The sequence below is a fragment of the Indicator indicator genome, chromosome 31 (assembly GCF_027791375.1).
Source record: "Indicator indicator isolate 239-I01 chromosome 31, UM_Iind_1.1, whole genome shotgun sequence".
Taxonomy (NCBI): domain Eukaryota; kingdom Metazoa; phylum Chordata; class Aves; order Piciformes; family Indicatoridae; genus Indicator; species Indicator indicator.
Window position 1 is genome coordinate 6,952,014 of NC_072040.1, and position 144,179 is coordinate 7,096,192.

Here is a 144,179-nt window from a genome sequence, read left to right on the forward strand (position 1 = left end):
CCCTTTAAAAAGAAGAAAAAAAAAAAAAAAAAAAAAAAGATTCTGTTCTACAGCACCAATCCTGCTAATAATTTCCAAATTAAATTTACATAACAATCTTTCTTTTCAGACTGCTGGCCCAACAAATCAAGCTGCAACACTTCTGGTTAAGCTTTGTTCTGTGAGAATCCTGGCACAGTAATTTAGCTGTCAGTTTTGAGGCTGTGGGAACATAATTAGGTTTATACAGATAAAGACCCATCCTCATGCCTCTGTGGGAAACTAGATGAAGGGAAGTGCTGGGTTGGCCCAAACTTGCCAGAATTCACCCCTGAAACTCCAGAGCAAGTTCTATACTCAGAGGTGAGACAATAAATATCATTACTGTGCAGAGAGTCTGTAGGGAAGGATCTGATCCAAGGGCTCTTGCTCTCTGAATTATCACACAAGTCAGTGTGAACCCTCACTCCAGAACTAGGCTGGCTCATGCTTTTTGGACAAGGCCACTAGCTTTGCTGTCTCATCTGTTAGGTGGCTGAACACATCAACATTATTCCCATCTTGGAAAAGGTTTCAGCTACCAGAGAGACCACCCCCATGGGTATTCATCACATTTTATTAAAGGGTTGACCAGATGCAGTCCTGCTCTCAACTTAAGAGAGCTATTAGGGTAAATTTCTGCCTGCTGTACCTCAGCTGTACCTAATGGCCCAGCCATGGCAGGAGTGAGCCTGCTGTGTCCTCCTGGCAGGGAAATCACCTGCCACTCAGCAGCATTAGCTGAGCAGATGAGATATATCACTCCCAGCAGCTCAACATGGAAAAGGAATAAAGAATTGCTTCCCAAGGAAAGCAGAAGCTGCCCACTCAATAGCTACCTAACCACTGATCTGGTTTTCATTCAGTGTCAGTCCTCTAGATCTGCTCCCTTTAGTTTAAGTGATGAATCCCCAACTAAACACATGACAATTGAATTTTTCTGCTTCCAGGCACTATCACCCTTGGTAACCCCAACATGCAGCCAACCCCGTTAATTTTTCTGTTGATTATCACTTTGCCAAACAAACAATCAATGCTAGAGCTGGGCAGACTTGGTATAATCTCTCTAAACCCAGTTTTTAATTGGCAAGCAGGTGCCTTTCTGCATCCATTTCTCACAACTGCGACCTCAGGAGGGTGTTCTGCCTTCCTCCTCCTTGCATTTGTACATGAACTCAATTAATCTGTGAGAGCTTGGATCCAAAATGTAGCAGAAAATATGCTTTTGGTGAAGTGTCCTCCAGTGAGTGTGTGACTCAGAGCCATTGATGAGAGGATTCCCTGGAAGCAGTGCTCCCTCCAGGACTAATTACCATCTGCAACAGCTCCAATATCAACCCTTCAGCTGAAACAAACAGGGCTTGAGCTCTTTGTTCTGCCTGGGACTTGTGAGGGGCACTGGGCAAAGGGGCTGAGGGTTGAGTTATAGGTAACAAATGTAAAGCCAGCTCAGTTATAGGTAACAAATGCAAAACCAGCTCTGGAGAGCACACAGTGTCATTCAAAAACACTGAAATACTACCTTGGTGCTTTGTAGAGAGGCAATGGGTGGCTTTTCAGAGCTGAGGTCTGCTGGGGGGTTCCTATGTTTAGATGCACATTCATAATACATATGGTGATAAAAGCTGTGCTTACAGAGCCTGCAAGCTCTTGTTTCTTCACGTGAAGGCAGATGTAAAAAGTGGGGAGACAAAAGTGGAGATCTTCAAGGCTTTCTAAGCACCTAATTCCTACTGAGAGAAGCAATGTTATGTGCATAGCACCACTGGAGATTTAAAGCTACTGTCAGTACACATCAAAACCCAACAAAGTTAAACAAATTTAAAAAAAGGAAGTGTAATTGGGCTGGGTAACAGCAAGGGGTGCAGAACAGGTAAGTCTGTGGGGCAGTGGGGTACAAATGTTTTCAGTAAAACCAGAAAAGAGTTTGGATGTCCTAAAGAAACCTGTTGACCTGAGCCAGAGATCCCACCCAGGAGAACATGCAGGTGGGGCCCCACAGCAGCTCTTGTGGGAAGTGGGACAGGAGGATGGAGAGAGAGATACTCACCAAGGGTGAGAGATGTGCTTCCCAGGCCAGGAGCAGCCCTGGATCCCTGAGGCAGTGCTGAACAGCTTTGGAGGAGGTTTCTGGCAAATCCTGCTTCACCCTGGCCTGCCAGCAACAATAACAAGGGCAAAGGTTTGTGCAGGTGAGAAGCAGCCTCCCCTGCTGTGACCATGACGAGGTGCAGGTGGTGGAGGAGCAGGGAAGCCTCCTGCCCAGAGGTCTGAGTGCAAAGACCAAAGGCTGAGAAAAGCAGGGATGCACCCCCACATCCCCAGACAGGAAACCACTTCCACCCATAGTTTTTAGACAGGAATGTACCAAAAATGCTGCGACTGAACCTAGCAGTAATAATAAACCCACTCAGAGCACACACCTGGAGGCTGCGCTGCTCTGGAGGAGCACTCAGGCTGCAGGCAGGGCTGGGCTGTAACAGAGGAGGAGAAACATTCACTGGGAGGCCTTCTCGGCTGACAATTAGCATAACGAGCAGCAGCCCTCACACATCTGCCATCTGGCCACTGCTGAGTGCTCTGGGAAAATGTAACTCGTGAAGAAATTAATTTGCTAGTGGGAAATTAAACAGCAAACCACACTGTGCAGCCTTGGGTACTGGGGGACAAAATGTGCTGTCACCTCCCTTTCCATTTCCTTCAAAGACATGGAAAAGCAACTATGCCTTCACATTGCCTTCTTGGTCTTACTATCTCCAAGCTGCATTAACCATCTTACCTCAAAAGTCAGCCTGATGTGGCTGCATGATCCCCCTGCTCCCCTAAGCCTTGTCCTGGCAGGTTCCTTCCCCAACCCAGCTTTTTCTGGAAAACTCCAGAAAACTTGTGGGCTCTCAGAAATGGTGGAAACACAGAATTGTTTGGGTTGGAAGACACCTTTAAGATCATTTAGTCCAACTGTCAACCCAACACCACCGTGCCCACCAAACCATGTCCTGAGAGTGCCACTTCTACATAGTTTTTGAACACCTCCAGGGATGGTGACTCCACCACCCTCCCACACACCCCAGCAGCCTTTTCCAATGCCTGAGCACTCTTTCAGTAAAGAAATTTTTCCTAATATCCAACCTAAACCACCCCTGGTACAACTTGAGACCATTTCCTCTTATCCTGTTGCTAATCACTTGGGAGAAGAGACCAACACCTACCTCTCTCCAGCCTCCTTTCAGTTTGTTGTAAAGAGCAAGCAGGTCTACCCTGAACCTCCTCTTCTCCAGACTAAACAATCCCAGTTCCCCCAGCTGCTCCTCCCAAGACTTGTTCTGCAGACCCTTGAAAGGGTCTGGGACCTGTTCATCACTGGCTCATATCCCTCTTGGAGGAATGGAAAGCTGGTGAGAGTCACAGCCTAATTGTGCTGCTCTGCCTTTTGCAGCCAGAGGCACATTGGTGCTGTGCTGGCAGTGTGGATAGCCATCCTAATCCCCAGACAATTTAACTGGTGGCAATCACTCAGAAGCAAGCAAGGGGGAATCCTTAATCTGGGGATTATCTGGGATATTAGACAGGATGATCCTAAGCATAGGAAATTCTTCAAGGCATTTTTGTTTCGTGTAACAATAGAGGAGATTTCTCTTCCCACCCCACTTAGTCTGTTTCTGTGATAGTTTCAGCTTTGTGTTTCTGCAGTGTTCTCTTGAAGGATTTCTCCCAGAACTAAGGGCTCCTTGCAAGGGGAATCCACAGCTGCTGAGCAGCAGGCCGCCCAAGCAAATTTTGGAAGTGCAGCCACAGATCTGTGTGCTGCTGAATGAAACTCCCAGGTGCTTTTAGAAAATTCCAGATGCTTTCAGTCACCTAGTTCAGCACTGATGCAGCCAAGGTGCCAACTTGCCAGATCTAAAGAGTACTTTACTCATTTCATTTAAATTATGTTTATAATTTTATTATTTTTGTTATTTTTAATTTTAATATTTTTATCTCCTTTTGCAAATGGAACTAATTTCTTTCTTCCCATATAAGTCTGTTTTATTTGTGGGGAGCAGAAAGTAGCTAGGGTAACCAAGAGGTAAAGAGGAAAACAGCTTTTGCCTATAAATTAGTTTTCACTGTCTCTTTTGTTCCCCAAAGGCCCTGGGATGATTGTGGCTTAGGAAGGAATACATCAATTTGGGATTATGCATGGATAAAACAGAGTTATCCTCAGGAGCTGATGATATGTCATCATATATTACAATCCTGAGGATATGAATTTGGACTGGGACTGTGGAGGCAAAGTTCAGCAGATCTGGCAAATAATTTACAGTGTAAAATGATCTTCTTTATTGAAGAACATTACCATGCAGACAGGGGAATTAGGGCAAATAAACCCTGCTGATTTATAGGTTACCACAGCACTCAGTGTTGAAGGAGGAGAGAGCAGACAGGGCTTTATCTGCTTCCCAAGATACTGGGATATGTGGTGAGCAGACAGAGGATATTTTTGGTGTGCTGCTACTGCTGTCCTTCTACCAGACCCACCTCAGTGTAATTAATTCTCCAGTCTGAAACATCGTGTGCAGAGCTGAGCACATTTTGGCTGCACTGAGCTGCCAGGGACACGGTCTGTGCTGGCTGGCTGCAGGGCATTTGCTACCAAGGGCTGTCACCCTGGGTGAGCATCACACCCTCAACAACCTGCCCTGTGGAGGGCCACCAGCGCAGAAAACACAGCTGGGCACTGCCTGCTGACCATCTTTGGCATGCTTGGAGGTATCTGGGGGGTGGGGGTCAAGTGGATGGAGCTGCTCTCTTTTCGGTGGTGCACTGTAACAAGACAAGGAACAATGGATACAAACTTGAACACAGAAGGTTTCACCTCAACATGAGGAGAAACTTCTTTACAGTGAGGGTGACAGAGCCCTGGAACAGGCTGCCCAGGGGGGTTGTGGAGTCTCCTTCTCTGGAGACTTTCCAAACCCACCTGGATGCATTCCTGTGCAGACTACCCTCGGTGATCCTGCTCTGGCAGGGGGGTTGGACCTGATGACCTCTTGAGGTCCCTTTCAGTCCCTAACATTCTGTGATTCTGTGACACAAACTTGTTGCTTTAAGTAAGAGCTCCTGCTTTGCAACTCTGTGCTCTTTTAGGTTAGCAACCAGTTGTAATTGCCAGCACCTGACATGGAAAGACATTTTAGGAGTGCAGTGGGAAAAACAGACTTCATGTCCTTCTGCAATAAACGATGATGTGTTAACTGTGTATGGTAAAGCCATTAAAATGTTCCTCTTCCAAGGGTTTTCTTGTTCTAAGTATAGAGAGTAACACAGGGGGGTGAGAAAAATTATAGCACTGCAGATAGTTTAGGTTCCTGAGCACCTCATAGATCTGTACCAGGCACCTTGTCAGGTGTCTCTGCTTCAGGTGGTTTTCACTGCTGCTAAGTGGAAGGAGGGGGAGATGTTTTACAGACAGGGGAACTGCATTTTCAGACTGTGGAACTGCCAAAGATATAGAGCCTTCAGAAAGGAAGAAAGAAGCAGTTGCTTGAGCCCCTGAAAGGAGGTGCTGCTTGGTACCATGTTCAAAGTACTGGGGAAAATGGTGGGAGGAGTTCTCTTGCACAGAGATGGAGGAGACAGTGTGAGTGAAGCAGACTACTCACATGTCACAATCACTGTGCCACTAGGGCATGTTTTCCTGTCCTACTGGAAAAAGCTGCTGCTTGGGCTCCACGGAATCACAGAATCATAGAATCAGTCAGGGTTGGAAGGGACCTCAAGGATCATCCAGTTCCAACCACCCTGCCATGAGCAGGGACACCTCACACTACAGCAGGTTGCTCAGAGCCACATCCAGCCTGGCCTCAAAAGCCTCCAGGGATGAGGCTTCCACCACCTCCCTGGGCAACCTGTGCCAGTGTCTCACCACCCTCATGGTGAAAAACTTCTTCCTAACATCCAATCTGAATTTACTCATTTCTATTCTTTTTCCATTTCCTCTAGTCCTATTATTATCTGACACCCTAAAAAGTCCCTCCCCAGCTTTCTTGTAGGCCCCCTTAAGATACTGGAAAGACACAATAAGGTCTCCTCAGAGCCTTCTCTTCTCCAGACTGAATAGCCCCAACTCTCTCAACCTGTCCTCCTAGGAGAGGTGCTCCAGCTCTCTGATCAGGACCTCCAAGACCAAAAGAAGCCACAAACATGACGCTCCATCAATTACTTTTAAAAATCTTTTTAATGAAGAAATAATTCCATTCCAAAATATAGACACACAATTAAATAGTTTAATCACTTCAAAATATAACATGTCCCCAGTAGGTTCCAACACACACACACAAAACAATACTTAACAGCAATACAAAAACCCCATACAATAGCAGTTCTGTTACAATACCAATGGATATCGTGACATCTTCAGTGCCTCTGGATCTGTCTCAAGTGGTGTCAAGTACAGTAGTTTTAAAAATGCCTTACAGTTTAGTAGCCTCAAGATGTATCTCTTCATACTGTTTGTTTTTCTTTTTTTCTTTGTGTTTTGTTTTTGTTTGTTTGTTTGTGGTTTGGTTTTTTTTTTTTTTTTGGTTCAAAGGTAAAAATGCCCTTTTGGCTTCAGGACACAGTGGAGTGCTCGTTGTTCAAAGCTCCCTCTGCTGAATTGAACCAAGGTGGTTACAGCAACCTGAGGTTGCAATATTTACAAGGTCTATCTACAGTAATTGCCAAGAACCAATAAGGATGGGAGAAGATGACTGAAAGTAAAGGCAGACACACTTGTGGTGAATTATGATGCAACAATTTGGCTCATGCATATAAGAAAATACATATTATATCACAACAAAGGCCACACACCTTTTTATGCAGTTTAGTTTAACATTACTACTTACAGACAACCCATTCTCCACCTTCGCTTTGGACATTCAAGGACCTTATACACCTTCACATCCCTGTCTCCTGATTCCAAACCACTGGTTTCCCTCCAGTGACAGTAAAACCACCCAGAGTTTTGACTGCTGTGGTGGGCCATTGCTAGTTAAGAAAAGGCCCCATACCAGGCACCTTTTCAGTAACTCTATTTATTTTAATGACCTCAAACCACAACCAAAATAATATTCAACAAGCAGACAAAGACCAGCTGGGTGCAAATGCAGCCAGCTTAACAGTTGGAAAATGCTTAAAACAGATATTTGGAGAGCCAAGTAGGAAAGAGGTGCTTCATCTCATAGCTCCAGGGCATAAGGGACCCAGAGCTCTGCTGGGGATCACCTTGTTGACAGCCAGCCTGAGAGGAAGGTGCTTGATCTGTTGACTTTTTTCCTTACTCCTAATCTGGAAGCCCTTGCAATGGATTTACTCTGTTGCATCTATTTTAAGCAGAGCAATGATGAGAACGCAGACATTGAAGTGAGGGGAGAGATCTATTACTCTGGGTACAGTTAAACATGACATGGGTTGAATTAGTCAGCCATTGGATGTAGCTGTGTTCTAGCTTGTTTTATCTCTGTTCAGGAAATGCTTGCCTGGAATCCTGAGCTGACAGCAACATCTACAGCTTCAGCGGAGTAGCTTTAAATGTGGAGTGCTAGGCACTAGTGGAGGCTCACCCATTCCTGAGAGGAGGTTGGAGGAGGGGGCATCGGAGGATATGGTGCCTGCCTTGCCAGGACAGCACATACCCCAGGAGCAAAGACCAGTGATTGCACAAATGAAAAGCTTCCACGAGGATACCCAGATGCCTTAGTGTGCATTTGGATGTCTGAGAGCAAGCCAGATAAGCAAGGAGATGCGGACGAGAGATCTGCACACGCACTAATACAACATGAAAGTGAAAGATGGCAGCAGCTCTTTCATACAGATACTCATTCCCTAACACATAGTGCCCAGGGAAACAGCCACGAGCCTCAAGAGTGCATGCAAACAACCAGACTTACTGGGTCGAGCTACAGAGCAGTCTCAGGGACACACAGCAGCACACATCCACGTCACCATGCCAGCGAGGACAGACAAACCCTCTGACCCTGCTGCAGATGGGCATCTCACCACTTGCTGTAGGCAAACCTGTGCTGGTGGGGAATATCTGTATGAAATGCTACTGTTTGCAGGGCAGTCAGGCAGTGTCGCTTCAGGTCAGCCAGACACTGGAATCCACTAGGCTGTATCAGGGCAGTAGAACTCCCTCAGCACAGAGCTAACACACTGCACAGCTCAGGAGGGCTGTGTGTAACACTGCCCTGGGCTACTGCCTGGCTCCTGGTCCAGCTGCTCCTGGCCTAGCTCTCACTTCTCTCTGCACTGCTGTGCAGGTGTCATCCCTATTTCCAAGCACTATGCCCTGGGGAGGACATCACAGCCAGTTTGTGTCCCTACTCAGCACTACCTGCAGGGTTGTAGTCCCAGCAGAGTGAACACTCTCTAGCTAGCAGTCTCACTGCCTAACCCAAACCAGCCAGGTAAGTTCCCTTTCTCCTGAAATACCTTTATACTCCAAACAATACCAAGCTGGACAAAACTCCCCTTCTGTAACTGTGTGCCTGTCCTGTCGAAACATCCACCGCTTGTCTTGTGCTTCTCTCTCTGACAGCTACGTCTCCAATCCAGCTCCCAAAGAGTCTCACCACACATTTCCAAGAGTGCATGCAGAACATCTGGTGGCTGGCTAAGGCAATACACATTCGGAAATCAAAAGAGAACAGTTGCAAGCGCACTTTTAAGCCTGTACATTTAAAGCTGAAGGCCTCGAAATTAACATAATGGAGGAGGGGGAGAGGAGGAGGGGCAGAGAGAGAGATGGAAAGAGGCAGTTTGTTGAACACATGCTCACTAAAGCTAAAACATCAATGAAACAATACCATGGAGGATTATACATAACGTCAGTCAGTTCAGGGATCTTATGGCACCTGTGGTTTATAAACAGCTTTAGCAACGAGTATTTCAAAACATAGTTCACAGTTTTAAGAAGATCTGTGCTGATTTAAAAACTAGATTCTATATCATTTGAATGTCACCTTTTGTATATGATATCTATTTGGAAAAAAAATATTTACACTAACTTCTATGGCTGATTTGTTAAGATTATTTTGAAAGAAACATTCCTAAGTTACACATTAGCCCTAAATTAGAGAGTGTTGTTTTTTTTTTAATGGTTATTAATATTATTCATTATATTATTATTATTACTATTTTAGTACATTTTGTATAAGTCTTAATTTAAAGACTTGCAAACAAATTGCAAATATAGTCTGGTACTTTGTTTTGTGGGTTTTTTTGGGGGGGCTACTAGATATATACACTCAGGAGTATAACCATTCAGTGTTAAATGCATAATTTGTAGCTTTTTTTTTTTTTTTTTTTTACTTCTCCTGTGGGGGGGGGGAAAAAAAAAAGCAACCCAAAATGTACAGCGTGTAAGTAAACCAATCTACTAAAACCTCAAAGTATTCAGAAATCAAATGTCTACCTATAAACAGTATTGTCATTGTAAACTGAAGAGGTTCAATATCATGTGCAAAGGGTTTGTGTGAGTAATTAACACTGCCATCCCTCGTAACAGCAGCACCTACGTCAGTCTGTTTGCTTCGCCGGTAATGAGCCATGTTACAGAAGATGTAGCTAATGTAAGTCAGCTTGAAACAGAAGTCTTGTTGTCAAAAAACACACACCTACAAACTACAACTCTTAGAACAAAAAGTACTGTGCTACAGTCCTCAGAACTTAGTCATGGGATTATTTTTTTTGTTGTTTTTTTTGTGTGTCAAGAGACGCTGCACCTCTTGGTTCCACTCTTCGGTCAAGTCCGCAGCTGAGTTTCCTTCGTCGTCTGTGCGACTGCAGCTCTCCTCATCGTCAGTTCTCACGTAGCTCTCGTTGTCTGTCTGACTGCAGCTTGCCTGTTGAGGAATGGTGAAGGGAGGTTTTTAAAAGAGGGGCTGGTTTAAGATGCTGCACCCACACGGGCAGAGCAAGTAAAGCCTCTGCCTGCTGCTTTATTGAGAGGAAAAAAAAGAGGAGCTGACCAATTCCTGCAGGTATCCCCGAAAGAGCTAAAAACGTGAAAATACTACGTGGGGGAGCCACAGCACTGGGAGCTGCAAACAGAAACTCACAGGACACTGGGAACCCTTAGAGCACAGATGAGAAGACTCTGCTGTGGGACCCTGGGGTAACTGGCTCTGCACTAACAGATTTGCAGGAATTCCCAGTTTTCCTTCCCTTTTACCCTTCCATATTGTTCATTATCAGTAGCCAAGCTATGGATTATTCCCCTTGTGCACAGTCTCTTAGTTAAGAGTCACCATCAGGAGCTTCTCCTAAGGTGTAAGTCTCACCCTTCATTTACATACTCATAGAATCATAGAATTTTTAGGGTTGGAAGGGACCTCAAGTATCATCCAGTTCCAACCCCCCTGCCATGGGCAGGGACACCTCACACTACATCAGGTTGCTCAGAGCCACATCCAGCCTGGTCTTAAAAACCTCCAGGGATGAGGCTTCTACCACCTCCCTGGGCAACTCGTTCCAGTGTCTCACCACCCTCATGGTGGAAAAACTTCCTAAGATCCAATCTGAATCTACTCAGGTAGATTTTCCTGTCTAAAAAGAAATGCAGTTCCTCAAAAGGATGATTCTGCTGCTATAGCTTGTACATAGCCTCATCTGCTGGTGCCCCAACCTCTCCTTGGTGCATCTCCATATCCTGTCAGAGGTAAGGAGCTGACCTTGTTTCTCTTGAACTACCTCAGACAGAAAACCCAATTCACATTGTGTACCAGCTGCTAATAAGAGCATAAATGACCAAACCCTACTGACACCAATTCATGTCAGGTATAAAGCTGGTCTACAAGATGAGAGAAGAAATGTAAATTAATTCACCAAAAAGAAAAAAAAAAGAGTTACATTAAAGCCAATGAATGGAGAAAGGTCAGGTAGTTTAGCTTGCTGCTCCTCCTTCCTGACACCCTTTGATTGTATTAATTATTCACACTCAAATGCCTCCAATTCCTTAACACCTAAGCATCCCAAATGGTATGATGGTCTTAATTTGCCATCTCCTTGTGCCAGGCAGTTAAAAAAGACCTAGCATTAACATTTGGTGGATGAATGGAAGGGAAACCTGCACTGCAAGTCTAATGAGAGGTTCATAAAAAAAAAAAAATCTGAGGTACATTTTAAATGAGTTGTTTTTTAAACACCAGACACCCCATCTGTAATGCTTAAGTCTGCAAAGGGATTTGCAAATCTTAATAAAGGAACATTTTGCTCTTCACAATTCAGCCAAGAAATGCAAATGAAAGGCATGGAGGAGGTCAGTCCTCAGCTGCTCGAGACCCATTTTTATTGAATCCATTTCAGGGTTATATAAATAAAGGCACATCTCATATTTCTTGATGGTATCATTATAAAACCATGAGAGGGAAATTAGAATGGCTTGTGAAACACTGGATGGGTGAAGATGTCCTGAGAGTACTGCTAAGGATTTGGGTTTGCTTTGAATTTGCTGGATGAATTACTTTTCTTGGTGGAGTGCAGGAGGGTTAGTCTAAATTCTCTAAAAGCTTCTCTCTGTTCCACAGCCAGCACTGGGACAGGGATTTTCATACATGAACTAATGAGTACTAACGAGCCTCAGAGCTCTAAATTCACTGCAGCATCTCAAAAATGCCAGAATTAATTTCAAATTGAGACTCAAATGGTTTGTTATATAATGGTTTTGCAATAAAATGGTTTCTGGACCTTTTTTTTTTTGGTAACAATCCACAGGTTCTTTTCTGTTACTTATCAACAGTGATTTTCAAAACCCATCCCTATCACTTGGGTAATTTTAGAGTTAAATTCACAAAGCTAAAGCTCCTTCTTCCCAGTTAGCTTGGGTCACAGCTCCTTTACAGCTTTTTTACGCCTACATGCTAAGAAGAGGAGGATTTAAGGAGAAAAATAAAGAGGAGAACCAAAAAAAATAGGGAGTGAATGTAGCAGACATTTTGGAAAATGACTGTGCTGCCAGTCTGCTGTTATTTTCAAAAGGCATGGTCCATAAAATGCTGTTTTTCATGTGTTTGTTCAGAAAAGACCAAAAGGAGATGCTGGATCATTTGTTTGTGCTAGCAGAATATGATTTATGGATCTGAGCAGCTCATCTAGTGCCTGCACCCTGCCTCTTCACCACTGCATCACTGACATAGGAGGAAGAGGCTGAAGAACCTGGGTTAGCTGAGACTGAAGTAGAGGTGGCAAAGGAGGATCAGTCAACAGCCAAAATCTTCTTGGCAATGCTGAAGCAGCACACAAAAAGGACAAATCACATTTTGGGAGGTGCATGTTGGACCAAAAAAAAAAAAAAAAAAAAGAAAACCACCAGCCTTGAGGAGGGTGGCACTGCATTGGGGAGAGATGCCCAGAGAGGTGCTGAAATTTCCATCTGTGGAGGTTTTAGTGTCTTTGCTAGAGAAAGCCATGGCTGACATGGCCTTGTGTTGGAGCTAGACCTGCATTAAGTGTGGGACTGGACCAAATGACCTCCTGAGGGTCCAATCAACCAACACACCTACACCCCTGTGATTCCCTGAGCTTCTGGCATGAAGTCTGTGAGTGGAATGAAACACAGTGCATGAGCTTTAAATGCAGTCAGTCAGCTCTGACTAGCAGTCTTTGGGGCTCTATGGCCAATGAAAGGCCAGATCACAGCTGGGGAAGGTGACCTTAAGCAGTGGGCACAGCAAATCTGAAACCCATACATCCTTTAACTGTGGGCTAGTAACCTGACTTGGACCCTGGGCTACAGATCCTGTGTCCCATCCTTCCCAAACTGTAAATGGCCAGATCCACATTGCAAAGGGCTGGAAATGTCAGTGGCCAGTGAAAATGTTACCCAGTAAGACTTTTGTCTGGGAAAACCAGCAAGTTGAATAAATAATAATTCAACAATGCATTCATATCAAAATGTTGAAGGGATGTGGGGGTTCAGAGTTTGAAGATTTTCTACCTGGTTCAATACTCAGTCAATGGAAAACATCACCCTTGGCCACCCATGCCTTAAAAATTTCTTTTTGACAGGGTTTCAAAAGCTTCCAAAAGCATACAGGAGATGCATAGCTACACATAGCTGTACACACATTGTTCTTGCTGAAAGATTATTTTCCTTTTCATATGAATTGATCTATAACTGACAGCTGCAAGCAAATGGAAGGAGAAAAGTTATTTTCTTCTGGCTGTCAACATTTAGGAAACTCTACACTGTTCACGTTTTTAACAAGGCTACTGAGAATGATTGTAATCTGAGGGGCACTGTTCGGAGAATTTCTATGAGCTGTTATTTGATGTTTATAGTACTGTGGGTATTGCCTTTTATTTGCTTTTCACATCCATTTACTCTGCTTTAGTTGGCAGAGACACTGAGATGGATCCTTCAAAAATACCTAACAGCTTTCAACACTGAAGACTGGCAGCTGCTTTCACAAGGTCCACTCTTGAACATCCACATTCTACTGTGATCAGAAGTTACAAACTCCTGGAATCAGGGTCAGACTCTGCTATTGAAAATGCCACATGAATGAGGAGGTCTAGTGGCACATCAAATCTAGCAACATCAATTCCTGTTAAAGGTGGCACAGACTACTTCACTGCTTCTGCTTATCTGAACATGGCTCTGCGCCCAACTTGAAGTGTCTATTTGATAGCTGACCTTTGGTTGCCCTCAGCTCTGGCCTTGAGGAAGAGACTCAGTCTGCAGACCAGTCAGACCCTTGTTTTGATTTCTCCTCTCTTTCTGGCCCTGTTACCCCATGGCTCATTGTCACAGCAGGGGGGACAACATTGTCTCACTGCCATCTTCACAGCAGGGCACTGCAGCCTTCTAGAAAGTCACAAATGCAGAGCCTGCAGCTTCAGATGAGGCAAGAAGGCAATGTGTGGTCTGCTATTTCCTGGGCAAAAGTTCAGAACACCAGGCTGCTTCACAAAAATAGCACAACTGCTGAATTTGGCACTAAACTCAGTGATGCAACTGTGAGGTTGGCACGTGTAAGTAACATGACCTAAATATGGGCCAGGAGGAAATTTATCTTCTTGCCTTATCTTTGGATTGCCAGACTCTAGCCAGTAGCTGAGTACATTGCACTTTGGATTGGGGCATTTTAAACTTCCACAAGACTATGGTTAAGCAGCTGGTGGATTTCTTTCTTTAATGTTTTCCTAACTCATGTTTCACACACTATGGTAGATGTTCTGGTCTCATCAGAACTGATTTATTTCAGTTATCCTAGGAAGACTAAGGGATTGTAAGAAACTGAACTCAGGTCTCTTGAAATGTAATCTGATTCCTTATCTTCTGGTTAAGTTTTCTTTGTACTGGCTAATATATCTGTCATCATCCCCAGGGATGAAAAGCCCAGGGAAGGAGATAAAAAGGGTGGGGGTGGCTTAACAGGAGTCTGCAGGACTAGGAAAAACAAGAAATGATTTAGAGAGATTCCCAGGTATCCTAACACAGGTTAAAGGAAGCAAATAACATTGTCACAGATGCTCAGGCAACACAAGGTGCATTGCAACTGAAATGCCCATTATGAGGATCAATTCCAAACAGTCTTCTAAATTATAGTGATACTTACTTGAGAGGAGAGAGAAGGATATTGCACTCAACTTTGCAAACTGACCTGTAGGTAACAGGGGATAGAAAACAAGAAGATGACAAATTAAGCCAGTGAGCAGCCAGGCAGTGTATTATTCTGAAGGAAGCCATGCACAAGCCCAGAAATATACAGAGCTATTATGGACCCTGAAAATCAACTCAATGAAAAGTGTCTTACACAACACATCCAGCAACAGTCTGTAACAATAACACGATTGGCAGCAGGTGTGGGAGGATAAGCACTGTTAGCACTTGTGCACTAAATGTGTGCTTTCCTGGTACAGACACTGTTATTTACAACATGCATCCAAAAAAAGGAGAGAAAGAAGCCTCCTTTGAGGTTCCCTGTCCCAGATTTACTTGTGTATCTTGGGTTTTCTGCATGTACTTTAAACACTAACTTAGAGTTTAGCTTGAAAATCTTTCCTGGAGACAAGGTGACACGAAATAACAAGAGTGGGTTTTGACCAATCATCTTCCATGCTGTGTTTTTCTAAATGTGCTGCTTTCACAGGAAGTGAGACATTTAATAACATCAAAATGGTCACCACACTGGTACTGAGGTTACCATTCAGTAACCTTAGTAGGAGTTCCTCCTTGCAGATTTTTTTCAGCATACAAACGCATTATGACAGCTACTGCCAGCACCTTTCCTTTTTGGCTGTTCAGATGAATGCAGTGTACATGTGAAGAAAAACAGTGGAACAGCCTGCAATAAATTCCACTGGTTTGATGCAAAATGAGAATAGTTGACCTGGCCACTGTTCAATAGGACACCCTAAGCAGAAATTTCCCCATCTTCCTTTGTTTTTGCAAGTAGAAAGTAATGTCTTTCATTAGAGACTACCAAGTGCTGCAAGTAGGAAATGGAACAGAACAGCAAAACACCACAAGTTAGCTGCAAGGTGCAAAGAGCCAAAGCCAAGCACATGTCTCAGGATAACTACATGACACTATCCTTGACAGCTGGCACCATTGAGGTGCTCCTTCTTTATAACTGACAATTACTTTCCATTACATCATGGAGATACAGGGGCAGCTGGTGTCCTTCTCCCACCTGGTATGCCTCATCCTGCAGCTTCTGCTTCAGGTACTCCTCCATTTTCAGTTCATTCTCCAGCTGGCGGACGGAGTCGTTCTCGTAGTTTTCATCATCTGCTCTGACGTAGGGGTCTCCATCTTCTGTAACCCTGAAGACATTATTAATAAACAGCCTCCTGAGATGAATGACCTTCAGAGTCAATAAAGCTCTCCTCAAAAATTAGGAGACTGGAATACTTTCAGTCCAACCCCATTGGGTAGTTTTTCCCTGGCAGTGAAAAACACTTTTGCTGTTTCCCCTCTCCAGAGCTCTAGTGGATGGATGAAGCAGATCAAGGGGGATACTCTGCTGAAGGCTCTATGGAAGTTTTGGTTAATATTGAGTTCTCAATATTTTGATACAAAGAGGTTGACAGTAACTGGAAAGATGCCTGTTGTCTTTGATTCAGGCTCTAAAAAGAAATTGCTTTGTTGATCACTTCTGTGCTTCTCCCCAGTATCAAGTGATAGGACGAGAGGAAATGACCTCAAATTGTGCCAGGGGAGGTTTAGGTTGGATATTTAGGAAAAATGTCTTTCCTTGAAGAGTGGTCAGGTATTGGAAGAGGCTGCCCAGGGAGGTGGTGGAGTCACCATCCCTGGAGGTGCTAAAAAGTGCAAACATGGCACTTTGGGACGTGTTTTAGTGGGCATGGTGGTGTAAGGTTGACAGCTGGACCCAATCTTAGAGGTCTTTTCCAACCAAAACAATTCTAAGATTCTCTGGAAAAGCATTCTGTCTTTTTCATTTAAAAACTTATCTTTTTCCAGTGGGCTCCAACAGGCCCCTCAGCTTAGATAAGCAGGGAATAGGACTGCAGGACATATTAGGGAGCACAGCTGTCCCACAGCCTCCATGCTGCCCGAGTGTCCCAGGCTGGATGTGAGACTCCCTGAGGGCAGCCTAAGCTCTGGCCTTTATTGCTTACAGAGCTCACTACTATCTAACCATGAAGCTGTCAGCACTGGGATTTGGGAATTTGTTTGGTAACCACATAGCTGAGAGGGAGAGGAAAACACGACCTGCTGCAGGTTGCTTTCAGCTGAAGGAGGCAAAGGGAGCAGGTACCCACATGTCACTGCGGAGGGAGCCGGTGGCAGCCGCGCTGTGCAGGTACCCTGGCTTCCGGGCGTGGATCTGTGCCAGGAAAGCCTTCTCAGACGTGGGGGATGGAACCAGGTCATCAAAATGAGTCCTCCCAAACTCAGAATCCACATTGCTCTCTGTCTCGCTGCCCACTTCTGTGGAGCAGAAGGTGACACATGGTTCCATTTAACTTCCACAAGGGTAAGGATATTTGCCTGCTTCTCTAAGTGCGTCTCTGCCTTTCCAACTTGGAATGCCACCTCCCCACAGTCAGTAACAGTTTATTGCTTGGAGCACTGGAACAGGCTGCCCGGAGAGGTTGTGGAGCCTCCTTCTCTGGACACATTCAAAACCCACCTGGATGCATTCCTGTGTGGACTGCCCTGAGTGATCCTGCTTTGGCAGGGGGGTTGGACCTGATGATCTCTGGAAGTCCCTTCCAACCTCTAATGTACTGTGACACTGTATACCTGCAGAGCTAAGAGTTTTCTTCTTGTGGTGGGACAGAACAGTGAAGCTTTGGGAGGATATTTTGGTGAGAATACTACAGACTGCATTTTACAACAGTTCCTGTGTGTTCCACACTGAATGACATTTCTCAAGAGTGAATCTCCCTCTCCAAGTGGAATTGCAAACAAACTTTTCAGAGTTTTCACGGTACCCAGCTGCACCTCTGTCTCCAGGGCTTTCAGAACTGCTGTACTCCAGAAGCTGCTTTTTTGTTGGCTTCTATTTTCCTGCCTTTTTCCACATACACGTGAGATGTAGTGTGGTGACTATCCGTCCATGACTACCCACCCCATTAGCCTCACTCACCAGAATTTAGTTCCTTTACCAAAGAAGACATGGTGTTGGTGATTGAATCTGCTGCCACCAGCAAATCATTTCTTAAGTTTCTCCTTGCACCTGAAGCAAGAGACAGACAAAGCACAGTGTTACCATTCTTCACCAGGCATATGTTTTCCTGTTGAAAGCAGTTTTGACCCTGTTGAAAGCTGCCATTGTGATAATTCAGGGTATCAAAGTCCTTATGAGGGACACGTGCAGAAGAGTTCTCTGCAGAATGGCCTCATTTACTTATGGTGTATGCAGGAGCAGAAGCCTATCCTCATGCTTCATTTAACCACAATGCCAGATATGTGGAGATTATTCATTGCCATCAAGCCTGCATTTGTGTGGTGACACCAGCAGACCAGGCCTGGAAGATTAAATCCAGCATGGACTCATTTACAGTGTTTGTGGGGGAGGAGGAAGAAATGAAGTGTTTTCTCTAAATTCCCAGAGCTCTCTTTAATGACACCATTGTTGCCAGGTATTTGCCAGATAATTATGGCAAATGTTGAAGAAACACACTTGACCTCATCAAGACTGACATGGATTTTTCTTCTCTGCTCCCTCTCAGCCTCTCCTGTAGCTCAAGGACTTTCTTGTGTACTCCATAATTTACTGTCTCCCTCTTTTTTTTTTTTTTTTTTTAATAAAGGAAGCACTATTGCCTCTCTAAACAGCCCCAGGCAGCTTTCAAACTCTTTCTAATAATGGATCTAGAAGTGCTTCCCTGCTGAACCTGGCAATATTCCCTCAACCATCAATCATAAAAGATTCTTGTGAGCTGCATGAAATATTCCAACCCTAGGAGCAGGCTGTGGGTAGAGAGTGCTTAACTCCCCCAGATCCCAAACATAGCTCCTATTGCAGCTGAATAATCAATATATCCCACAGAACCTCTAATCTTCCAGATTGGATTATTCACAGGAATTGGCAAGATTTGACTGCTGCAGATTCTTTAAAACTGCCTGCATGAAAACCAATACATTTAAAAAACTTCCTCAACTACTAAAGAAGTTTTTTTTTTCTGCTTTTTTATTATATCCATTAGCAACTGGTTACTGAAATGAAAATTGAAGTAGTTAGTCTCTCTCTTTACACACACATACACACACACAAACACTCAGACAGCCACTCCCTCCTCCCCTCTAAAGTCTTCCCAATTTAATCTCTCTGAACTACTGCAAACACTATGCAAGAGAGAAAGGCAAAGGCTAGAGAAAGCTTTAATCATGGCCTGCCTGCATTATGTTATATGTGGGCAGGTCTCTGTTGGTGCAGCACAGAATGAAGCCATAAAACCTCAGCCCACCTGCCCCCTAAAGTCCTATGTCAAGATGTGACAGAACAGCCAGCTTGGAGTTCTTTGGGTCTGACCTTCCCATCTAGAGGACATGGCAAACACAAAGCTAGGTATTTATCAAATGCAGCAATCTGAAATGGGCTCACTTACCTTTTTACATTGCCCCTTTTTTTTTTTCTTCAACAGAAGACATTTTTATACTTAAAAAGCATTCGCCTGAGGCAGCCTTAGTATTATTTATAGATTATGCTATTGTGATCACTACATTATTTCTCTTATCTCTGAAGAAATCATCCAATAAGAGCATAGGGGTTGGTGGTTCATGTTTTTGCCTGTCTTGGTTTTTTTTTTCTTTTCTTTCACACCAGAAAGAAGAAAAATTTGCCTTGCATGTTTCTTTTCCCACAGAACATGAGATATCCTGTTATGCTGGGACTAAGAATCATGCCTGTGTTCAAGAGGTGAATTGACTGGCACTTTAGCAGAAAGTTCTTGATTGAATTTTAACTTCAACCTTGTCTTAAGATACAAACATAGACTCCATTCCCATGAAAATCAAGGGGAAGGTGCAGGAGAGTGCTGACCTGGCCTGCTGGAAGCAAACATGCTTCCACTGTAGCAGAGGAACTCCAGGGCACCACTTATATTTGATTTGTACCAGTGAAATAAGGGGAATAAAGAGTATTCAAATAAAAATTGCAATTATTAAATATTTTAGGAGAGCAAGATCAGAAAAAGAGGAAATATTTCTTTATTTAGATCATGTAGCCTGTTTCCTTTCTTTAGTATTCAAAATAGTAACCTTTGGCTTTAGAAATTCAAAACTGTTTACAATTTGTTGCTCCTTAATAAAAGAGTGGAAAGAGGCATGGTGCAGCCTACAGCAGTCTTCTGGAAGCACAAAGGAAGGATTCATCTAGGCTTCCAGACTTGATTCCTGTCTAGTCTAGTCTAGCTGAACCTTTCTCCAAAGCCCAAAGGAAAAGGACAAGGCACAACAATCACAAGCTGCATCATGAGATGTTCCATTCAGATATAAGGACACAAAAATTATGCAAAGGCCATGGAAAATGTGTGACAGAAATTATCCAGAACTCAATTGCTTAAGATCCTGAAGAGTCTGATCTCATTTTGCAGCCCTCTTTCTTGGAGCAGGAGAACATGGTGACTTAGAAAAACTGTTTCCATCTGAACTACTTCTATGATTGCCTCACCTGTTCCTAGCAAGGTCTCTATTTAAAACCAAGCACAATGACATAGCCTTGCTGAGGTCAATAACAATTCTTGTTCTGCTCAACAGAGCACTGATAACTGGTCTAAGTGCATCAAAATTCCCTCTTACCACTAAATGTGTCATTAATTGGCATCATTGTCTGGTTTCTGCTTACCTGCTTGCTTTGACAGCACAGTCTGATGAAGCTGATTTTCAATGGCAAAAGACAGCTGCTGCAGATTTTTGTTTGGCTTGCTTTCACTGCACGCAGCTCAATAGCTCAAGATCATTTAGTCGTCAGCCACAAGAAATAAAGATTCTTCAAGCAGTCTCTGAGTACCCCAGACAAGCTATTAATGAGACTTACTTTGTGCAAAGGCTTCCTGCACATCTCCTCCCACTCCGGTCAGAGAGTCCTGAGGTGCATGGGTTGGGGTGGAGCAGGCAGAGGCAGACCTGATGGGCATTGGAATCGGTCGACTGATCGTGTGGCTGGGTGAGGAACGTGGAGAGCCAGCCCCTTGGGTCTGCAAAACAATCACAGGGGGTTAGGCAGGTCTTTGGAAGAGCCCTTGCCTGCTGTGCTTGTCACCCATCCCTCAGCTGAAGGGCTCATGCTGTTTGTGATCAGTTGGGCTGTGTTCATTTCACTAAGAGAACTTTCCTGAGGTCAGTTGTTAGTGGCCAGCAATGCTTCCATGTAGGAAAACAGTTAAGTAGGAAAACATGAGTCAAGATCTGACTTCCTTTGAGCATGGGAAAATGTCAGGCAGCTAAATGACAAAAAATTCAGAGTTAATAACACCAAAGTACTCTGCCCTCCTGCCTCTCTCTCTCCCCCCCCAGTTCACATGGGTGCTTGATTAAACACAACCCACACAGGCTGGGAGAGGGGAAAGATGCTGGCACAGCTGTGGGCAGTCCCTTCCAGCAGAATCCTGCTGTGAGAGCAGACCCCAGCCCTGCCCTCCACCTCCCTGCAGGAGGAGTTCATGGTGCATGCACCCTCTCTGTCACAGAAAGTCTGAGACTTGCAATAAATAATCCAGCTCTCTGCTTTTTGTTCAGAGCTGGGGAACTATTTTAAGGCACTATTAAATCATGCACTATTAAACTGTTCGCTCTACAGGACACACTCAGGCACTCCCAAAACACTGTGGGGATAGGGCAATATAAATTCCTGCTAGGGGGTTCAGCTGCTGGAAGTGAAAATGTTTTAACACCAGTCATATAAAATGTCATGCTGTTAGCACCTCACAGTTAGTGTCACTTAGCTGAAATCCAAGTGGGCTTTACAAAAATAGTCATTTTTACAAACACAGCTGGGTGAGTGACACCAAGAGACACAGTGCCCTTTTCCCTCCACTGCTTCAAACTCCCTGGGAATGTGCATCCATGTAAGGAAAACAACTGCTGGAGCTCACACCGAGCTGCACATGGCTTTGGACCGAAGACCTGCGTTTGGTAGATGCCAAGGATGGAGGTGGTTTGAGTGCTGTTTAAGGGGAACTGCAACACATGCCCCTGGCTGGGCTTTCCCTCATCCTGGATTTATTTTGAGAATTCAGGTGGATTTCTTAACTCACCCCACAGCATTTATTTTGACTCCTGTAGTGGCTGCCACTGATATGGTTTGGCAAATATGTTCCAAAACAGACAACAGCAGTCCCACTGCAGGAGGAGTGCAACATTGCCCTTGAGGTTTTTATGAATTCCTGCCCTGGACTATAAATAATGTATCAGAATACTAAGCTATTTGTTCTTTTCTCCTATCTCTTCTTTCTAAGAGACATTATCACCAGAGAGACATCAAGGGCAAATTAGGTTTATGAGGAATAAGCACATTACTGATGGAAGAATGGAGGATTTAATACTTATAATCTCCTTAATGATTGGTTTTAGAACATTTAAATGATGGATGAAAGGGAAGTTGAATATATAAAGGCCAGATGCTCTCTTGTTCCTGGAACTGTCTGAAATCACTGCAGTGGAAATGCAGAGCTCTAGTCTTCCAGAGGTAAGGCACAGAGCAACCTGGAGATGCCTCAAGGTCCTTGAAGGCCACAATCCCTGCACATCCAGCAGGGGATCTGGGGTCTACAGTTAACTCCTCTCATGCCTGATGGGGAATGTTTCATCCTCTGTGAAACAAATTTGTGAAAGAATGTCTGCTTCCCATCCCCACCTTTCACTTGCCCTTTTTCCTCAGCTCCTCTTTGCCTTTTTCCTTGACTCTGGGGAACACCAACAACAGTGGGAACTTTGAGAGAAGATGAGGGAAAAATGTACCACATTTGCTTCCTCTAGTGAAGGCACATTTAAGGAATGAACTTCAAAACAGGCATTTTAGTCACTAAAAATGACAGATGCCTGCCAGTACTTTTGTGCTGGAATTTCCCCACATGAGAAATGTAAAAGCTGCTGCACACCAGTTGTTACCCTTGGTGTCTGCTTCGCAGCTATGACTGAGATCTTGTGTTTCTAATAAACACTGCTCTCTTATCTGCAGCTTTCAGTAGTGGAAAAAACTGGGAAGCACAGAGAGATGAAGCATTTGGAGTCTCTTGTCCAGTGAAATACTCCTCTCTTTTCATACTGTTTGGGCTGTACCAGACAGAACTGATGAATACTAAGTTGAAACACAAGGATACCAGGAAATGCCTGATTTCACTGAGATGAGCACTTCAAGTATACTTTACTCATTTAGACCCAGCCCAGCCCAAATTTGTGGCAATGGAATCCTATTAGGATTGTATTCCTGCTCAGTGGTTATCAGGAGAAATGTGGTTTCCACAGGCTAAAGCTAATGGCCTGAAACATGCTATGATAATCAGTAGTGACTTCTTGGTAACCTCAGCAGAGCACCAAATTGCTCCCAAATCTCAGCAGCCCCACCAGCTGAGGACTAAGGCATGCTGCAAGGGGAGCTGCCACACCCACCACAGATCTATAGAATCATAGAATTGTTAGGGTTGGAAGGGACCTCAAGGATCACCTAGTTCCAACCCCCTTGCCATGAGCAGGGACACCTCACACTAAGACCAGGCTTTTATGCTGTACCTGGTTGCAGCCATCAATGTTCTTGTGCCTTCTAGTAAAAAAAAAAATATCCACGTATTTTATTTAATTGCTCATCCCTCATCAACCTGCCACGGATGTTAAATTAATCCTTGCTAGGCAGGGAAGGATTCCCCACTCTCAAGTGTCTTGCTTAGGAGAAAATGCTGGCCACGAACACTGACTCTGCAGGAGCTTGAGCCCATTGCGCCCTCTGCCGGCACTCCCTGGGATGGCATGGGGAAAGCGCTGCCCACAGCCTCACCAAACGACAGGGATGGGGGGAAAAAAACACCACCTCGTTATCCTTTCTCAGGGAAAGGCAGCAGAGAAATAGAAAAGTCCGTAAGCATTAGATAAATGGCCAGGCTGCTCATTCCAGTTGAATTCCCCCAGAAATTAATTTAATCCTGTTTCTCTCAACTGATCATGAAATGGCATAGCGTGACGGGGATCGTTTAATGGAAATTGAGAGTAATTCCTTAGCATTATCACCTGGTATTCAGCAAGGCTATTGCTCTCAGAAAAAAAATAATTCATACCTTGTAACAGCTCGAAAATGTGCTTTCACTTATACTGTCCAGTGAACATTTTATATGATAGGGAAACTCCTGTCACATTGAAATCTTCTGCTTGGTGGCAAGTGACAGGACCAGAGGAAATGGTTACAAGCTGCACCAGGGGAGGTTCAGGCTGGATATTAGGAAATATTCCTTCACTGAAAGAGTTCTCAAACATTAGAATGTTCTTTCCAGGGCAGTGATGGAGTCACCATCCCTGGGGGTGTTCAAGAGGTGTGTGAACCTGGCACTCAGGGACATGGTTTAGTGTCGACCCTTCAGTGTTGGATCGAAGGATGGACTCAATGATCTTGAAGGTATCTTCCAACCAGATGTATTCTGTGATTCTCTATTCTGTGATTCTGTTTTGTGAATGGAAGATCTTTTAACAGTGCAGAATCAAAAAAAGACAGCCCTTACATGGAGCTGATGTTTGGTCAGTCTGGTATTTTTGTGTGCAGTAGACCAATGCTCTACAAAAATTAGCCGTGGTGTTAAGTTTTGTGAAGGTGAGCACCATCTACAAACTCTGCATGCTCTACATCAGATTTCTGACTGTATTTCTACTGATGAAAGAAAGAGGAAACCTGCTTTGTTAAAATGAAACATTTTTATCTGACTGCTGTCTGAAAAGTGCTTGCCTTTAGCCTAGTACCTTCCCAAGACCCATTTCAATACTAAAATCCCACAAACCAATTAAATCTTCTAAAATTTACCACCAGGGATACAAGTACCCCTGCCTTTTTTTGATCTAACTTGCTGAAGCTGCCCTGGTCTAGTTTGAACTCAGTTATGTTTTTCTGAGAGTTCCAAAATTCTCATTCCGTTTTCAAAATGCTATTTCTGTTCTTTAATTCATATTCTAGGCTGGTTTCACCACACTTGGGTGGTGGTTTCCCTATCTTATGTGTTCTTATTTAGAGGAGTGAAAAAGAGATCTAGAATCCTTCTAGCCATGACCCACTTTATGGAGGACTAAGATGTTTAATGGTGAAAATTACTACAAAATACTTGAAAACAATGTCTGAAAAAACTGCAAATTATTAATTTTGGTCAGAAGAACACACACACATTTCAAGCAAAGGAAGTAAAGTAAATCACAGGAACACAATCACATTTAGGAGTTAGTAAGGCCTCCATTAAGGAGGTAACTTGCTACCTGTTTCAATTCTTCTTCCTAAGGAGAAAGAGGATAAGCACATGAGATGAGCCAGGATGTGAGCGAAGAAGAGAGAAAAAAAGCCAAATTTGGAGTACAGTTGAGATAGCTGAAGGTATGTGGGCAGGTTAGAGTCCCACCTCTGCACACTTTGAAACACCAGGACAGTGCAAAGTGTGCAGCCAGCCACTATAATTTCCTACTCCAAATCCTCTTTGTCCATGTCTGACAGAACTAGCAAGTGAATGGGCAAAGTTAAGGAACCAGCAAAAGCAATCTGTACAGTCAGCTGGAGTAGGTAAAAGTGTGGGGGTTTTTTTGTATATTCTCCCGGAGAAAAATTCAAAAAACATCTGAAACTGGACCATGAAATATTTTATGTCTGGACACCGCTGAATGGCTGATCCACAAACAGCCTGAAATCCAGAGAGGTGGCCAAATCCTTCAATAAAAGAGCAAAACAGGACTGTATTGCCTTATGCTGCAGTACTATTTAAAGGATTGTATTAATTTCTCAGTAGTTCAGAGCCTGTCTCTGATGTTCCACTCAGCAGTGGCAATGGTGATGCAGTGCTGCTACAGGAACAACACCATCTGAAACCTCTGAACTGAAAGACCAAGGTAAAAAAGGGGAAGGGAAAGAAACAAAACCAAATTTTGTGGGTGGAGATAGTGAAGGAATTTTGTGGTCTTATCTCCTGCCCCTCCTCTCTTGCTTCAGTCTTAGTAGTAATCAGGTGGAGCTCCTTACCTTCAGCAGTTTCATGAGGCCTTCTAACTGAACCATAAGCTCCCTCCGGCTTTCCTGGAGAGCAGACATCCTCTGTTCCAGCTCATCCTTCCGCTGTCTGAGAAGCAAACAGATCTCATCAGCTTACCCCTCCCAGGTCAGCAGCTTTTAACTGCCCTGTTCCCCCCAGCCCAACTAGGAGTTGCATGCCTATAGACCACAGGAGAGCAAACACACTCCACGAGCTCTGCAGAGTGCTCAGACATCAGGCTGCAGGAAAGCTCAGGAGAATGTTCAGATGAGACTGAAGAGAGTGATGAGGAAAAAGACAGACACTGACACAGACCCTTCTGCAAGGAACAACTGAGCTTGATACAAATTTGTGTTATATTCCCTTGTGGGAATGCCTGACAGTTTTTGTCTTTGGATCTCTCTAGTCAATAACCTCAGTAGCTGTCAAGAGAAATTAAAGCCATGCCCTGGAGGACAGGAAATTACAGCAGGGGCACTGAACAGAGAGAGATACAAGAGAAGCTTAGAGAGTTCAGAAATTCAGCCAGAAGAACACAGCAATCTGCTTTTGTTTCCTTTTTTTTTCACCTGAAAGCAAGAGTCAGACTATCAGAGAATGGAGATAGAATTGCTGGAAAATAGCTCTTTGGACTTGCAGTTTGGTGCTGGTCCTTGTGACAGTGTGAACACTGAGCCACCCCAAGTGTGACAGCCAGTTTGTGCCCAGGTAAATGGGAACAGCTTTGATTCTCCACAGCTCCCCTGCATGGGATGGGGATTCAGCACTTACACATGCTCCATCACTAAATTGTGTGAGAGGTCCCCACAGAAGTACAAAATGAAATCATTGCCTCCTGGAAGCCATGAAATAATTAACATCACTATTGAAAAAGACACATATCTCAGGTGTATTTTACACACTGCTGTGTTGCAAATAACATAAACTATGTTGTGAGCCTCACACTACTTACAGAATGTGATCATTTAATCCAAAATGGAACAAGCACCAGAGCCAAGACTAAGCATTTGTCCTGTATTTAGGAAAATACAAACCCCTGATTTTGAGCCTTCTCTGTAAGTTGCTGATATAAGCAACACTGATTTCTTCTGGATTGCTCACATGTGCTATCTCTCACCTATATAATAGGATCATATAGTAACACTGACAAGTTGGATTTACTCTTCTGGAGGATTAATCTATTTTTTTGGTACCAATTGCCTGTGCTGGCTTTTCGTTTCCAGGCATGCAGTGGTTGGAAATGCTACAAACTGTCCATAGAAACTGCTAATAAAAATCAGATACTCTAGCCTTTCAATTCAAAGTGGCAGGTCCTAGCACAAACCTCTGCTGGGTTTTAGATTAATTCTAAGTTGAGTGCAACAACACAGAGACTGCTCCTCTGATTTTTCACTCCTGCTGTACTCCAGAGCAAGTTCCTGGAAGTAATGTGCTTTCCAACCTGTCTGCAAGGCAGCACTGGAAAGGTGAAGGAATGCTGTGCTTAGAACCTCATTTCAGTGAGTCTCCATCACTACAGCAGCTGGAACAAATACCCACAACATAATACACAGATTCCAGCATTTCTTAGTATTATATTACCCTACTGCCCTAATTGCTTCAAGCCCCCAAAATCTGTGGAGCTGTAAATCAGTGCTGCTGTTCTGAGTCCTGCTGCCTTACCCAGGATAGGAACAGCCTCCTGACATCTTAAGTGTCTAGGAATTTGAGGAGGTGTCGAGATTCCACCGTAAATCAAAAGCCAATCTTTTGCCTTTCAGATGGTGAGCATTTTAGAAGGCATGCAAAGCAGCAGAGACCCACAAATTAGAAGCTATTTCCTGACTCTGACACTGCATCTTCAATCAGAGAGGAAACCATAAGGGTGGAACTTGGCATCAGTGCGCTAGGGACATCCCATGTGAGGAAATTCAAAGCAGCATATTATGCTTTTAATATGTGTAACGAAATTGAAAAGAGGGGAAAAAATGAAGCAGTCAGTTTGCCAACACTGCAAATTCACCTGGTTATTTTACCTTTTTTTTGAAGGATGATGAATTTTGTCAACTACATAGAAACCTGCTTAAAACAGACTACAGGCTTGATACACAAGAGCTACATTATTGGGATATTTTATGCTGTGTACACATTTTCATCACAGTCAGTTCTTTATGTCTCAGAGAATGTCACTTGCCTGTAGGTATCTAGAAGTAATTACACACTAAAATCACTCACAGAAGTGAAGAAACCAATTTGGCTTTGATTGGATAGCAAAAGTCATTATTTGTAAACCAGAAAAGTAGTTTAGAGTGGAAAACCCGACAATAAAACTGTACAGGATTTGTAGAGCTAACGATTAGCACAATTTCTTACAGTAGTTTCCTTTGGTTATGAACCAGATTATTAAAATATTACCTGTGTGATAAATGTGTAAATGTTCTTTAGCCTTCTCAAGAGAGAACTGCTCAGTGGGGGGTGGGCTAAAATTTAATCTAGCACTGTGTCACTAGAAAGAAACTTTTTACACTCTGTTCTCTCTTCACATGAAGTGTTTTCAATAGCTTTTATAGAATTCTCTGTCTGGCTCTCACAACATGCACTTCAGAACTTGTAGGGAGCCTACAGATCTGTGTCAATGATGACTGCACTTCTTCAATGTGGTATGGCAGCCAGTAGCTCCATGTAGAGTATCCTAATTGATAACAGAGACACATCCATATCAGTCTTTTTAACTTGGTGGGATAAGTGGAGAAGTGATCCTCTAAAGCTTCAGCTGCTGCAGATGACATTACTCCTCACTTCCCACCTGACAAGGAGGATCATTCTGCAGCCTGGTTTTCACCATGAGGAGAAGACCTCTCCTTGGAGTGCAACACATGGGGGGAATGTCCAAAAATGAATGTCTAATTCTTGTCTGTATTTTCAAGCAGCTCTGTATTTACTTTAGCAGAAAGGAGAATACTTTGTAGAAGCATTTCTTTTGACAGAACAACATTTTTCCCCACACAATTAATGTCATTTGGACAGGGCTGTGGGGACCTATTCCAAATGACCTAAGGGCCTAACTCTGCAAACACTAGTGCATATGCTTAATTGAATGTAGATGAGTAATATGTGAGATTCCTCATGCATGCTGTTTAAAGCAGAAGCTTAATTACTTCTAGAACTACATTCTGCTCTGAAAATGGAGAAAAAAAACCCCAACACATTGTGTGATTTACTTTAAAAAGCCCCCCAAGTTGTAAGCCAGGCTTATAGAATCATAGAATCAGTCAGGGTTGGAAGGGACCACAAGGATCATCTGGTTCCAACCCCCGTGCCATGGGCAGGGACACCTTTACCTCTAGGACACCCTCATCTCTTGTTTCTTCTCATATTGAGAACATCTGGCTGGCTCCAGTCATGGTCAGAGGTTCTACTGCTGTGGTCTTACCTCAGGAGCCTGAGCTCTGCAAGGAGAGTGGGATTTTGTTGTGCCTTCTCTGGTGTGGGCTGAGATGCTTGCTCATGTTCAAGCCGCAGCCTCTGGATCTCCTGTAGGATTTCTCTTGAGGAGGAGAATAAGCAGAAGACGACCAGTCAGTAATTTTCCACACAACCAGCTCACTGGACATGCAAGAGGAGAAGTCTGATTGTATGCAGCTCTTTATCAATGTTGATAAGACTGTGCTCCAACCAACAAAAGAAGCCCTCAGCAATGGGAGGGGGCTCTGGATATTTGTAAAATAAACTCTTAGGATTTTACCACAGAGGAAAATATTTCTTCAAGACCCCACCCCCAAAACTGGAGTAGACAAGAGTTAGATCTGTGTTTAATTAAACTGCACCTAATTCTTCCCCATGAATGTTTCAAGCACCACATGAACTTGCCAAAAATTAAAATCACCTATTTCACCCTTCTTGGGTATCAGGAAAAAACCCTTAGCACTTAAAAATATACTATTAGTGTAAGCGGAGAAGTGAGAGCGATCAGCAAGTCATGCTGGAGCACTTTAATAGGACCTGTTAGGACTGGCTTGCCAGCCCTGGAGTGCTGTCAAAAGGCTAATACAAAGCTTTGCAGCAGAAGGTTGAAACCTTTGTGAGTTTTGTCTCTTCTTCCCAACGTGCTGGAGAGCAGACAGTCAGGAGGCAGCCTCGAACTATGAAAGACAAATCGAGACGGGAGCTGGTGGCTCATTACACAGTGACAGAAGGCAGTGCAGAGTTTGGAATGGGAAACCATCTGGTCTGGGCTGGCCTCTGTTTTACAGTCCAGCAGTAAAAATCACAGCTCTGCTGCCACACACTTCATGGCATCAGGCAGTCTGATACCCAGATCCTCTGCTGCTAACAAACGAGCATCACTCCTTTTCGGGGCTGGCTGGCCTGTTTCTCCTGGACACTGTCTCAGTCAGATCCATACCCAGTGTCTCATTTGATCAGCAGCCTGACTTGCTGCTAACCCTTCTGTAAACCTTTTCCAGGCAGACTGTGTTCTGGAGAGCTTTGATCATCTTTTTCACAAATAAAAGCAGGGGAGCATAACATTACCAGTGTGACTGATCCTTTTATCATTTCCTTCTATAGTGCTACAGAGGATCCAACTCAGTTAATCTGGTTTTGAAACAGGACAGGATTTTTTTTTTTAAACTGTTAACAAACAGCAGCTGCAAACAGTAAATATCAATGGTTAGATCACATCATTGAACAGTACACTCATTAAAACACAGGGTAGCCATGGATTTCAGAGCCTTTCTCATGTCCTGTGGGCCTTTTTCTGACCTGTGCTTTTTTCACAGGGGCAGGTGTGTGTGCATGTATAAGCACATTTCACAGAACTGGGTGGTGAAAGCTGTTAAGAACCAAACAGACACACAACAAAGGGCACAGAACCAAACCTGATGCTTTGGGGACGCTTACCGGTTTTTATTTTCCAGCTCTGCAATCAGCTGCCTTTGTTGTTTGTTTGCATCAATGGTGAAGGAGATATCTGATGCTCCTCTCTGCTGACCCTGCTGCTGCTGTAAAGAAAGGAGAAGGCTGCATTGAAGGAGGAATAGCCAGCATGCACCCAGGAGTTCAACACAGACCTGTTCTCTGAAATCTGCTCGCAGAAGATGCAGCACCAGGCTTGCCTACACTTAAAAAAGAGCATCCATGTTGCACTCGTACCAGTATGGCTCCATTGCTAGTAAAAGCAGGGTAAGTGCTAGAGTAAATAAGACTCAGTGTTTGCCATCCTGTCATTCACTGCTTCTTCAAGGAGCTTCCTCTGAACCAATCATAAAAGGCAATGGCACTGCTGCAGGCAGTTGCTGTAATATGGCTCTTAATTTTGACACCACGGACAAGAGGAAATCTCTGAAGCAAAACCCAGTGTCTCTCTCCAAAAGAGAAAGGGATGTGTGTCCAGAGCAGTGATGCTTCATTCTCTTGAAAGTACGTGAGCTGTACTCAGTTTTCAGTCTGGCTATGTGGCCCATTTGGCCAAGTTTTCCTGTACACTCCCATGACACTTCAGAACACTTCCTTCCCCAGTCCTGCAGACAGCACAGCCTTTTTACCCCAATAAAATGAAGCAGGAATGAATCTTTTTCTTACAAACTTAGGTAGAGCTCACTACAGCTTCATGGGACTGTGGTCTCTTTTTCATGTTCATCAGCAATAACCAAACACTGTTTTCCTTCATCACACTCCTGTGTCTATCACTGACAAGGCAGAGCAAGACACTCAAAGTTTCACAGCTTTCAGACACCTATTTATTTCTAACTCCAGCCTGAAAAAATCAGACACTAAAAACCCACTCTGCTGAGTTCCTGCTGTGGTCTGAGTGTTTCTCACCATAAAAGCCCTGTGAAGTGGAACTCTGCAGCTCAATTTTTTGTGATGCCAGGCATCTCCTCCTCCAGGAGATGGACACTCAAAAAGGATGCAGATACATCTCAGTGCTAACCTTTGGGAAAGGATAGTACCTTATGGCTGCAATGTTTAATGCTTTTTCTGCTCCAGGTACACTTTCCCATTAACACTCCAACTACAGAGAAGCAGAGCACTGAGGAGAAGAACTGACACATGCTGGTGGATGTCACAAAGTGATTCAAGGGGAACCAGGACCTCTATCCTGAATGCCCGCCCAGTGTTATTAATACAGCTCCTTCCCTGAAAGAGAACAACCATCAGTAAAGGTTTAAAGGTTTCCACTGTGCTCAGAAAGAGTTCCATGTACAAAACCCTTCTCTTTTCCTTCTGTATCTTCTGTTTAAAGAGCACAGATGGATGGCAACAAGAAATTCAGCATTTTCCTTCAAACCAGCTCTATTTAAAAGCTACTTAAATATTGTTTCCTAAGTTTTCCCCCATATCACAGACACACATTAGTTACAACTGATTTCTACCAGTTTCCACCCAAGACATCATTAATGGGAGATCTTGTTCCCAGAAGGAAGAACCATCACCTACAGGTTGCCTTCTATTTGAAACAGTGTCACACATCTGGGAAGGATTGATTTGGGCTGGGCTGGCAAAGCAGGAGCACCCCTCCCTTCCCCTGCAGCTGCAGGTAGTGTGAAATCTCCCATGACAGATGGCTGCACAGGGTGGCAGATCCATCCTTCATGCCTTCACCTGGGATGAACGTGGCTCAATGGACAGTTTTTCACATGGACAGTGGTGCCTGATTTCTCCCTTTTAATTGATCCTGCAGTGTAAATCTCAGTGTGAAAATGTGCTTTTGGGCACTCTGGACTGGCTGCTTTTTACTTAACCATCATTTATGGTTCCTTACTCTATCAAATGTGCTGAGATGGAAAAAAGTAACTAGACTGACCTTATTTGTGCCCTTTAAGATTTTATATTCTTCGATTAGGTTCCTGCGTTGTTCTCTCTTATTCCTGAATATAGTTAGTGAGGTTTTAGCCTGTCATCACCTTCTATCTTGGGATACATAGAGCAGAATAATCATTGCTCTGATTGAAATGAAAATGGGAGCCAGGGCTAATGCAGGGGGTCATTAAAGTCATCCTGCTAAGGATCATTCTTTAGAATCCTCAGCACTTAGGGCCCTAGTGGCCCTGATATTTGAACTAAACAGTAAAATGGATTCACCACCCCATTTCTCCACTGCAGTAAATCATTAACCTTTAACCAAAGCTAGTCCAGACAGCATTTTCTGGTCTTTCCTGAGTTCAAGATGCCAGGTCCCTTTTGCTGTAATTGTTTAAGCACCACTGCAGCAGCATATAGATGATATGCATTAGCATGTGGATTCTCGGGTTTAAATGGACTGTGTAAAAATGTTATTGCCAGAGCATAACAGCATCTGATGAAAAGCACAGGGGAAAAGAATCCATTAATCATTAAGACTGTCAGATGAAATTTCCCTGATCTTGCCAAGCCCCTGGAACACGACAGAAGGAAAGTACCTTCCTTTAATTAAAACACTTACTGATGAAGAAGTTTCTGCTGCCAGCCTTGCTGCGTACCTGGCGATCAGCTTATGTTCTTCATCCAGGCGGCTTGCGCTGTCGAGCACGCTGGCAGGGTTGGAGGGGAGGAGGGAGGACAAGTTAATACAAGGGCAAAAAGACACTGCTCTGTCACACTCTCCACTCACACACCCCCCAGTACAGAATCCTGAAGCAAAATGTCACCAAATTATCACCGGCAGATGTTAATTGAGCAGAGAAGTGGGAGAGTAACTTTCCTAGAAGGCTCCGCTCCAGGAGCCAGGCAGGACCTTCCCTTCGGGGCTAACAGCAGCAGTTTGCCACCTCTGGCCAAGGCCATGCCAGATGCAACTTGCAGATTACTCTCTCTGAAGAGGGGTGGGAAATGGTTAGCTCCACCAGTCAGCATTTGCTTTTACTTCTCAGCTTTGTCATATCACCTAGAAGACTGATTACTTTTTTGGACAGTGGGTTAGTGGGAACCTCAGTGTTTGCTGAGAAAAACTTTAGAAGATTTGTCAGATTTGCAACAGAAAACAATATTTAGGACAGTTTTGCAGGGCACTTACCCAGGCCTCATGGACTACAGTTTGGGGCCATTGATTAGGAATTTATAATCAGACTTTCTCTTTTTTTTTTTTTTTTGATATTTGGGAGTAAAATCTCAGAGAATCACATAATGGTGGTCAGCAAGTATAAGAACTAAACAGCAGATATGCTGAATTCCTTTAAAATATTTCATCTTATTACTTTTTTTCCCCTAAGGATACAAAAGGTAAATATTTCTCTCAGGTTAAATCCTTGCCAGCAGTTCTTATTTTAAATGGAGGCAATTATTTAGCCAGATGAGCAGGAAAGAAGTAACACAGTAATAACCTATTTACTATTTCTAAACATTTAGAAGTTTGCAGAGAACCATTAAAAATAATAAACAGCCAAAAAGTGAAATCTGAAGAGGGCTTAGTTGTCCCTGGATAATCCTAGGATTTAGAGTCCTACACTACATTAGGTTTGATATATACAAGAGAGAAAAAGTGAAGACCCTAAGAAGTGGTGAGAAGAATTTTGTGCTGTGTGGCCAGCCTGCAGACTATGCCAGGGAGAGGCAAGTCAAGTCTGAGAGGCAAGTCTGACCTCTTCTCTTACCCCTTGGCAACTGCCAGGTGTTTTGGCTGAAGGGAGACAGGCACACACCTCCCTGACCATGGGCTCTTCATGGCATGCAGCTGGTTGCTGATAAATGAGCTTCATGTTTCAGAATACTGCTCAAAAAAAGGCTTACTTCAGGCATGAGCATCTTATTCCTATTTTTGCCAGAAATGATATCCTGAAGCCTTCCAGATGAAAGCTGCACTTGTGCAAGATCTGCTTTCAAAGAACTGGCTTCTTTAAAAGGAAAAGGAAGTGTTTCTTCAAAGTTTCTCAGTGAGTTCACGTTCCCAGGTACCTCAGGGAACTATATTGTGCACCTTTTGTTTGGCTTGATTAAATCCACTGGGATTTAGAAGTTATGTTTGAAAGATGAGTAGCAGTTGATATTCATTGATTATTAAAGTGGGAGTCATGTGGACTTGCTCTGGCTTTCTGAGATAAGGGAAAAGAGACAAATATCATCTTATTCTCATTCTGACAATGACCTGTGAGACCACAAATATGAAGTTTAAAATGAAAGGAGTAAGTCTATGAAAAGTCAGACCCAGAGGGGTTCTGGGCAAGCTCAGCTTGTGCTGCTGACTGCACCATGAGACTTCTGCTGGGAGATGAACACTGATTTTTTTCATTTTGGTCATTGAATTTATTCTGTTACATATATAAATTAATTCCATACTTAGTCACACTCTTGTGGGTTAACTGATTGCCCTTCTGAAAAGATCCAAGCTAAAGGTATCTTTCTCCATCTGTACAGTTCTGCTTCTTACGTACTCATGCTTATTGTCCTGATATGTCACCCAGAGAAGGAAAGGGGCAAGCTACTCCCGCAGACACATACAGTTATGCAAAGCAGGGGTAATAAGGGTTCCTTTCATGACAGTACAGCTAACTTTTCATTTTTCCATAACGACTGAGACATCAGATCCTAACAGATGGCTGCAAACCCAGCAAGCATTCAGCGTCAGTTCTCCGTTTTACAGCAATGTGCAACCGTATTACCCATCCTGGAAAAAAGAAGAGATGCTGGTTCCACTTGTTGGCAAAACACAATCTGCAGCACAGTTCTGAGACTTGAGCTAAGCCCTGATGTGATGAGTTTACTGAGTGAACCAAGCCTTTGCAGCTTTATGATTCTTACTCATTCTTTAAGCTCTTTGATATGTAGCTGTGTAGGTGGATGTCATCAAATAGATGTAGCAGCACGTCAGATTCGGTCTGTGAATGCCCCAAAGCTTTGTAAATTACATTTCAATGCCTGGGATAAATTTGGTTGTGCAGTGCACCTGTTTTACATGATTGTTAAGCACGGAGGTATGCACAGCAGCAGACTTTGCCAAGACTTTTACAACACAAGAGTTCTGATTTGCCATAATTCACTTGTTTTACTTCAGCACCTTCATGGACAATGATACAGTGGAATACACACAAGCTTTCAAATATTATGACTGTGTGTGAGCAGAATTTGGGACCCTCCAGAGAATGATTGCAAGCATCCATGTAAAAATGTGAGTAATCACCTTAGAAGATGAGATAAAGTCTCAGTGAGGAATAATAGCAAATATATTCTATGGTCTCCACTCATTGAAGAGGTCAGAAATTACTTAATTCATCTTGTCCTGCAGTTTCCTATCCCAATCATTAAATAATTTTTAGTTTTCATTATTTAAAAGGTTAATTTTCAATATTTCTGGGCTCTGATGTGTTTCTTTTCCCAACTTTAGAATTTTGCATACAAATAGCCTGCTGCTGATCCTTCTTTTCCATAAAAGTTAGACTGCACTTTTAACACTGCTTCTCCATTAGTGACCATCCTGTTAAAGACTTTATAATTACTAGCAATAATTGGGCTGGCAGAATTATCATAATCCAGATGTGGAGTGAATATCCATCATCATCTGTACAATAAGACTTCTTTACTTGATCTGTGCAATATTCTATGCTCTAAGGGAGAACTAGGAAAAAAAAAAAAGATCCCAAAACTGCAGGCTAAGGATGAAAAATATGACAGTCTGTGAACCAAGGAGTGACACTGGAGGATCTTTGCTATTTCTCATGCTTCAGATGTGTCAAATCAGCTGTTCTACAGTAGTCACTTGCAATAGATAGTACGGCTGTCCCCTGATGGTCTTAAAATTACATCACCACTGGTTAGAAAAGGCTCAGAAATGTCAGTTTCTTGTGAAACCTTTGCAATAGATACCAGAGTGGTCTTCATGACGTGCTCTTACTTGGCAAAACTTCACTTCATAAATAATTTACTGTAGAAAGTATTGACAAATTAAAGGGTAGATTTCTAAGCTATAAGAAGTGTCCTAACAGCAACCCACCACATGTATTCTGACCATTGCTCATCTGTGACACTTCCAAAATTGTCCTAGTTTTAAGGCACTTTAAACTGATGTCTTCTGAGCCCTCTGCTATTGTTAATTTACTTTAGAATCACTAACATTTTGGCATCATAATGCTTGTAACTCTCAGGTGTGTGGCTATGATCATAAAAACTAACTCTGTTCAAGGGAGTCAAGTGTCTATGCATTTGCTCTGTTATCAGTGGGTCTCTGAATTGTTTGCCTCTTTCAAGGGAAGATGAGGCCAGCCCTCCCAGCTGGAGTTAGTTTTGTACACATTCCCTCAACAAACATTTTTTTATAATACCATAGAATAGCACAGTAGTAAGGAAATATGACTCACCACAGCACTACACAGTGTAACACCCAATAATGAAGCAAAAAACCAGCTTTCTGTGGAACAAAAATAGCCTCCTACTTGCATTATTATTTTATTTTCTTCTGCATCTCTAAGGAAAAAGATTGGAATATGTGGAATTAATATCCCAAACTAGGTAAAATCTCTAACTTGTATGGAAAAAACCTCAACTATCTACAGTTAAAATGTCTTTTTTAGAATCAGACACTAAAGATGACCTACATCAAACACCAAGTATTAGTTCTACATGCTAAAAGACACTTTATGATAAAACTAACTAGAACACTTGACTAAGGGATACTTTTGCTACCCGTACAGTTACTGTAAATGATCATTTAAGTCTTTCTCCTGTTTCTTAATTTGCCCTGGATTGTAAAAAAGCCTGAAGCAGCTTATTAGCCTGGGGAGGATGGAAGAGAAAACTTGTGCTAGTTGAGGTATCAAATAACTGCAGATGAAAATTAAAGATAAGCAGTGAAAATGAATTAAACTAATAAAAAACCCCAAGAAAATATAAATACAAACTACACTTGAAACAGAAGAAAGTCATACTAGGCTATGAAGATTTCTGTACCATCACTAGTTCCTGCAGTGAGCAGAGCTCAGTTATCCCAGGTCAGTCTGGAAGCCATTCTTCACTAAGCAACCATCACCAGCTCCTGCAGTGAGCAGAGCGCAGTTATCCCAGGTCAGTCTGGAAGCCATTCTTCACTAAGCAACCATCACCAGCTCCTGCAGTGAGCAGAGCTCAGTATCTCAGATCAGTCTGGAAGCCATTCCTCACTAAGCAACCACCCCCAAGCCCTGCAGTGAGCAGAGATCACTCTGGAGAGCCACTCTTCACTAAGAAACCATCCCCAAGCCCTGCAGTGAGCAGAGATTGGTCTGGAGAGCCACTCTTCACTAAGAACACATCCCCAAGCCCTGCAGTGAGCAGAGCTCAGTATCCCAGATCAGTCTGGAAGCCATTCCTCACTAAGCAACCATCCCCAAGCCCTGCAGTGGGCAGAGATCAGCCTGGAGAGCCACTCTTCACTAAGAAACCATCCCCAAGCCCTGCAGTGAGCAGAGATCAGCCTGGAGAGCCACTCTTCACTAAGAAACCATCCCCAAGCCCTGCAGTGAGCAGAGATTGGTCTGGAGAGCCACTCTTCACTAAGAAATCATCCCCAAGCCCTGCAGTGAGCAGAGCTCAGTATCTCAGATCGGTCTGGAAGCCATTCCTCACTAAGCAACCACCCCCAAGCCCTGCAGTGAGCAGAGATCAGCCTGGAGAGCCACTCTTTACTAAGAAACCATCCCCAAGCCCTGCAGTGAGCAGAGATTGGTCTGGAGAGCCACTCTTCACTAAGAAACCATCCCCAAGCCCTGCAGTGAGCAGAGATTGGTCTGGAGAGCCACTCTTCACTAAGAAACCATCCCCAAGCCCTGCAGTGAGCAGAGCTCAGTATCTCAGATTGGTCTGGAAGCCATTCCTCACTAAGCAACCACCCCCAAGCCCTGCAGTGAGCAGAGATCAGCCTGGATAGCCACTCTTTACTAAGCAACCACCCCCAAGCCCTGCAGTGAGCAGAGATCAGCCTGGAGAGCCACTCTTCACTAAGCAATCGTTTGCAATACCTTGCTACTCAACATCACTAGAAAGAGAAACAGTGGTTGCCAGGATCCACCAGCTTTGGGAGGACACACTCCACATGCCTTCCCTTTAGGTTAGTGCTCACAAAGAGCTGCTTCAGCTGGCAGCCAGCAGAGTGAGAGCACTTGGCCAGCATCCCGTGGCTGGGTTCCCCAGAGGTGCCAAAGCTGCACTAACCGTGCGGGGCTGCTCTGCAGCATGTTGACATACAACCCGATGAGAACATGTTCATCGGCCAGCCTGTCTGCAACATCGAGGCTGTACTGTAACCTGCAACAGGGTTGGGGCAGAGGGGCGTCCAGACAGACAGAGGGAAGTAAACAGAGAAAGCAGGAGCAAGTCAGATTGTGAAATGGGAACGTAGGAACCAATACTTCAGTGTTCTTAGAACAAAAACGACGAACCAAAACCAAGCACGGAGATGATTTGGTGAATATTGTAATGCATAGGTTAAGTAGTTAATGGCTTAGGATGGCAGGGTCCCACTCATTAGAGAGCCAGCCTCAGGAATCAGTGAGATGTCAGATTGGGCCAGGGACTGGAGCTGTACAGTAGGACTTATTTCAGAGGTTGGCACTACTTGCTTTGATACACCATGCACTGTGTGTATATATTAAATACACACATGTTACACACGTGATTAACACCCTGAGATCACAACCTGGATTTGCTTGGTAGTGCCTGATCAAGACCTCATGCATCCAGATAGACATAAATCTATTTAAACATGCTCCACTTAGTTTGCTGGGTTAATTGGTTATTACAGTTTTCTCAGGAAAGATGTTTATGGAATACATTAAAAATGAGAGGAACAGAGGAAAAAGTTTTGGTTTAGCTGTGTTAGTGCAAGCCAGGAACATACTCTCTCTTCAACTTACCCTTTGCCCTTCAAGAAAGCTGGAGCAGCCCTAGCCAGAAGTTTGCTCTGCTCTACTTCAGTATTCTTGGAAGGAGAGCTAGTTAATAAGACAGGAAAACTAAGGAGAGTGTAAACAGCCATGTCTGAAATTCATTACAGAACAGAGTTTGGGGAAACTCATTCAAGTGCCCTGGACTGAATAAAAGTAGCAATAGAAGCTTTGAAGAAGCTACAAGGAGTAGTACATAGTGTCTGACTTAACCTTTGAGAATCCCAGCTGATACATCCTCCTCTTAGAACAACAGCAAACTTCTGAAAATGCAATTACTGATTTTTAATTTTTTTAATCTAATAGTTTTCCCTAGTCCCTATTTCCTTTGTGTACTTCTGCATTACCTGGGACTATGTCAAAAGTCCTTCTAAGGTCAACCTGTTTCTTATCTGCTGCTTCTCTTTTACCCACTGGATCAATTATCCTGTCAATGAAATAAATTACTTTGGTTTGATGTAGTTTGTTCTTGACAAATCCATGCTGGTTATTGCTCATTGGTTTATTATCCTCCAGGTGCTTAGTAATTCTTTCGTAATTTCAGTATTTTTGGATACCAAGGTCAGGCTGTCTCTCATGTAATCCCTTCAATCTTTGTCCCTGTCTCTGCCTTCAATCTTCCTTCATTTGAAGGAGCTGATATTTGTCCTTATTCTTCCACCCCTTCCTACATCTGCCATACATTCACCAAAATACAGCTAATATTTCAGAGACTCTTTTGGCCACTGGGAGCTTCTCTGGATGGCCCTACCAATTGGAACAAAAATTTTAAAGATATATTCCCATTAAAACAGAACATTTTGTAAGATGTCAGTGAATGTTTCTCCATTCAAATTAAGAGACAATCCCTCCAACTCTGATCAGATGTCTACAGACACAGACCTAACATTACTAAAGTCTTTAGTGTCTGCCTGGCTACTAAAAAAATCAGACCTATGAATCTTTCCTTTAGCAGGTGGATTATTGCTGATGAAATAAAAGGAGGATTCTCATCCTGTTTTGAAAACAACATATGAAGGCAACATGTAGTTCAAGTCTACCACATGCTCAGAGAGAGAGAAAAAAAACATGGTCAACAGCAGCAACGAGTATCTTTTGCTCCTAAGTTAGATGTTGTCCAGAAATTTGGCCTAACCTCTTGATACATCCAGGTAGAATATCCAATTCTTTTTAGATTTTATGTGGAGTTCAAAAAAGGCACCAGCTACTTTGTCTCAACACTGAATAAGACTCAATTTCTCCTTGGCTATGGGCATTTGATATCACAGTGCATTCTTTCTATCTACAACTGAAGTGCCAAGTAATTTCAAGTTCAGCAGGATGTGCTGCATCACTCCATTTATTCTAGTCTATTACTCCTTTAGAAGAATTAAATGCATTAGTTGTGAGGGAGGGCTGAGAAAAATGCAAGGAAAACCATTTTGTTTCATCTTACCCCACCTTGGCCCTGTAATTCAATGGCTTAAGAAAGATTTTTATTAAGAAAAAGAAAGAGACTGTACCCATTACTATGTACTTCAAGGCAACACTAACAGACTGCAGCTGGGAAACAAAAGAATCCAAGGAAGAAAATATTAATTCAGGGTGTAAAGTTATTCCTCTTGACTAGACAGCATTTTCCATAATGCTCCATTTACCTGTTTTGACATAACATATCCAACTCACTGGGCTTACAAGGGCATTGCCTATTCTGCAGCAATTTTCCCTTGTTCTGCTGCCCACAAGGTCACAAAACCAAATGTGAGATTTAAACCTAAAGATTAGCTACAATAAAAACACTACAGGATTTGTGGTTAATCTGGAAGAAGATCACAGATCCTTTGTTTCTTCTTTTCCAACATAATTGCTTCAAAGTTGTTCTTGAGCTGTACAGAGCATATTGCTGATATCAACTTGCAGACTGTATACATTCAGAAGAAAGATGTCTGCAACCCCATGAAAGCTGCTATGGACATGGTGGAAAGCAAGCAGAGAAATGTTAAGGGATTTTGATTCTGAAGTGGCTTGAAGAAACTGAGAAGCATCTCAGGAGAAGCCTGAATCTGACCTCCTTTGGGCTTCAGAATAATTGTATATTCACCCAAGACTGGTGCTTCAGACTCAATTAATCTGCAAAGGGCATATAATGTTCAATCTCCTTTCAGATGTTCCCCACAATTTGTCACTGTATTTACATTTCATCCATGAATCCAGAAATGAAGGTGATACTGTGCTGAACTCAGGAGGCCATATCCATTTCCAGCAGCAGAATGACTCTGTGTGCTGAATTCAGCGTTTCCTGCTACGAGGAGCGACTGGTTGCCAACGGTAATGTTCTTCTGTGAGCCCAACTAGCTGAAATAAATACCATGGGAATGCCACAAATGACAGCCTGTGCCAATTCCCCCTTGCATAAACATTCTAATTACAGAAAAACTTTCTGTAAAGCTATCTGGAAACCTCTGGACTTGATTGCAATACAAATTAAAGTAACCATAAGTCATCTGCAGTGAAAACTCAGCCAGCAGAGCTTTTAGCATTGATTACATCCAGCTAGATTTTTACCCTGAGTTGGTACAATTTTTATTATAATATGAATCACAGAGCATTTAATATAAAATCAGCACAACTGCAAACAGAGCTGTCATACTCTCTTTCTCTGATGTATGAGAGGATGAGCTTCCACTAATGAGGCCTGATTTTCCCAGGGTAATAATAATAGTAAAACCTAAAAGAATGAATGAATGAAGGTACTGTTATTAGTCTAGTACAGATTGAAGAACTTGGCATTTAGCAGAAAAGTACCTTGGTCTCAGTACTTTCTTGCTGAATTATAGCTAATGCTCATGGATTAATCAAATATAAAAAAAAAAAAGTCATTACACTCCACAGTTAAAAAAGAAAAAAAAAAGAAATATAGGGAAACTCTTCTTATCCAACTGCATTTACACAGAATGGAAACAGGCTCTTCCTTTAGGTCACCAAGATGAGAGCGAGTGCTGGAAACAGGCTGCAGCAACCAGAGGCATCAGTGTAAATGCACTGCTCTCCACGTAAATGGGAAGTCTTCCCTAGCTTCAGCAGGATTTAGATTTGCCTTTTCTGTGGCTACTGCAAAGCAGAGCTAAGGGATCAGGGGGCAGGGAGCTGGCACCTGGCGCTAGCTGCCGAGCGGTGACCACCAGCAGTGAGAGCTGTGCAGAGGAGGCTGGCTGGGAGACATGGAGCTGCTTCCATCCAGGCTCTTTGTGAGCCTCTTTCGTTCCCCAGTCAAGAATGCACCAGGCAAGTACCACTCCAACGATGGAATCATAAAGGTTATTTTTCTGCTTTTCTAAACCAGCATTTCCAATTTCCTCCAGATACATTAATCCTAATCCTACGTGAAAGGGTAAAATGAAAGGTCTGTGCTGTGCATAAGCAAGGGAAGTTGGCAAAGCCCACAGCCAGCAGGAAATCTATTCAAAAGACTAATTAGAGCCACAGAAACCCTCTAGCCCAGCAGAGCCTTCCTTAAAGAGTATCTTTAGTAGTTTAGCAGAATGGCTAATGATCTAGGGCAGGAGCTACATGACTACAGCAATTAGTGGGTTAGTGCGCTCATACTGACCGTGAGTTGTTGTGAAGCTGATTTACATACAGCTTTATAAGAGAATGCTCATCAGCCACAGGACTGGCTGCACTTACACCCCCCAGCAACCTGAATGATTCAAACAATGAAACCTTGTTAATACCCCCAAAAATTATACCCAGAGAGCAGACTGGGCTCGTTACAATACAGGCAATTTGCAACCATGTAGAAAGGATACTGACTTGACAGTCTGGAGGATGCTTTTTCTTTCAAATAAAAGGATACAAACTAAATTTGCATGAGATTAAAAGAAAAACAATGAGAATAAGATGCCAAACATTTTAAATCCTGCTAGGTAAAGTTACAATTTTTTTTTTAAATACACAAGCAATTCAATGGCTTTACATACCTCTTAACTCTAAAAAAGCCAGAACTGGCTGTTGCATCATGGAAACTTTTTGCTGTGTAAGGACACCATACTTAGAAGGAAATCTGGGCACTTATGATGGGGAGTTTATGGTCTCCTGCATTCAGGAGATTCTCCATCAAGGAATTCTTCCTCTAGGAGAAAAGGAATTCTAATGGTTCAGGGACCATATACACTTAATACTGATAGCTTAAGGCAGTCAGCTGAATTACTAAGGATCACAAAAGTAAAATAATCAGTATTTTTTCCATATGTAAAGAAAAACAAATGGCACAGTAAATACTGCTGTGATTATTACTGCAGGTCTCTGGTCCAAATGGCAAAGCATACTTTTGCTGAATGAGCACAGGGACTTCTTGGGGATAAACAGAAGCTCGTAAAGATCATTGCTCAAAATTACCTGCCCTGGAGAAGCCACAAATAGGATATCCTGCCTTGCCCTGGCACATACAATTCCACACACTCCAACAACAGAAATGAATATTTGCAGTCTCACTATCTGTACAGGCAACAGATCTGTCTCGGGTGCTGCGCTGGGACTGGCTTTCAGAAAGCATCTCAGTCACACCCTGCTAAGGTAACACTGAGAGCTAACAGTTATAGCTCCTGGTAATAAAGTTCATCAATTAAAGGAATAGTGAAGCATCTTTACTCTGACACTGTAGTGTGGTACACTGGAGGTGTGGTTTTGGTGTTCAAAAATGTAGCCATGCATACTCGGAGGTTGTGTTTGGTTATTTGGGAACATGAAGTACTGACATGTACAGCAGGAACCAAGCAACAAAAGGCACCCAAGGAAGACATATCACTCATTTTCCCTAGTAGAGCAGGAAGTTACTTTTCTGCCAACTTCTCATCTATGTGCACTGGAAGGCTTACATAGATCAGGTGAAACAGCCAGCAAATGCTTCACACACATTTTGGAGGCACGACCTAAAATGCAGCCCCAGCTGCAAGCACTTTCTTCTGGGATTCATGTTTCTGACCACTCTTTTCTGGTTTGCTTGCTGAAGTTCACCGTGTGCCAACTCTTTCTCTTTTCTAGTCTTTAATGAAAATCTGAATGGTCTAACAGGAACAAGGATGGCTGGCGAGATCTGACAATTATGAATATAAATTTTTCTTGTTCATGTCATATCTTCAAGTAGGATGCAGGCACCCCAGTAGGCAATGGCATGTCTCAGTTTCTGTTCCCCCAGTGCTGATATAAACTGGCTTCTCACCAACAGCCCATCTTCAGCCCCTATGAGAGGGTGCCTAGGTTGTGTGTTAGCACATTGGGTGGGATGCTGTGGTTCAAGTGAGAGTCAGAGCTCTGTGCTCTGCTGTGAGGAGCTCAGGGTGCCCTGACCCCAGCTCTCCACCCAGATATCTCAGCATCAGTCCAAAACAACCAAGGCACTTCTCTGCTCATGACTGTTCATTTTCTTTTGAGTTTGCTCTTCTTCCACGGGGAACTGAAAATTGAAACCTCCACCACTCTCATATAATGGTTTAACATAAATTAAGACAAGAACTCACCTTCTGTTTGCAAAAGGGCTTCCTGAGGGAACAGAGTGGGAGAAGAGTGTGTCATTCATGCTGGTTACAGGTCGAGGGGGCCTAGAAGAAGGCAAAGTATCCAGCTGTATTAATTCTGCACAACCCAAAACTCAACAGCAACAGTATTTACAGACAATTCTGAGTGCTGCTTGTTAAAATAACATTGCTACCAACATCTTCTGCTTTAAATAGCAATAGCTCCAAATTAAAGATGCTGTGTTTTTAACTAGAAATTGATAAAAAGACACTATTACTGAGACCTGGAAAGAAAGAATGCTTTTGTGTGTGCTGAGGTGAGCTTTAAGCAATTTGCTTGCTTTTTTTCCCTGCCTTGGCAACACAACCACTGTGCCTTTTTTCCTCTCCAGAGCCTGCAGTCCACAGTGCAGTCACTGCTTTCAACCAGTTAGGCTGAGCACTGGTAGCAGCTTCCCTGTGGCACTATGGAGGTTTGCAGGGGGTAACTGCCAATAAATTCCACACCTCTTCATGAGGTTATTCCTGGGGCTAAGCTCCATACTGACATTCACATAGTGACCACAGTGTACTCATAGCCCTCAGTACCCCATAAAATACATGGAGTACACTACTGGTTTAACTGCAAAGCTTTTCAACTGGTATATCAAACCTCCAACTAAAAATTTAAAATAAGTGGCTAGTTTAAGAGGACCCATTAATAACAATGGTTTTATTACTACATTCTTTATTTCCTGTTCTTACTAAAATTGAAATGAAAAGGACTATTTCCTCCGATTTCTTTTATTGTCTACTCTTAAAAAATATTTTGTGCATGATTTTTTCCCCCCTGTATCCATTAAGGAGAAATTTCCCCTTCTTAATGGGCTTCTTATGCAACACTGGGCAAAAGATACATAGACACTCTGGAAAAAAAACTAAAAAAGCTGTTATTAAAACCACAGGGGTTTCAATTAGATATGAGCAGAACATGAAGATATATATAATTCAGACTTCAGCCTGCTTAAATTTCAAGTTGGTTAACATTTCCTTTAAGCTCTGTGAAAGATCTGATTTGCTTTCTGAATTCTGCAGATGTGCAAATCAAAACATAGTAGCCAAAAGAGTCACTCCAGGGCTCCAAGTGGGTAAGACAACAGGTCACCCAAGCCATTTGTAAGAAACAAGCAAAGCCAGTTCTGCACAGAAGTGAACCGTTGCTGCATGTTTTCTTTCTTTGTAACTGTTAGAAACAAGAATAAATGTGGTTCTTTGACAGGTCCAAATGGATTTCTTGTCACAACATCCCCACACCAATTTTACTCAGATCAAAACTGGGAATAGAAAGCTGGAGGGTTTGGCATGTTATTCATTCATATGAAAATACAGTTTCAGCCTAACCCTGCACCTGCAGACCCACATGAAAATCTCCAGTTTTGGCCAGCCATGAATCTGAGAAGCAGCACTTAAGGCCCTAAGCACTTACAGAGAAGTGTTTAATGTTACTCTTCATGAACTCCACCAGAGCTAGGAAGAGCTTGGATGAAGCCATGATCAGAGCCAATCCACTGGAAAGGTCATTGTGGTAGGAGTCTTGAAATACAGAGATCTGAATATGACCTTTGAAAGAATACTTAGAGACTAATTTTATTTAATGAATAAGCAACTGGTATTTTGTTGCCTGGGAACTGTAAACTGGTAGTTGATGTAGGTCAAATAGTTCACACCAACTGCATCACACAAACTATATGTACGGAGTACTGCAGCTGTGCTTTTCTCAATGCAATCACTGGCCAGTGATCACATTGAAAAACTAACTGGGCACAGCCTGGGGTTTCTGAAAGGTAAGTCTGGTCCTGGGCTGTGGAGTTCTAAACAGCAGAGGAGAAGGAAGGAGAGGCTGGTATTCAACACTGTCTCAGAGAAGGAGGCAGAACTTTCCCATGGCAAACACAGATTTCAGCAGATAACCACATACACACTTCAGGATTATGTTTTCTGTAAGCTTTCTCTCAAAATAGGGGTGGTAGAGAAAGTTTCTAACCCCCAGAAGAGCTCTTCCCTGCCATTGTCTCTGTATTCAAAGACAACTGTTTATTTGGCTCTGATAAAAAAGGATTGGCAATAATTAGATTATCACATTTTTTCTAAGCTTCTTCCTCCAGTAAGGGTACTAAAGAAGAAAAATACTCACCAAGTATCTCTTTTGCAGCCAAAATGAAATGGAAAAGAGATCATTAATTAAACTGTCAGTTTAATATATATGTGCTTTAAGTAGTGCATTGGACACACTCCATTCTTATGACCCTGATTCTGCAAAGAGCACAGAAGCCTCTACACATAAAAGGTCATCGATCCGTTTACATATGCAGAGTTACTCTTGTGTGCCAATGTCTGTGAACTCCAAGGCTTTGCTAAGGTTTTGTGATTAGCACTAATTTGTCACTTTTTTGTATGAATAAAATACATTAAACAAATCTGAGCTTTCCCAAGCCAAGTTTCTTAGAAAGGCTGATGCCCACTGCCACATTCCTCAGGTTCAGCTTGAACATCAAACATCCATACACAGTTGTGTGATGTGGCAAGGGAAGAAGAGCAGACTTGATGGAAAAGCAAAGGAAAACTCAGCTATGGACTATAAATGTACATCTCTCTGAGGTTATTTCTACACTTCTGGAAGTTGAGTGATTAAGCTTTCTGGTAAAAGGGAAATGATGATACTCAAACCAACTTTCCAGAACACCATTGCAGTATGCTGTGTAACAAATGCTTGTCGTGGCATAACACATCCACAGTAATAAACCCAATTAAATAAGAGGAATTTTCCAAAGCACTCCATGCTCTTCACACTGATATAAAAAATAATGCTCCCACAGGCTTAGATGGAAAAATGCATTTGAAAAGTAGCTCCATGATGCACTGGCCATGCCATGTGTCATCCCTGCACTCCAGCATCTCTTTTTTGTTGCCAGTCTTATGCATAGAAAGGGAAAAAGAGCCTTCCATTGGTGGGGGAAGTTGCTCCATTAGGTTAATGACACCTTGATAACCACCTCTCTAGATAAGCCTTAGATGTGTTGGTTCCATAATGGAAAATGTGTGGCACCAGCAAACCAAGAAAACTCATGCAGTCTTTCTGTCGGGTACCACTCAAAGCTGGAAGAATGATGGAAAGGGAAGGCTGTATAGCAATGCAGAGAGTACTTGTCCCCATTTAAGAGAGCAGCCAAGAAAAGGATACTGTTTTGTTGCCAAAATTCTTCTATTTCATGCACATATAAAACCCTTATTGTCTGGATTCCTGCCCAGAGCTGTTTCTTTCAACTTCCATTATATTTAAAAATAAAAGGCACATTGGTGAGAAGATATTCTCCACGAGGTACCATAGCACATCTCTCCCCTCAGCTAATTTATGTGAATTATGCAGTAGACCATGCTACCTCCACAACCTGCAGGTTTTTCACTCATGTATCATTATAGCCAAAATATATTTACAAGTTGTATCACCTTCAATCTATGAATAAAGAGGAATTCTATCATAAAACAAAATAGATGGTGGTTTGTTCTCACATCCAATCACTCCAAATTATGTCTGTATAGTTAGAAAGAAGGGAAGGTGTTAATTTCACAGTAAAGATTTTGAACAGATTCCACACAGTTATGCTACCTTCCCCTTGCCTTGCCTAAACACATTTAATCCATTCACAGCAGCCCAGTTTTCACTACCCATCATCTTCTGACATACCCTTAGGCCTTCAAGGGCCTCCAGGCAACAGGGAACAGAGGCTTCTCTTTCAGTTTGATCCTCTGTGTTTCCTTCCAGTTCTCTTAAGGATGGCCAAAATCTGCACTGTGAAATTGCCACGGCCTTGCCAGCAGAGCCAGGCTTTTATACCATGCACAGCAGAGGGGCAGCTCAGCAGATCCCTCTCCAGATGATTTCTTCCAAAGAACAATATCCTCCCATTGTCCTCCATAAAGGAGTGCAAGGATTTTAACTGACAGTTGAATGCAACAGGGATTTGGCACTAGGCATCTGCCAGAGGCACCTTGTGTCTGAAAAGCAGAGGACTGTTTTATGCCTTGAAAAAATTCTGCTATAACAACATGAGGAGGACCACCAGCATGATTTATCCTTCAAATGTCAGGTTGGTTAGGTGACCTCTCAGCTGCCACACATCCCACAGAGGCTGGTGTGCACTTGCCCTTAAGGATGCTGCATACAAACACTCAGTACTGACAAAAGTATGTGCCACAATCACAGACTGGAATAGTTCCAGCAACCAGTAACACAGATCTGCAGCAGGCAAATACAATCTTAATGGCTGCTGCCTGAAATCTTCCTTGGGAAGATGGTTAAAAAAGATATTTTCTTAAGAAATATGTCAGAAGAAGAGAAATAATTTTCACAAGTTAATTTCTTGTAACTTTCTTCCAATCAATGTCTTGGTTTTCCCCTCAATTCTATGGAAAAAGGTAACTTTTCTCTTAAACAACTCAGGAAGCAAAGGTAAAACAAACTGATAAATGAGAAAAGCTGAGCAATTGGCACTATGGATGGTGGGCATGCTTCAGAAAAAAAATCCAAAGTGATAATTTCCCCATTCTGCACAAGTACATTTTCTCTCTGCTTTGAGTTGCTTGAGTCCTGCACAAAAAAACCCAAACAAACCCAAACAGTGACAGAAACTACTTTATGAAAATGTAAAGAATAATAGACTCATATCACTCTTCAGGGCTGGGTGAAGCCACAGCTCCTCTAAAGTCAGCAAGAAGTCTGCCACTGGTTTCAAGAAAATTGGCCAGATTTCACTCTTCCCTGGTGCCTTGTGTCAAGACATAGCTGTGATACACTGATGTTGAGCCTCTAGGTGACAAAACTAATGTTCTCAGCAGGAATACATCCCAAAGTGCTGAAGCTCTCAGAAATTCCATGGCTATCTCTTGAGAAGAATGAGGACATACCAGCATTGTGTCCCAGTACTTGGTCACAGCCCACTAACTTTTCCAGTTGAAGTCTCACTAGGAGACTGTTTTTATACCAAATACCCTCACCAGCAAATTTGCACTTGTGATGCATTGAGCTTGACAGGCCACAGCTGCCTCCTGTTTTGTTCAGAGCTACAGCATCTACACTGGTGTAAGCAACTCCTAGAAGAAAGCTTACTTTCTCTACAGCACACAGATACTTACACAATATGAGCCAGGTTTAGAGGTTTTTCAGGCTGGTCAGGGAACATTGGGTGCAAAGGTTCACGGCTGGAAGCACAGCTTAAAGACTTGCTAAGTGCATTAGTTAGCTTCTTAGCAGGTGATTTCTGGGAGGAACAAGGAAGGTAGAGGTAATCTGGACAAGTAAGGTGCATACTCTTTCTGCTACAGGAAGCACAAAACAACAGCAAGCTCTACAGCTTACATACCACCTATGGACTCGTGTACCCCTTCGCCCCATCCCACCCTGAGAGTCTGACAAGGCAAAGACTGCTCAGTTTGGAAGAAAGATTACTCTTACCTTCAGAGGCCTTTACAGCAGACTGGGGGGGGGGTGTTTATCTATATGGACAGATGCAGCTGCCATGGCTTCTTTGCAGTGCTGCACTTGAGTAGTGTTGAACAGACAGCACAAAGTTAGTTTTGCCTCGACTGGAGCTGGCTTGTAGCTCATCATCTTGAGAGTGCAAGCAGAACAAACTCTGTATGTCTGTCCATATAGATACACTGCATGGGACAGTGGCTCCTTCCCAGTTGCAGGCCAGGCACAAGGCTGCTATGTTCTTCCTCCCTGCTAGCATTTCCCTCCTCAGCTCCAGCACCCAGTGCTGCTGTTACAAAGCTGCACTTCCACCTCCTGTGGCTGCTGCAGCCCCTGGGAATGGGAAATCTGCGACACGTGCAGGATGGGAATTGCCCTGTCATGGTGACAGCATGCCAAAAGAGGCTGATGCACTGTCACTGCCCCCAAAGCATGTGGAGGTCCTGTGCAAGAAGCATGATTTTCACCCTGAAATCTCATCAGTGACCCAAAACCCAATCAGTACTTTTTGCTTTCTGCCTTGTTTTTTATTGCAGCTGAGCACTTTTCTAAGGGTTTGGAGATCTAGTGTCTCTTTTAGATTGTGTCACAGGTTCTCAGGGAACCCAACCCACTTCAGCTTTTCTGCCAGTAAAACAGGGATAGGGATGCTTGCACTATCTCCTCCCTTCAAAAACCAGCTCCACATGCACAACTCAGCAGGAGTGGGATGGCATTTGTGCACACACACCCTGCATCAACTTATGACTGTAACCAAGAGCACAATTAAATCTCTCTGTTACAGAAACCCAACCTGAATATTTAAAGTTCAGGATTTTTCTCTTTCATTATTGCTGTGATTTCACTCTCAGTCGAGAGCAGTTGAGTTCTGCTGCACCCATGACCACCTCTAATCTGCATGCAGAGCTCAATGTGGATGCCTTATGGAGAACACTAACCAGAGGTTTGAACAAATGCTAACAAATGCTACAGGAAGGGAATTTCAAACTCAAAGCAAACCATTTTGTTTCTGACACGGCAACATTTGAAACCACTGGGCATGTAGCCATGTTTTTGTCTTCTGCTGAGTGGAAATCTTAAGTTTTCCAGTTACTTCCTACCTATAATTACAGCTTCCTGGCTGGAGCAAAAAATGGTTTTTAGAGCACAAGTTGCTGTTAGGAATGGAGTCAGAGCTAGGTAGTGGGCACTCTCCTATTCAGAGAATAAACTCCAGCTACTGGTGTCTGTGCAACAGTCAGCAATTAGGACCCACAAAACCAATTACAGATCCAGATCTGCTGGGATGCAGTGCTGTGACTGGCATACAGAGCAAACCTGGTCAGGTTTAACCCTTGCCTGCTCCATCAAGAGAAAACCAGACATTTCAAACGTGTTAAGCTTCAGAATGTTGTTTAAAAATACACCCAAAGTGCTGTGCAAATGTGGATTGTTGCTATTTTTCCTTTTTTTCTTTGGTAACAATAAGCATTTGTAATATTAGAGATTAGTTAGGATTTTTCCTCCTAGTCTCTGGATTTAAACCCCGAAGGATTGGGATGCTCCAAGACCAAGAGCTTCTGCTGGGGCTTTGCTCCAGCTTGTGCACAGCTTAGCCCTCAGGTGGAGGGCTAAGGCTGATGTAGCAACTTAGAAAAAGCTCTGAACCACTTTGTTTAACAACCAAAAGGCTGAAGTGTGCTCTTCTCTACAGTAAACACTGCTGTGGATCTAAGCCTGTGACCACATTCAAATCTACGCTGCCAGGACCATCCCAAATGCTACGCATATGCTGCAGCCACTCAACTGCAAACATTGATGAATGAGCATTAAGAATCCACCATTTCATTTACACAGAGCCAAACCAAGCAAGCCAGCGACGCTTTCACCTGTGGGGAGTCCCGTGGGACCAGGAGAAGCTGCCACGAGCCTGCTGCCAGCCCCTCCTGTACTGCCCTCCCCACAGCACGCACTGCCACAGGCACCCCAGATCCTCACCCAGAAAAGACCATTCCCACCTCTGCGCTCTCCTGATGGCTCCCAAGGCCAAAGCCTCCCTGATGGGGTCACCAATCCGAACCAGCAGCCCAGCTCCTGGCCTCCCTGCACCAGATGGGCTGCCTGCAGCCGTAGCTGGGGGCTTCTCTGCCGGCTGGAGGGCAAAGCCGTCTGCAGCGAGACGCAGCTCTCCCTTACCCATGACGTGTACTCTTTCATTTGGTGCTGGTTGCTGTGGGAACCGCTGGCATGGCCCCTCCAGAAGCAGTCCTGACAGAGCTGGTAATTGTGACACTGCTGGCAGCGGTAGCGAAAGCCCATCATGCTCTCACTGTGGCAGTAGGAACACTCCACGGGGTGGAAGACTGCACGGGAGAGACAAACACCAGGCCATAAACCAAAGCAAAAGTTTACAGACAGAGCCCTGCACCCAAGGGTGAATCCCTTCCTTGTTTCTAGAGATCTGCAGCTCTGGATGCTGCCTACAGCTCTGACTTGTGAAAACTCGAGAAGCCACCCAGCAACCACGGGCAAAGCTAGCTAGACTGGGCACCAAAACCTGCATCATTTCTGAGCTGCTGCCTGCATCTCTTGCTTGCAGCACTGAAAACCATGTCCAGAGTCTAACAAAATAGCTGGTAGAAGAAAGTCATACATGGGAAAACCCACTGCACTCTTCAGCTGTGTGACTGGGGGAAGATGAATGTTCTGCTGTGGTGAGGAGCTCAAGTGCTGTGCCTCACAGCTAAAGTCAAACTCAGCTGTCTGATTACTGGAAGCACTAAAGTGTACTTAGCCATCTCACTGTCCCTTAATGACTGCTGTCTCATCTGTACAACTGGAGTCATTTAGGTACCTATTTATGGAGTTGAACACTTAGCTTTGGATGCCCAGATTTGGAAAGCATTGAAGGAAGCCACTGAAGGGACTCATGTGGTCCTGTTCTCTCTTCCTCTCAGAAGCAGACAGTAATGAGGACACAAGTCACTGAGTACACCAAGGCACCAATTATGACATTTTGAAGCCCCTTCCTGGCCACAGTGCTATTTCTGTTCCTCTTTCCCCACTACACCATGTACCCAATTTACCCAGGCACCTTCTGCTTTTCAGCTGTAAGGTTCAGTCTGGGAGGATTTGGATCAGTTTGAGTGTGTTAGGGCTTTAAATCCTTGCCAGAATTTCACAGCAGGAGGGGTTAGTGCTCTAGGTTGGGAAACAGTGCAAAGTTGGTGAGGGACAGGGATGGGTGATAAGAGACTTAGGAAGGTGGGGTAGAGAGGTGGCTCTCCAGCCAAGAGGGACTTGGGGCAAATCACCTTCCCAACCGTGGTGCCCTTCAGTGGGGGAGCTGTGCCCCTGCACTTTTAATGTGGCAGCAGCTTCTACAGGAACATTAAATGGGGGGTAGACTGGAAGACTGTCTGTGAGTCTGTGAACTTTCCCCCAGGTGCTGAAGAAGCTGGAAGGCTGAGGAAGATGTTGCTGTCCAGGGACATGCAACATGCACTGTGCAAATGAGTTATCTTCGTGGTTTCTTCCTGTATTAAAATCTGGGATCTACTCATTTTGGGGAAAGACAACCCTTGAGGAGAAAGAGGCAGCTCAGTTAAATCCTCATCTTCCACACAAGCAAAGGATAAGGATGAATGTGGAACTTGCTTCTCAGAATAGATTATCTGGCAGTGTAGGCTTAGGAGGAGATCCTTCCTAAGGACCTTTTGGCTGGTATTTTGCACTGCACTGGACATCTTCTGCCAAGAATATTGCATGAACGGAAACTGCCCAAGCTGTTCCTTCTCTGCTGCCATATGTCAGAGCTAATAAATTTGTGGCCTTGGTAGTTTACCAAATGTAAGTGTGTGAATGGATTGAGTCCTATTAGCTCTTTGCTTATCTAGAACACATGAGGAGAAGACATGATCAGGATAACTTCCTGAGCATAGCAAAAAATTCAGCAACGTTTCCTGCTGAAGGACCAAGAGGATTCTTTATTTCGCCAGGTACTGTAAAAATAGCACATGGAGTCAATGAACCCAGTACAGTAGCTCCTACAAAACCATCAACAGAGTGAGAAAATCATCACACAAAAGTTTACTCTGGTAAGTGGGTTTTGGCAGCAGCTCTTACTTACCATTTTCAACATTTGCCAGTCGATGCAGTAGTGGTAACCACACTAGACACTGGGGCGGGGGGTCAGACATGAGAGTATCCAAGAAAGTGTTTAATGTGACTTTTTTCTGCTCAAACAAGCAAACAAACAAGCACAAAGAATCAGTAATTAGACAGATCAGAATGGTTTTATCTTGTCCTTACAGAAATACTTGGCAACAAGCTTCAGACACTGTTTGCCTGTAGCCTTGCTTTACTAAAATTTAGAACATGTCACATAAGCAAAGCTTCTCTGGGCTATTCCCAGTCATTACAAATCACACTACTGATGACTAGCAGTCCTTTCACAAGGCTGGGTTGGAGATACCTAGCTCCCATTCACTTTAAAACTCTCATTCCCTGAAGATGCTTGGTGAATAAGGTTGGCATTCAACTCTTCATGTTGTCACGTGTTTTAAGTAGCCCCTAATGAGTACAATTATGTAGGGTAGCACTATGGATTGCCAGTTGTCACGTGAAAAGTCACTGCAGAGAATGACTGGTGGTACTCCAACAGAGAAAATAAAGCAAAATAATGCCAAGGGAATATAATTTCAAAACAGACATAGGATAAGGACAGACCACGAGAGGCAAATGTCTGTTTAGTGATGGCAACTAGTTTTAGGTGAGATGTTGTGTCTGCATACACTCAAGGACTGCAACTGTTCTAACTCTCCATTCCTGTAAGTATCTAAAGATCCATGCCCCTTCATCCTTCAAAGAGATTTAAACTCTAAGATACCCCTGTTGGTTTAAAAAACATAATCTAGGGCCTTAAGTTTCTTAGGTGTCTGGAAAAAGTCATGACAACTTGTAATTATTTTTCAGACCAAGAGGTGATATTTCAGCCTGAGATCTCTCCACCAAAAATACCTGCTCTTCCCTAGGTAGTGTGCTAGCTACATAGTGTGTAGTGAAGTGCACAGCTACTGGGTGGTCAAGGACAGAGAGTCCACAAGAAATCAGCAATGGAGCCTTGCTTTGAAATAAAGATGCAAAAATATTAAACCCTGTAGAGAACACATGCGGAGATAATTTACAGACATAGCTGTTTAAGTAGCATCTCCATATCCAAAGGGACAGCTCCATTTTCATATCTGATTGCTTAAGCTACTGCTTTAACTTGCTAAAGAACTGTGGTTACCCCATGAGGAAGCAAACCAGCAGCTATGCAGTGACTTGTATCATCCTCATGTGCTGTAAAAGCTTTTAAGAGCTGAGATTTCCAGATGGAGTGTGTGTCTGTGCTGCATTTATAAACAATTGCCACCAGATGTAAAGAAAATCATTATTTCTCTGATACACTGAAGACATCTCACTCTGTAACAGGCTCAGGGCTGAAATATTGCAAGATATTGAGAAATACATAAAGATATTTGTCCCTAGAGAAGAGAAAATATTTCAAGCTAGTTGTGAAAATGGTCTTGATTCTTCGATGAACAGAAATAGCCTGAATGTGAGCTCTAAATCATAGAATGGCTTAGGTTGGGAGGGACCTCAGAGATCATCTACTCTCACTGAAATACTTTCCCCACAATACCTGCAGTATCAAAGTCCAATCAAACAGCTACCACCTGCTTGTATGAATGACCTTCCCATCCAGTGAGAGTGGATAACCCAAAGAGGCATCCTAAGCATCATCTCACAGAAAGGGATCTTTCTTTTGGAGATCTGGGGAAGACGTTTGGCATGGCTTCACTGGCCAATGCTGCCAGCCAGTGCCTGTCCTGTCTGCAGCACAACTGAGAGAAGGAGGAGAACAGGCAGAGTGAAGTCTGGGTGAAGAAGGGTCCTCCAAAGCCCCACACCGCAGAGCTGAGTAGCCTTAAGTCTTCCCTCTGCTCTCGAAGGCAGGTAGGTTGGCAGCAAATACACAACCAGCAATAAAGGGGTGTAAATAGATGGTCTGAACCAGCAGTAGATGGGGAGACAAAAACAGCTCTTCCAAATAAAGAAACCTTGCTTCACTGACAGCTTTATGGCCTAACTCTTCTGGTCCTCACTGATTCTATGGATTAGAGAGAGCAGAGTACCTTAAGAGGACACCAGCAGAACAATTCCCATACATTTTGAAAGGCTTATTTTCCTCCTGCAGTTTTTTTTCAGCTGCCAGGAAAGTTGAAACTGAAAGCTGCTTTTCTAAATATATGCTACATGCAGATGGAGTCTAGGTTTGTGGAATAACACTTAGCCAAGTGCTAAGAAAATGAAGTTAGTGTCTATCTTTTTAGTTTGGGATTTTAAAAAAGAAGGGAAATAAAAAGTGTCCTTTATAATAATAACAACACTTTTTAATACAAATACAGCAGAGCAGCACTTTAATCCTACCTATGGGGGAAAGTGGTGGTGATAAAATTCCTCTTTGAGCCACATATTTGTATTCTGAAACATTAAGTCACTTGCTTTGGCATATCTCTTCCATGAATTTGCTGATGAGGAAACATTGTTTCTATTCCTAATAGCCATTCAATCTAGCAGTGGTTCACAGAAGCAGAAAAATACGTGGTGTAATCAAGTAAACCAGTGCAATGGGTAGTAATAAAACATTGCTGCAACAGGAATAATCCTTTCAGATGCAAACTGAAATGGATTTGACACTGTGAGCAGAAGACCATTCCCAGAATATTTTCATTCCCCTGAAACTGAGGAATCTATGTACCAGGGGGCTGAAAGTCTCCTGGTAAGCAAAAGTGATCCATCCTGAGAACAGGGAGAGTGCCAAACTTATCCCAAGGTATCATACTTTGCTAACACTTAACATGGAAGAATGAAAGGATGCCCTGCAGTGTGACTAAGACTGTAAATGTCATTTATCATAGTGTCACAGGGAGGTGTTGCATTGAGTCTTATTTCAAAACTCTGGTTCATCCCTACTGAGGGTGTAATGAGAATTAACATAAAGTGAAGTCAAATACTAGACCAGATCTACAAGGGTACTTGGCTGCCTGCTTTGTAAATCTGCTGTGTACCTACATCAGACAGAGACAGAACTCTTGTTCACTTGAAGTAGAGCTTTGTGAACTAAGCCATCTAATGCCTGTTTGGAGACTTTGTTTGTTATGATATCTATCTGGTCCACTCATTTGTATGCAGTGTCAGTGACAGTGCCATTTCTGATGGCTGCTTAGATGGAAAATGGAGCCTGAATGGTATTTTTTGGAGAAAAGAAATTGCTGGGTTTTCATCTTAATAACAGCATGACCAGCATGCAAAGCTTGAGTGCCCTGCTGCCATGCAAGAGCACTTTCTTATTATTTTAACACCAAACTCCCCAAAGTCACTTGGCTATGTAAATTCTTCATCATTAGATGAAGTGCTGCCTTAAGTCTCCCTCTGTGAAACCAGACTGGCTTCACGTATGCAAACACTACCATTTAAAATGATTGGAGAGATGATTCAATAAATGAACTTCAACAATGGCTTTCAGTTGTCTGTTGATTACTGATGAAACTGAGGGAAAACAAAAAAATGAGACTATTTTGCATGCAAATGACACTATTCCTGCTCCATTCAGCTTATTTGTTCAACAGTGTTCAGTCAGCGAATGGAAGGATAAAGAGAATGAAAACATCACTTTGCTTCTAACATTTTCTCAGTTTTGGCATCTCCTCTTACTTACTGTGATGTGTGGCAAAAGCCAGAAGAAGTGGACAAGCAGCCCCTGATATGGGGTCTTTTGAAGTGCTAGGTATTAGCTTCAGCCAATGTACTCTACACTCAGTGCACCTACACAGTGTGGTTAGTTGTGGAAAACCATAATATTTTCTTCAGGGTAAACTTGCTGCTTTTCTGACCCTATCTCATGGATGCTATTTGTAAGAGAGCAGGGACTTTGCAATACCTCCTCACTCTCATTTTCAATAAAGGCTTAAGGCAATTTTCTTCTCACTCACAAACTTCTCTGTGTACACCACCACTTGGCAAACACGTTTGGTATTTCAGTGGGAGTTGAGCTATGCATGGAAAAATTCAAGTCTCATAAGCTTAGAGCAACAACAACTAACTGGAGTGGAGGATTGCATGTCTTGCATGACCTAAATTTAAGTATCTAACTTAGGTCCTTAAATGAACAAGCTTCTCTTCTCATGCTCCCCAATTTAGGACATGTAAGTTAAGATCCCCCCTGAGAGGGGATCTGATCAATGTCTATCAATATCTGAGGTGTGGGTGTCAAGTGGAGGGGGCCAGGCTCTTTTTGGTGGTTCACAGTGATAAGACAAGAAACAATGGGTTCAAATTTGAACATAGAAGATTTCAGCTCAACATGAGGAGAAACTTCTTTACAGTGAGGATGATGGAGCACTGGAACAGGCTTCCCGGGGAGGTTGTGGAGTCTCCTTCTCTGGAGACTTTCAAAACCCAGCTGGATGCATTCCTGTGCAGACTACCCTAAGTGATCCTGCTCTGGCAGGGGGGTTGGACCTGATGATCTCTTGAGGTCCTTTCCAACCTCTGATATACTGTGAGAGTGTGATCACTTTTTCCTCTGTGGTTATCTGGGGAACCTAGGGAGACTAGCTACTGAAGGCACCTAACCTACTTGCTAAAAACAGCAAAGTGGACCTCCCCTCCACCCAACCATGCATTTTCTGTGCACATATGTGTAAGGAAGGAAGTCTTGGCCTGCTCAGAGAGGAGATGCTCATTTCTCCTTTACCTGTTGTGAGAAACAGGATTTTGCTGATTGCTCAGTGTAACCAAACGAAGGCCCTTCGAAAACAGCTGTGGGCAGCTTGAGAACCTCCCGCAGAAACATGTCGTACCTGCCATAAACCATCACTCCACTGGAGTCAGAAATCATTGAGAAAATATCTGAAGGGGGGGAAAAAAAAAAAAAGACAAGAAAAGGACACAGCAACTTCAGTGAGAGCTACAGGTTTGCTCTGAATTCAGCATCAGTTGATTTGAAACAGAATTGCTAAACAACATCTTCTGCTTATGGAAACCTCCATTACTGCATCCTTAACTATAGCCATGCTTAATACAGAACAAAAAGAAGGATTTACATATTAAAAAGTAGCTGATTTTGATATTAAAATATTTTTCTTTATTTTTCCCCACTGTGTGTGGTAATTTTTTTTTTTTTTACATGAAGTCTGAGGCAGTAATTTAATCAGATAAGAAGGATCTAATTTGACAAGTGATGCAAGATCAGCTTGTTACCTACTGCCAGCTTACCATGTCAACTCTAAGTCTTGACAATGAGCTCATTAAGTCAGTTATTATTGTTTTGGACACACAAAGCAATGAAGGTCTTTCAAATGAATTAGTTTAGACTTTTCCCCATTTTTTTCCTTTTTTGCACATGTATAAAACTCTCAGTTCTATTATTGTAGAGATGCACATTTCTTAGCTTTTTCTTTTCCTCTTGTTTAAAATTATCCTAAGCTTAGCAGAGGCTCATAGACCAAGGAACATTTATCATTTTTCAGGCTTTCACATCAGCTGCTTCATTTCTAGCAACCTGGAAAGAAAATACTGACAAAAGGACCCTGGGGCTGCTGACCTGAAAAAATAATCATCATACCCCAGCCTTCTACTGGACCCTGCTCTTACTCTTAAACCAACCTAGGGAACAGTCTTCACTTTATAAGTGTTTAATTAATAATGTAAGCTCAGTCTGTATCAGAGTTTCTACATAGAAATAATATACTAAAAATGGCACCAAATCCAGGAGACTAAATTAGCACCTGGGATTTCTACTTGTTTAATCTAACCAACAGTCATTAGTAAACTCAGCTTTATCTGGCTGTGGTTAGAAGGCTCAGAGGAAATTGAAGGTTCACATTAATATTTTGGTCAAAACCTCAAGAAAATAGTATTCAGGACCTGAGCTACAGACATCACAGCACTAAATAGAAAGTGTTTCATTGCAGAGACAAGTAAACCATGCCTTGGTTCTTGGGGAACTGGGAATAAATCCTGTGAAATGAGAAATCTGTTCTCCAAAACAGACGGAATTAGTATGTGCCCTATGGGAAGAAAGAGAAATAGTGTACAGATATATTGTACCTCTAAGTGAAATGAGAGAGGTGTTATTAAAAAGAAAGTCTGAAGAAATTGCTAAATGATGCTTCATGATGTTGAGCATCAGAGACACTTACCTGTACTCTGAATTCATTCATCCCAAAGGAAAAAAAAATTAAAAATCCACCAACCAAAACATCAATATGTGAAATTTGGCTTCAAAAATACACAGTCCAGTGTGAAATTCAGTCAAATATTTAGTGAGATTTGCCTGAAGATACATACAGTGCAAATCCCAAAGCAAGCCAGGAAACCATAATTTATCCTGATTCCTTCTTTTCCTACCTGTACTGTTAGCTCTCCAAGTACAACAGTGAACACTTTAACAATGTCACCCAAAAGACTTACATCTTAATTTGTCCATGATCTTTCCTCCACAAAGAGTTGCCAAGGCCATTTTGACAGCAAAAACGGAAATCTTACCATGTCCTTCCCTGTTCAAAAGCAGAAAGGAGACATATTTCATATGTCCATTTCCCAACAGGGACATCTTCCCATTTAAAATACATACCACTGGCATGACACGTTGTAATGCACTCCATACTTGGACAGACATACAAAGAAAGAAGACCTTTGAAATCAAAGTTTGTTTTGTGGGAACACACATCAGGACATTGCTCTGTAAAGATCTCAAAACAGATACTATATATATATATGTATATATATATGTATACACACACACACATATGTGAAGCTCAACATTAAACTGTTTTATCTCATTACTCACTAAGGGGATGATTATTGCTGCTATTTGTGCACTGGAAGGCAGCTATCACACTCATGGTCTCCCCATTCTGAAATGGGGAAATCCTAACAGATCCCTGTATCTTGGGTCCCTAAAAGATTGCAAGTGAGTGCAATGTGGGAACAACAGCAAAAAGCAGACAGGGCTCACACTATTGTACAAGCTGCATATTGTGCATGTTAGTAAGTCCTGACTATTACCTTCCAAGTGATTTCCACTGTCCTGAAGCAGGCAATGGCTTAACTTCAGGTCTCCTCCAGCCATCCTCACTCTCCCTCTACAACCATGACAGTCCCCAGTGATTACCTGCCTTTATAGAAACCTCTGTATACTTGAGCTGCATGACTAACACATGACTGCAGACACTACAAAGCACTCTGAAAGTCCTAACCCCCCAGTTTAAGCAAAACTACGTCCAGTGGTGATAGGAATGGCAGAACAGAAATGCTGTAATGTTCAGTCTCTCTTTAAAGATGAGAATGAACATGCCCTTCTAAGTTCATCTGCTTTTTAATGTCCATTAGACATTAGAAGAGAGACTGAGATCCCTGGGGCTGTCTAGTTTTGAGAAGAGAAGACTGAAAGGGATCTGATCAATGTCTATCAATATGTGAGGGGTGGGTGTCAAGTGGAGGGGGCCAGGGTCTTTTCGGTGGTTCACAGTGATAGGACAAGGAACAATGGGTTCAAACTTCAACATAGAAGAGTTCAGCTCAACATGAGGAGAAACTTCTTTACAGTGAGGGTGACAGAGCACTGGAACAGGCTGCCCAGGGGGATTGTGGAGTTTCCTTCTCTGGAGACTTTCCAAACCCACCTGGATGCATTCCTGTGCAGAATACCCTGGGTGATCCTGCTCTGGCAGGGGGATTGGACCTGCTGATCTCTTGAGGTCCCCTCCAACCTCGGATATATTGTGATACTGTGTGATTTTTAAGCATCTATTTGGTGAAATGTGATTTTTCTTGGAATTCTCAGTCTTACTGTAAGGCTCTAAGAGTCCATAGTTGGACTGGAGCAACTTTTATCTGTCACCTAAACTCCTTAGCATTACTTAAGAGCTTCCCATTAGCCTGTGTAATGCCATTATGCTTTAAAAGAGAGACATACACCCAGTATCTGTGAGCTTAGCAAAATGGCACCTGTCTCCTTCTGAATTCTACTGATAGGGCTAATGATGGGACCAGATAATAAAGTTTTGTGTCATTTTTGGAAAATGGAGCTCCTTTGAGTGACCTTTCAGTCTTCACTCTGCTAGGCAACTTCACATTTATAAGAGATTTCTTGCTAAAATGTATGTGTTTCTGTCTTACATAAGACAGTCCAATGGCACTGGCAATAGCAACACATAGAAATTTAGCTCATCATCAATACTTCTGAAATTACTCAGCCTGGCACTTATAACTGTAATGAAGGAAGTTGTGTCTGATCAGAACTAAAAGATAACTGATTCTGGAAAGACACAGAGCCTGTGACTGTGCCTCTCTCTGCTAAGCCCAAACCCTGCTAATACAGGGACATATGCATCTATAGGAGACATGAATGCTGTATACTATATGCTTCAGTGCTACATTCATTAATACTTTAGAAAATTACTCAGTTCCCTAAGCTTGGCTAGATAATACTCTTTAAAGTTCAGTGGACTGGATTTACTCCTACATCAGTGTAATCCTTGATTCCAAATTCTAAATATTCCTTACACTCATTTAAAATTTTGCATTTTGTCTGAAAATCAACTAGAGATACAGACTAAAGGAAACAAATTCTCTGCTTTACTATGTAAGAGGTGAATCCGGACTGTGTCCTGTAATGTTGGCTTTTGTGCACATTTTCTTTTCCTTAACATTGTGCCCTCTGACTGCTTCCATAATATTTAAAATCACAGTATAGGAATTTCTTGTCTTCTGCATTGCCATCCTTTGTTGACCAGATTCTTATTAGTATAAAGCAGGACCTAGCACTGCTATGGCTGAGATTTGGATCATGTCTTATTCTTTTTGTGTATTTTTCTCTTTACACCTTTGGGAATGTTTCTGCACTGTTTCATCATGAGGTTTTCACCTGCCTTTAAAAGAGTTGTTAAGAAAAATAAATGCTAAGTGGAAGTAAGGGCATTATTAAGAAGCAATGGAAGAATTAGAGGAAAAAATAAGGCCCATGAGGAAGTGCTTCAGATTTAGATTATTTTTGTCCCAGTAGGTTTAGTTACATTTACTAATAGGATTATACCCTTGAATGGCAGACACATATCAACTTGCCCTCAGCTTTCCACCCCAGAGCCATCAGCTTTCCCATACTCAAAATGGTTATGGTACAGAGGAACAGAAAAGGTTTTATTCATCTCTTCCATCTCTCTGTCGGAACTGATTAGCTTTGACACTGTATTTTGTATTGGTCATTTGTATTCATAAAAGCATCACTAGAGCCAGAAAAAAATTCCATTTGCCCTCCAAACTGATGCATGTGTGTGCATATGTATACACACATGCATAGATAAATACACAGGGCTGAGGAATGGACAGGATAATGGGGCACTTGCCAATATCATTTGAATCCAGAAGTGCCCAAAGCTGTGTCTAAGCACTACAGATGCCCTTGACTGGCAGCACTGGGGCCACACAACCTTTGCTGTGCAAAAAGCAAATGCTGGAGCAGTGGCTTGGCAGCATGAAGATCTCTTTTGGGGTTGGTACTCCCTGAAAGAAGCTTAGGACTGGCTAATGTAAAGAGATACCAATTCTACTAGTGGAAATAGGAGGGGACAGAAAAAGTTTTGATTTTACATAGCCACCTCTCTTACTGAGGTTACTCTTCAGACACCTGTAGAAGAGCAGTAGAAGTCCAAATAACAGCAAAACAGACCCTGAAGCTGAGGTGTGCTTAGCAACAAAGGGGATGATGGCCAAGCAATGGACAAAAAGCAATACCAGCTTTTAGACACCAGAGAAGCACAGAGCAGAAGTTTGCCTCTTCAAAAGAAGTGGATGGAGAGAGACAGCCTCTCCCCAGAGTGAGCAAGAGTCTGGTCTTGGACAGTCTGGTCAAACCCACAGACCATGCAAGGCTAAGCCCAGCTCCAAGGCCTGGATTTGGGACAGCAAGGAGAGTGATACCAAATGGATGAGACACTTGTCAGGATCTTTAGCAGTGCTCATACTGAGACAGTCATGTGGTGGGGGAAGCTATAGAGAACTAACATCACATCTTTAGAAATGACCAATGTGTCCTATAAAACAGACATAGAGAAAACAGGATTTTTCTCATCAACTAGGCATGAAGTGGTGCTCTCCCAATGCTTTAGGTTATCTTTACCAAAAGTAACAAAATCTCTTCTTATGTGTGGGCCCCCTACTACCCATCTTAATCAGGGCAGGCAATCCTGAAAAGTCAGAGGATGCAATTACAAATTCCTGTTTTCACAAACAGGTTTCAGGAAGGAAATTTCATTGGAATTAAGCAAAATTATTTCATTTTGGAGAGCAAAATGCATCATGATCAGGTCTCTGAAACATATTTTTTTTTTTGCTGGGCTCCCTTCATAAAAGCTGGCTGGCCCATGTGGCTTTCAATGATTGGCAAACTTGGAGAAGAGAGAGAATTAAACACTTCACAGCTCTGAATAGATGGATTAGCAAGAATGCAGCATGATTCAAATGTGCATTTGATTAAACATAGGCATGAATATTTCTTCTTCTCTTTGAAGAAGTCAAGCCCCTCCAGCCAGATTCGTTCTGTTTTAGAGCTCACAGCTCACTGCTCCATTCCTGGGACAGGTATGCCAAGGGACAGAGAAAGAGACCTGGAAGCAAAAGCTATTGCCCAGTTTTAATGTGCAGTTAAAGCAACAAATTGAGGCAATTTTTTTGTGCAGACTGCTTTGCTCTGCTCACTGGTTTTGGTCTGTCAGGGCCCTCTACTACATGATGCTGACTTTCACGCACTAACAGCAAATTAACTGGAGCAGCATTTCTGTTCCTGCAGTTTGATGTTGTTGGCTTGCAGTTTTATGAGGTTGCACTTGACTTTTGGCTTAGCATGAAGGAGCAACACACTCAGTGTCACGTGAAATCTTACACAATACCATCTCCCCCCACTTTTTCCTCCTTTGAGGGTAAAGCAGCAGGGAAATGTAATCATCTGTAGGCCTAATGAAGCCCTAAGGCTGTGAAAAAAAAAATCAAAAAATAAATGGCATGAAAGTTCAGCACTGGCAGTGGGCAAGCTGGCCCACATGTGACAGCATTACAGCATGGCTCCTCTTAAGTTTTGCTAGCCAGGTTCTAGCTCCTGAAGAGACATCTGCACTGCAGGTCTGGGGAAATACTCCCTGCCAGAATCCTGCCAGGTTTTCAGCAGGCTATGAAAAAAGGAAGAAGCTGTTTGAAGCTTGGAGGATTTCAGACAGCAGGAGTATATGCTAGGCAGTACATACTAACTAGAACTAAAGAAATGAGAGAGTGGTAGGTTTGTTAGATTTTAAATCACACATTAACTTGTCCCTTGGGGTCCTTTCAGAGATGTTAAGCTGCAGATTCTACTTCTTCATTCTCTTTGCATTTCAAAGAGGACATGAAAAACTGTTTTGAACAACCTTTTCTGGACCTGTCCACTGCAGAGCAGGAACAGCCATTGTTCCACAACTGTCACCACATTCACCCAAAAACCTTTGTTGTCTGCATTCATAGAATCAAATGTGATCAGAGTAATATTTATTGATAAACATGAGAAATAATCCCTCAGTAGCCACCTAGAAATGTGGATAGCATTTCTGCAGGCCAACTGCTTCCTTAAAACACAAGGCTAAGCAATAGAGGAGTGAAATCAGATCAAAGATAACAGGATTATTTTAGGGGTGACTGTCATGATTTCCATATGATTCACAAGCCTAGTAAAAACCCTTTTTTCATCAGAGAAGACTGCAGGCAATTTAGTTTAACTGTCTGGTTTCTATAAAAGGGGAGGAGAGTGAGAAAAAGATTTCATCCTGCCTCACAGTTCCACTCCCCTATATGCTATGCATTGCTTTCCTCTAAGCAGGGGACTATAAGACCTCACTTCTTCTACCAGCTTGTAGCCTTCAATAGAGAAGGACCTTCCTGCTGCACAGAACAAGAGCAACATAGAAAGCAGAGGTATCAGCTCTGGTTAGACCCCAGTAGCTCTCACTCATGTAGAACCACCTCTCTCTGCTTCCCAAAACCAGGGAAATCTGGACCACCAGTGGCTGCTTAAACAACACCCATCCCAAAACTTCAGTAGTCTAACCCATGCTAAAGGGAAGGGCACATTTTGAGAATCAAATGCTAAATCTGCATGTGTCTATCTGTGATAGGTGTCCAAAATCCCATTAAAGAGAGATCTAGCTGACACACATCTCCACAAAGCCTGAACTTTGGTATTTCATGTTGTGCCTGATCATCATCCCAGATGTCTGGTGCATTTAAAATTGGGTGATAGGCAGCCAGTGTCCATCTCAGACCCTGGAGATGGGAGAGTCTCTTCCTGGGGGGTCCTTCAGGTGCCCTTGTTTTTCTGGGAAGTGCATCCTGTGCACCCTGCTTGGAGGTAGCTGCTTAGCTACAGGACATGGGATGTCTGCAGGAAAAGCAAATCCATATCCCTCTCATCCACTGTTTGCCTACAGAAGAGCAAATTCCTCTCTCCATTTTGCTGCAGGTGTCTGGCTGAGATCTTTACCCCTTACAGTGAGCTACAGAACAAGCACATCACCACAGGCCTGGGCCTCTCCCTGTGTTTACCAGCTGGGAAGTGGTTTGTCTGTGGCATGCAGCAGTGCATGTGTCTGGCCATTTCCACGGTCCTTCAGTGCTTTAGTGTAAATGAAAATGCCTGTTTCTTCTTTTTTTGCCCTTGAGGGAGGAAAAACATTCCTGAAGGCTACATTTTCACAAAGAATTGGTGTATTTTAATTCCCCTCTGAGGGTCTGGAGGGGAGGTTTGGTGAGGCTTCCTCATGTGAAACATCTACTTTTTCTCCCTGTTGCCATGGCAACTGAGTCTCCGGCTGGCCTGGCTCCATGACACCCTGTACTGGGGCCCTCAAGCAAGCTAGAGGACAGAGACAGGGAGGGGGAGAGTGGCAGCATCCTTATTTCAGTGTGTCATGGGCAGTGTTTTCAGCTGGTGAATTTTCACAGTACAAGCCATAAAGAGGCAATAGGTCATCTGCATCTGTCAGACTTAACCACTGCTCTGCAATAATTCTGTTTTGAGGATGGCAAACCCTGCAGTACAGGCTGATGACTGTGTGTTCAGAAGCTGTGCTAGGTATACACAGTACACTCATTAAGGCAATGGGCTGGCTCTATCTCAGACTTGTCCTTTTTGTAATATGGGTCCCATGCAGTAATAAGCAACATGAATTTCATCACCTCCAGGCCTTTATCCTATTTCTGTCATGGTCTCAAAATCATGCTGCACTGGCATGAGCCAGAAAAAAAAAATTGCTTACAGCTGCAGGAACTTGGAGGAAAATGAGCTCTTTCAGAATAATGAGCTATTAACCCATGGCACTGCTGCAGAGGCATTGCAGTGGTGTCAGCCACTGGTGTGTCAATACATAACAAGGCAAATTAGAAGTGGATGTAAATTTGTTTCTGTAGATAATTCTTCTTTGACATAAACTGGAACAAGTCTGAGTAACTGGATGAAAACAGAGTTGTGCTGAATTTGGCTCGACAGAAAGGAAAGCAGAGGTCCTTAATTTAGGCTCCCTCCCCAGTTAGCACCATTCCCAGGCTCATCCTTTGGGTCACAATTTAGCCTGCTCGATGCTTTGCCAAAGATACTTCCAGAGCAAGCAGAATCCTTTCACTGGCTGGGCGAGGATGGGAGCGCAGGCAGCTAAGGGAGGCAGACTTACGGATCAAAGGCTGCTAGCAAGAAGTTGAGCAGTAAGCTGATGGATTGCTCCACGTTGATCTGGTGGGTGGTTGGCATCCGTTTGTTGAGCTGGTAGAAGATGGTTGAGATCACAGCTTCCAGGCGAGCCACGTTCAGCTCCATGTTGGGGTCCAGGTTGTTCAGTGCGTTCTCCCGCAGGGCTTCTATCACGTTCCAGATGTCCACCAGGTGCACTAGGGGACAGGACAGAAAGAGTCAGTGAGGACATGCACTCCTGAAAGCAACTGAGAAAAAAAAAACCTCACCTCGTTCCTCAGGGTAGGGAATGACACAATCACACAGGCTGCGCTTCAGGAATATGATCAGAGGATGAGCAGAGGGCTGAAGCACCTCTCCGATGAGGACAGACTGAAAGAGTTGGGGCTGTTCAGTCTGGAGAAGAGAAGGCTCCAAGGTGAACTTATTGTGGCTTTCCAGTATCTGAAGGGGGCCTACAAGAAAGCTGGGGAGGGACTTTTTAGGGTGTCAGGTAGTGATAGGACTGGGGGGAATCAAATAAAGCTGGAAGTGGGGAGATTCAGGCTGGATGTAAGGAAGTTCTTCCCCATGAGAGTGGTGAGAGCCTGGAATGGGTTGCCCAGGGAGGTGGTTGGGGCCCCATCCCTGGAGGTGTTTAAGGCCAGGCTGGATAAGGCTCTGGCCAGCCTGATCTAGTGTGAGGTGTCCCTGCCCATGGCAGGGGGGTTGGAACTGGATGATCCTTGTGGTCCCTTCCAACCCTGACTGATTCTATGATTCTATGATAATTAAACACATTAATGCATTTTTCCATCACTGAGAATTGAACTTGGTGGAGGAATGAGCAACTGAAGCTCAAATCCGTTAATAAGCAAACAATAAATGGATATTACTAATTGTGAATGTGCACAGCTTCAGCTTGGGAAATCACTGCTCACTGTGAGAGTGTTCAAGTGAAAACGTCTGGGTGGTGGAAAGCACTGGAAGGTAAACACATGCTAATCGTTTCTCTGAGCCATGCCTCTATGAATATCCACTCAGAAATTACTCTTAGATATTAATTTGCATAGCAGATGGGCTTTTCAGAAGATCCCACAAATATTAAGCGCTTAACATACACTGACACTTGGAAAATTCTGTTCAGCAATTTGTATGGAAAGCAAAATATTTTACAGAAACAGAATTCTAATTGACTCAGGGTAGACCTGCTACAATTAAACAAAGAGCATGTAATGAAGTGATCCCAGGGCCATTATTTTGTGCCTTCCAAATACATTTGCCAAACACTTTGTGAAATCTCTCTGTTTGATAGCCTAAGCTGAATTTTATGAGGTCTGTTATTACCTGCAAGGACAGCTTAAAGGACAATCTCTGCTTACCCTTCATGTTGTACCCAAACAGAACTCCTGTTTGCATAGGAGTGTTACTGGTGCAGTATGGTTGGCTTGCCCCAGATAGGCATCACCAGAAGCAATGGACCATGCTAAAAATTAAAACACTTACACTCACTCAAAGCTGGCATTTAGTTTGAACTTGAATTCAAAGAATTCACCCCCCCTTTTTTTTTTTTGTTGCAAGCATTACCTACTGTACTACTAAACTATCAATAACAAACAAATCATGAGCTTCAGGGCAAATTCTCTTTATTTTTTTAACCAGAAACTACCCTATGGTTCTTATTACTGAGCATGGTGATATGTCCTATGACATATTGAGAGCCATCTGTATGAGGAAGGAGATACATTTTTTCTGTGGATGGGGAAATTTAATTCCAGTCCTCATAACTAGATGGCAACTTGCTTGGGATGCAGGTGCTGCCTCAGACTGCAGTGTGACATGATGCTCTGATGGCAGGAAAATGTAAGCTGATACTAGACAGATAAATCAGATATACTGCCATTACTTAGTCTACAATTCTTCACTGCGATTGGGTTTCTTTTCTTCTACCTCATAAAACAAAAAAGAATCTTTGATGTCCTGCTACTGCATGTGTAACCTCAGGGGGGAAGATCTACCACACAGGTGAGTGGCAACCCCAAATATTTCAGGCACTTTTCCACTTCTTCTTGCTGCTGCCTAGCACATAATTGGGAAAAACTGGAAGATACAGTTCTGTCATGACACCTAAATATTTATTTGGCCTTTGTATTTAAAGAAAGCTTCTACAGGTGACCCTGTATGCTGGCAGGTTGTCTTCAGAGTGCTCTGAATTAAGCCAGGTGCATGGAGCATAGAGCTCTCTGAATTCTTTTTGTTTTCCAGCTTCCTCATAAAAAGATTTGGCACAGGTCTCAGATCCTTTCAATGCAGCCATTCCTATTCAACTAGTTTTCACTGTCAAGTTATTACAAAGGTCATCTGGATAAACAGGAGATGAATCATCTCCAGGAAGGTGGACTGCACATAATAACTGACCCTTTCTGGGCAGCTTCTCCACATGGCTCAGAAGCCAGACCAGGCAGACAATGGAAGAAGTCATTATAAAGCAAGCCATCAACTGGTCCAGGACAGGATGGTTAGTGAGTATTTCCCACTCTGAGTCACCACTGTAAGGTAGCCAAGGAAGAAATAGAAAGCAATATGCCACAAGGTGCAGGCAGAAAGCTGAAGGTTAGGTGTGATGTTTCCCTCAAGGTCTAGCTTTTTCTTGCCATGAGGGCTGTCAGGTAATTCAGACCAAGTAGATGAAGGAGACGTTTCCACCACCAAGTTTGCCCCAAGCTGGCTTCTGAGTGAGAGGGTATGTGTGCAAACTGTTGAACCTGAAGTGTGCCTACACTAACAAGTTAATAACATGAGAAATTACCAGGCATAACAAACAGCAAAAAAAAAAAAAAGTAATGCACTCGGGGGTGAAACAGCACAAAGTTGGGTATGAGCTTAACAGCACTGCTGACCAAGGCAGAAATAACTAGGGCAGCCTTACCAGAAATACTGAGTAAAGACATAAATCCAGCAATACTGGAACTAGTGCGTAAAGAATAAACAGAGACAGGCTGTTTATCTGGGAGTGCACCAGCATGAGAGAGGAAAGAGCATGGGGGTGGAAATGGGAATATAAAGGGTAACAAATCATGCCATCAGAGCTGCTTGGGGGTATCAGGTATGTGCATCCAGTTTACTTCTGCAGTCTCAGGGAAATGAGATGGTTTCCCCAGCACTGATAAAAGGACATCCTGGAAGGATGAACCAGGCATCCAGACTCCCTGACTGTGAGAATGAAATTTCACACAGCAATTTAACCTTAATTGCTATAGCTTAGTGGTGGAAAAGTCTTGAATAAGAGAGCATGCAGGAAAACAGCTGGCATCAATGAAGCTGAAAGGGGGGTTGTGTCTTTACAGTTCATAGGATCCAGTACTGATATTATGTGGCTGCCAGATTTTCCTTTTTTTTTTTTTTTTTCCCTTTTCCCCACTGATATTATATTTTTCATAACACAATCACAGCCAGAGTTAGTTCTGGTCATGGCCCTGGGAATGGAAATATCCAGAGGCTAGCAGACACGGGACTAGTACTACCAGTACCCTAACACATACAAGGGAAAAATACTGAGTTTAGTGTTAACTCTAAGCTGAAAGGCTCATAAGCTCTCCTGATATTCATTGGTATGCCAGAAAGGTAGGGCACAAGGTGAAGAAAATGACTTATTGGAAATTACACAGCACTACCAGTCCCCCACTCCCTAGAAAATATTAGTCTCAAGGAACTGCTGTGCATTTGTACTATAAATAATTTCACATGGGCCTTTTTTTTTCTTTTCTTTTCTTTTTCTCCAGAAACACTTTGGTTGCACTTGAAGCTAAATACACAACAATCCTACTGCACTGTTTGATTCTGCTTTTGATTCATGAATTTCAAATCTCTCTCTGCAGAGGCTGGAAAGTAATACTTCCTAGAGGAGGAAATGGGAGATGGACAAGAGCCAGACATTTAAGAAGATCTGCTAATTTTGAGAATATCCTACTGAAATGTCTAGCTCAACATCACAAGAAGAGGTTGTTAGGCTGCTGTACAGAGGACTGAAGTCTCTGGTCTTTGCTCATGGCAGTTGTCAAGGACAGGAATTCGCCCACTTAAATTTAAATGTCAAAAATCAGCCGGTGATCAAGGCTCCCTCTAATGTCAGTGAGAGAAAAAGGCAACTTAAAGGAGCAGTCAGGAGGCAGGTGGGATGAGCAGTGCTTTGAAGGTGCCCATATTTCTGCAATGACTACAGACAAACCCTCAAGTGACACGTTTACGACGAGACACGTAACCTCAGAGCTGGTAAAGTTAACAGATGAATCCCACACCTTGCTCTTCAAACACTAAGAACAGAGGTATTTTCTGTTCTGACTGCTCCATGGCCCAGAATAATTCAGGTTTTATAGAAAATATGAATAATAAATACATTAACCTGTATGAACAGGACCCTGATACATTCACAGCCTCTGAACCGTGCACAGATTACACCTGGGTGTAGAGCCCTTGGAATCCTATTCTTTTTAAATGTACACACACAGTTAGGAACTCTTACAAGTCAACCTATCAACATTGTGAAAAGTCAGAGTAAAACACAGGCCTCTTCTGTTCTATTCTATAAGCTCCGTTCTACTCATTTGTTCTTCCAGAGATTTATGTCCACAGCTCACAGGATATTTGCAATCCTTTCAATGTAGTAACAGAATGTCAACCTTGCAGAATTTGCTTACATTCCTCTCATTTTAATTTTTATCCCCTCAGGTACCCAATTTTTATAATATCTGCCAGACCCACTCATTCATTTCTCTATCCCTGAGATGGTTTTAATCTCACTGAAGAAGGCCCTTCTCCTTATTTTGTTTGCACAACCGGTAGTGCAATAAATCTGATTTCTATGTGCCACTACAATGCTAGAAAGAAGAATTTGCAGTGTACCAAACCAGCTTACGGATGCAAGAGATCTTTCCCTCTCCTAAAATCTGTCCTAACGTCCTCAACAAAGGAAAGCTCCACAGGTTTCCTTTTAACTTCTTATTGCTGCTCCTGCTTTTGTTGTTTTACCCACACTTCCCTCAGCCTGAGAAAGATGCCCTTGCTGACAGGGATCTGTAGAAGTATGGCAACCTGTCAGCTGTTTCTCCAGTGTCAGCTGGTGACCATCAGGCAGTGGGGTAAAAGCTGCCTGGGTGTGGTGTAAGGCAATCCAAAACCCTGCAGCCACAGACCCCTCAGAAAGGCCTTGTGCTCTGTACAGAGCACAGCCCTCCAGGTGTACAACATCTTCCTCATCTGCCTGCTGTCTGAACAAAGTACAGATGTTTTCCACAAGCAATTGCTAAACTATACACTGCCCTTTGGATTTTTCTGTCCAAGTCATTTCTGAAGTCACCACTAAGCTGAACATCTGCATTTTTGTCTCTGCCATGGCAAACATTATTTGCTAGTTTAACTTTTATGAAATTAATATATGCACACTGCCATAGAGGGTTTTATATTTGAGTATGTTCTGTAACAGACAGTGATTAGTGAATGTAAATAAAGTTCAGCATCTGGACAGAAGTGCACAGATGAGCAGCATTACAGAACGCTGCCATTCACTCCACAGCAACTGCTATCCAAAAGTGCATACTTTGAGGAGACCCTGGAGGAGACCCTGGCTGAACTGCAGAGAATTAGGATTAATACATAAAATATACTCCAAATAACAAATATTATTTCCTTCAGTTGGAGTCCTTCTGCTGTGGAAACAGCATTTGGAGAGTGCCTGTTGCCAGCCTGTTATAACTGTGACTGAGAGCACAGCCTCCCTCAGCAGGATGGGAAGGAAAGACAGCTGGCTCTGTTTGAAAGAAGTTCTAGATTTTCCTCAAACTAAGAAGTTTTCAGACACCCATGAAGTTTTGCATCCTGCCCTTCTGCCTTTACTTGTGTTCAGAACATCTTTTCCCATTGCCTCTTCCTACTTTGATGATGAAAAAGATTAATTAGTTGAGTGCAGAATTCTATCACCTACAACTCTGTCAACGCCTATGTAAATTTTATTGATCTTGAGTTTCCCTCTTTCTTCAAGAGGTTTTTAGTCTCTTCATTTGCAGCAAATCAATGTATTTTTAATTTATTGTCACTTTAATTAATTTACAGTAGCTTTAATTTACTTGCAACTAGTAATTTTCTGTTTGGGAGACAATGGTATCTTAAGAGTTACTAAGAGAAGAGATGGAGTACACTCTTTGTTTTTCAGCTCAAAGCAAAGAAATTGAAATGTGTTTATGCAGTGAAAAATGAAGGCTTCTTTCCATCTTGCAGTTGATTAGAAATATGGAAAGGCTGTGAGATATAAATAAACTTGGATATATCACTAATCTCACAGGAGGCAGATTACTTCAAACATCAGTTGTTGAGAAATGATGTTGCCCTAAGCAAGCATGCAAAAGAAAACTGCAGTGAAAGTTTATCTTCCAAGTAGTAAAAAGAAAAAAAAAATAAACCCAGACTTTGTGCTTAAGCTGTTTTTTACCATTAATAGATCCACTTATGCAAAAATTTTCAGCTGTTCTACTGCATTTTTTGTATTCCACCTGAACCATGAACTCTGCAACATTATCTTTCCATTTATTACTAAATGAGCATGGAAGAGGAGATTACATTTAATCAAACAAGGGAAGTGACTAAATTAGGGCTTTAATAATCAATTCAAATTTAATTCAGGTACAATAGTTCTAACTAAATCTAGGTTAAACATGCTCAATTAATAGGTAGGACAAAATTCCTCCTTGATAGATTTTCCTTTGTTGGTGAATACAGGAAAAACTTTTAAAGAAGTATTAACTTTAATTATTCCCTAAAATTTCAATATACATTTCATTAAGATTTTAGTCCAGCAAAACTCTTTCAGACATGCTTGAGCTTAAAGGTACTAGTGGTGTCATTTGAAATCAATGGCACTTGAATGTATGTCAAGTATTTCAGGTGGATTTCATTAAAAGAGAAAGATTTATGCTTCCTTGTCTAACAATCCTAAAAATGTTATAAAATGTGTTGGGCAATTCCTCTTTTTTTTTTTTTTTTTTTGATTAGAATCTATGACCCCATCACAAATCAGGGGAGTGGAATCATTTGTCATTGTGATTGCTGCAAAGCCCTGGGAAGTTAACTCATGCTTTCTGTTTGGCTTCCTCTCTCCTGCTGCTGGGCAGGCAAAGGGAGGACTGACCAAAGCATATTTTCCGTCTAAACTACACCTGGTTGTAGCCAAGCTACCCCTCAGACCAGTCAGCTATAGCACAATCACCACTATGCAGTGGTGCACTAATCACAGGTGTGCTTCAACTGTCCTATGGGGAGATGCTGAGAGAGCTGGGAGTGTCCAGCCTACAAGAGACTTCCCTCTTGTGTGCACAAACATCTGGTGCAGGAGAGTAAAGAATATGGAGCCAGACTCTTCTCAGGGAAAGAAGAGTGAAAGCACAGGAGGCAATAGGCACAAATTAAAACATGGAAAAGCATTGAAACATAAGAATAAAATACTCCCTGTGAGGGCTGTCAAACACTCAGCACGTTGCCTAGAGAGGCTGTGGAGTCTGTATTGTTGAAGAAATTCAAAACCAAACTAACACAGCACTAAGCAACCTGTTCTAGCTGATCCTGCTCTCTCCAGAGGTCCCTGCCAACCCCAGTGATTCTTATCCAGTCGTAACTTATACTGCAAGACCAGAATAACTCTTCCAAGAGAGGAATCAGTGCTGCCCCACTGATTTTTCTCAAGCTATTGCTCTTTGTTTTTGCTGTGAGAGCACACAGGTGTGTGGTACACGTTGGCCCAGCAAGAAGCTGGAGTAAGGCTAACCACTTCTACCTGCCCACCCCAAAGATGGACACACAGAGTGAGGAGGATGAGGAACTAAACATTTAGACCAGTCAGCTTTCTTCTGAACTACTCTGCACATGGAGAAAGCTGCATTTGGACTTACTGAATTCATGCAGGTCACCTGTCCAGGTGGTACACACTGCATGGGACATGCAAAGTAGTGGAATCAGTCTGCACAGTGCTCCCCTGCCCAAGAGGAGCTGACTTCCCTCTGCACATGCTGGCCAGCTGCACACTGCATGCACAAGAGACACATTCCTGAGTGGCTGCCAAACCTGACTGCTGGGTATCTGGAAATCTGCAGGATGTGATCTGTAGCACTGAAGAACTGAAATTTTCTGGTAAAAGTTTTAAAGATTCTCCTGTCCACACAGCCAGGCTTGCATCCCTGTATCCTCACCTGCTGTTCCGCCCAGAGGGAAAAATGAGTTACTCTAAACCCATTAAAATAACGTGGCCAGCTGGAAGTGTCTGGCAACTTGGCCAAAGGCACTAATGAGCAACAACCATTAGGATAGCAACACACTGCAAGGTGGTCTTCTTGCTTTAAACTTGGTACCTGACAAATCCAACAAGGTGTCAAGAGTATGTAAAGATTTCCAGTAAAATGGTTCACTTTCACATCAATTTAGTTTACAATAGAAGTTCCCTCTCCTCCTGCTGTCAATCCCTGCCTATTTTGTCTCACCTACGGTTAACTGAAGCCTGCAGGGCTCTCTGTGGGTGGCAGGAGAGGCCATCAGTTTCCCGAAGGAGCAGCACTAACGACAGTCAATCCTGCCAAAGGGAATGGTGGGCAATGCACCCTGAGTGCTGGGCTGGGACACCAATGTCATCTCCTTGTCACCCAGATGATGCTGGCAAAGCACTTCCTTTTTTTTAAACACGTTCTGACATCACTGACTTGAAATGCTGAACGAAGTGTGACATATATACAATACAGCAAAACAAAAATCTAACTCCAAGATTCTTAATACTTTGATGACAACTAGGAAAAATCACTCAATTAAAACTCTGCACTGCTGCTAACGAGTACATAGCTTAAAACCACTGACTCTGCATCAGTTTCTTAAACTTATTTGGGAATTAAAGACCAATGTGCAACTAGCAGACCTGTTGCTTTGTGTATTCCATAGCCAGAAGCTTTATAAATCCCTCCTCAAGACACTAATATTCCTAGATTATGCATCTCTATTATCCTTGCTATGCCACCATAATACTATTTTAATGAGCAAGGCTTTACTTAATGCATTGTGTGATCAGGTCTAAGTCTGACGAAATTCCTTTAAATGGCTTTTGGAATTATCAGCTTTAAATCAGCCACAGAACTCATGGGGACATGAGGTATCAAAATGTGGTAAGTATGCAAGATACACAACAGCTTCCTTGTTTCTCTTAAAATAAGATCAACCTGCCTTACACCTGAGTTCATAGTTCAATTAGTAAAACTCCAGCATTTCATATTTTTAATGAAACAGAACTCTTCTGTACTATATTGACGACATGGGAAAAATGCTTCTGTGTTCCCAGAAGGTGGCAAGAAACCATCTCCACAGCTGGCTGACACTGTACCTGGGGCTGATACTGTACCTGGGGCTGATTACTGTACCTGGAGCTGATTTTCAAAGTTTTCTCTGTGATAGATCTGGTGACAGAAACTGATTTATGAAGACTATAAAACAAACAAACAAACAAACATTTCCAGAGAAAACAAAAAGCTCTGTCCCAGCCCTCACACTTAAGAGATGAAACCAGAGGTTCAGAATGGACTGAATGTATGAGAAGAAAACCATCACGTTAGAGCCTGGCACATCTCAGCTGGTGTTTAGCAGCCCAGGAAACAAGGCAGGACCCGGCAGAGGAGGCTTCTGGTAGCCCCAGACCTGACCACAGGATGGCACTACGGGGTGGATTTTCGTGCAGGCAGCACACATCTGCTCTAACATTTAACTCTCTACTGGCACAGTGTCAAGAGAGCTAACACAAACCAAAGGCTGCCTACAGAAAACGGCCTTGCCTAGGTACTCAGTGGAATCGGGACTATCTGAGACTGTGTGCTTGGAGGTCTGGGGGTGGATGTCCTACACACCTCACATGGGACAGCCAAACGCTGCCAAACCCATGAGGTGCAAAGGGCAGAATGCCTTCATCTTGAACCTCATTATTACAGTGACAAAACCTCCTCCAGGAGTAGTTTTCTTCTAATGCCAAGTCTGACTAATGCCACATCTTTCTCTCTTAAACTTGACTATTTTTTCACTTTGATACAACTGCTGCCACCTGCCTCTATCCCCTCTAAAAGCCTCTCAGTGCTGCAGGGAGTGCAGCTTGCTTTGGCACTGCTACCAGCAAAAATCAAGTGTGAAGTGAATGCAAACGTTAACAAATTAGGGTATTTGTATTTTTTCATTAGTTTGGAAGCAGTTACCAGCTCTAAGGATACTGGGCATTATCCCCAATCTCATACTAACTGCTGTTTTCTCTTAAAGCAGTTGATGATGACAAGAGCACAGGCAATTTAACAGTTCTTTGTATCAATTTCTTCCCTCATAAAACAAGCTGAGATTATATTGTCAACCTTTAGGGTTCAGTCACATCACCAATACCAATGAAAAAGAATGAGCACCTATTACACATTCAGAACTGCTTGAAGATAAAACCCCCCTGGTTTTCAGAGTCTGATCCATGGTTATGTTGTCTTCTGTAATTATTTTTTTAAAACATTTAGTGTTGGCAAGCCTGCAAACAGCAACACAAGGTGCAGAATACTAATGAAACATGACTTGTGTATTTCTTTGAAAGTAAAAGATGCCATATTTTTACATATATGCATATTCTTAAGCTGATCCACATTCCATTAATTCAAATAATTTCTTATGTAATGTGGCCTGAATTTGGCCCACAACATCTTTATCTATTAAAAATAATTAGAGAAAGGATTACGATGAACTTTATCCTTTGCTAAACTGCCTGATACCAGAATTATGTTTTTCACTCCTAAACCAAGAAACAACTTCAGATAGCACATGCTTCTCTCTTCTATAGAGTCTGGGTTAGTCTGGAGGGTTTCTAGGACAAAATCCCAGTATCACTCTGCTGCTGAGGGTAAGAGCATTGCATTAGGATGCATCCACGAGTTCTGAGAGAGCTGGCTGATAAGGTTGCTGAACCTCTCTCCATCGTCTTTGAAAAGTCATGGAGAACAGGAGAGGTGCCTGATGACTGGAAGAAAGCAAATGTCACTCCAGTCTTCAAAAAAGGCAAGAAGGAGGACCCAGGCCACTACAGACCAGTCAGCCTCACCTCCATCCCTGGAAAGATGATAGAGCAGCTCCATCCTGGAGGTCATCTCTAACCACACGGAAGACAAGAAGGTTATCAGGAGTAGCCAACATGGATTTACCAAGGGGAAATCTTGTCTAACTAACCTGATAGCCTTCTGTGAAATTATGACCAAGTGGGTAGAGCAGGGAAGAGCAGTAGATGTCATAATATCTCGACTTCAGTAAAGCTTTTAAGCTCCCATAACATCCTACCATAGAAAAGCTCAGGAGATGTGGCATAGATGGTTGGTCAGTGAGGTGGATTGCAAACTGGCTCCACAACAGAGCTCAGAGGGTTGTCATCAATGGCACAGAGTCGACTTGGAGGACTGTGGCAAGTGGTGTCACCCAGGGTACTGGGTCCAGTTTTGTTCAATATCTTTATCAACGACCTGGCTGAGGGCATTGAGTGCACCATCAGCAAGTTCCTGAGGATACCAAACTGGGGGTTGGCTGACACCCCTCAGGCTGTGCAGCCATCCAACGTGACCTGGACAGGCTGAGAGCTGGGTGCAGGCAAACCTCATGGAGTTTAATAAGGACAAGTGCAGGGTCCTGCATCTGGGGAGGAATAACAACAGGCACCAGGACAGGTTAGAGGCTGCCCTGCTGGAAAGCAGCTCCACAGATAAAGACCTTGGTGTTCTGGTGGGCAGCAAGTTCTGCATGGGACAGCAATGTGCTCTTGTGGCCATGAGAGCCAATGGGATCCTGGGATGTATCAGGAAAGGTGTGTCCAGCAGGGCTGGGGAAGTTCTTCTACCTCTCTACTCTGCCCTGCTGAGACCACACCTGCAATCCTGTGTCCAGTTTTGGGCTCCCCAGTTCAAGAGAGACAGAGACCTGCTGGAGAGAATCCAAGGGAGAGCCACGAGGATGCTTAGGGGACTTGAGCATCTCCCCTATGAAGAGAGATTGAGAGCCCTGGGGCTGTTTAGTCTGGAGAAGAGAAGACTGAGAGGGGATCTGATCAATGTCTATCAATATCTGAGGGGTGGGTGTCAAGTGGAGGGGGCCAGGCTCTTTTGGGTGGTTCACAGTGATAGGACAAGGAACAATGGGTTCAAACTAGAACATAGAAGATTTCACCTCAACATGAGGGGAAACTTCTTTACAGTGAGGGTGACAGAGCCCTGGAGCAGGCTGCCCAGGGGGGTTGTGGAGTCTCCTTCTCTGGAGACTTTCCAAACCCACCTGGATGCATTCCTGTGCAAACTACCCTAAGTGATCCTGCTCTGGCAGGGGGGTTGGACCTGCTGATCTCTTCAGGTCCCTTCCAACTTCTGATACACTGTGATATGAAATATGACATTCATGTGACATGCAGGACTTGGGTGGAAAAGTGTCTTTGCCTGCAGTTGTAAGGACAGTTCAGACTCTAATCCTATGTAACTTTTTGCTGAGACTGATAATGGAGGTGCAAATTACTGCCATAGGTTCAAGCTTCCACAGGTACCTAAACACCTAATTAAGTTTGAAAACAACAGGATTTTTATGCCCCAAATCTTTTGGGATTCAAGATACAACCAGCTTTGAGACAGGGAAAGATGGATCCTTGTATCTGGAAGATCCATTTTTTGTAACAAACTGGTTTGAGCAGCAAATATCTCATCTACAGAAATAACAGAGAATATTTGGCTGAACTCTGGCTTTGTGTTCACACAATTTTGCCATATTTGCCCTCCTGTCACCGATATTCAAAGCATTATCTTCTGCAAGAGACACTCAGTGCTCCAGCTCCCCCAGCCCAGTAACCAGGATGACCATACCAGGAGCTCCCAGTGCAGTGATTTGTAGTGTCACACACCCAGCGTTCACATCTCTTAAGCAAACAGGTATGAGGAGCAGACCAAGAAAAAGGAGAAGAGCTCCAGCTGACACCAACATAGCTAAACAATCTGCAGAGATGAGAAAGGAAACAAGACTGCAGAATGTGAAATTACAAATAAATGGGGTTTAGGTGAAGTGCCACACATCTTTCCTTCCCCCTCTGTGTGACAGAAGCTCCTTAATGATGTTGTCAGGGCCCCTAGATGGAGTAAGAGTCTCTATGTACATGGCCACTTATCTGTCATCCTTTATTTCACACATGCAATCCTTAAAGAAACCCTTCAAATCCAAGACAAAATAAGAGTTTCAAGGCAAACTACAGATGAATAAAATGTGGAAAATTAAGCCTGGGGAAGATCAGCACCTTTACAAAAGATGCAGAATGATACTAGTGCTGGCTTCATTTCTCACAAATTGAGTTCAACCTTCTCAAACTATATATACTGAGAGACTGATTTGTTCCTTCCTTTGTGCCACAGCAGTGTCACTGAGTTCAACAGAGTTACTTTCAATTTACTTTCCATCAGGAAAGCAGACATCTATCCATCCACATGGACCAAAGAAAATGCTGAGCATACACAGAACTTCTCCTGGAATTAGACCACACTTTGCTCAGTAAAGGGCCAAAGACTGCTTGGAAATAACCTGTTAGAAATCCATTTTGGTCAATAACAATGTCACAGATACAATTCAGCCTGAATTCAGCCTAGAAGTGCCTGAATTCAGCACAAGGAAAAGCGTCTGGGTAAAGCCTTTGTCTATCACAAACATTAATGCCAGGAAGTTGGATGTAGAGTCCCAGAACTGTATTAATAACAATGCACACTGAGGGCATTCTGTTGTGTGGCCTCTTCACACTTAGAAAAGCAGGAAATTATTTTTATGGCCAACATCTTTTGTTCTCACAATTTGTCCAAGTATGGCAGATATATGCTCTATGGAAGAAATCTTCCACTAAAACATATGGAAAGTAACCCCAGGTGCAGCTGGTGGGTAAAAATATGAGATGATGGTTAAGCTAAAGCTTCTCTTTGAATGTCCTGGGTGTTCTGAAGCTGATCTACAGTGTTAGAGGGACATAAACTGACTCTAGATGTAACTCTGAAAACAAATGAACGTGGGGAAAAATACTCTTTGGGAATTATGAAAAGAGAGAACCACAGGAAAAATGATACCAGGTCCCAGACTGTAACTTTCCCATGGACTATTTGCTGTCTTCACCCACAGGAAGCCCATAATTGCTGAGAACTTTCACCACAGCCAGCCAGTGTCCCTGCTGGCTCCATAGTGGGTTTATTTGTAAGAGTTACTGGAGAAGGATGAGGAAAATAGAACAGACTATGTGAAGCTGTGATGGAGATCACAGTTCAGGCAGGAAGATGGTGCAGACTGTGCAGTTCAGGTGAAGGAAAGCTGTGTGGTGCCTACTCATTCTCTAGAGCTGAGTGATAGCTTAAAAACCAGGACAGGGCAAAGAAAAACTCAGCAAAACTTCAAACTCGGCAGATACAACAGAGAAGGATGCTTTGAATGCAATGCTACAACACACAGATAGGGCACAATGCTGCAGCTTATCTTCTCAGGAAAATCCCTGAGTAATTTTCTGCAAGGATATAAAGTTTGTCCTTTGTTCTCTACAAGAAACACATCTGGATGGAGCTCATATATGACTCCTCAAGACTTACTGCTTTGAGCCCAGCATAGAAAGGCATGTCTGGATCAGGATGATGGACCAAAGTTCCTTAGGAACAAAAAGGATACCATGAGAGAGCAGCCAAGAGAATGAGGGTTGCAAAGAAGACAGAGGTGAAGCAAATGTCACAGACAAAGACGTGATGCTGAAGAAGGGACAGGAAAATGATGAAGGAGAAGACTTAAAAACATGGTTACAGTTTGAGGGGAAAAAAAACATGAGGGTGAAAGAAGTTCTCCCATGAAGAAGCAGCACCTCTCAGAAGATACAGTGATCCTGTTATCACCAAGGTATCAGTTTGCTTCCAGGAGATTGTATGCCTGCATATACATTGCAATTTTTAGGCTGTCTAGAAGAGTATGAAGTTAATAATAAAGTATTTAATTTTGTCTGAAGTGTTCATTAAGAGGACTGGTGTGAAATAAGATGCACAAACCTTCTGGTTTTGGGTAAGCAGTCAAAAGCCTGCCAGACCAAAGGTGACTGCTGCCTGTTACCAGCAGCAGATGTTCAGTGATGTCGGTGGGAAACTGAACAGACTGTCCAGCCTTCAACCTGCATCAGAAAAGCCATCAGAAATAGCTCAGTGACTGGCAGCTGTAGCAGAGTTCAGGAAGCCAGAATGAAGAGGTTTTCAGCTATGATCCAATTACAAAAGCTGTCTAAACCAAGGCAGGGCTGAGCCACCTGCATAGCAGAGGACAGAGTGTAGGTATACCTGGGACAGAGCCTAGTCTATGTCTGTCAACTTCTGACTCAAAGGAAGCCAGGTCAGTCCTTTCCCTCTGTAAAGAGCAAAACAGCATGAACAGACAGACTTCTGCAACTTATGGTTTAACAGGAGTCACTTGGAATCATGGGTATGGTGGAAAAGAATCAACCCCTAAGCAAATGAAAATTGAAGAGCTTCAGACACGCAGCCTTGTTTGGTTCAATCTTTTTTTGGACACTAAAATGAATTCCAAATGTCCACTGATAGTTCTTGCATCAATCTTGTATGAGACAGACTTGCAGTGGTAGCTTTTCAAGAGCAAATACTCAGAGACATCTGAGATAGGACAACTCCTTTATGTAATAGCAGCACACTTGGTGCTAACATGGAATTAAAAAAAAGCCAAACAGTAGTCCCTCAACAAACATGCCAAGCATACAGGTTATATGTCAGCTCTCTAACAGCTACTATGTCTGTCAAGTATATTAATAAACTTTTACAGCTAAAAGGAAGAGAAAAATCTGAATCCATTTTCAGGATATTGTGCTGCGAGTGAACGCTTACAGACTAAAATCCTTATGAAGGATTTGTCTGCAGGGAATATGCTAAATCAAGCCCTTTTGAACTTTTGATTAAATAATTGATGCATAATGCAGAATGTATAATATATGCATCCTCTCCCCATAGTTGCCTGGAAACCCATATGGAACAGTACTAGCAGTTCCAGGAGCATTTAGTCTCCAACTCTCTGGTAAAGACAAAGGAACAAAAAAGTTTTTTAAATCATTAACTCATCTTTCTTTCCATTATTCAAGTACTGCAGGGTGCCAGAATTAGTAACTTACACAATGGTATCATGACTCTGGCAATACAAAGTGCTTTTTCTTTTTTTTCTTTCTTTTTTAAAGCTTTATCTCTTGGAGCCATTTGAATAATGTCATTCACTACAAATGAGCCATAAGATTTAGCTTCTGTTAAAATGGAAAACAAAGAACACAACTAATATTTCCAGCTTCTATCTTTATGTAATGATGATGATAAGATTAGAGAATATTCAAGATAGTCAACAGAGAACAGCAGAACCAGAACCCAAAATGGTGGCGGTCTTTTTTCCCCCCAAATTCTAGGATTTTTAAGCAAATCTCACCGAAGACTGATCACTGAGGGTTTAGAAGAATATGAGAATGCCACGATCACAAATTCAAGAGGCAGACTGTTGTCCTAGGAAATAATGTTTCAAACTGCAGCCATGCAGACCTTTTGCACTTGTTGAGTAGTCTGCATTTCCTGTCATTCAGTTTGATTGTTCTGTGACCCAGCTTGAATGCATCTTGTGCTTTATCACTTCCAAGATGGAACAAAAACCATCATGGAAACCAGCAAAGAGAACTGAGTGCTAACCACAGAAACCTACAGTGATGAAGGAGTTATTTAATCTAAATAATTCTGTAATGCTACTCTGGATGAGGCACTTAGTGCCATGGTTTAGGTGATTAGATGGTGTTGGGTGATAGGTTGGACTTGATGATCTTGAAGGTATTTTCCAACCTGGTTAATTCTGTGATTCTGTAATTTGGAGGCTCTGTTTCTGATGGTCATCCTGAGTGGAAAAAAAAAAAAAGGAGGGAGGGGAAAAAAAAAAGGGGCAAGCACCAAACTGCAGAAGCCATACAATCCTTGATGTGTAAAAGGCAGGATATTAAGAATTAATGCCTCCTGTCACAGCAGAGATCTTCCTGGAACTCTTGCACACCAAGAATACCACCTGTGAGCATTTCTTGTGCACTGTTTCACTTGGAGAAAGCACCAAACTTGCTGAGTCAAAGCATGAATGGCTTTATACTATGCTTACAAGAGCTCTCATTCAAGTAGAGAAGCAGCTGTCAGTTCCTAAAGCAATTAATTAAAAAAAAAAAAAAAAAGGAGGGGGGGAAAGATTTAGTGTTTAAATATCAACAGGACAGACTGGAACACTTCTGAATATGCTCTAGCTTTTTGCTTAGGGAACTTTTTTTTATATACAAGATCAGTGGCTACTTTGTAATGTAGAAGAGAGAGCTGAACCTGGATCATCTGTTGACTTCCTCAGCCAGTGGATAACACAGAGGTCACAGCACCATTTCCAGTGTGGAATTAAGCTTTTACATCCTTTCCTTTTACTACAAGCACCAGATACTGTGACTTTTCAATTTGTGGTGAATGGTATGTTGAATGGGATGGAATAAAATGAGACTTTAAGTGCTAGCCCAATCTAGAAAAAAAAAAAAACAATCCCAAACTCTACCAATTTTCTTTAGCTTTAATCAAATACCTTTTAAAAGTGCTTGCCATCCTGATGGGGGCCAGGATCCTGATGGGGGCCAGTAGCTCACACAGGCTGATGTCATTTGATACCCAAACTGTCACTTTTTAAGACAAAACCAGTTTTAGCAGCTTGCTGTACCATTACAAGAGGTATAAGAGTACAGACCAAAAAAAGCTTTAAGAAAGGCATCTAAAAATAGTGTGTTTACAATAACTGTCATTCATTTTCAGTGGGGAATGATTATATTTAAGGAGGGTAAGAAATTATTCTAACTTAAAACAAATGTAAAAAGGCAGATCAGATCAAGGAGGCACCTGAGAGTACATATGGAAATTAAGCTGACATGCCTACATGCCTCAGCTATACCTGCTTGAGACCAGAGGAGGTAGGAGGAAGAGCAGGGTGGAGATGGAGGAGCCTGCCTTGGACATTCACAAGATCTCCATCACAACTGGCAACAGCTGTGCTACAACCTGGATACAACAAAGCAATGGGAAAAAAATCTGAAGAAAAAAAAAATCACTCACGCAGAAGAATATTGAAGGAAAAACCAAAGACACTGAAACCCTAAGGTGTTGGGATTGAACTGCCAGAGAAACAAGCTCCCTTTTTGTCTGCATTAATTAAGCCTCTTGTTACTGTCGTCAGCACAGCTTTAGATTCCAGCTTTCAACTGCCAATGATTTATCCTGATCTAGAGAAATCAGCAAAATCTGCTTTTTGCAGCCAGTCATAGAATAATGTCACAACACATTCAGGGAAGTTCATCAAGGACAGCAGCAGTTTTCCAGCTGTACAGTTCTGTAGCAGTGAGTGATGTTTAATTGAGTAATGGTTTTGATTACTATATGTTGTTATGTTCTACTCCTGCTGCCACCCTAGCCCAGAGGGAATCTGCATATGAACATGACATTTCATCTTGGTTTTCTGTATAAACAACTGGGGCTTAATAAATTCACTGAAAACCAAATATTGAAATAAACCATCCACACAATGATCACTGGGGATAACTATAAATTGTTCTTTTTTGGTGGTTCCTTGAATATTGGTGAGAAAGATCTGTGTGACTGCTGTCACTGGTCCTTCATGCCTTGCTTTAGAAAAGCCTCTGTGCCTGAATGCTATGGATAAACAGCTGCCAGTCAGCCTTGCCAAGATGGCATTTTCTTGGTGGAAAGGCGAGCTGCGTGGGAGTCTGTACAGTGAGAAAGCATATCAGATGCTCAAAAAACTGCTCCCATGTTTTTCCATCTCCCCCCTTGATTCTAGCAGCATGGAATTGTCAGGAACCACAGTAATGTTTAGGGTCACCATTGAAGCACATTTAGAAAACAGCGATGAAGAGAAGTCAGCTCTGTGCATTTTGTACATTTTGTACAGCACAGACTGGAATAAACATGTAGCATGTTTGATCAGGTTTCTGCACCTGCTTCCTATCTGCTTTTATTATCCCAAATAATGAAATTTAATCTCAAATGATTAGGGTGCTGCTATTTCTGAGACTACCTCCAGCCCCATGATCTGGTGGAGCAGCCACAGTCAGCTCACACACTCCTGCTTTACATTCCAAGATCTGATGATGGCATAACCACCAGCAGGGCTTTCTCTGGGGTCCATCTGTCCAAGACTCTTGGCATTCATTTGGAATTATTCATGCCCAAATCTCAAGACCTTGTCTAGTCTTCTTTACGTCTTCAATTTTTATTTTTCTTGCAGAAAAGGTCTCTCTGTCTTGTGTTAAGTGTTTATGACTGGGAGAAGACTACAGGTATTGCCCACAGGAATTCTGCAAAGGAATAAGCAAGGAGCCTGTAATCACCTTTCTTTACCCACCAGTAACTTCCATTATCTACAGAGTTTGTCTTTTCATTACTTTTAATTTTAGAAATGGCAGAAACAAGAAGTATAAAAATACTTTATATTCATGGTGCTCCAACAAAGCTTTTAGCATTCCTGCAGGTAGAATTGTGTAGGTCTCTTACTTTGAGGATTTTGTCACATATTGCATCCCACATTTGGGCACAGAGCAGATTCAGAGGTGAGCCCACAATGATTTATAGAAGGTTTTTGGTGGTTTATTTGTACCACTACCACAGGCAAAGGGGGTGCTTAAATTTGAAGAAATTATCCTTTAAAAAATAGTATTATAGCTTTCCCAAATTTATCTTGTAGTATTTGAGTTCTTTAAAAGAATTTCTTGCTTCCCAGAAGGGTGAGGCTGGACTGGATTCAGTTCTATCCTGTTTAACAAATAATTGCAATGATGAATATTGATTTTTCTCACTTTCCTGATTTTATTTAAACTGCCTGTCGGTTTAAATGCTGTGAGAGAATTTTCTACAAGAAGTACTTCTCACATGCACATTGTGAAAATGAAATCATTCCATGAAGCAGTTAATCTGATCAACAGACTTAGTACTCAAAGGATAACATACATAGTGGTGTTCTGGTAACTGGTGGTAAACTGTCACCTCCTCTATAGTCTCTGGCCAGAGAACCACTGCATGAGAGAATGGTTCTGAGATTATCAAGGCACTTTTGCTGACTTCACCAGTAAAACCCAGCCTGCTGCTCAAGGTTTCAGCAAAACAGCCTTGGTACAGAGAGAAGAATTCATAAAGGGAGGCCAGGAGATGAACCTGTGGCTCTGTCTGCATTAAGGACAGCAGAAACAAACAGTGCATTGTGACAAGCATAGCTGCCTGTTAAATGATATTCTGTGCCCGACTATGCTAATGGGAACCTTTGGGTGAAAAAAAACACTGTTAATGAAACCTCTGTTCTGCTTTCCTTGGAACAGCCACTTCAGGCACTCAAAGCTCCTCCTCTCTGCTTCCATCCTCATACAGCTTCAGCGTGTAGCCAAGAGCAGCTCCCTGCAATTTATTAAATTAGCTCTTTAAAAGAACCCCTTAAATATACTCTCTCCAAGCAATTTTTTCGGGGCAAGTCTGGGCCGGTGTGCCAGGGCAGGGCAGAAGAGCACACTGGAATGAAGACAAGGGTGGCTTGAGTGACAGGAGTTGCTATGCACTGGGAGGGGAGCAGAACTGCCTTTGAGCTTTTCCTTTTTATATTCTCCACAGAATGAAAGAGCTGAGATGCAGCAGAAATGTTTGAGGGGTTTTTTAACCCCATGTCCCTTTTAGTTTCCTCCTGAACTTACTATGAGGTAATGCACAATGGCCATTTCTGTTGGGGGAGGGGGAAAAAAAGAGTAGCTGACATGAGCTGGAGGTCTGATACTAACCAATTCAGGGCACTGCCAGTTCAGTGGCTCTATGTTATGAAGCTCTGTCTTAGACAGCCACTGCTTGAAATCACTTCAGGTGAATGGATGAATGACTTCCCACTAATAAGAGAAAGCCATCTGGGAGAGCAGTGGTCTACCAGAAACAAGAAGAAAACTGTTCTTGGTGGTGAAAAGACCATGGAGTGGTTCAGCCTTTTCTTGGTGGTGAAAAGACCATGGGGTGGTTCAGTCTATTCCACAGCAACAGGAGTTAATCCTCAAGCTGCACTGAACCTAATTCTTAGCAAGACATTTTAAGTTCTGCCTTTATTTTTTATTTCAGAAGAGGCTGATACAGTCTATGTCTTGATATAAGACCAGCAAATCACTTCTCTTAGGTTATCAACAGCAACCAGAAGGCAAGCACTGCTCGGCACAAGCTGGCACACTGAAGGGCATGTGTACTGGTTCTCTATGAAGAGCAGCAATAGTTCCACAAAAGCAGATTGTAATTGGTAAATAAGAGGAACAAAGTTAAGATTTACAACCCATATTTTTAGCCTGCCAGCAATGAGGTGATTTCATCCTTACATTGCTTCATTTGCTTCGTGTACAGTTATCAAAGCAATCAGTGTTATGACTTTGCTATCACTGACAACTTAATTGGATACTTTTGTCACCTCAGACTATTGTATTCTATTACCATGAAAATGAAGTGAAAATTTCATCCTCTTAAACATAAAATTAAAAAAAAATAAACAACCAAATGAACCATAATAGTGTCTTTCAATGCATTTCCTCCTAAATGGGAGAAGCCAGCTGCTGGGCAGGTGCTAAAACCCTCCTGGGTTTTGTGCCTGGCAGCCTGCTTATAATATGGCAATGCTAATCCTGCAATTCATACTTCAGCTAAACATGTATTAAAAGCATGAGAAATGTGCTGCAGAAATGACTGAATGCCCAGCTCTGTAGCTAATAACCCAAGAAATACTCTGCAAAGTCATTTCCACCACAGCTTGGCCCCTGCAGTATGAGTATAAGCTCAACATTTCTGTAACACAGATAGCTGTAACCCCCAAACTAGGAAGTCTCTCCAGGGTGGTTAATCCCCATCTGCAGTGAGCATTCCTTAACATACTTACCACTGGGTGTAACACAAGCATGGCCAGGCTGTCACTCTAGCTTAGACATAAAGACTTCAAAAATTGTTTTCTCTGCATAAGTCCTCTCCACACTGCTATTGCTGACAAGAGCTACCCTGATTAGGGTGAGGCTGGTGTGCAAAGCTCTGGTAAAATGCATAAACCAAATCCCACTGCTCAAAGTACTGGCAAACTATTCTGGATACACTCCACTACAGCTTTTATATGTATTACCCCCCTTAACCTTCACAGCACATGGCTGTGCAAATAGAAATGGCAGCAGAAAACCTCAGTCTTAGAAGAAACGTTTAAAAAGTCAATAACCAAGTGGGAAACGTCTCAAGAATGAAGTCTAGATGGAGGAAAACAGACCTGTAGGGGTTACAAGCAGGTTCACCCTCTCAGAAGTGTCTCTAGCTGGCCCTCTAGAGAAAAGGGGCTGGCTGACTTTGCTGCTCCCCAAATAGACAAGGACTGAAACCTCCACTTCTCAGGGAGTTGCTATCAAAGCATTTAATACGCAGGATGCTGCAGGTACCCACAAATGCTACTTCACAAGAAAACTGGAGAATGTCATTACCATGCTTATTAATTAAAGCTGTGGCCTGCAGCACAGCTCAGCTTTCTGTGGCTGAATCACTATGGCGTGTCTGACACAAGCTCCTTATGCAAACAGGTTAACATTTACAACCTGCCCAGGCACCCTGGTTAGCAATCCTCCGCCAGGCCAGATCAAACAGTCCTGGTTTGCAGCTGATGGGGAGGCCAGGTGAGGAGTGCAGGGACAAGCCAGTGACAAAGGCAGAGGAAAGAAGCACTGACACACTTACAGTTGCATTTCTTCTGAACAAATCTGAGCTTGCAGGCTGTTCGGTAGGTGGACAAACGGATGCGATCCAGATCCTGAGCCCCTAGTGGAAGAGAACAACAGTGACATCAGTATGGAATATGACCTGCCCCTGTCTTTGGTAGCAGGGAAGCCAAGGAACAAAGAGGACACATGACCTGACTGTTTAATAATTTTCAAGGCTCTCTGCTTCGCAGGGAGAGCAGAGAGGGGCGAGGAGAAAGAAGGAGAATGGCAGGAGCTAGAGCGTTAAAAAGACTTTCATACAGGAAGGCAAGGAATAGTCAGCCCACTGTGTCTGTCACTTTGAAGAACAATCTGGTCAAGCTGCAGGCTAAAAGACACACTGGCCAGGCTCCAACAGCAGGGAAAACCTCCATCTAATTTTAATATTTAACAACAAAGCACATAAATCTCTGGCTGACATGCTAGATCAGAGCAAGGTATTGCCAGCAAACCAAATTAGAAACAGTATCATGCTGTAATGAAAAGACTGATAGCAGTCTGCAAAGGGGGCTAAAATAATGCACAGGCTGTGAGGCTTTTCTCTGTTTTGTGGGGGTGTTCACTGCAATGGGGACCTCAGAGGGTCAGCTCTCTTTTTCACACGTATCTTGGACCTGACTGCTTCAACTTAAAGATGTGGCATTTCCAAAGCAGCTGGCTAAGAGAGGGGTATGAACTGTCTGGTAGCTATTCCACACGTGAGAGTAGTGAAGAAGGACCAGGATGGCAACAGAATCTGGCACAGAGTCTTTAGGTCTCCTTCTGTTGTGTATCACTCATAACATTTCCCAGGTGAGGAGGTGGTGATTTAAATCTTTCTACTCCTTGGCTGCTCTGTCTTATTCAAAGAGTTGTTACCTCACAGCTACAACATGGTCTATGAATTACAAGACTGATTATTAATTTTACCACACATTTCATGGAAACACAGTCAGTTCAGTTTTTATGTATTTGCTGCTTCACTGTGGTTAGCCCTGCAACAGGACCAACCCCTGTCCTATTCATTTGAGTAAGGTACCAAGTTACAGAAACCAGAGGGTCTTAAGGAATTGTCCACATGAAACACTTCCAAACAAGGTCCAATCAGGCTGTAAGAGAAGTAGAGGAGGAAATGGACCTATTCTGATTTTAGGCATGCTTCCTGAATGCTTTCCTCTTGACATTACTAGATTGGACACTCAGCTGCACTGCTGTACCCCATGACCATGTAGGCATCCTTCATCCACACATTTTTAAATAATCTGTCATCATTTGGACCCAAATTTTTCCAACAGGCTCTGACCTGCAGGATGAAAATGGGAATGATACTCTTTCCCTCTCCCCAAACCTTTCTGTTTTCCTGACTGGATTCTCCCACACCACCTCCCCAGGATTCCCAGCTACTTCCTTTTGCCAGCTGATCTGCTCCCTTAAGTACTTAACATCAGGTCCATGGTGAAATTACACAGGCTTTTCTCTTCTCCTTTAGTATCTCAATGACAGCTTTTGGAAAACTTCTTCACTGGTTAAGGGGAGGATAATGCTTGCAACAGCAAGTTTTCCCTTTTTTTCCATAGGGTTGATGAGTAAAATGCAACTTTATCCTTCTCAACTGTTCTAACAAAAGTAGCTCCTTTGTAAAACTTCAGCCTCTAAGATGCAAAGGCCCAAAGTGAAGGCTCACTGAGCTTCCCAAACTGCATCATTAATCCTAAATAACCAAAGTTGTAGGCAATAATGATGCTTTTTATCTTTACTATTTACCCACACAGAGAGTGGTACTATTCTGATATGACTTTGGGAGTAGGTAATTTCACTGCTTCCTTTATAGCAGCCTGCATGGTGCTGTGCTTTGGATTTGGGGCTAAAAAAGAGTTGACAACACACCAAGGTGTTAGCTGTTGCTGAACATTCCTTGCACAGCATCCAGGCCTTTCTGTTTCCTACACTTGCAGAGTTGGCTGGCGCTGGGAGAGGACACAGCCAGCACAGATAACCCTACCTGGCCAAAAGGATAATCCATACAATATAACATCATGCTCAGCAATAAAACTAGGGGAGGGACAGAAACAGGTGGGAAGATGTTCCTTCCAGGGTGGACACTGCTCAGAGACTAATTGGGCAGCAGTCTGCTTTTGGGAGGTGATGAGTGACCACTTTTCCATCACTTGTTGCTTTCGTTGTCATTTTTTTCCTCTCTCTTCCTGTCACTCAATCAACTCTCTTTAGCTCAAGCCATGAGTTCTCTTGCTTTTGCTCTCCCTACATCCTCTCCTATCCCACTGGGGGATGGTTGAGGATTAAGTGGTCGTGTGGGTGCTTAGCAGCTAGCTGGAGTCAATCCAGAGACCCCCACTAAAAGATGTGGTCTTTTGGAGATCTTTATCCCTTCTCATTGCTGCCTCTGTACTGCAGCAACGTCTGAAGAAGCTACTGATTAAAATAACATAATCACACAGTATCTGATGTAGGAAATCCCTCTCTCCTGCTATTTGGTCAAATCAGCCCATTTTGCTGTAGATTTTGTCTCGCAACATGGCACCATTTGTGGGATGGAGATATCAGTTGTTCAAAGTGGAAAGCTTGCATAAATTTTACTGACACTGCATTGCAACTGGCTTGGGCTGTCAGAGGGAAACATTTCTAGGAATTACTTACGCATTTCTGCAAACAGCTGCCTTCTCTCTGCCATGGTATTTCCTCTTTTCCCACAATCTTCAATCATTCTGGAAAACACAATCATGTGAAAACATTGAGCATTATGCCCAGACTGAACATACCTACAAAAGTATCCATAATCAATCCTAGAGAACCTGTGAGGTTGACTGGTGCTCCACCTGTACCCCAGACCTTTTGGCAGCCTCTCCATGGCAGGGTTTTTGGAGGAGCTGGTCCCCAAATTGTCCTCCATTCCCCAGATTCTGCTTTCAAGCATTTGTTTTCCCCCTCTCTCTCGCTCCCAAAGGCAATGTTCAGTTTTTCTGCTTGATGTAACTAACTGACTTACATAACACAAGCTCTGAAATTCATTTTAGGTTTTCTTAAATAAGGAATCTTCCCTTTAAATTATGTAAGGGAGAAGAAATCATAAAAGATTTGGATATTAATTTATAGCTTAGAAAATGCCTTTCTAGACAATTCTGGGTGGAAAGACAAAATAAACCAAAAAAAACCACAACAGCAACTAAATCTCTACTCCACAACATAATGCCCTCTTATTCATTCAAGCAAATACACTCCAAATATTTATTCAAATTCAAGACAGTATGTCTCTGATTAAATGAGTTCCAGTAAAGGGCTCAGACATAAGAACATATTTTCCTTCAGTTTTCAGATATAAAAATCAGAGCATTCTGAGGAGCACTACTGCTGGATAGAGCACAGAGAAGAGACAGCTTCCTTCCAGTCAGCAGCCAAACCATAAAAGACTAAAGGCTTCAGAGTGAAGATAAACATCTTTAGCAGCACTCAAAAAAAGAAGGCAGTGTCAGTATCACCACTTCCTATGGGTAATTATTCTAGCAAACCAATATCCTTTCCTCCCTGCCAAGTCTGGTTAGGGCTTCTGACCTGCATTGTAACCTACATCCTTATCTTGACTAGACTGTGTAAAACAACATTGGACCACCTGGGATGTAAGGGAGATGTTCTGTGGAGACCTGCAATCCAAAATATTCCACCATATCCCATAGCAAACCCAGAGATGTATACAACAGGAAGAATAAAAGTACTGGATGCTGAAGGACTCAGGATAGAAAAAGTTTCCTTTTATCTCTTGGAGAAAGCAAAGCTACCATGTAAGAGATGTCTGATTTTGGGGGGGGAGGTGGGGGGTTTACCTTCCAAAAGGCACTGTTCAAAAGAAGTGGTGGCACATTACAGCTGCCTTTTCCAAACAGCCTATTCACTTCACAGAGAACTGATAAAGGCTCCACTAAAGTGCTGTCCATGTGGACATTTTGTGATGGGAGCAGCAGTCCCACTAGGAAGCAAATGAAGGGTATGGCTGCAGCCTGTTTGCAGGGATATTCAAGTTCACCCTTATTCACCTCTAATTTGGCCAGAAGTGATACAGCTGTGTGCAGCATGGCATTAAGTGTGAGCTAATACATTCCACCTTTCTGCAGAGGGAACAGCTTCCAGTGGAGTGCTTTACAGAAGTGGCCACACAGCCTCTGACCTGCAGGCAGCTGGTGTCTTGCTAACTTAGAGGTGCCAGGAAAGATCACATCTGCCTGCAGGACGAGATATACCTCAAGATACTCCAGGCCCAACCTGCATCCTAATTAGATAGCAACTGCTAATGCCTTTTGTATCTGGATCAGCCTTAAATCTCTGCCCATAAAGGATGAAAAATGAGGTAATCCCCCTGACCTCAGCCTGAGCTCCCCACCTCTTTCTGGTTCTAATCGAACGCACAGTAGGAGACAAATTTGCCATGACAAATGAGCAGACCTGGCAGGACAGGTGGGTTAATAAAGCCCTTTGAGAAGACAGCATCTTTTACCAGGCAGGGCACTTCAGTGAATACTTCAGAACAAATACGGTTTTAGACTAACTTTTATTATTTGTAGAGTGGATGGCAGGCCATCATAATTTTCTCTGGCTTCTGATGTACTCAGAGGTATTCTACAACGTGCAAGTGATTTTCAGACCATGTGCAGTTCACATTAATTGCCTGAGGCTGGGTTATTTTGATTTTGGCACAAGGATTACACCATCTTCTTCTGCTTTCATGATACAGTTTACACTTAAATCTCACAGATTTGTTTTGCCCATGTATTAATTTGCTGTTTTCATTCCACCAGTGTCCTCTAACATTCATATTAGAGTCACAATGCCACAGTGTGAGTTGCAACCTTTGTCAAAACCAAAAGGGGTGTGACTTTATTTTCCCTTCCCTCATACTGCCTCTTGGATAAAAATATTCCCTAGACTTAAAATATCTACAATGCATCCACTGGAATGTGGCTTACCTGTGACCTCATGCACCATGTGGAATAATTTTCCCAATCAAAATTAAATAAAAAGAGATATTTCTCAAATAATGTAAACTGTACAGCAATTTCTCCTCTTCCTTCAGAGAGCCCATTCCTAATGTGTCCCTTCAGTGGGGTAAAAATCATTAGCTGTTTTTCCCCTCTGTGCAATTCATCCTCCCCTTAACTTTTACTGATGTTTATATCTCCTTATATAAAAATGTTCCCTGGACCTGATCATCATTTCTCATAACGTCCCTTTATCTACTGAAACTCAATCACCCTTTTCACTGCTGGGTCCTATGGGGATTACCAGGCCTGACAAATAACTTTATATTTATACACACACAACTCAGGCTTCCTTGGGGAGGGAAGAAACTTTGTATTTATGTTTTTAAGACTCTCACTGCACTAGGTACTGTGCAGGTTTTAAAACAGCTTTCATCCCATGTGACAGCTTTCATCCCATGTGACAATCCTAGACAGGATATATGCAATTATATCCTGCAACAGGATATATGCTATTAAGAGGAGAAGAACATTAGCAGTGGCAATATTTTCAAGAGAGATATCTTAGAATCACAGAATTGTTTCAGTTGGAAAAGACCTCTATGGTTGATCTTTGGACTTGACGATCTAAGACCCCCATGCTCACTACAACATGCCACAAGGTGCCATGTCTACACATCTCTTGAACACCTCCAGGGACAGTGACTCCACCACCTCCCTAGGCAGCCTGTTCCAGACCCTGAGCACTCTCTCAGTATACAACCAGCTCAAACCTCTCCTGGCATAGCTTCAGGCCACTTCCTCTCGTTCCATCACCTGACACTAGGGAGAAGAGACCATCGCTCACAGAACTGTTAGGGTTGGAAGGGACTTCAAAGATCACCCAGTTCCAACCCCTCTGCCATGGGCAGGGACACCTCACACTAGATCAGGCTGCTCAGAGCCACATCCAGCCACATCCTTAAAAACTTCCAGGGATGAGGCTTCCACCACCTCCCTACAACCTCCTTTCAGGGAGTTGTAGGGAGCAGTGAGGTCTCCCCTTAGCCTCCTCTTCTCCAGACCAAACAACCCCAGTTCCCTCAGCCACTCGTCGTAAGACTTATTCTCTACACCCTTCACATCTTTTCCTAGTAGAAAAAAGAGATGATGCCCATCAATATTGTTATTTTTGAGCTGGTAGGCACTCAACTGCATCTTCCAAGCTTTTCATATGCACTGTTAACTCTAGAATGTGCTATGGCCCAGGCTCAACTAACACCATTGGTTGTGGATGTTGAGTATCTCCCTTTTCAGCCTTGTTCACCTGGATCCAGCTCACAGGTACTCAGCTCAGCTCTTTAACTCAGGTTACAGAGACTCATCTCCAAGCCAGGGATGTGCTCAACTCAGTCTTTGTGGCTGGCCACAAGAATAACTGACTGCAGTCATGTTCCAATAGTTCTCATTTTGCTTACAACACGTTGTCAAGTCACAGGGGGGGAAAAAAAAGTACAATTTGTTCCAAAAGAGAAATTCACAAAGTGAACTTTAATGTACTCTATAAAACAGAATAAATTATCAGAGACATAATTCTGAAAAATATTAATTAATGCAAATTCTTCCCATAGCAAGGATTAGATTTTATTTGTCTTCCATTGATCCTTTCACTATCTTTATCCCTTCACTTTTTTTCCCCAGGAAACAGCTCCTCCACTGTAGGTAGGGAGAACACCTACTGTGCAGCTAATTAAAATTCTTGTCACGGGCTAATTAGTAAGGTACCAATTAGCAAGGTATTAAGGCTTCAATATATTACAGCCATTCCAGAGCAGAAATCATTCTGAGCATAAGGTTTCCAGCCTCTGAAAAAGACACTGTGAAGGTTTCTTTTCTACCTGGGTTTCAAGCTGAAAACTTTGATGACGTTTGTAGAGCTTGAAGGAAAATAGTAAAGCAAGAAACCATTTAGTTTGATTTGATCCCTTCTGATCACAATTCCATCTTCATGCTGATCATGCATCAGACATATAGCTGGTCTATTTCTTTCATATACTTTATAGAATATTCCCTCCCAGATTTTATAAACTAATAATGTAGATAAGTAAGAACTAAATGCCTCATTTTGCTTTCCTTTGCTGTTGGGCTGCTTTGATTTAGGAGTGCTGTAGTAATTTCTTTCACACAAGTGTTTTTCTTGGGTTAGTATTTAAAGAGTAAATAGCAGGTTTTATTAACCCTTGTTTTATGCCATCCTTCTTGTAATTAGTGCATTTCCATTTCTTGAGCTAGCCCTGCATGGTAAAAGCAACGCCTGACAGAATTAAATCATTAGCTCCAAAAAAATATACCAAAGGAACTAATTGCCTTTATACCTGGAGAATCATAGAATCAGTCAGGGTTGGAAGGGACCACAAGGATCATCTAGTTCCAACCCCTCTGCCATGGGCAGGGACACCTCACACTAGAAGGAGCTCCCCTGTGAAGAGATCCATATACTGCCAAAAATTCCTTACCTCACACACACACAGAGTTTGATGGCTCTGAGAAAAGCCACCCCACTAACACTTCCAGACATCCCCATCCCATTGGTCCATGACAGATAAGTGCCCCAGGGAGAAGGGAAGCACACCAGAGAGGAAAATCCTCTGCTGAAATTGATTAATTGTGGCACGAAAAACTTATCAAGTCCCATGTGATGGCTGTGACACAGACGTGTATTTGACAAGAGAGGATCCAAATCCTGACTGGTGACATTCCTGACAGTCCTGATTTCAGGCCAGAAGTTGGGTTTTCCACTGCAGGAGGCACAGAGGGAAAAAAGAAACACTTTTCTTTCCCCAGCTGTGCTCACAGCAGCCCTGAAGTGTTTGGGAGCACTGTGGTATGCAACACCTAGCTGGAAGTTTTGCTCCAGCAGACTGGTGAAACCAACAGCAAATATCTCAAGATGCCCTCTGGAAAGTACCATTGTTTGGTAGAAAATATCAGCCAGGCTCGAGTATCCTTTATTCTGAGCAGTCTGTAGCTCCCCAGCTCCTGATACAAACAGCTATTTTTTCTCTTCCACAAAATGTCAAATGTTAGATATTCACTTTGGTATCTCTGGGAATTGGAAGCATTAGGACACAGAGAATTTTGCTGGTTTCTCAGTGGCTATTTTTCATGCTGTTGACAAACCAGATGCTATTTTCTCTGCAGTTGGTCAACATTTAAACCCAGCTTTGAGCAGACCACAGTAACATTCTTCAGCTGGGCAGGCTTCTTGTCTGCCTTTGTTCAGGACAGTGCTATACAAATGCCCTCCACACATAACTGTTGTTTCTTTTCAGGATTTACCAGCATTAGAAACATTGATTTATTAAAATGAAAGAGCCTGCTAGGGTCTAGCTTGCAGAGACTTGATGAGGAGCTTAAAAGCTGTAGTTAACAGCTAGGTTTGGAGTGCTGTTTATGCAGCAATATGAGAGAGGAAATTTTCCACAGATTTTTCTTCTTCTCCTCCAAATTCATCCCTGCTGCTCAGCCAACTAGAGCACAGTGAAGGCTGCTTATTTCAAAGTGAATTTGGACTGGAGGACAGAGAGTTAAAAGGGACAGTGAGTGCTAGCTAAAGCTGTATTTGCAAAGTCACCAACCTCAACAATCCTTGAAGTTAATAACAAGACTCATGAATGGCTGTTTCAAAGCCCTCTTCCCCTTAATGGATTTATTGATACCTTATGAATGTCTTCTGCCACATCTTTTAATGAAGCAGATCCCTAATAGGTCTCTCTCAGTTTTACATTCCAGGACTAATCTTTGTCACTATCATAGAATTGTTCAACGCTCTGTCCTGAGGCTAGGTATAATTGCATTGCACTTACAATGCATGTTTGTATTTTATCTAGATGAGCTTTTTACAGTGAAGAAGGAAAATAAAAGCTGTTGCTAAGCTCATCTCCAACATGAGCCTCAGCAAGTCTGCCTCCTGTTTTTGTCACATTTTGTAATTTTAATATTACCAAAAATTAATAAATTTAATTCTATTTTGACTTCTATCTTGGCTATCTTAACTCTTCTGCAGTGTTTCATTGCCATTACTTCTGGTAACAGTTCTGATAAACAGCAGGGATTGATTTTTAGTTGGCTGGTACAGATTTAAATACAGCTTTTCCAAGCTCTGTTCAAATGCCTTTGTTAAAATTATATTTTGTCTAAGTTTTATTAAATGCTTTAAAACAAATAAAGCAGATATTGATTTCCTGTACACTCATGCACAATGTTTCAGAGCCTCAGTTCAGCTGAGGGGTACTTAGAAATAACCTCTGCTAACAGTAATTTCTCCTTTGTTACACTCAAAACACAGCAAGAGAAGAAAACCCCAAAAACTTGGAGACAAAAGGTGACCATATATAATGTCAAATCTGCTTGGCTGCTGTGTTTTGTCACACCCTCATCATGCAGCTGGATTTCACCCAAACCATTGTTTTACTTTCAATGTATGCTGTTTTAAAAACTATTGTTTCTGAAAATACAAGATCAATAAAGTATTGATCACCCTTAAACACTCAAATTTGCAGTTCTGCTTCTTTCAGTTGGTTGGGACTAATTTACAGGGAAAATGGTAATGAAACTCAAAGGATAAAAAGTTGTAAGGATGTTATCACAGGAAGCAGGTAATTGATACTCTGATACTTTGGTACTCTCCTTTTCTCTCAGGTCTTTTTATTTGCCATTGTGGAGACACAAAGGAGGTTGTAGGATTTCACATATAATTGAACTCTTACTTAGTCAAAAGGATCTTTCAGTTCTTCTTGTGCTGCCCTAATTAAACTCAAATTCATTTGGAGTAAGCTGTCAGTGATACAATTGTGTTGGGAAGCATTTCCTGGCTTCTGCCAATTTTAGTAATACAAGTTGTCAGTTTTTGTAAATAGGGATTTGATGGTTATTTGCTGTAGGACAGTAGGTACTTTCATCTCCTTAGAATTATAAAAACAACTAAATAAACCAAATGGTAGCTGTGGGAGAAGATACATTCCCAGGCAGTTGAAATTATTGAGCTCCTTTTGTTGTTTACTGTGAAAATCTTTCACTAAAATTAAGTACTGTTGTGTAGGCAAATTATTTAACAGAGAGGCTGTTGGCTTCTGTAACCTTACCTGATCAAAAGTTTCAGCATCCAAACAATTAATTGGACAGTCATTGATTGAGAGAAGCTAAAAAAATTCTTATCAGCTAAGAAAAAAAAAAACTTCCACTATTCAACTGACAACCCAGAAGAATTTAAACTTTGTCACTTTTTAATTTTCTGAAATGTTATAACAACTAAATTCATGAAAACAGAGTCTGAATTGTATCTACACAACACAGCTATAAAAAAAAAAAAAAAAAGAATCTTGAAAGCCATTCCAATGGAAATCCAAGTATCTCCAAATCTAACTGGGGGAAAGGTGGAAAAATCAATTAAGAATGATGAGGCACTGATTAAATTGCTCACATAAATCCTTTTGTAGTGGTAGCTGTTAATCTGTCTGGAAGTTCAGTGAGAGCAGGCTCTAGGACAGAGAACAGCACTAGGATGGGAATGAACAAGTTTATGAGCATATTTGGTTAAGTATACCTTCTGAGACACAAAAAAAAGAGCTTTGATTACTGAGTCTGTATGAATCTCATGCAGAGAGAAATCAGATCCTTAATGCAAGTAAGAGCAGCCTACAGGCTGATCTAATTAATAGCTGAAGAAGGCATTTTTAGCAATTATCTGTTGTCTGGGAATAATGAAATGGGAGATTTACTCTTATTTTACCTGGCCATATCCCTTCTGAGAGCAGCCTGAGGATCCTGACTGGATAAATGCAATACAACTGGATTGTTTCAGTGGCTGTTTTCAGCTGAGGATTCTTTTAAGGCAGATGCCAACGTGTTCCTTTTAATTCTGTTTTGAAGTACCACATCACACTGAAGGACACAAGTCTCTGAGTTTGTGGTGGGAAAACAAGTTCCACATGCATGGTTGATTTCATTTGGCAACCTTAGCTACAGCAGCTCAGTCCCTCAAGATACTCAAGATATTAACTACTCCAAAGGCAGAATGGTTAGAGTCAGTGTCTGCATGCTCATGTTCCACACCTGCCTGCCTGCACACCCATGGACAACCACACAAGCAGTACAGCAACACAGTCAAACCCAACAGAAACAGAACAGGTAGGCTGGCAGCACTATGTGATAACAGAAGAAACAGCAGGATAAAAAAAAATCCAAGCAATGAGGTATCTAAATTTGCTTAAAATGTAAGTGGTGAGAAATTACAGGCAAATAAATACGAACATTTCTGAGTCTTCTAATATGAAAGGCAAACTCAGATGGGCTCCAATTCAACAAAAGCTTTCCTCAATCTGTCCTTTACACACAGACTGGACTCAAAGCCCATTGATGCCAATCAACTACTTAGCTGAAGAGGAAAGGACTGCTGAACTGGGCTCAAAGGGCTTCTATTTAGTTCTTAACAAACACCTAACAAAAAAGAACAGCCTGCAAACAGTGGATATGAAAGGCAATGTTCTTGGAACTAGCACTTCAAGGAGTCAGAGTTTCCCCACACACAAGATAAGCTCTAGTCACGTGCAGAGATCTGCCTAACAGAGAACATACCTCCTCCACATGTGATGTGGAAGCTTACAGAGTGTCACTTGGAAAGCAAAAGAAGTTACAGAATTAAGGAGAAGGGTATAAGAAACAGAAGGATTTTTCCCCATTTCATCCTTCTCTTCATTACTTGGGTGCATGTTGAGATGCTGTCCGGGACACTTATAAAAGTGAACTGTGAAGCAAACTGCATTTTATGTCAGATCCCACATCATTGCTTATTCCTCCAGTATCCCACCCCAGAAGGCTAGCATAAGCTCTTCTGTTACAGAAGTGTCTTTGATGCAAATGTATTCCATCTTTGCCTCCCAGCAAATGCAGGCCTCCCCTTGCTGGGCTGCTCTCATGTAACATTACCATACCCTTTCACATCAGCCTATTTAATTCATTTCAGTGATTAATAAGGTGCAGCTATTTACTAGGAACAGGAATTTTTGCAAAGCTACCCATTTAATAAATAGTAAGCCAGACATCTTATGTCCTCACTACAACATCAAAGTGATAGAGGTAAGGCTGTGAAGGGCTGCAATAACTTAAAAACAATTAAAAGAAAAAAATCCCACACAAAACAAAACAAACAAACAAACAAACAAAAAACCCAAACAAACAAACAAAACAAAAAACAACAACAAAAAAAAACCCAAACAAAAAAAAAACACCAAACCAAAAACCACCAAACCACCAAACAAAACCCCAAGCAAACAAAAAAAACCAACCCAAACAAACCACCAAACAAAAAAACCCAAACAAAAAACACCAAACAAAAAAAACACCAAACAAACAAACTACCAAACAAACAAACAAAAACCCCCCACCAAACAAAAAAAAAACCCAAAACCCACTCCCTTATTTCAACAAGTAAAGGCTGACAGGAAATGAAAGCAAATGCAAACAAAAAGAAATGGACAGCTTGATATGCACTATTGGCTAGTTTATTTTCTCAAATAAAAACCTTAATATCCCAAATTACTTTTAACCTAATTAAAATCTGACATTATTTTATTAGGCAGGATAATTATTACAATAGTGCACAGAAGCAAATGAAATACAGCCATCATTATGTAGCAAATAGTCTCCCAGGCTAAGCCAGCAGAGAAAGCTAATGCTTGAAATATTGAATGCAAAGATAATGGCTGGTGATGTTTGTAAACACACACAGCAGAAACAGGCTGCTGCACACCAGGCACTGATCCTGTTCTTCCCTCTCAGACATGCACTTTGGACCCTGCTAAACTCGAGCTACTGCTGTTTATGCAAAATATGCTTGAAGAAGAACATTTTTTTAGATAAACCAGTATTAAATACATTGTGAAAGAACATTTTGGTTATAAAAATCCTTCCAACGCAGCATAAATGTTTCAGCTGGTAGAATTATGCTTGCAAGCAGACTTTCATTCAGTGTCTTGAATCTACCTTTCTACCTTGGATCACCATAGTGAGGAAGGAACTTGAAGAAAGCCAAGGGGAGCACAGGAAAGCCCAGAAGCAGCACAGCTAATCCAACTGGCAGCTAGGGTTGTAAAGACTCCTGATCTGCTTCGACATCCCCAAACGGTTGTTAACAGAGGGTTTTGTTCATGTAAAGTGAAGCAGACAGCCTCTCAGAAACACTCATCTAAGGGCAGCTGAGAGAGAAGACATCCTCCTAACTCCAGCACTGCCCTAGGATGCACAGAACACATCAACCTCTGTGGGAAAATGACTTTTGTAACAATAACAACAGGTTCCAAGGAGTGCCAAAGCAGCTGAGACACAGCCACTCGGCACCATAAGACTGTAGGTGCTTCTGCCACATTCCACAAAGACTAAGCTTCCTCAAACTAATTTGCTAAGATCTCATTTCCCTTCTCTTTCTGCTGAGGCCTATCCTATATACTATACCTATATACATTGGGAACAAGACAGCCACTTATATAAAGCTCTAACAGAAAATGGATGCTTTACATGGTGTAAGTCTCCCATTTTCAGGTGTGCAGGATAATTTTTACTCTGCCATGGACTTCAGTGAGGCTGCTCAGTGAACACACAGCTGACTGCTTCTTTGATTCCTGACCAAGGCACTTCCAAGAAGACAATGCCCATGCTCCAGCTGTAAGCCCAACTGTGTGGGCTGTCAGTGGGTATTGATGATTTCCCACAGAAGAACTTTCCTTTCCTCCTCATGTCCCACTGGTGCAGTGGGTGGTGGCACCTCCACATGCCCACTGCTTTCTCCCCAGGAGATCCAACTTGGAAAGTGCTAGAGATGACCTGGAGAGCGCATGAAGCCTGACAACACAACTGAAAATCCTTCCCTGAAGGATCATCTGAAGGACCTGAAATAACCCAGTCAATTCCAAAAATTTCCATTTCTAAACTCTGGAGAGACAAAGGATCACTCTGTCCTCTCAATCCACTGCTTATTGACTCAGCTTATCAGTTATCTCAACTCTATTTCATCTCTTCTAATACCTGCATTTCACTAGAGATGGCCAGAGGCAAAGGGTACTTAGGCATTAGAGGTGTGAATTCATTTCCAGAGGCACTGAACATGATTTAACAAAATCTGTCGGGTAAATATTTAGCTGCAGGCCTGGTTCTAAGCAAGCCTGTGGAAGTGTGGGTTTACAACACAAATGAGTTGAAAAGGGGACTTGAAAAAGCCAGAGAGGCTTTTTTTTTTTTTCCCTCAAGCTGGTTACAATTCTATTTTACTTATTTTTATTTTACTTACTATTTTACCACTCGACCCTATTTTGTAGAGCAGACAAAAAGGACAAATGCCTTTGCTTGGAACAGACCTGTATGCTGTGAAATGTTGAACTGTTTGGCAAAGAAAGGCTATTTGGTGGTGTTCTCTTGCATGCACCTCATTTTTACGCAGCTGAGAAGAGGCACTGAAGGATTTCCACTGGCAATCTCCGATACCATAAGATTTGTTTGTATCAAGTGCCAGTCATTCCTCACTGTATCAGCAACAGGCTGTTCACAGTTGTACCATCTAATGCACAGCATCAGAGATTCGAGTGAGGCAGAAAAACACTACAGGGTAGCACTTCTGAGGTAGTATTTGTATGTCAGTCAGGTGAGATGGCTACATCAGCAGGGCTTCCCACAGCAGAAGCCCAGAAGGGTCCACGAACAGCCAGGCTGGAGCAAGATCCTGGTCCATGAGAAGCCAGGCTGGAGCAGTTCCTACTCTAAAGCAGAAAAAACTCAGGAATTTTTTCAAGTACACAGATTCTGATAGAGTCAGTCTGTCCACAAAGGTTTCACCATGGCAGACATGCAGCTATAAATAACCTGCAGAATTAATAAGGTCAAGATAATGAGAGCAAAAACCCCACTAACAGGATCCCTTCAAACTTTATTTTCATCTAAGATCTTGCATTAGAAAGAAAACCAATATGCACTTCTGATAATCATGTTGGCTATGCAAGAAAAATACTCAAGGTGGAGACACAAATAGCTACATTGCAGCAGATCATTACAGAAAGACCTCCTGAAATTGTTCTGACTGAAATGGTGTCACTGACTTGAGGAGGACACCAGAAATCATTAAAGGGTTTTAGAATTTGTAAGATTTATAAATTTCTGAAACTATAGAAACACACACACATAAAAATGATAAATTAATGCACTTAAGAAAGAGAGAGTTGGAGAATCAACATTTTTAAGCCCCTGGAAGCTGCTGAATCTGCCAGCAACAGTTCATGACATCAGATGAATTCTTGAGTGGTGCCAAAAACTCAGATCCTGGAACAGTTTTACGTGAGCTGCTCTGCAGAGGAAGAATACTGAGCACCAAATCCTTCGTATGTGAATGGTTTCTGTTCACCTCTAAAATTTCAGCAGAAAACCTAGGTACAAACACTTCTTATTTTAAAAAGAGGCATCTTATCACACTTGAAAATGCATTTGCCAGCATCAAAAAGACACACATAATCTTTCTCCTGGCTGCATATTTTAGATATGGCAAAGGATTAGGAAAAAAACCCCTCCAAATCCAGTACTCTCTCAAATGTCCAGAGAAAAGATATTTCCATTCTGCTCATGCACACCAAACACAAATCAAGATCACATCTGCACACATCCGATTACATCAGGATAAAAGCGAGTTCGGTTTATATTTGTTTCCCTAGTATTGCAAACACTGCCTGCAAAACAGGTTAACATCTGAGTGTATGTGGGATAGAAAACCTTTTAAAATTAAACATTTAGAGCTTTCCACAGGCAACAGCTACTCAGAATCATCTTTTAGACTATATCCTTATCCACAGAAAAGATTTCTATACCGATTTCCTATCCTTCCAGGCAAAATACATCATCTGGACTGTCTCTGTCCTGCTACAAAGCTGCTTTATTTGCTCTTGAACTCATGGATCTACCTGCAACAAACACAAACTTCAGTATGTGCATCAGTTTATGCTGATATTTACAGGGAAAAAATTAGAGATTTGGAAAAAAAAAAAGACTTTGGCATACACTTCTCATCCTTTTTACAGGGTGGCTTAGAAATAAAAATGTCTTTTTTATCTTTTGCTCTCAGCGAACAGTTCTCTTGTATTCCAGACAGGTAATCGTGTGGGAAAGTAAATGTTTGTACTTTAAAAGAAAGGTTTTAGGTTTTTTCAGGAGCTGGGCCAACGTTTTGCTGTGAAGGATGAAGAGCAGACACTTAAGGAGATTTGCGTTTGAGGGCTGCTGGCCAGAGTTACCATGAGCACTGGAGCAAAATATTGTGGCAAATTTCTCTTGGCTGGAACAAACACTGCAAACTTTAGTGTGAAAACATGGCATCCTGCTAAAAGCCCTGCTCCTCCCTTAAGGCTGCCCACTGTAAGATGCACTCCTTGCTTGCAAGTCCCCAGGTTCTCTCCCTCGGGATCACCACCTACAAAGACAGACCTGACACCGGTCCCTGTTCCTTAGACTTCTGCCAGACAGAGAAAGGACAAAACTGATACCTGCCTGTGGAAACAGCTTTATAAGATAGAATCCATTTACTTTGACTTAGCTGGCTGTAGACTTACTCCCTTAGGTTGATAACCAAGACACTGTTTTAAGTTTCACAAGTGCTGCATGCCCACCTTCTCACGGAGCCTGTCCTGCACTGAATTCAAAACCCTCAGTAAACACGTCTAAAATTCCTCCTTTTAACACTGGGAGTTGAAGCCTGTTGAAATCTACGTGGAGCTGGGTTTTTTTGTGGTTGTTGCAGCCCTGTCAAGTGGAGTATCCTCTTGTTTGGGAGCTAAAGGCACTGGCTGACATGGGCAGCCATGCCTGGCTTGCATCCATTGATGCTGCTTCCCTGCTGGCAGCCCAGCCTTCCTAAAGGTTGTGAACTTTCCAGGGGCTCTTCTCCAGCACAACACAATTAAGAGCAGAAAAGAGAGGAGAAAGGGTATGCATGACCACGTGTGCAAAGAAGTAAGAGCTCTTAATCTTCTATATAACGTTCAGAGTTTAATTCCAGTTCCCCTTAAACCAAAGGGAAGGCTTTCACTCACTTCAGTGACAATGAAGTCAGTGTTACCAGGATTTTCCTGACATTTAATTTTAGCCATAATGGTTTGTTTTCAAACACAACCTGTGATTTAGGATACCTCTCTTTCTGGATATATTGTAAGATGCCTATTAGCTGCCTGTCCTTTCCAAAGGAAGAGTTCTCATTCTCTCCCTGCCCTGCAGAAAAAAAAAAATTAAAAAAATCAAGCTATGCAATAAAAATAAATACAGTGCTGAGGGACCTGTTTAGTGGTGACCTGACAGTGCTGGGTTAACAGCCAGACTTGATGATCTTAAAGGTCTCTTCCAACCTGAATGATTCTGTGATGTTTTGAAAGAGTCTAGTCTGTATGTTTGCCTACTTTGTGTTGTTGCAGTTTTAAAATTAGAATGCTGCAAGGTTAAATCTTAATGTGAACACACTCACAATCCAGGGGGTGTCCAGACAACAGAACAGCAATTTCAGAAATAAGAACTGATAAGCAAGGGATGACAGCAGTGTGTAGATCAAGTCCTGGTCTCTAATTACAGTAAGATGCTCCATTTAAAAGGTGGTGTTTGTTCTAAATGATATGATCTTGTTCATCCTTAAGTGGCAGATGTGAAATACTTGCTGATGGGAGATTTTATGCATCATTATATCAGTTCACTCTCCCCACATCTTTATCCACTTTAGATAATTTTAGATTTAAAACTACATGCTGGTTTACAAAGACAGGAAATTAACCTAATGATCTTGATGCAATAATTTCAGTCACTGATTCCAGTGAAAGTAATCTATCCCTTAGCTGTCCAGAATTTTGATGGGAAAAGTGTAACTAGCAAACAGTGACTGTAGAAAAGAGAGGAGGAAAAGGCACAGAGACTGCATGGGACACTCCCAGAAAAGAGAGGATTGAAAAGGGACAGAGGCTGCATGGGACACTCCCAGAAAAGAGAGGAGGAAAAGGCACAGAGACTGCATGGGACACTCCCAGAAAAGAGAGGAGGAAAAGGCACAGAGACTGCATGGGACACTCCCAGAAAAGAGAGGATTGAAAAGGGACAGAGACTGCATGGGACGCTCTCAGAAAAGAGAGGTTTAAAACACTGCCTATTTTTATGCAATAACTCATGGTAGGGAAAGTTATCTTAAAATGCAGGCAACTTTTCTTCCTGGCCTGCAGGTGTTTTTGCATACCTATTTTTCCTCTGATACAACAGGAACTTAAAGGGACAGGACTCTAATTAGCAGCAGCTCACATGGTCCTGCCCTTTGCAAGGAGCTGCAAAAGCCAAATGGAGTACGTTGAAAACAGCAGAGTCATGGTCTGTCCTGCCCCCAGCACACCAGTGGGACCTTTCTGTTCATCTCTGATCAGCTGCAGTGGAAGATGGATTAGTGTTTTCCCAGGTAGAATGACTACACTTGCAGCCCAGGTATTACCTCCCTGAAAGATCAGTAGAATGGGACTTCAGATCTTTACCATCCCCTTCCAACAGCAGCAATTGTGCAATATTAATGTCAACAGTTAACTCAAGATCAAAAATACCATTATGAAGACACATTCTCTCATCTGGCAGCACTTAATGTAAAATATGCTGTGTAGACTATTTTATTTCTATTAGAAATTCCAATTTACAGATAAAATTTTTCTTTTTAGAGACAGGGGCAGGGCATTTGGGGGAAATAGAAAATGTAATTATTTCTTTTTCACAAACTGTTGAGATCTTTGGAACGTTGTCCTTGTGCAACTATGCTTACAGTTGCAGCTTTTCTCATCCTGAGTTTTGGTCAGAATTCAAAAGAGAGATGTAAGCAGAGCAGAAGGGAACCAAATCACTTCCTGCACCTTTTCTTGCTAATTTCAGACCCGTGGCTGCCTTCTCTACTGCTAGGTCACACCCTGAACTGAGGAAAATTTTCTAAGCTAATAGTAATTGCACTGGTGGACTGGTGATTAAAATTCTTCTTTCTTAGGCTTCATAGAGACAAATGGGAACTGAATAGCCTGGCTAAATTCTGAGTTGGCTTCCGGAAGGATATTTTATAATAATCTTAAGGGTCAGAGATGTTCTGCTATTCAAAACCTACTTCTGAATGGCAAGATCTATTTCTGCACCTACCTGATACATTTTCTACCCTTCCCACGTGTCACAGCCTGGTGGTTTTGGTATGATAATGTTGCAGCATACCCATCTGCCTAGAGAGACACAAGCTCTAATGGACACAAGCTCTAGTGTGAGGTGTCCCTGCCCATGGCAGAGGGGTTGGAACTAGATGATCCTTGTGGTCCCTTCCAACCCTGATTCTATGATTCTATGACAAAATACCTAGCAACATCTGAAGAGAGGCTTGAATGCCTTAAAGTCAGTGACATCTAACTGGTTACTTGATAAAGATTAAAAATCATCATACTTGCAAGAGCTCAGTGCTTAAGTGCATTCCCTAAAGCCTGATGATGGAAAACATGTCAGGAAACTAATACAGGGGATAAAGTCTAATTTTAAATAGTCCATCTATTAGATATTGGGGGGGGGAAAAATCCATTTGTGTTGCTATTTAGGACCATAACATTTTTTTGAATAGGAAATTGCACAATATTACTTTTGTTAAGCTTAAATGTTTTCAAATGTAAACTTCTTTAAAATAATCCCATTAAAGCATATTTTTCATGTTTAAACATATTCCCAAAAGCATGTGTGACTCCTTATTTTGAAACACACTGCAAGGACTTGCTCCATCTAAAAAACCATGTGTGAACATACAGACATAATCTGATTAGCTTCATTTTGGTGTTACAATTGCTATTGAATTTGCCCCCCAAATTGGAAATTCAGGTTTTTTTTCCCCAAGGAAAATAAATAAATAAATACAATTTCTTCATTTGACTGTGCTGTTAAAAAACCCTAGAAAATTCAACTAACTGAAATCTGGTTTCTTCCAAGGATGCCAAAATGAATCACTGTTTCCTGACACCAGCTGAGCCTGACCCCTCTCCAGTCAAGGAAAAGAAAAAGCAGACAGATTTTTCTAACAACCCTTCCTCACAGGGATCTTGCTGGTTAGTCTCCAAAAGTCAACAAAGACAAAAGAATCATTTACTTGGTCACCTTCTGTCAGGGAGAAGACCTTACTAGCATTTCTGGTGTCACCATCATTAGAAGGACACAGAGCTGTTGGAGTGAGTCCAGAGGATGGCCACAAAGATGATCCAAGAGCTAGAACATCTCTGCTCTGAGGACAGACTGAGGGAGCTGGGGTTGTTCAGCCTGGAGAAGAAGAGTCCAGGGGGACCTTAGAGCTGCCTTCCAATACCTGAATGGATCCTGCAAGAAGGCTGGAGAGGGACTTTTCATAAGGGTATCTAGCAACAGGACAAGGGGGAATGAACTGGATCTGAAGGAAGAAATTCTTCAGTTAAGGGTGGTAAGACTCTGGGACAGGCAGCTTAGGGAGGTTGTGGATGCCTTTCCCCTGGGGGTGTTCAAGGCCAGGTTGAATGAGACACCTTGAGCAGCCAAGTCTAGCTGAGAGACAGCCCTGCCCATGGGGGGCAGGTTGGAGCAGATGATCTCTAAGGTCCTTTCCAGCCTAAGCCATTCCATGATTTCCTGGCCCAAGCATTTGTACAACATAAGCTCTTTCTCTTCCCAACTTTGAAGACTTGAGTGTGCTCATAAATCCTGAAGAATCATGAAATAAACTGAAAATTGACAGGAAACCACACAAAATCTGGCCCTGGGCTACAGAAAAATGTTCCTTGTTTTGCAGATACACTCTCACAGACTACTGGTTTTAAGGGTTACTAGTGGCTATTTATCTTTTGAATAAAGTACATTTACACACACAAGCAAACACACTCACAATTTTTCCTTTGCCTTGGTTCTGTAAATATTAAATTAAGCTAATAAACATGTTAACGGAAACAAATTAACTGTGCCAGTGCAATATTTCAGTTTCAATTAACCTTTTTAATTTAAATGTTCATCTGCCTACTTTAAATATCGTTTAAAGCTGGTAAAACTCCAAGAAATCTTCAGTGCAAGTGAAAGATAGCCTGACTGGAATGACAATAAATTCTTAGGTGAGATGTCAGCAGTGATTTCCCAAGCAAATTGACAATAAGCAAGTGGGATGCATTTATGAAGCCTAGGGGTTATGAACAGGAGAAACCCCCTTTATTTTTCTTCTTTGCTCTGCTAACTTCAGCAGAATTGACAATCAAGATGTTCCTAGTTTTCCAGTATTAGCATTCCTCAGTGCACCCTCAGCTTTCCTGCTGCTGTCAGAGGGTGCTTGAAAGTCTAATCTGCCACTTTTCATGCTAAGCAACGCTCCACACCAAAATACCCGTAACTGAAGACAGCTAACAGGCTTTTAGTCCTCCCCTCCTGACATCAATGTGTGAGAAATAACATTCTTAATTAGCCAGTGGTAGGCGGCACTGTGCCTCTCAGCCCCTCAAATCCAGTTGCTTTCAGCCCAGCGTTCGGCTGCAGCTTGCCGTGGGTGCGGATGGTCAGCCCCAGAGGCAGGCAGAGTCACTTCAGCATCACAGAGCAGCACAGTTTGGCACAGCTGAGGCTACCTGATTAGCAAAAGGAAGGGGAGACTTGCAGTTTGTATCTGTTTTACTCTCCTTGACCCAATGCGACAGCACTTCTGAAGTCGCTTATCTTTAATAAAAGAGCTCGTGGCATTTCATCTTTTCTTCACTCATTTTTCCTTTTGGAAACCAGGAAAATCAAAGCAATTCAACCCACACTCAGTAATTTGTGTCTAAGGACATATATGATTCAGTTTAAATGTGTCTCTGTGTGGATGGACACACACTAAAGAATGTGTACCAGGGTTCTGTTGCACAGGGCAGGCAAGGAGGGAGAAGGAGTCTTGTCACAGATTAATTAATTGGCACAGCCTGAGGTCAGTGGAGGAGGTGGTAGAATCACAGAGAGGAGCTTTCCCTTAGCACAGCATCCGAATAGGTGCTTTAATCTTTGATGTTCAGAGCCAGAGACTAATCTCAGCACAGGTTTACTGGGGGACAAATCTGTAGGAGGAAGCTGTGCTCCCTTTCCACTCACAGACCTAACACCTCCAAGAGCCACCAGCTGCCCTGAGCTATTGGTTAAAGCTGTTTTCTCCTTTTTTCAAAGGAAGTGAATTCCTCTCTGAAAGCAATCATTTGCACGTATTCCCAAATGAGTGTCTACATTTAGGATCTCTGTACTATATGCCCGCCTTGCCCACCTCAAAGAGCTCTTCTACTGCTCCATCAGAAAAAGATCATCTCCTCTCAGAGTGTCACAGCATTTGGCATCTTTCCTTTAAGAGACTGCACTACTGGAAACAGGAGACTGAACAGACTCTTCTGCTCTGCAGTGAACTCAGGAGTTCTCCACGGTTCACGGCTGCAGAGAAGAACAAGCAATGAGCCAGAAAGCAGGCGAGCTCCAGCGTCTCATGACTGCTCTGTAGCATAAACTCGTGATCTCTCAGCACTTGGGACTTGGCAATATTGAAGGCAAGTTCCTCAGAGAAAGAATTATAGGACATTTGCAGGCCTGTAGAACCACAAGCAAATGTGTCCAGGTGGCAGCTTTTTGTCTCCCCCTGAGGCATTCATGCACAAACCTCTCCCTTCCTTGCTCAGTGGCTATTGCAGTCTGGGAGCATGTGCCTCATTTTCAACAAGCTGTGTGTGTTTGACCTGTTTCAGCACACCCTGAACACTGACATGGGTAGGAGCTAGCCCTACAGACATCCAAGGAAAACATCCTGATGCCACAAGCCCTTGTGCTCTATGAAGAACTGAATCAGCTTCTCCTGGGATGACTTCATAGTGGACTTCCTTTCAAAGAGAACAGATTTAATTCTCTGTATTGAACACTTTAAGCACCTGGACATTTTGGAAATAACTGTCCCTGAAAGCAAAACTCCTGCATGTGAAGACAATACCCTGGACTGCTGTCAATACACCCACTCTTGATACGAGATGTGGCCCTGAAGATGTGAGCTCTCCCTTTGGGAATGCTTTGTCCATTTTGATTCAAGCCAGATGAACATTTGGATGTGGAGCCCAAGCTCCTAGAGTTAGCATCTGCTACTGTAATCATCCTTGTACATATTTATCTCCAGAAAGAAGAAATCTCTCAGCCATCTGACAGCTGAGTGAGGGACTGGCCTGCTCCTACTGGTGCACATATTCCTACATCAATTAGGCACTGCAAGTTGGTCTGCATTGGAATTTTGCCTATGATATTATTTGCATACAAGGCATAAACAGATCTGATTATGGAGCCTTAAAATTTTGTGTCTGTTTTGATTCCTAGCAATCAAGATCCTAGATTTCTTTCTTCTCAGAGGCTGACATGGTCATGTCAGTCCAGTGGATTAATTTTTCCACTTTCCAGCAGAGTCTGGTTGGGTTTTCTGCTGTTTTCCATAAATTCAAAATTAGTAAAAGGATTATTATATTAAGAATCGGTGTGATTTTAATCTGTAGGAGTGGACAGATGAGATCTCTCTTTCAAATGTGTTGAGAACATCAGTGAGTTATAGTCCTAATGCTGGGTAAAAATCTCCATAGCAAAATCAAGCAGTGAAATAATTCTGAAGGTACAGTAGTACCTTTCAGCAGTCTTCCATGACTCTCTCAGCTGCTTTGTGCACGAGAAGTACACATGTGTTAAAAAAATTATTGGTTCTACTGCACCTTTCAGAGGTTCCAGTTAGCACTGGGTATCAATACATTGTGCAGTTCATAGGCACATGAGACACTGTCCCTTGTTTTGAAGGTTTTGTAAAAGATTCTGTGGGATTAATGAGACAGCAGAAAACGAGTGGTACAAGAGCCCAAGGAGGAAGATTTGTATGCACTCACAGATCCTAAAAACGGACAAAATGTGCTACCTGAAAACATAGTATTCCTCACCAAATCATGACCAGGATTGTCACCTAAGAACATCTGTACACTCTAATATGACCCTAGAAAAAACAGGCAAAGGAACACCCTTTGGTGAAGGAGAGTACCTTTTGCTGGCAGCATTCATGTTCCTTCTGCTCATTAGGCTGCACCAAGAATATGATTTTTCCATACCTGCATTTCCATAATCTCTTACCTTTCTGCTACTCTAGCTAGATGCTATTGTTGCTTAATAATGAAGCCCCTGACTAAGTCTTTCTGCTCCTTTTCCCCATTCCTTAGGATGAATTATCACAGCTGCGATTGCAAAGACAAATGACACTCATGGACAGGGAAGAGCTTTTTAGAGAGTGCTTTGTCTCCTTTTAGCTAGATTCCTCAATTTCTGAAATCCCTGGACAAGTTCAGCCCTAGTACATCTCTGTGGCAGTCAGTTAGATAGTGTGCTAGTGACACTATGCCATGAATCACTTGTACCTCTGGTGCCTTATGCTTTGGACCTCAATGGATGTGCTGTAATAGTGATAAAGAGCTTCTGAGTGTTTGAATTAGATTCCTCATTCACCCAGTTGAGCAAGGTCCCTAAATCTAGATAGATTAAGCTTCTTTGATTGCTCAGATAATTTGATCTGGATTTTCCTTGCTCTGCTTGAACCGGTGGAATTAGAGCTAAATTATGGTCCTACTTTGCTTGAGTTTTCCCTTATACAGCGAATCTTCCCCTTCAAAGACTCCCATCCTTTCTGAATCCTTATTTGTAAGAGTCCCAACTCAACTCCTTGCAGATCTGTCTCACTGGGGTCATTCATGGGTTGCTCATTTATATACTTCCCTATTCACAAACTCTCTCCTATGAGCTGATGGGCAGGATGGGTGCTTCTTTCTTCACCTCTGCTAAAGTCACCTCCTTACAGCTGGAGGAGCCTCATTTAAATCTGAGCTCTGACCATGCAGTCCCTGAAGTATCACATAAAGCACATTTGCTCTTTGCCTCTGGCACAGCTGCCTACTATCAGACTTGGTGTAGTCATACCATAACTCAAGTGGTCACTTCTTGCCACTAAAAGGGGTGAATGAGGGGAATGCTGACCTCCAGATCAGTCCCCAGCTTCCACAGGACTGCTTCCAATTCACCTACAGCATCAGTGAGGGCTTTTAAACTCCAGATCACCATGGATAAAAATTTATCTGGAGAAAAGGAAATCTCAGAGCTGTGGAAAGAGCCTCCACATTTGCACACCCCTGCTATGTCCTTTGTAAAAGCAGTGGGTCAGGCCACTTTTTCTAAATTGTGTCTCTCTCTGCTATGAAACTTGGAGCCTTTCCCATGGACTGACTCTGCATACACACATCCACACACCCTGTGTCTTCTGCTTTCTGACAGAACTGAGGAGTGGATGTGTGTGTGTGTGTGTTCAGCCTCACCATGGTCTTTAACTGGAATGGAAAGTACATGAATTTCTGCCTCTGATTCTTCTCATCTGTGTAAGCAGAATCATCTATGGAGCTGAAGTCTGAGGCTCTCAATCATCTCTTGCACTGGCAGGAGAGAAAAGCAACTATTTGGTGAAATAAACAGGAGCCCAATAGCAAGGAAGAAGTATGCTTGAAGTTGCAGGTATCAAAGTATTCAAAATGGAAATGCCTCACAGGAAGCAGGAAAAGTACTCAGCCATCTAACCTGAATTTCAGACATGCTCTCTACCCTCTCCACTACTGTTCAGGTCCCTTGCTTTTTGCCTCTCCAAAGTACTCTTTCCTTCCTCTACCTAATGTATACTACCTGAAAGTCTGTCACATTTAACCTAGTGATATGTAAAAGCCACAGAAAAAGATGCATAGAGACTATGGGCAAGTAAAGAGTTTTTCGAGCTTGATATGGGTCTGAATAACCACAAATACTATGCTGACATTAATTATTTCTGTTTACCTGTATGTGGATAAATGGTTCACAGGGTTAAAACAGGAATATCCTGTAAGACTGTTTCCACTTGCTTGGCTGTACAGGTGCACTTAAGTTTGCTAAACTGCATTAACAAAACTGCTAGAATTAAGGAGGCAGCAGAAAATCTGAAGGAGGAAATGACATGAAAATTCATTTCCTGGCAGACTCAGGCACCCTGATGCAGCTGATTGGGAGGAAGGGAGGGAGGAAGAAATGATAATAAATGCTAAAGACAGTAGATCATTAAGAAGTAATGATAATATAAATCACTAAGTAGGGAAACCCATGATTCTGTCTGGTGAGAGATGTTCTGAACCACTGTGCAGACAAGTAAAGAAACCAAAACCATCTTAAATTTAAGCTGAAACAGCAGCAAGATTTGAGGGCAATCACCTCCTAATCTGCAAGACTCTTCTCTGCAGTAAGAGAGTCTCTTAACAAGTCAATGTACTCTCCTTGTCACATGAGCAAAGTAACTTCAGTGGAAAAAAAAATAAAGAAGAAACTTGAAAAAGCTAAGAGAAAAGTCTCTGGGAAGTTGTGCAGCCACACCAAGGAGGGTAAGATCCGAGGTTAATCGATGTAGTTGCACCTTACCTGGTTCTGCAGTTCAATACCGACCGCCACGCACCCCTACTCCTCTCTGCTGAGCACAACATGTGCTGGCAACCGGAGCATTTGACCTTCCCCAGCTCTCCAGCAGAAACTTCACTGTAACCTTTACTTTGAGCAAGGAGCTCTGCTCATTTCCCCCCTCCCAGCAGAGCAATCTAATACACCTCATCATGTGGTGTGTTGCCATAGCAGCAATGAATCCAGCTGCTGCAACACAAAAGGCTGACAAAAAGTTGGTTTTTTTTTTTTTTTTGATGTCCACCCACCCAGGGAAAAGTCAGGGTGGTTTTCTTGTGCAGCAAATCTAATCCAGATAGACTCCTGCCACCTGTGAGAGCTAACTTGTGGCAAACTCTAAAAAGAAAGACACAACTACACTAAACATTTTGCTTTGGGAGATGACTTGGGGTTTATTTTTAAGATAATGAACAAGTTAACAGTATGAAATCACCACTGGTCATTTAAACAGCTGGTCATTAATTTTTTTGCTCCTGCCATTCATTGGTTTCAAAAGTCAGGTCTCTTCTCAGGACTTTTTTCAAAAGTCAGGATTTGCAATCACATAGCCATGGCTCAGCGGGCAGAAATGCAGCAGCATAGCTGCAGAGACAGTACAGGGGACAGAACACCTTCAGAAACAAAACCAGCCACCTACTTCCAGGGTCTTGGCCTGGAAAAAAACTTCTATCAAATTGTTTGTTTGTGGAACTGGATTTTATTGTCTGGAAAATGCCAAATACTGATTAATTAACACTACCCTACTGTATTAAACATGAGTACTAACCACAGCAGAGCCCTTGGAGTTAAACATTGATGTTTTACAGCTTCAAATGAATTCCTGCACTGCTCAGACATCTTAGCAACACCATTCAGTCTACCTTGGAAAGTGTAGGAGAATCCATGACCTAAGGTCCCAGACTTGAACAGCATCTCTGAGAACAAATTCTTCCTGGGAAGCAAGGCCATAGTCTTCCTCCAGCAGCTTCAGCTGACAGAAAGGGACTGAACATGGAAAGGAGCCAGGCCCTTCACCTGCAGGAAGTTTCTTCAAGAGCAGACACTGAAGTGGCAGCAACCTGATATGTGCCACATGAACTGTGCCAGGCTTTTCTGAAGTAGTCCTAATGAGGTTTTCCCAGAAATCAGTCTTCCCCAAAACCTGCTAGGCATTGTGAGTTGGAATAACTGCTTCTTATTTCCAAGATATAAAAAAAAAAATCTGTTCAAGGTGTGAAAGCTACCATCCCTCCAGGAGCATCTCAAGTGAGAATACAGTCCTGCAACTATATCATCAAAAGGTCAACTCTTCTCTTTTACTTGGTTTTCTGTATGAATGTGATGGAAGATGCAGAAAAACCAGCTAGTATTAGCATGGAACTCAACCCACCCTTTTAGAGTCCAAAACACAAAATCATAACTGCTAATTCATCCTCTCTTACTGCTTTACAAGTAGAGTCAAACCCTGCCCAAGTTAATTCATTGTATTTTTACCCACACAGGACCTGCCAAAGCTGTCTGTGGAACCTGCATCTTACTGTAACAGCCAGCAAAGGCTGGATTTGGAGTTCACAGATCTCCAGTCCTGGAGATGTTTACAGAATCACTGTGGTTCAAAAAGACCTCAAGTCCAACCACCATCTAACTCTACCAGAGCCATTACTACACCATATCCTTAAGCATCATATCTAAACAGCTTTTAAATACATCTAGTTCAGAGCTCCAGCTGTTCTAAGAGACTTCTGAAGCTGGAAAACAGCAAAGCAAGCTCCTCAAGAGTCACCTTGAGGTAAGCATTTATTTATTTATTCCTTTTTAAAATTCTGGCTGGCATTCTGGACACAGGGACAAAACACATGGTGCAAAAAAGATCCTCCTCAGAACAGTTTCTACAACTCCTCAATGTGTATCCTTTTAGTTGTTACCACATGGTGAATTTTCTTCCCCAAATGCTGACTGTCAGGAGATCAGCCAGGCCAGAAAGCACATCCTGAAGTTGTGCAGTGTGACTGAGCCACAGCTGAAGCACAGCCATTTCTAACTCTGTCCTAAGTCCTTCACAAACACACAACTGCAGAACAGCCCAGAAGCTGCAAGGCAGGGAAGGCAAACCTCAGATGGTCCTGCCTGGCTGGTACACTTCTTGTGACTTCACTCCAGTTGTGAAACCCTACCGAAGGAGCCTGATAGACTAGTAATGATGACACCTGTTTTAGAAGAAATGAGCATAGGTTTTTGAAGAGCTGTATCCCCTTGGTCTGAACCAACAAGTCATCCAGGTCACATAACTGAAGCCCCAGCAGAAGGTTCCCTGCTCCCTTACCAAAGGGCTTTCCCACTCCACTTGGGGGTCATAAAGCATCTGCTCTCTGCTGACAACCCAAAGGCTTACAGAGCCATAATTTCAATCATTCATGTCAGCTCTGGTGTCCCAAGGCTAGAGGCAGCCTCCTGTGTCACTCATGGTTTCACTCTATCTCAGTCTTTATCCCTTTAGCTGTGCTCCCTCCAAAACCAGTTCTCCTTCACTCCTGTAGCAAACTTCAAGGGACCTGCAGGAAAAACAAGGCAGTTTTAGAAACTCTCCTCCTCAGTAATGGGGGACAGTCCCAAGCAGTTGATTTTTTTTTTTACACAGGTAGGCACCTGCAATGTGCTCCCAAGGAAGGTGGGATCCAGCTGCCAGGTGGCACTTTGGAACAGAAGGGGTTGGGCATGGCTTGCAGCATTGCTGTGTGCTCACTGTTCTGGAACAGAGGCACACACAGCCTGGAAAATGCAACAGGAGATTGAGCCAATGTCAAATGTACTCAAAGGAAGGTTACTCTGCCTTTCCTTAAACACTTGTTGGCCAGGAGCTGCCTTACACAGATGGAATCAAGCCCATTTGACTTGGAAGATGAACAGCCACTTTTCCATCAAAATATTTTCTCCTTAGAAATGCTACTGAGTCTTCTTGGAGGGCTCTCTTCATACTGCTGTGGACTAATTGATCCTCCCACACAAAACTCAAGCCATGCAAAATAGAGGTAAAGCCTGGCTCCTGTGGGAACTGCCTGCCTCTGGAGGAACTCAGCCCACAGCAGCCATCCTTGACTCTCCCTTTACAACAGGATGTGAGCACAAGGCACAGAGTAGCAGCACTGCTCCAGCACTTCTGAAGCCAAGCAGGAGCCAGCCCAGGGAATCACATCTCTTCTCACAGACCCCACTTGCCTGGCAGACAGACTGACTCCTTCTCACTGCCTTCCTGGCACCGGGCAACAGCTCAGGGTGATGGGTAGAAAATATCTCCTTAGTGCTGCCCAAATGGCTGAAGGTTGGGCTGCAGACCCCAGGAGATTGCAGGATATTAAAAGCAGACACAGTCTGTTCACTGTCAGAGTTCTGAGTCACAGATGATCACAGCTTTAGGCTTTCCTTTACACAGAGGCAGGCACTAACTATTCCTCACTTAGCTGTTTTCACAAGGAGCCAGAGCTATTAAGCCCCCTTGATCCAAGCTCCATCCCAAGCTCTGTGTCCCAGCAGGGCTGATGGGCTCCCAAAGGAGCCAGCAAGATTCTCTGGCTGCCAGCCTGCTGTGCTTGATGCAGCCAACTCTTCATACAGCCACCTGGATGCCACCACCAGATGGTTCTCTGAGATCTGAATCCTGCAAGCCCAACAGCATGGGTCCAGCACAGCTTCAGAGACCCTGTGAGCTCCTTGTAAGCCCCAGCATGGCAGGGCAGGGACAGCCAGGTCTGGCTTCTCTTTCAAGCACCTAACATGCTCCTCACCTCATCCTGCTGCCCTTCCTGGGAACAGTTACCATGGCACTGAATCCAAGGCCAGCTGTGGCTGCATGAAATAGCACCATAACACTGGAGAGAACAAATGTTTGAAGACTGGACCACAACTACATAGCAGAGTGGCAGCTTGAACACTTTCAAAAAACAAGGGAACAAACATGCAAGCACAAGGGGCCAGGGAGTGAACTGATGAAATGGTCTTTTTCTAATGGTTCTCAAAAGGATGCATTTTAAAAAAAAATATATCCATAATTAAATTAGCAATTCAGTTCCCTACCACTCTGGTCACTTCTGTGCTTCTGCAAAGACAATCTCCTTCTGAACACACTTCTTCATTTATATTCTAAGGTGTTTCTACACAGGCAACAGCTCAAACCATCTCGAAAACCATCTGGGCTCTATCAGCCCAACCAGCAGCCTCTCACTGCTCACTGCAAGCAGCGTGGCTGCTGCTGGTCTTGCCCAGCAGCTTCCTGCTCTCTCCCTCCTCCCTGCTGGCTCCCCAGCAATCCTCTTCTTCCCCATCCCAGGCAACACAGGCAGGGAGTGTGTGTGTGTGCAGGGGCACACGTGTTGTACAGGACATGTAGCCATCAGCCCACGTGGGGCAGGCAGCTTTGAATTGGCTCAGCAACCCAGGGATAAATCACATTTCAGCCGTAAATAGATGGAAGCAATGGACTAGGTGAAGAGAGCAGACAATCTGAATTTGCCTATCTTCTATTTTAAGCCTCTACCATGAATGACCTGAATTGCCCACGTAGAGACACCTGCCTCTCCACAATGAAGCTACAGGGAATTGCTGCTCCTAATGCTGTCCTCTGAACTGCATCCAAGTTGGGAGCTTAAAGCAGATGGTATCAGTACATCTCCTAAGGCTCTGCTGTGAGTAGACAAACCCCAACCTCCTTAAAAAGGCACAAAATCAGCTGCAGGAGTGCCGACCTAAATCCTGGCAACTCAGGGGCTGGAGAGACCCTCTGCAGAATTCTCCTACAGCAGAGTTGTCCAACCAGCTGCCAACAGAACAGTGATGAGGGCTTGTGCCAAAAGCTCTCTTACTTCATCCCTCAATTTCCCCTTACCTCAGCTAACCAGCATAAACTAAAGAGAGTCAAGCCAGCACAAAGAAACAAACCTCTGGGGGAAAATGGAGAGCAGCCAAGGAGGGTGGAAGTCAGGAGGTGGCACCTTCCCCAGGGTGGGGGTGGATGGTGAGTGCCAGCAGATATTCTCAAATCCAGGGCTTTTAGTTAAGAAGCTGAACAACAGCATTTCTGATCACCTAGCACTGAGGATCCTGCAGCTCTGCTCCACCATGTTCTGGCCTGCAGCACCAGCCAGGTTATGCTATCAGTAGATAATTATGGTTGTGACAGTTTCCCTGGCAGGCTTCCTTGCTTTCTGACTCTAGATCCAGGTTCCTCTGATGGGAACAGTTAGTAAGATTCCTGCAAATACAAAGCTTTACACAATCTCCCAGAATGCTTAATCCCTGCAATTATTAGGGATGTATTTCTGTATCCTCATTATCAAATTTTGTGTGGTTTTGTTATCTTTGGGGGGAGGTTTCTTTTTGGCTACATCTGTCAAAAAATATAAAAATTCTGCCTTGTAAGAGATCTAAGGATTTTCTGTCCTCACTTTAGCATAAACTAGACATGGTGATGTTTGCCTCTGCAGATATGTGGTAGGGATCCTGTTAGCATTCATGTATGCCTCCCTAGATACTTATTCCATACTTTAATTAACCCTAGGATTGGAGTCTTTCATGAGAAAATTATCAAGTAGGGCTACTGTAGTGTGATTTAACCACTCAGCCAGAGGGAGACAAGGATATTTTATTTTCAAAATTGTGAAGGGTATGCCAACAACCTTTCAACTACAGCAGCTCACAGGCAGCAAAGGCACCATGATAAAACCTAAGTCAAGGAAAACAGTACCATGACATCAGTAACTGAAAAGCTAAAATTGCTGTGCATGTCTGGCCTGTTTTGTTGCACTTAAAGGATATCAAAGAGAGTGTGCCATATATATCAGGCAGAGTGCTTTTAGAACCAGAACCTGGCATTTTATGTTCGCAGCTTAGCACAAACTACAAAGGAAACTGATGTGGAGTGCTCATCTCATCCTTATCTGAAATGATCATTAATCTGTCAGAAATTTTGGAACAGTTAAGCATTTTTAGTTGAGAGAGATTCTCTTGGGCTGGTGGGCAGAGTGAGACAGAGGCAAAAGGATCACCAGCTAGGTGAGACCCCAGGACTACCCCTGATCCTAAAACCCTCTTCCCACTGACCTGCAGGAGCTGACAATCCCATTACAGGGTGGAATAGCTTCATTGCCTCTCCCCAGCCATGGGAACAAAGGAAGAAGCAGCAGCATCACCACCCTCCAGGGGAGCAGCATCCACCCCCTGCTGCTAACCCAGGGCTGCCAGCCAACAGCATGCTGAGGCAGGGGTTAGGCTACCTGGAGCACCACTGAACAGATAATACACAATTCACTGTCTGGAGTTTCCCTTCTCAGTCACAAATACCAGATTTGGGGTTTTTTAAATCATATTTAAAAAAAAAATAAAAAATTGTGTCCAGATGCTGCTGGGACCTGCCTGTCTGTCTAGGGCTGAACCCAGCCATAGGTTAAGGCTGTAGGTTTCCAGAAGAGAGGGAAAGAACCAGACTCAGCTGACAGGTGAATAAACAGTATCCAAACACCACGGCAACGAGAATGAATTCCTCCCTATCTGCTTTTCTACATGCCCTCTCAAGCTTGCTGCCCTGTCACCCTGCTGCCAGCCAGCATGTGGACTCTGCTAGGGGCTGCAACAGCACGCCTCCCTCAATGCTATGAAAGTTATTTTGCCCTCAAGCAACAATAATCTACACAGGGTTCTGTCTGACTACACTTCTCACTACAAAGAACCACACTATTTAGGTGAGCTGTCCTTAAAAGAGACAATCAACCTTTTCCTATTAAGAAAAAAAAACCCCAAACAAAACCAACAATCACCTCTCCAGCTTTCAAATACGCTGTTATTATCTCATGCTTAAAATAGCTTCAAATAAAACAATTCTATAAATAAGTAATATTTTTCTTTCTTCTGTTTGTTTCATGACTTGGACAGCACTTTGTAACTCTGTGTTGGTACAGCTTTTCAATAAAATAGCAGAGGAAAAGCAGTAGAAGAATAAGAATCTTCAAATAAAAACATGGCCAAAAGATTAAGAGAAGTGCACTAAGTGAAACTATTTTTAACTCTTACTTTAATATTTGATTACACTTCATGGCCCATCTACATTTTTGAAGGGAGGAACAGAACATGGTTTTGCTGCAATTTTACATATTGCTTTATTACCTTACCCCAAAGGCTTTTACTTACAGTGCTTTGCCAACAGCCATCTTCCATCCCTTTTAGCAGCTTGCCTTACAAAGTCTGGAAGGTCAGCACAAGGCAGCAACAGGTCTGAGATACTTCCACCTCCTTGCTGCTTTTGAAGAGCCAACTCTCCCTGGAAGTTTGCCCTAACACAGGGAGAAAATCTCCACTGACTGGGACTCAGAGGATCCCATTGCTCCCAGCATTATGGAGTGGACCCAGATCAAACACTCTCCTATAGACTTTAGAGGAACTTAGATCATACCTCACCTGGTCACCACGCTGCTGCCTGTGCTGGCCCACATCAGAGGCAAGCCAGGTGTACACAATGCCAGGTGCACACAATGCCAGGAGCACAAGCTTAACTCTTCTGCCATTTAACCCACCCTACTTTGCAGAGTAGATCTCCATCACCTGGCTGATTTCAAGCAGGTGAATCAGACATAAATGCCCTCTGAAAAGACCCTGCATTACATCTAGCAAAGTCTCACTGGACTGGCATTGCTGGAGGCAGCTGTGCTCCCATGCAAGGGAGACCCAAGCTGGTGATGGGAACACAGGTGTGTCTCACAGGGTGTGCCAAAACTTAGCCAGCTTCTGGGTCCCCACTCTGCACTGTGGAACAAACCTTGCTTTGGAATGCAGTGACTCCAATTAAGCACATTCATAAGCCTTGGGAAGTCTGGAAACCAATAAATCTTGTATTGACAGAGATGCAGCTATTAATAAAAACAACTCTTGATTTTCATTTATGGGCCTCTTTGCTTTTTATTTTTTAAATTCATGCACTGAGATGCAGTGGATTCCCTCTCCCTAAATGTCTCTGAAAGCATGTTAATGTGTTTTTTTTTAATTTAACAAAAGCAAAAGCAGATGGATTGAGCAAATCTAACACTACTTGGAAAGAAGTGACATTGAACAGGGCACCATCAGCAACAATTACAATAATGTGTAAGTATAACTGTGTCTGTCTGCTATTAGCCTGAAAGATAAGTACAAGGAAGAGCAGGGTGATGAATGTAAAAGCCTTTCTAGAGAAACCTTTAAGGAAAATGTGATTACAAGCAGCGAGTAAATCCCAGGGCTGGTTTTGCATGACTTTAACCACAGCAAGGCTGACAACCCTGTTGGGAGAATGGGGAAATGCAGTTACACAGGGAACAAAAGGAAAGATGGAAGGAGACAGACTGACCCAGGTGATTGGAAATCATTAATTGTGGTAAACTAACCATCATGTTTCAGTGAACTTTGTCAACACATGAAGCACTCTCCAGTGTCCAGCTGAGGGCAACAGGACATCTCAATGCCTTCATCTGGCCACACAACGTCCAAAGAGCTCCAAGTTTGTGAGTTAGGACCTCACTCATAACATCCACACCCTCCTCTCTCTGAGACTTGTTTACATGTGAAATGTTGTGCAGGAAATGGAAGTGCATCCTGGCTAAAATTAGCTCAGGTGATTGAAGGGGCTCCCAGCTTCCCCAGGCAAGCAGTTTGTTGCTACCTTCAACCAAGAAGCCTGAAAGAGGCTTCAGAAGTACGGCAGCAACCCTAGTCCCAAATCTAAATGGGCAAGTGGCTTCACATGGTTCTCTTCAGCTAGTATGGAGTGGGCACACCTGGGACACCCTTTCCTGCACCCACACTCTCACTGTATCTGGAGGGGAGGGAAGTCCCCAGAAAGGCTGCAAGTGCCCACAGCTACCCACTTATCCATGCATGGAAAATTGAAATGCCAGCTAAGAGCAGCCTGAGAGGCAAGAGGATGAGAAGGTCACTGGGGAATCCATTTGGGCTTGTCAGATGGAGTCAAAGCTGTGGGGAACACAAGTACTGCTGAAGCCAGCTGTCACCTTTGCCTTCTCCTGACATTCACCCAACTGATTTCCCTTAAAACCATCCCATCGGATTTTTGGCATAAGGGGGTGGGCAGGAAAGTCTGTAAAGAGTTAAAACATTTGGGTTCCAGCTCTGGCAGCCTGGATTCATTTCCAACTTGTATCACAAATGAAAATAAATTCAATCTTCTCTCTCTGCTTTTCCATGAAAAAAAGCAGTTCCCCTTCCAAAGACAGCAGCCTTTGACCTAGGAGAGGCTCCTCAGAGGAAAAGCACAGGAGTGGTGCTGATTAAAAAAGAGGCAAACCAGTCCCTGCCTTCCTGAGGAGACTTGCACCAGTTCTTACAACCACCACACTGCGACTGCCTGGTGCTTCAGATAGAGGTGACTCTTAGGTGACAACCCTCTAGATTGTGCTGCTGATCACTGAAAAACCCAGAATCACAGAATCAACCAGGTTGGAAAAGACCTCAGAGATCACCAAGTCCAACCTAATACCCAGCACCACCTGACAACTAAACCATGGCTCCAGGTGCCACATCCAATCTTTTTTTGAACACCTCCAGGGATGGTGACTCCACCACCTCCCTGGGCAGCACATCCCATGGCCAATTACTCTTTCTGTGAAGAACTTTCTCCTCATCTCCAGCCTAAACTTCCCCTGGCACAGCTTGAGACTGTGTCCTCTTGTTCTGGTGCTGGTTGCCTGGGAGAAGAGACCAACCCCCTCCTGGCTACAACCTCCCTTCAGGTAGTTGTAGAGAGCAATAAGGTCACCCCTGAGCCTCCTCACAGCATCACCCAAACTGCCCTGCTGCTAGGTGAAGCAGCAAGTTTCACTGATTTTCACTGAACAAGGACATTTTTTTCCATTAAATTCTAAAAGATGTGCTCAAATAACTTTTTAGCCACTTAATTGTTGTTCCTTTTAGCTCTACTTTTAATAGCAGCTGGAAAGTTGAAAAGTATTTTCTTAAAATCAGTTTATCATCTTTGTTTGGGCAATGTTTTATTGCTTTCAGTTTCACCTAAATTTAACTGCAGCTGGTTTGCTTTCAACAGCAATATTTGGTATTTGGACCAGACAGTCACTATAGCAAGGAGTGATCTGTAACTGTGAACCCAAACAACCAGAGTGTTATCAAAATAGCTCTAGAAACAATATTTGACAATTTATAAAATGCCACAAAAGGCAACACTCAGCCCCTTCCTTTCCCCTGAACACAAAAGGAATTGAAAACTAATTTCTGACTAATCCTCTTCCCCCAGGAGCCCCTGGCCAAGATACAACTGAGCATTCACATGCAAGTGTGCTCCCCAGCCTTTACATTTTGAGCTGAGAACCATATTCAGGACTGCCATCCACAACAGAAAGGTGAAACAGGACAGAAATCACAAAAGGGGGTTTTGATTTGACTACTTATGGAAGATGAGCAGAGGCATCTGGGAAGGCAGATCTCCTGCTGTCATGAAACATTTCACCTGTAGCTGTCCTAAAACATACAAAGATGCTTAGGGGATTTGAGCATCTCCGCTATGAAGAGAGACTTAGATCCCTGAGGCTATTTAGTTTGGAGAAGACTGAGAGGGGAACTCATCAATGTCTATCAATATCTGAGGGGTGGGTGTCAAGTGGAAGGGCCAGGCTCTTTTGGGTGGTTCACAGTGATAAGACAAGGAACAATGGGTTCAAACTAGAACATAGAAGATTTCACCTCAACATGGGGAGAAACTTCTTTACAGTGAGGGTGACAGAGCACTGGAACAGGCTGCCCAGGGGGGTTGTGGAGTCTCCTCTGGAGACTTTCCAAACCCACCTGGATGCATTCCTGTGCAGACTACCCTAAGTGATCCTGCTCTGGCAGGGGGTGTTGGACCTGATGATCTCTTGAGGTCCCTTCCAACCTCTGATATACTGTGAGACTGTAATACCACTACATGCTGCTATCTTCTTTCACTGTCAGTCAGTCATCTGGTAAATGAGTTCTATCTAATTATGTCTCACTTCAGCTGCATCCTCAAATTTCTCACTCCACTTCCACCAAAAGATGCACGCCAGCATGAACCTGTGGAAAAGTCCAGAACTCCACAATATTGCATGCACTATGCAAACCCACACAACTTCTGCCTCTGCTCTAAGAAATCATCCTTTATTTCATGTGCACCTCCTGGGTGGGAAGATTGGCCAGCACCTCGATACTCACTTCCTTACATCTGAGAGGCACTGAAAGTTTCAGACTGTGGATGGGAGGTCAAGGACATGTTCAACTATTCTCTTCCAGATCCAGCCCCTTCCGAAGACAGGACAGCTCCCAGAGCACAGGCTAGCACCATGGAAGCCAGCAGCTTGACTCATGCTTCCCTGGCAGAGGGATGGACAAGGCATGGTGGTATTTCTGACAGGGGCATTGCTGCATTCTGAAATTCCTCTCAATGTTCATACAAGATCACCTTTCTTCTGAATTTAAACCAACAAAACATCAAGCATGACAGGAAGGATTCCTCTCTGCTACTACTCATCTGCAGCAGTAGCTCTACAGTGCCCCTAAATACCCTCTAAATCCCATACTTATCCCAAGCTTTGTGGGATCCATTTCTCCTTAGCCAGCTTTGAATGTCTTAGAAGCAGCACCTGTCCTCATCCCACTGTGGAACTGCATCTCCTTGTCCCTAGAGCTCCTCTTCAGCAATTCTGGACAGAAGAAAACCTGCAGCACTGCACGTTTGTCTGAGGGGGAGATGATGCTTATGATGCACAAGAATCTTGTAATATTTTGGCCTGCAAGCAGAAAGGAGAGGGCTTTTCTGGTGACTAACAGCTACACACTCTCAAAATGATTCCCTGTGTCAAGCACTGCAGTAGAAAACCCTCTACAACCTCATGAGTTAAGTGCACTGTGACCCAGGAGATGGAGGTGACTCTGGCCTCTTGGGATCCAAGAACATAGAAATGACTTTAGGAGTTATACTGTGGACCTCCAAATGGTATAAATAAGGATAATGTGGACATTCTACTTCTCTGTTTTTACAGATACTATTCATATACCTACAGATAATGCTGGGGAAGACAGATAGGAGTCTGTATTCAAAGCAATCAAGTTGAATACAGGTGAGCTGATTAAAACAGTTTTAACTAGCAGCTGGGAGCAAGAATGCAGATGAATTGTTGGCTTGTCCTGTAAGACTGAGAGCTTGGACTCCTGAGTATCTTAGGGTCTCCTAAGCATCTCGGGTCTCCTGGGCATCCTGAATCTTCTGGGTATCTCAGGTGTCCTGTGCAGCCTGCCTGTGCAGCCAGGGCAGCAATCACTACAGAAGCAGCAGCCCTGCTGAGATGCCTGCAGAGCATGAAGCAGCCACAGCTAACCTGAGTGTGACAGGACATTCAGCTGTGGTAAAAAGATGCACAAGCAAACAGGTCAAGACTCTTGCATTTTACAATGAAAGATTTCTGGAGTAGAGGAAGCAATGCCCCAAATGCAGCTCACACAGAGCAATATGTTTATCTATTTATACTGTAGGAAAAGGGACAAATGTAAAGGGCACCAAGCTGCTCTTACTCCACAGTGTAAGTAATGTCCTCAGGAAGCATCAGTCCAACAGATCTGTTTACTTTGCCAACGAGTTCTTACTATGACAAACTATGACAAAGTTTTCAGAGATGCAACAATCTAAAATTAGTTTTCAAAGGATCTGTGTGTGAGCAGGGCCCACATTTACCTTAACAATACCATATTCTCCCAACCAGTTCATAACCACAGCTACTGATGTCCAGGGAAAGCTGTGGATTTCTCTTTGGAACACCCTCCTCCTGAACTTACCTTGCCTGACACCAAGCCCTTTGTTCATCTTCTCTTTAGTAGCAATGAGGTTGGGCTCAGTAAGGGAATTATTTTAATAGTAAAACATCCCCTTTGTGTAAATACTTCCAAGTGAAAAGTGGCTTTTACATTAAAGCCAATTATTATTTATATTTTAGTATCACTGAAAACATTTTTATTTTAAAAGCTATTCCAGAGAGGAATGAGAGGCAGGCTGTAAAGTCTTAAGGAATACAATAAAAGCACCATCATTCATAACTGGGTACATTACTTTTGGCTTACAGCAGGAAATTGGTTTTAGAAGAAAAAATTGCAGGAGGACACTTGTGTTAGAAATCACTTGTGTTCAACAGCAGTCACAATACATACTTAAAACCAGGAGCTGTGCATGAAGGGAACTTTACAGTCCTGGTGCCATTCTTTATTTGTGCTGGCCTACAATGTTATGAAATGAACAGGAGGACCCTGGGCTCAAATTCCCTCGAGCCTGGAGGAATGAATGGGGAGGTGCACCCAGGATTTGTCCCCAGCCTCCTGATTCTCACCACAAAGACACAAAACAAGGGCAAGTTTCAGAGAATGTGCTGGGCACCTGGGTACCTCACCTAGTCTGCAGAGACTAAATGTCTCACAGACTGCATCGGAAAACCCAGGTAGGTCTGACCTTCCAGATGAGAAACTCTACTGAGGGTTCTTCTTTCAGTCCATGTTTCCTGCTTAGTGTAGCTGGGAGGAAGGAGAATGACTCAGATGAGAGAAGGGGCATCAGAACCACTCTCTCCATTGCATAGTCAGTGTGTTCCTGGCACTATCTGGAGCTCAGTACAGCAACTTCTTTTTCCCTTAACAACATCTCAAAATCTTTGTTCGATTCCAGTTTTATTCTCCTGTGAGGTCAGAGTTTAGACTTCTGCTCTCCCCAGAAGTGATTAACTTCACTTTTCCTACAGCTAAATCCAGCCCTAGCACCTTAAATGAAAGTTGGGTCTTTTTTCTTTCTTTCTTTTTTTTTTTTTTTTCCTTAATGACACGGTGCTGAAAACAAATAGAAAGCAATCAAATGAAAGATAATTGAAATCAGCTTATCTGCTCAGACACGGCAGCAAGCATTGCTAATGAAGTTCAAAACTTGCACAGGAAAGATGAGAACACTTCTTACAACACAGTGTGAAAAGCCAAGCTTGGCTGGGACCTCTTCCAACAGGAATTTGTAATAAGAAAATGCTGATTTATCAAAGACAACACCCATCATCTGCATAGCCTAGTTCTGGTAACAGTTGTTGGAAAGGTTCCTCAGGTCTAAGGTGGAATTTTTATTCAGAGCCCAGAAAAGGCTCATGCACATCCAGTACTTAGGACTCCACTGATGACTGAGAAGACAGATGCCTGGCTCCCTACTTTGTCACTGTATCTCAGGAGGCTTGAAATTGGAGTGCCACCAGGAAAAGCCATTCTCCTAACTTCTGGGCTGTTAAAATGTATGTGTGTAGGAACCCATCTCTGCAATAACTTAGCTTTCATGAAAATATGACCCAGCATGCCCAGGTGCCCAAGGCCAACAGCATCCTGGCCTTTATCAGGCATAGTCTGGCCAGCAGGACCAGGGAAGGGATCATCCCCCTATACTCAGCACTGGTGAGACCATACTTTGAGTACTGGGTTCAGTTTTGGGGTCCTCACTACAGGAAGAACACTGCAACAAGAAACGGGATGAGAGGAAAGAGCCTCAGGTTGCATCAGGGGAGGTTTAGGTTGGATATTAGGACAAATCCATTCCCCCAAAGGGTTGTCAATGCCTAGAACAGGCTGTCAAGGGAAGTGGTGGAGTCACCATCCCTGCAGGTGTAAGACATGGTGCTGAGGGACATGGTTTAGTGGTGGACATGGCAGTGCTGGGTGAACAGGCTCAGTGATCTTAAGGGTCCTTTCCAACCAACATGATTCTATGATTCCATGAAAAGCAAGATCCACTGTTGACACCAGCAGATTCAAACATACAGAGGCCAGGACTCTGTACACTTCTACTAACAAACTATGCTGCTTCCCTCCACTTCTCACATTCTTACCTAAAAGAAAAAAATGCAGGCAAACTGAAACAAAGAGCATATTCATAAAGATGGGATTACTGCACTAGTTTGTAATTCAGGAGAACCTGGCTTAACTTCCTATTCATTCTGATCTCAGTCTCTCATCTATAAAAGAGGATTAACAGCACATCCTATCTCACAGCATTTTTCTGGGGACACAGACACTTGTGAGCCTGATGGGATAAGACAATGATGTAGACAAGGAGCTTACAAATATCCAAGCCAGACTGTAGCCAGACCACTGCTGCTAGCATGCTCTGGACTATACCCATGGACTACATGCTCTAGCACCAGCCTGACATTAAGAGAAGGATTTGTCCCTGTGAGCCCCAGGTCAGTGTTTGTTACACTGGGGAGGAGCAGGAACAAGCCAGACCAGACAGCAGCAGACAAGAGAAAAGAGGGGTCGTGGGGAGGAGGTGGTGTGGGAAGCCAGCAGACAGTGGGGAGGAGGGAAGAAGGCAGCAAACAGGTAAAGATGATGAAAGGCAGGATCAGATCAGGAGAGAGAGGACCCAGCAGAGGCAAATGATGGTGAAAGTATCACGGCACACATGCCTCACCTATGAGTCCCAGCCACATTAACCATCATTAATTGATGCTCATATGAACCTATTAGTAGCTTCTAGAGCTGCTCAGGAAATCCCCCTGGAGCTGGTCCAGGTTTCAATGCAGGTTTTCTCAGAAGTTTTAGTCCACATGTTCCTTGTGTCTTGTAACAACATCAGCAGCATCAGCTCCCAGCTGCCCAAGCACTTCCCATTCCTCGCTCCATCCAAAAACACAAAAGGCCAACTAACTTATCCCACATAGCAGACACTCTACATCTCCCTGCAGGGTAGCTGCCCAGTGTCAAACACCTTTCCTTCTTAAACAAAGGCATCATTCCCTCCACTAGGATGAATGTAAAATTAGCTGTGAAGAGCATAATTGAGGGAAACTGATTGATCAGTTGATTTTCACCCATCACTCAGGTGATACACCAGATGTCCTGGACACTCAGCCCTTACTATTTCATCAGTTACACATCTGTTAGCCTTTCTCTAAATGACCACCTAAATATGGAGATAAGAAAACAGCAACCAGCATTACAACATGCCTTGGATTTCACTGCTCTTTGTGGAAACATAAATGACCACACATTAAGGCCAAGCTGGAGATGAAGGCACCTTCTTTCTCACCCTAACTCATTCAGACAGTATAAAAGCTTTCAAACATTTCTTCCCTGAACATGAAAAGCAAAAAGCAGCTGGTAACACAGGCTGTTATTTGGGAGGCTGTTAATAGAAATCAGGCAGAAATGTATAGCACTCCCTGCCTCTACCACACCAGTGCTACGATGCAGTCTAATAATTGAGCAATAAATCAACTGAGCCAGAAGCCCAAACATCCCTCTAGTTCCCTGCTCCAGCTTTCATCCTTCTGGCTAACAGCATTTAACCCTCACCCAAGGCATCATCTTCTGAGGAAGGCAAGGATTTCCCATGGAATGCACCCAGGTATGTGCTATGACCAGTAGTGACAGACACAACGTGTGTGTGGAGAAACTCTTCCTTGTTTATTCTGACAGATGTATCTCCTAGAACAATAAATACAGCTCTGGCACTGTTGTATAGCACCTTTAAACAGTACAGGATTTTGCAGACACTGTTGCACAGGGCCTCTAAACAGTACAGGATTTTGTAGTCATTTCCAGCGTCTTTACCTCAATTTCCAGTCCACTCACCTCAAGAATGAAATGGTGAGACACAAACTGACAGCCCATTTCAGCCATCAGAGCCCTTCAGATTAAATGTCTCAACTGAGCAGCTGCAAAAGCCCTTGGGAAAATCTTTGGTTACTGTCAATACTTTCATCTGGTTCCTCATGGATGTTGTCTTTTTCTCTAGCTACTGAACACCTCAGTACTTAAAATGCACAGCAAACAGCCCTCGCTGATGGTTTTACAGACCAGGCTTCCCCTTGCCTCAGCCCCCAGAGCTCCAAAGAAATACTGCTCAGAGACCTGTTATTATGTTCTTACTATTTCCACTAAGGCCTTAAAATTACACTAATCTCCGGCCACAGAGTGAAAGCAAAGCTGTAATTCTTCTCCAAAACTCAAAGGGCACTTGGCTGCAGGACCTACTGAGCCAATGCACACCCAAAGGCAAGAGGACCTGGCTCTTTATTCATGCTGACTTTACTGGGTTTGCTGCTGGACCAGCAAGACTGAGCCAACTGGCTGCCACCTCCCAAAGTGAGGTTTCCCTCAAGATAAAATCAGATTTAAAATGTCTATGCTTATTAGAATGGACAATTAACTTTTTGGGGGGGAATGAGGGTTGGAGAGAGAGAAACAAACCAGTGATACACTGGAAAATTGTGCACCATCAGGACATTAGATTCTTATATCAGAGTAAAAAACTCTTTAAGTGGAAGTGGTGCATTTTTGTAAGACCCAGGACAGGATGAAGAGGAAGCTTTTACTTGGTGTGTGGGTTGTTTTTTTCTCAAGAAAGTCCATTTGATACTCTTGTTGTGTGTACACAGCACCCAAACTGCTCCTTCCACTCTCCAGCTGAAGCTAGGCTCTCGTGACCACTAAAGCAGCCTGTGACTGACAGGAAGTCCCTCAGCAGCACAAACTTGACCTGCAGCCAAGCCTGTCACACAAGCACATTGGTGTCAGATCTGCCTCAGCATACAACACACAGCTTATGCTGGCTCGACACCGCACGCAGGAGGTCAGCCTGTCAGTGCTTGCTGAGTGCCTTTGAGCCTGCAGAGTGGGGATCAGAGTTTTGCCACCACTTCCCCTGGTGCTAGGTGCTGGGTGCCCTGCAGCTGGCTCTGGGAGCTGAAAGCCCTAAGTGCTGTACTGTCAAACAGCAGCTGAGGAGAAGGTGGCCAACAGAAGGATGCCATCAGTGTTGCTTGCTTTGTTTGGCACACCACAGCTGCAGCTTTTTGCTTCTTACTCTTGATCCAATACATGTTTCTGGGTGACAAAAGTTGTTTGTGACCACTAATGGGAGGAGGCTTTTCTCTTACTTGTTTCCTGATGGCCTGTGATGGAGGTGCTCCCTCTCATGTCAATGCTTGCTAGGCTGCAGCCTGCTCTGATGCCACCTGGATGTATCCTGGACAACATTACGAGCACAGATATATCCACAGTACAGTTTAAGGTCCAGCTTTGCTCAGCCAGACCTTGGTAGTCCTGCATGTAGTATGAGTACAAGGTAGATATAGAAACCCACCAATTCCTTTGTATTTTTGCTGGGGAGAGAAAATGAAGAGGAAAAGCACAACTCAGACCATCAGTCCTGGCTCAGGTCACAAGGCCTGGGGACATTCACATCACAATCTGACCACACCCTAATGCTGTTAAATGCAGAGACCTTACCTCTGGCTCAGAAAGTCACAGATGTCTCTCTGCTGGGAAAAGATTTTGGATGATCATCAGAGTATTTTCCCTAATTCTGGTAGCTGCTGGATAAATGTGTGACACCCCAGGGCTGTTTGCAGGCTCTTACCATCCCCAAAGTGCACAGCTGCACATTACTGCTCCTCCAGCAGCAGATGTGGTGTAGGAGCTTCCCAGCAGCCAAACATAAAGGACCTGACACAGCAGTGAGGATGGTGACCCAGGCATGAGGACCATGGAGTGGAGAAAGGATCTCCCACCTATGGCACAGTAACATGGACCCACAGTCTCCAAAGCTGTGCTGCCAGCACTGAGCAGCTATTCTCCCTGCTTATCACCCAGAAAACATGACATCTGTCCCTCTCCCTTGACTGTTAGCAACCATCACACACCTTGAGCAGCTATTTCAGGTTGTGCAGCCTGACAAATCTCCCCAAGGATGAGGAAAGCAAATCCTTTCTTTTCCCCCTGCCAAGTGACTTCTGGTTTTCTTTGTTTCAAGGGTAAAAAGGAATTCTTATTCTTCTGAATCAGATACCTGGTATTCAGCAGTGACTTGTTTTCTGGGGAAGTGGAAAGGGCTCAGGATGAGCTTACAATCCAAAGTACAAAGGATGCCTCTTCAAAAAGCTGTGTACAATGGCTCTTAGAGAGTGGAGCCAATACTGGTACATATTACTGCATGTTTTCCAGGCAGGCTGTGTCTATTGTGGCTGCTGGGATGCCCATCAGCTAAGGTATGAAATCAGGATTATTTTTAGAAGAATACAGGCTGGTGGTGGAGGCAGCAGGCGATCAGAGAGGCAAAAGCCTTTCTTGGCAATGGATCTTGTCTCCTCGGGGCTTAAGGACATGGCTGTAACAAGACCTTTTTATGCACAAAATCAGGAAAAGAACTGGCTCAACCTACAGCCTTGTTTTCCATGGCATTCTCCTCTTCTCCTGTGGTCCAGTTTGATATCCTGTCCATTGAGCACCTAATGCACAGCTCCCTCTGTTTCAGAAGCAAACACTCAAGCAATATTCATTTGTAAAAGTAATTTGCAGGTTTTAGGCACTAGTTGGTGGACATCCTAGCAGGGCTGCCATGGATAGTCCCAAATGAGCATTCTCACAAGGAACAATTTTGCATTTGTCCTTTGATAGAAAAAACCTTCCTGACCTGTTATTAAGGGTCTCTGTAGTGGGATCCCACTCACACAAGAAGGAAAAAAAAAAAACAGCATAAGCTAATAAATCGATTGGCTAAAATCATGCATGCCAGCAAAAGCATATAGTCCCCTGGGAAGTCCTTCTGAAACTCTTTCTTGCCATCCACCCAGAAGAAGCCAAGCCTGCAAGGAGCAGGCTTCTGCCATACAGAGGATTAACATTTAACTTGAAAGCAATGCACAAAAAACCCTAGTCCTTGCTTTAGTGTAAAGCTGAATCAATTATCATAGGATGGCTTAGGTTGGAAGGGACCTCACAGATCATCTACTCCAACCTCCCAGCCATGGGCACGGACTCCTCTCAACTAGACTTGGCTGCTCAAGCCCTCATCCAACCTGGCCTTGAACACCCCTAGGGTGGTCCTGTTCCAGAGTCCCACTGCCCTCATATTGAAGAACTTCTTCCTAAGATCCAGTCTAAACCTACTCTCCTTCAGCTTCAAACCATTCCCCCTTGTCCTGTTCATAGACACCCTTATGAAAAGTCCCTCTTGTGAATTTCAGGCACTGAAGGACTGAATTTTCTGTCAGAAAAAAACCTGTACTTCCATTGCAGGGACAACTGAGCTTTCAGAATTATCTCAGGAGGCTGATTTGAAGCAAATTTCTCTCATAAGCTTGGTGTGGGCAAACATTTTAGACATGGCCCACACAACTACCTCCTAAGCCTTCCCAGATCTGAACCTGTATGGTGGCCACACTTAAAAAGATTTGGTCACTGCCTGTCCACCACAGCTTAGAGATCATTCAGCTTTCCATTCTGAGTTATGCACTAGTTAAGGCAACAAACCCTCTTTTTTTCATAGGCTCCTTTCAAAGCCAAGCCTGAACATCCCCTCTAGATGACACACAATAGGTCTAGCAACTTCAAGCACCCCTCCTCTCACTTTGAGATGCTACATTATTGAGATGCCCTGGAGAGCAACAGACTCAGCCTTCCTCATTTCAAAGGGCCTACAGGCTTGGAAATAGGTCCCATGGCAAGTGATTTGCACACTGAAAATCCCATTTCCTGTCCTTTCCTGGTTTGGCCCAACAACTCAAGTGCTAACAACACAGGGAAAAACAAGATTCCCAAAGAAACTGCAGCCCTAACAGAACCTGCAGATTAAAATCCAGCACTGATATTGCAAAAGGAAACAAGCTGGAAAACAATGCAAAGTCAAACAGTATTGGCTTGCTCTTTCTCTCAAGTATGTTTTTCTGCAGTACCTGAAGTTTTGCTGGCTACAAGGCAGAGCAATACATTGATTGATGATAGCTTAAAGTTTCTCTGAGTATCAGGAGGAGCTGAAGTCAAGAGACTTTCTAAGTAGGTAAGTTAGAAGCCAGGCAAACCATACCATTTGTCTCCTCGACCATGGAAAATCAAGAGTAACTTTTACTTCCACATGCAGAAGTCTATTCAGCTATATAAAATACTCACCTGACTTCCACAAATCTAAAGGATTGCACTTCAAGGAAGATCCAGAGGAAATATCTTGCTATAAATTAAAGTGTTCTCCTTTCTGGCAACACCTGAAAATAGATCTCTGAGGGGGAGTGAAAACTGGGATGTCTCATGAAGATGTTGCCTCCAGACTTTTGTTACCTACATCTTTCATTATGGTCTTAACCTACAGAGTCCTAGGTTTAATCTAACTGCATTTTCCAATCCTGTATCTAAAATTAAAACTGCTGTTACCTAACCATATGTATGGGTTTAGGGCACTGCATGGTAGCTTTTTATGCAAGCCTGACATCCATCTACTATACAATCTCTGATACCACAAAAGCTTGCTGTGAAATGGCATTTGAGAAAACAGTAATTGCTATATCCATTTGGTTCAGTGAGGACAGCAAGAAGAGAAAAAAGTCAGTAACAGCATTTCACTACCACTGATCCCCATGACCAAAGCAGTAGCAAGCGTGGGGTGAGTCCTCTGTCTGGTTTGTTCTGCTTCCTCTGAGCCCTGGCAAATATACTGGACACAGAGAGGGCATGTGAGGTTTGGTACCCATATGGGGGCAGTGGGGGTACAGCTGGAGAATGCCTGAATTTGTCACCCAGTACAGAGCAGCCTAAACCTAGAGCCAAGAAGACAATTGGTTTATCCAGGTACTGACATGACAGCCCTGATAAGCCAAGCCAAGCCAAGCCAAGCCAAGCCAAGCCAAGCCAAGCCTGTGTCATTTCTCCACTTCAAATGTCTAGATGGAAACTCTCAATCAGTATTTTAGATGGTATTTTTTCCTGCCTGCATGAAGAAAAACACACAACTGTATAAAGCAAGCACTAAATTAAGAGGTTTCCTTGCTTTTGGCTGGTTCTTTGCAGAGCTCTGCTTGCTTCTTGCTTTGTTCATGACATTGGGAAATCATTTGGAACAGCACAAAGGAGTCCAAAAGCTGGCTCTTTAACTTCTGGCTTGGTGAATGTTACTTTTGATTCCCACTGTTCCTGCATCTGGAGAGCTCACTTTATCTGAAGAGCTGTGTCCTCCCTGCCTGCTCCTTTGCTTTGCCCTCTGGCAGGCCAGACACCCTAAAATAATCTGAGGGACGGAAACATGATTGCTTTTACAAGCACAATAGTTCGTTATGCATTTGTTTTGAAAACAGTTTCCAGAGCCTACAGTATGTCAGCAAAAGCCAAGAAAGAGTGTTGATGTTGTTACAAGGTCAGCTCTTCAGAGACAGTAGGCAGCAATGTTGGCATGCTGTCAAATTATCACCATGGCAAAGATGGCAGCTCACAGGCAGTGATTCAGCTGCTTTGACAATACCAAGGCTCCAGCTAAATGTGAAGATAAGTTATTCATACTCCCTCTCTCTCTCACACACACACACACTCCCACACACTCTACCTTGGGAGTTTCTTAATGTCTTTTTTTTTTTTTTTTTTTTTGTAAATAAAAACGAAGTTGCAGGGCTTCAGAAGAAATAGAAGCAATGTGCTGAAGGCTGACAGACCACAGCCAGAGCTCCTTCTCCTCATACACATTGTGTGCATAGCTGCACATAGCCCTGCAGACGCACATCTGCTGCAGTGGATTGTTACAAACAAGGGTTTCTGTAAGTAGTTGAAACAATGAAACCTGATTCTCAAAAGACTTCCTTTGTGTATCATTTCCAGCTTCCTCTCTCATTAGTGTAATGACTCTTGAAGGCACCTTTGGCTGGGGAAGGCACCTTTGCCTTCCAAGGCAAGAGCCAGCAGGCATGGGGGCTTGTCATATGTGGACAGTTCAGCTCCCATAGCCAACAGCTCGGTCCCACTCTCCTTTTGCTCTCATTTTCCACATATTTTGCTTCTCCCCTCTGCTCAGTTGCCAATGTTTTAACAGCAGTAATAGAATTTAATCATTCTAGAAATGTCTTTTACAGGTACCTTGTCTTCATGGTCCTATACAATGAATGTTTGCAGGTGTAATGCTGACACCACCATTTACTACACCTCAGATACATCCCTGTACTCCATACAACATCAGGAAACTACTGTTGATGGAGAGAGATGCTTAGAGGCTGTGCATAAATTTCAAATCCTCTTACAGCTACAATGACTGGCAAGCTTCTGACAGCTGCTTTGTAAAAATGTACAAAATTTCACTTGAATTTTTTATTGGGATGTCTTATTATGAAGTCACTGTTTTTGTTTAATGTTCAGGGTCTGGGAGAACAATTTAAAATACAGAGGAACAAAAACCCAGCTTGAGACAAACTACCTCCAGTAAACACTGCAGGGTTGTTAGGAGACCATGTCAGCACTATCTGCTCTGAAAAGGCTTATTCCAGGCTGAAGCAAGCTATGAACTTTGCTTTGCTATACAAGGTGCTTTGTTCTTAGTTCTTGTATCAAAGAAAAAAAGAAAAAAAAAAAGCTCTTGCATCTGTGTGTGCCTGCAGACATGTCCCCACTCCATGTTAGGGCAAGAACAGGGTGTGCATCAGCTGCCTCCTCTCTCTGCCTTGGCCAGTACCCAGCAGCTTGTAGCTTTCCAGAAGAAAGGAAACCCAGTGTGGGGAGCTCCCATGCACCCTCGCCAGGCACCAGCTGGGACCAGGTGGGGAGGACTCAAGCTTCGACTTACCATCCAAGATGTGCTCCCAGAGGGAAAATAATTCAGCATTTCTATGTGAGCACATCTTCACCCCAAAAAAAGGTACAGGGGTGGCTGTTCACCTGTATGGTGGTGCACGTACAAGGGCCATGCCCAGGACAGCCCTGCAAAGAGCAGGGTGATGGACAAGCCCAGGCCAGCCAAGCACACAGGGTGCAAAGGAGGCTCTGCTGCCTCTTTGCCCAGGAATTTGCCTAGTGAAGGATTTCTCTCTTTGAGGAAAAATCATGACACAACTGATCAGCTCCTGGGAGGGTGCAGGTCCCTTCTGCTCTCTCCCCACTAAGGCCCTTAGACTCTGCAGTGGGTACGCAGTGCAGGAGGATGCAGACAGCTGGCTCCTTACAGAAAAGCAGCATTAATAGGGTTCTCCTAGCAGTTGCTATTTCCAAGAGGTCTCCTGTTTTCCTAAGAAGAGCTGTTAAGAGGGGAACAAGAAAAAATGCTCAAAGTCCTTTGAAACATAAGGATTTCTTTCTGGAAGTACTGAAGCCTTTGAATGCTTCCGAGCTCTTGAGAACAAATCACTGTCTAATGATGATAAGCATCTCCGTGTGCTTATCCAACTGACAGGACATGGAAAGCTGAAATTTAGCACAAAGTCCTCCTGCACCAGCAGTTTGCATGTCTCACTGCAAGCCACCGCCCAGCACAATCACAGAATCAACCACGTTGGAAGAGACCTCCAAGATCAAGTCCAACAGATTACCTAACCCTCAATAACCAACCAGACCATGGCACCAGAGGTCAGGCAGCTATGCACTTGCTGCCTTACAGCTTCTTTACCCTTAGGTTGCTTTGGTGCTTGCAAACACAACAGGATGGAGAACAGACAAGCAGATCTCAGCTAAGTGCTGTGCTGATCTGCCTGTCTTCTCCCCTTCCTCCTCAAGATGCACTTCCAGCCAGACCTGGACCTCTTTGGATCAGTGAGTGCAGGTTGCAGGAAGGTCTCATTTTGCTCAGGCAGAAGCAGCACAGGAGGAGAGGCAGAAAGCCAAGTCCGCTTCCACACTTGGCTGTTTCTCCAAAGGAGAGATTATAATTTTTTTTTCCCTTTCAAAAAGACACTTGTCAAGGGAATATTAGTGGAAAATGAAAGACAGAAGCAGTGTTCCTGTGCCTGTGATCAGGTATGATTACAGAGAGGAAAGATAAATGTACTTTCAGCAAGTACAAGGGCCACTGTCAGAGCTACAGGAGAGGGGGAAGCACTTGCCCATTAGGGGATTACATAAAAGGCAGGAGAGAAAAGAGGTAAGCCAGGCAGTGTTTTCAAAATGAGAACGTACATATGGATGCAGGAGTCTAATTTTAATCATACACGTATGAAACGCTTGGCCCAGCTCCCAACCTCTTCTGAGCAGAGGCAGTTGTTTAGGATTCCCTTTCCTGGCAGGTGTGTGGGCTGTTCCCTCTCCTCCGCGACGGGGTCCAAACAAACACTGCCGGTCCCTCTCGAGGGGAAAAGGCAGGCACAAAGGAGAAGCTTGCCGTGCGGCGGAGCGCTGCTGCTTCCCCTCCGGCAGTGCAAACAGACATCAATCAACACTCCGGGCTGCTGGGGGTGGATTCCCCTCCCACCGCCATCGCTGCTCCTCAAGCAGGTGGCCAGGTCTGGAGGAAGCTTTATTTCCCATCACCCACATGCATGCTGCTTGGCACAGGGATGCCAGTAATTCTCTTTTATGAGGGTGGGAAGCAATTACTAAGTTCTTAAGCCAGGAAGAGGCGCTGAGAGGCATGACTTCTTCCTTGCTAGTGTTGCCATATGCTGCCTTTTACTTTAGCAAACTGTAAATGCACCAAAAAAAAAAATTAAAAAAGGACATTCATTGATTTTTCTGACTGGATACCTACTTATCCCAGCTATGCTGTTCAAGACGTGCTGTTTACAAGCAACAACATCAGGCCTCTCTTATTATTCTTACAGGTTTTCATTTTTAAACAGCCCATGCTTTAATGAGGGGGAAAAGCACTACAAACAGCTAGAAATTACATTGCCCAGATGCAGAGCTTCTCCTACTGATATCATTAGGCATCGGTCTGAAGATTGGTAGGAATTAGTTTGCCACAAATTGGTAATCACTGACTTCCTGGTTTATTTCCAATCCATGCTTTGCAGATTGCCTTACCCACTGGGGAAGAAGAGAGACCTCACTTCACTGCTGCTGACACTGTTCTGCTACCTCACAGGAAAGACAAGCAAGGCAACAAAAAGAGAAATCTCACAAGGAGGTTAAGATGCCTCAGAGATGTTTGTTGACCCAAGAGTGCTGGATGAGAGGTGTGAGTATTGTCCAGCAACATCTTGCAACCCCATCTATTTCCCAGATGCTGGAAAATGAAGCATCATAAATATTTCACTGGCTTTCAGGAGCCTAAAGTGTGAGCCATGGTACTGAAGATCAGAGATCAGGGAGAAGGGGACAGGGAAAGGCAAGAGAGGTCCTTCAAGCACTAAGTATAAGTGAGTAGTAGCTCATCCCATCTCTGCGTTGAGATTTAAGGTCCAGTCACTGCATAACTATTAAAATCTTGGCTTAAAACTTTCCTTGAGAAAAACTTAAGTAAATGACCTGTATATAATTTAAAGAGCCAAAATCAAAGCAAATGGCAACAAAAGCAACTCCACAATAAAAAACTGAAAATGCTTATGACTTCCTGAGCACACAAAGCATCCAGCTATATACTGTGAATCACAAATCACTGCCAGCAGCTGAAAGTACTTTAACACTCTACTGAGTCTGGAGATTTTAATCAGTTCTACTTAAAATTTTATAGGGGAAAACCAATTTCTGTAATTTCCCTTTGTAAAAATAAA

General features: G+C 43.0%; 1 protein-coding gene across 1 annotated transcript; it reads right to left on the reverse strand.

Moving 5' to 3' along the window:
- Nucleotides 1-9,704: 9,704 nt before the first annotated feature.
- DTNA (dystrobrevin alpha) lies at nt 9,705-93,890 on the reverse strand. The gene is made up of 23 exons (XM_054394660.1): nt 93,824-93,890; nt 91,164-91,244; nt 68,267-68,480; nt 60,987-61,072; nt 59,269-59,423; nt 54,595-54,700; nt 52,662-52,828; nt 50,147-50,271; nt 47,148-47,156; nt 44,978-45,058; nt 43,069-43,158; nt 39,450-39,527; nt 38,749-38,841; nt 33,077-33,164; nt 30,553-30,653; nt 29,084-29,197; nt 25,662-25,758; nt 24,908-24,928; nt 20,502-20,661; nt 17,607-17,696; nt 16,777-16,945; nt 15,681-15,813; nt 9,705-9,887 (listed from the first exon to the last, which is right to left on the reverse strand). Exons 1-23 carry the CDS (start codon nt 93,888-93,890, stop codon nt 9,705-9,707), a joined length of 2,508 nt encoding a protein of 835 aa, XP_054250635.1.
- Between the last annotated feature and the right edge of the window lie 50,289 nt (nt 93,891-144,179).

What these genes read in the sequence shown, in the direction of transcription:
- DTNA (XM_054394660.1), bottom strand. Translation starts at nt 93,890, where the DNA reads ATGATTGAAGATTGTGGGAAAAGAGGAAATACCATGGCAGAGAGAAGG. An exon ending in GCAGAGCTCAGGCTCCTGAG is followed by an intron (nt 25,759 to 29,083) that starts GTAAGACCACAG and finishes TTTGCTTCTCAG; the next exon opens with ACAGCGGAAGGATGAGCTGG. An exon ending in GGTAAAGGAACTAAATTCTG is followed by an intron (nt 16,946 to 17,606) that starts GTGAGTGAGGCT and finishes TCTGCTCCACAG; the next exon opens with AAGTGGGCAGCGAGACAGAG.